The following is a 144,179-nucleotide window of genomic DNA, read 5'->3' as shown; positions in this document are numbered from 1 at the left end:
AAAGAAACCTTAGCCTTCAAATTGTCTTGTGAATTAGCCTTGTGATTTAGACTTGTTATCGGAGCAGCTAACTCAATCTTTTCACAGCCTGAAGATAATTATCTCTCTTGTACTCAGTAACCGACCGAATATCTCTTTTAAATCGCCTTTATTTGTTACATCTTCATAGAAACCGCTTTCTACTTTCTTCCCAATTAACTGCATTGCATATAAAGGAACACGTGTAATAAAGGTCCCTAATGAAAAGGCTTCTGCGCAATGAATTTTAACAAGCTTTATTGATTTATCACTGAATGTTTTTTTTACTGTTTTGTGAGCGGTGGGGAAAAGTTTTTCAGCTGATATCTTTCTGTTAGTATCTCTATTATACGGCACGCTATTCTAATGTTTCGCAGCTCTTCCAGCTATGTCATAAAAATTTACCAAATTTTTGTCAAAATCAAAATTTTCTCGTAGACGGAACATCTACTGGAGGCTGGGGCCGACAGAACCAATCTGATATAAATTTCAGCAACCTTACACTAATTCAAATTAACCTTAAGTTTTAAAGTGCAATAGTCATTTTAATGAATGAGGTATGTCACATATGATCAAAATCCAATCACAGAAATGAGCTCAAAACGTTGGCTAAAGGGAGTGAGAAATGACGTCAAGGGTGCTGATGCCGTCAGTGAGCAGAAGTCATTCAGATAATATGGACTCTTCAGCTATGCTGAGTGAACAAATGTAAAACGAAAAAGATCGTCAGATGACGAAGCAGAAAACAGAAAAGGACAATTCCTGGCGTACAATTCAAAAAATTTTCATTGACTAAAAAAAATAGACCTAGAACGGACTATGAGTGAATTGGGAAAAAACAACCTCCAAAAAAAAAATTCAAAAAGCTGAAAATCAATGTCAAAATGTCGGATGTGAAGAAAAACCACCAGCGAGAAAGAGAAAATCGGTTCAAACAAAAAACCAGGCCTAGAATGAACTATGAATGGATTGGAAGAACAATTTAGAAAAAAACCGATCCGAAAACATAACCGACTAACGTCGGGCAAATTGCTCTCAGACGACCGGCGAGCGGTAGGCTTCGTCAGCAGCTAGCAACGGATTAGTAAGTCTAGCTTTAGCTTAATTGCAGGACCTGAGGTGAGGGTATTAGATGACGACATCCTGTCATCATGAGGAATCCTGTCATCGTGTATCCACGTAAATCACTATCAATGGGCATTTGTGGAGTTCCGTATCTATTTATAGTGATCTACGTGGACATATGATGACAGGGCTCAACCATTTGCAATCGTTGGTGGTTTCTTAATTATAGAAGCCATCTTCATAAAGAATGTTATTCCTCGCCTATCTGTCGCTATGCAGATATCCCAGGTCTGGGATGTCTAAGTAGCAGCAATTCGAATTGGTCTTGATAACTTTAGAATTTGGTTCACAGAAAAATTAGCTCCAAATGCAAAAAAATAACTGTCAGCTTCTTAGTTTTCGCACGTATCAACAGAATTTACGTATAGATGTAATAACGGCAACGGAGAGATCTAGGACGTTAACAAAATCTAGGACTATACTAATCATGTAACTTTCAGAGTGCACACAATCACAGCTCAGAAGAGTATCCAAATTAGTTACCTATATTTTTAGACAGCCCAATTGCTCAACAACCACGGACCTCAATAAAATCGATGCAATCTAGATCAAAACAAAGACACAATACCGCTGACTTGTATATGAATGTTAATCAAAATCCAACCTCAAACGAGTCACAATCTTGCAAATTAAGTTTTACAAGCCGGTCATTAAATTACTCGAATGAAGACTGCTACCTATCCATTAAAGCTATAGAAGTTTAGAAGCCTCGTATCTACGCTGTTTGAAATTTAGTATTGCGGTCAAGAGCTGAACCTTAATTCTAAAGCTTATGACGTTGAAAACAGATACTTACAGTACTAGATCGATTTCTAAAAAGAATAGCTGAGAAAAAATCAGTACGAACAAAAACCTTAGCCTTCAAATTGTCTTGTGAATTAGCCTTGTGACCTAGACTTGTTATCGGAGCAGCTAATTCAATCTTTTCACAGCCTGAAGATAATTATCTATCTTGTACTCAGTAACCGACCGAATATCCCTTTTAAATCGCCTTTATTTGTTACATCTTCATAGAAACCGCTTTCTACTTTCTTCCCAATTAACTGCATTGCATATTCTGAAATTTATATCAGATTCAGTCTGTCGGCTCCAGCCTCCATTAGTTGTTCCATCTAAGAGAAAAAATTTTGATTGTATTAAAACTTGGTAATTTTTTAAAACATAGCTGGAATAGCTAAAAAAAAATAGAATAGCGTGCCGTATAATCGAGATACTAACGAAAAGATATCAGTTGAAAAAGTTTACCACGCCGCTCACAAAACTAAGCAAAAAACAATCAGTGATAAATTAATAAAGCTTGTTAAAATTGATTGCGCAGAAGTCTTTTCATTAGGGACCTTTATTACACGTGTCCCTTGGACCTTACACTAATTCAAATTAAACGTAAGCTTTAAAGTGCAATAGTCATTTTATTGATAAGGTATAACACATATGATCATAATCCAATGACGGAAATGAGCTGAAAACGTTGGCTAAAAACGTGAGAAATGACGTCACGGGTGCAAATGCCGTGAGTGAGCAGAAGTCATTCAGACAATTTGGATTCTTCAGCTATGCTGCGTGAAGAAATGTACAACGAAAAAGAGCGTCAGACGACAAAACATAAAACGAAACAGGACGATTGCTGGCTTACAATTCAAAAAATTTTCATTGACTAAAAAAAACTAGACCTAGAACGGACTATGAGTGAATTGGGAAAAAACAACCTCCAAAAAAATTCAAAAATCTGAAATACAATGTCAAAATGCCGGTTGTGAAGAAAAACCACCAGCGAGAAAGAGAAAGTCGGTTCAAACACAAAACTAGGCCGAGAATTAACTATGAACGGATTGGAAAAACTATTTAGAAAAAAATCCAATCCAAAAACTTGAAAACATAACCGACTAACGACCGGCAAGCGGTTGACTTCGTCAGCAGCTAGCCACGGATTAGTAAGGCTAGCTTTAGCTTAATTGCAGGACCTGAGGTGAGGGTATTAGATGACGACATCCTGTCATCATGAGGAATCCTGTCATCGTGTATCCACGTAAATCACTATCAATGGGCATTTGTGGAGTTCCGTATCTATTTATAGTGATCTACGTGGACACATGATGACAGGGCTCAACCATTTGCAATCGTTGGTGGTTTCTTAATTATAGAAGTCATCTTCATAAAGAATGTTATTCCTCGTCTATCTGTCGCTATGCAGATATCCCAGGTCTGGAATGTCTAAGTAGCAGCAATTCGAATTGGTCTTGATAACTTTAGAATTTGGTTCACAGAAAAATTAGCTCTAAATGCAAAAAAATAAATGTCAGCTTCTTAGTTTTCGCACGTATCAACAGAATTTACGTATAGATGGAATAACGGCAACGGAAAGATCTAGGACGTTAAAAAAATCTAGGACTATACTAATCATGTAACTTTCAGAGTGAACACAATCACAGCTCAAAAATGGGATCCAATTTAGTTGCTATTATTTTTAGACAGCCAAATGGCTCAACAACCACGGACCTCAGTAAAATCGATGCAATCTAGATCAAAACAAGGATATAATACCGCTGACTTGTATATGAATGTTAATCAAATCCAACCTCAAAGGAGTCACAATCTTGCAAATTAAGTTTTACAAGCCGTTCATTAAATTACTCGAATGAAGACTGCTACCTATCCATTAAAACTATAGATGTTCAGAAGCCTCGTATCTACGCTGTTTAAAATTCAGTATTGCGGTCACGAAATAAACCTTAATTCTAAAGCTTATGACGTTGAAAACAAATACTTATAGTACTAGATCGATTTCTAAAAAGAATAGCTACAAACAATATTCACATAAAAATCTTGAAAACTTAATAGCAAACCTAATAGCAAACCCTAGAGAAGTTAACCTTATATCAAACCCTAGAGAAGGTTCCTTGGCTTTTTAGACCAGAAACCTAAAAAAATGACAAAAATTTTCAAAAAACATGAGAAAATAGCAAGATTTAACGGTAATATCAAGTAATATTAGCAAGTCAAAAAATAATCCATGGTCAAAAAAAATTTAAGATACTTATTATCAAACCCTTAAGGAAGTGTTCTTGCCCATGGGTCCAGAAAGATTTGAATAACGACAAAAAAAATGCAAGTTTTGTCAAAAAAAATGCTAAAACTCATGTTGTTTAAATGCCGAAAACCATTGCATTACCACTACAAACTATGCAGTAACCCATTATCAAACCCTAGAGATGGTTTCTTGTCTATTGAGGCTAGAGAAACCAAAAAATTCAAAAATTTCCGAAGACTTTTAAAAAAATCGCAATATTAATAAAAAAATTGCTAGAATTTGTGATAGAAAATTAAAAGCTATTCAATGGCCAATAAAAGTGTGGAATTCAAACACATGAGAAAAGCTTCTGACCCCTGAGGCTGAAAAAACCTGACTAATGACAAAAAATATCGAAAAATTGCAAGTTTTTTTAAAAAAAAATGCAAAATTCGGGATGCTAAAATGTTGAAAAGCAATCCATTACCACTACAAACTAGGCAGTAACCTACTATTAAACCCTAAAGGAGGTTCCCTGGCTCTTGAGATGGCAGAAACCTAAAAAAATTCAAAAACTTTCAGAAACTTGAAAAAAAGGCAGGTTTTATCAAAAATTGCCACAATTTGTGATACTAAAAAGATGAAAACTATTCCATGGCAGATAAAACTTTTAAGTTACTTATTAACAAACCCTTAAGGGGATTTTTGTCACCCATGGGTCTGCAAATTTGAATAATGACAAAATTGAAAAAATTGCAAACTTTTTTTTAAAAAAAGCTAAAATTCGTGATAAAATGTTGAAAACCAATGCATTATCACTACAAACAAGGCAGTAACCAATAATTAAACCATAGAGGAGGTTCCTTGGCTCTTGAGGGTGGAGAAACCTCAAAAAAATCAAAGATTATCGAAAACCTGGAAAAATGCAAGTTTTACCAAAAAATTGCTATAATTTGTGATACAAAACAGTTTAAAACTAATTTATGGCCGATGTAAAACTTTTAGTTACTGATTATCAAACCCTTCAGGAGATTTTCTTCCCCATGGGTCCGGAAAATTTTGAATAATGACTTTTTGAAAATTTGGAAAAAGATTGAAAAAATTGTAAAATTGTAAGTTTTGTCCAAAAAATGCTAAAACTAGTGATGTTAAAATGTTGAAAACCAAAAGATTACCACTGGAAACTATTCCATGGCCAATAAAAAACTTAGTTACGCATTACCAAAATCTTCAGGAGGTTTTCTTGCCCATGAATCCGGAAAAACTTGAATAATGACAAAAAAGATATACAAAATTGTAAGTTTTGTCCAAAAACTGCTAAAACTAGTGATGTTAAAATGCTGAAAACCAATAGATTACCACTACGAACTATGCAGTAACCTATCATCAAACTCTATGAACACCAACAACTATGTAGTAATCAATTATCAAAACTCGAGGAAATTTCTTGCCACATAGGGCTGAAAAAGCTCAAATGATCAAATTTTTCAAAAAACGAAAAAAATTGTGAAAGTATAAATTCGCGTTTTTTTGAAGATTTTGCGTTTTTATTTCCTTTTTCCGGTTCCAGGGACCTACACCAAAGTTTCATAATAAGCTGTTTCATAGTTTCTAGAGTTATTGGAATGGTTATCATTATCGCACGGAGTTTGTAACAATTATATTAGTCCTGTTCGTTTTTTTAAGCAAATTTTCGCGAGTGATGCTTCGTCTGACCCATTTGATCTTTCGTCCATGAAAAAGGGATAAACAGGTAGCACCCAGTGGGCATTAAGTTTCATTAGAGGCCCTTGGCCGCGTTTGGGAGTTTTGAGCCCAAAATGCAGCATTTTTTTCATTGTTGAGAAAGGTCTTTTAAAGTAATTTTCATGACCATTTTCAAGAAGTTTTTTTGAAAGGCGTACGGCTCTAAGAACTCCTCAGCCTCTTAAAGCTCTACCTGTTCATTTTGAGGACAAAAAGTTAGCGTCCGAGAGAAATTGTCCCAACAATTTGCAAAAAAAGAACACTGGACTAATAGTATTGCTGAACACATTGTTTAAGAGCAATTAACGAAAACACAACAATCAATTAACGATAGTTACAGTACCAACATGGCTAAAATTTTGCTACCACTCATTCACACCGTCATGACTCTGTTCAGAGAGCATCTGGCGATCCCTTTCAGTCAACTGTAAATCGAGAAATATTGGCGCGAATTCCTTTTCGTATTGGCGAGAAAAAGGGTATAAATATTCAACTTCAATTTAAAAAAGTAAACAGCAAAACTGGGTAATTAAGCAATCATCGAATCACTATTGCAAAGTTCACATTATAAATTAATCAAGTCACAGTAAGTAAAGGCATCTAGGCTCTGGTCCCGATGAAGAAAAAAAGTAAAACAGCTAAAGCGAACACAACGATCAACGTAACGCAACTAGCATCATAGTTAGTCACTCACTATTGCACAAATCAAACAAGAATTCTAAGTTCTTTCAAACCAAGAGCAGAGCGAAAAGTCATCTGTGCTCATGCTGTAGTAACTGAGCTCTTATTTTCGGCATCGACTTCGTTCTCTTCAATTTTGGGCTTTTTGGCGGGCACGGATTCAGTGTCGGAGGATGTGGTCTCTGCTTTCCTTTTGGCAACACTTTCATCGTCCTGAAGTAACAAGTACATCCAATCAACTTCCATTTACGGGGGCTTCAATTAAGCAGGTCAATTAACCAGGGTAATTAGGCAGGAACAAAATTTGTTTAAAAAACTGGGATTTCGACAGAATGTGACCTAATTTGCAAGTAAACGCTGTTTCTCCGGGTTCAATCAAACGCGACTCATTGCTGCGAATAATTTGGATAGACACCGCTTAATATCAGGAACAATTTTCGATCATCTTGAACCCGGAATCTAAATCTCTAACGGGGTCAAATTCTGCAAAAGAGAAAAATCCATTTACCTCCTGGTTAACAGTTGGTTTCTCTTTCAGAGGACTTTTCCTCTTGACCAGATGGTTGATGCTTTTTACAGGTGCACTGGCCATAGCCTCACTTGCTTCGAATCCTCCGTTTTCCGCAGCCTCTTTCATCTCCACCTGTCTCATGGCTTCTTGAAGCGCGGACTTCTCACTTGTGACGTCACTCGAACCCTCTTCAATCGCTGACATTTTTTCATTTGCTTTTGCGTCCAGCAGTTTCTCTTCCATATTAGGTAAAATCTCCTGAAGTTGTTTAACCTCTTCATTCATGTCATCTTTTTGCTTCTTGATGTCATCAGAATCCCCTTTCAAAGCTTCCATTTTACGCTCAGTAGAGGCCATTAAGCCTTTGATTGTAGCGATTGCGGATTCAAAATGGTTCACAGCATTTGTGTAGTTCTTTCCATTGACCAGGTTAATCCCGGCCATGAAAAAAGCTTCGGCCAGTGAGCGCTCGTACAAACTTCGATTCTTGTCATCCGCAGGAGAACTGGAAATGGCAGCCTGATACACTTCAATGCTTTTCTTGAACTCAACTTCAGCGTCCGTGTGGTGACTGGCTTCCATCAAGTTCTCTCCCAATTTGAGGAAACACTGCGCCAGCATGTCAATTCGTCCTTCAATCTAAATAATTTAGTAAATTTAAGGGATAGAAGTCAAAGTTCCTATTATCAAAAACAACTCTCACCGATGCAAATGAAATATTTGAGATAGATCTTGTCAAAGTATCCTGGAACTATCATAATCGCGCTCATTAAATTATTAGAAATGATTCAGGACCACAGCTGTTAAATTGTACAACTACGAAAAATAATGTATACAACCTCAGCTTCTGTGGCAGCCTCGATGAGTTTCCTGGCCCAGTCAAGCATCTGCCATGACAGCTTCAAACTGTCTTCTTCATCATCCTCTTCTTCGTCCTCTTCATCATTGGTCTCTTCAATGTTCTCCCCCTCTTCATTCTCTTTATTATCAGCACTTTCCTCTGTTATCTCGTCTGTTTCTATTTTCTTATCCTCTCCATCTGAAACAACCGTTCAGACTCAGGTACAGATATAAATACGTCGATATAAATAACAGCAATAACGATGCTACCAAATTACAACTAAAAGTATCCAAGTAACTTGTGATCAAAAATATGCAGCATAAAAGGATTGACGCTTTTGACTTTCAGAAGGTGAAAGACCGCTTTCTGACTTTTGATTGAGCAAAATTTTTATTTACGAAAAATTTGAAGAATGGACCTTAGGAACTTTAAACCAGCCCTACTTCATTTTGAGCCTATTTTGACCGACCGATATCTATTGCGAAACGACATCAAAAATTGTGGCTGTGAAAAGCTCTTGAAAAACTGCGTCGATTGTTCAACAGATTTCTTCAACTTTTCTCGGAGAAAGACGAGGTTCAACGTTTGAAAATTTTCACAGTTTCCGACCTTTTGACGCCATGCTTCGTATCTTTCTTTCATGTACATGTGTATGTATAATACATGCACAAAATCTATAGTGCCAGATCTCATACTCGCAGGTTTCTGTTTCAAGTATACGTCAAGTGAAGTGAAACCGATGAATTCACTGAAAATCTGCCACTATTATAGAACCGCGATCAGTGACAGTAGCAGAGTCAAGTATTCTTGCTTGAAACACGAACTGGCAAGCTTGAAATCTGTCACCATATAGAATGGCATTAAATAATCAGATCTGGCATTTTAAAACTTGCACGTGCGTGTTTCTAGCAAGATTACGTGACTCCACGATTAAGTCACTTCAGAATTGGCGTATCTCGAGCCGTTATGCGGTTCCTGATTCATATCAGACCTCCAAAGTGACTACTTCATCAGAGTCACGTACCTGTACTTGGCATTACCTCTTCGTTAATTCGCGTCAACTGATAAAATATCTAGTAACTGAACACATTGTTTCAAAGGCCTTTCCTTTATCTGCATTATTCGGTGTACAATTTTACTGTCGAAAACAGGTTTCAGATTTTGAGAACTTCCTATTCGAATGAAGGAGGTGCATAAGGCAGGTTTACTACACGATAGGCATTAAACTAGACTACCTTGCTCTGTGGTCTCCTCCTCTTGTTTGTCTTCGATTGCGGCTGCCTCGTTCTCTTTCTCGTCTTCAGCCGACGCTTCTTTCTCTTCACTCTTTTCCTCAGTATTTTCACCTTCCTTTTCAGCATCTGAAAAATTAGAGGAATGGGAATCGCAAACGTAGCTGGTAGATTGGTAAATTAGCCGCGATAGCTTTGTAAATCTCCTCTGTCAAAAAGATTTAAAAACTTCAAAAACAATTTTCTTTTCATTAACTGCTGATATGTTATTTTGATTAGGAATTTATTGCTGCTTCTATTGGCTGCTATTAAATAACCTTCAATTAGAGTGAAAGGCAACCACTTTATTGCCTTGAAATGAAGTAAAAAAAGTCAATTTCAGAGTGAGGAACCCCTTCGAGTGAGTACGTTACATGTGACCAAAAATTTATTCACGCGAATGAACAAAACTCGCTCCACTAACAATGAACAATGACCTCACGCACGCAATTCAGAATAAATTGCATCAACAAATGAACAAACATAAACCGATTAAAGTTGGAAAACTGCTCCAGGACAGGCGGGGCAAATTAATTCAGGGGCAGTAGTCTAGATATTTTTCTATATGAGTAAATCTGCATTAAAACACGTTTACAATAACTGCTTCTCATTCGAGAGCATCAAAAAGCAAATTTGAAGTGATTGAGCCTAATATGGTCGTTAAAAATCTCAAAAACATAGCAGCTTTAAGCGCTCCAATTCTCTTGCATGCGCAAAAAAGTTCGGAGTTAAAACTAGAACTTCTTTTAAAAATCCAGACGTGATCCAAACGTTCCACTCGCTTTGTGAAAACTTTTTCGCACCTACTTTTCTAGCTATTTCTCTCTCACGCTCTCAAAAAAGACATGAACAGGAAACTCTTTTCTCTCACCTCTTCAGCAATTTGATCCAAACATTTTCTTGCATGTCACTTCCTGTTTCGAATACACTCCAACGAAACGCTCTACCAATACTCTTCGAGTCGTAAAAAGACAGCGCACCAATACAATTCAAACTCATTGAATTGTAAAACAAACGAGAAAGCCGATAATAGCCCTAAATATTGCTTTACGTCACTTAAAACGTCAGATTTAGTAACAGATCTTCTCGAAGTTGCGAGGTTTCGAAGTCTTGAGTTTAGACTCCAGATTCCAACAAATCAATGATCCTGCCGTTCTAAGAGGTGTTAGTCGCATCACTCCATCCTTTGTCGCTGAATAATTAGGTTCTTCAGCTTAAAATTACTATTTTGAAATTTAAAACAATCCGACTAACGACACACGAATTGTTCGAACGACTGGCGAGGAAAAAATTTAGAGGTCATAGGCTAGAAACGGAAAGAAACATCTTCTAAGTGTCAGAATGTTCTTATATGGTGTCCAAATTCTGCATATTCGGGTAGAATTTAAAATAACACTTAATTCAGCTTCTAAACTGAAGGCTATTAAGCATGATACTAATGCCAGCTAGCAATCACTTTATTGAACTTTGATAACCTAATGCACTGACTTAATGACCGGGCTTTGTTTATCCCGTTTCTTTTGATTTTTGCTTTTTTGACTTTGACCATAATCACTACGTAACGTAATTCAATACGTGAGAGAACTCAAAATCCAATCGGATGAAACAGTGAGTGTGTTAAGTCAGAAGTCAAAGCGTGAAAATCGCTTCTTATGTAAAACGGAAAACGTTATCAAAAAGGTAAAGCGAATTAAAAAAGAGCCCAAATAATAACGGTTGAGATGTTGATGGCGTCTATTGAATAGTGACATGATTAAAGCTTTAATACAGTACTAATTAAGACTTGACGTTTGGTCCGCGTTCGCACAACAATTTTCCGACCATATCTCATCACAGCTTCACTCAAAATCATCTTTCGAAGTTAAGAATTATAGTTTAAATTGATCTGATATTGAGCATTAAAAAATTATAATTAGTTTAAGGAGTTCTTGGTTTTTGAGAAAAGAAAATAGGAGCCATTTTCGGCAGCGACCCAGGCGCGAACACTTCCCCTTCTTGTACTATCCATAGGACTTATCCGTAACGCTGCAGAAGCGCATTGCTTTTGTCTATTGCACTTTCTACGTCAAATTTTTGGTCAATGGCTTTTTTTGACTCTTGTTTTTATGCTACATGCTTAATGAGCTCAATACATGTGCAGACTAGGAGCTTCAATATGACTACCCAAAACGCATTTATTACGCTATGCTGCATGTTTAAGGAACGTTGAAACAAAGATAGGAGCATTGTTCACAATTGCGCTAGAGTGCGACTTATGTTAAATATATTAGATAGGCAGATAGATATAGATAATTAGATAAACTACTTATGAGTCGCATATATGAACTTATGTTCAAGAAACCAACTTAACAATAATAAAAATATTATTTTCCAATTTCTCATATGACAACGTCCTTCAAGTTATCGAACGCAGTTTGATCTTACTTTATTTCAACTAGAATTGAGAAACATACCCAGCAGATTGCCGGAAAATAGCCGCCGTTGATTCCAATAAGCATGATTGGGATTGAAAAGATATTGAAGAAAAAAAGATTTTTGTACAAAAACATTTTTTTAAGTCCGATTTATTTTGATGGCATTTCGTAGTTGAACATAACGTACTTCTGTTTCTTAGAGAGAGGCTACAGGGGCTACTATCAATACCAATAAGCATTAGAGATGGTAACTAAGACTTATAGGAACGACGTTCAAATAGCGGGCATCTAAATTTGGGCTTTATGGGTTTATCCCGTTTCTACTTCTGACTTCAATTTTTTAATACTGATTCTGTTCACTTTGAATTGCTTTGCTTAGCAACTGATGTTCAAAATCACTTTTAGCAGAATGAGAGGAGAGAAACTAGCCTAGAGAAGTCAAAAAGATATCACGCAAAATGTTGAAAAAGCGGCAAAATGAGGTAAAGCGAAACATTTTGTTATTCGAAGTAAAAAAACATAGCTGGCAGATTGCCAGAAAATAGCCGCAATAGATTCGTAGATCGGCAGTCTAAAAAAAAGAGACCAAAAAAATTCGTCTTTTCATTGAAGGCTGATCTGTTATATTTTGATTAAAAATCTGTATAAGTTATTGCTGCCTATATTAGCTGCTCTCTAATAACCTTCATTTAGAGTGACACACACCCATTTGACTTTATCTCTTTGAATTAAAGTAAATAAAAGTCAATTTCAAAGTGAGGAAGTCATTTTTGAGAGTGAGCTAAGTCAAGTGTGACCAAAAATTTAATCACGCAAATGAACAAAAAAACTCGCTCCACTAAGAGCGAAAAATGACGTCACACATGCGATTTAGTTGAAATTTCATGAACGAATGAACAAAAAGTGTGTGACGTCATATGGTCGTAACAAAAATCATGACGACCAAATAAAAAAACATAGCAGGATAAGTCCTGACGTACAATTCAAAGAATTTTCATTGACTTAACAAACAACTAGACCTAGAACGGACAATGAGTGAATTGGGAAAACCATTTCTAAAAATCATAAAAAAAACAGAAAATCAATGTCAAAATGCTTCCAGGGAGAACAAAAAACCACTAGTGAGATATGTAATTTTGATTCTAACAAAAAACTAGGTCCAGAATGAGCTGTGAATGGATTGGGAAAACTATTTAGAAAATCCGATCCAAAAAATCGAAAAAACAGTAAAAATCAGAGTGAAATTGCCGCATGTGAACAAAATACTACCGAGAAACCGAATTTTTGTTCGAACACCGTTTTCTCACTCTACTTCAAAATTAAAGCGAAAAAATTCACGCCGCAAAACCACTCGCTTTTTCGCTCCATTTCCTGTTTCGGCGTGACCAAAATCACCACTCCAATTTGACTTCAAAAATCATGAAAATGTGTGAACAGATCTTAAAAAACATAGCAGGACAAGTCCTGATGTACAATTCAAAGAATTTTCATTGACTTAACAAACAACTAGACCTAGAACGGACAATGAGTGAATTGGGAAAACCATTACTAAAAAAAAATCAGATAAAAACAAAAAAACAGAAAATCAATGTCAAAATGCTGCTAGGGAGAACAGAAAACCACTAGTGAGATATGTATTTTTGTTCTAACAAAAAACCAGGCCCAGAATGAGCTGTGAATGGATTGGGAAAACTATTTAGAAAAAAAATTCGATCCAAAAAATCGAAAAAACAGTAAAAATCAGAGTGAAATTGCCGCATGTGAACAAAAAACCACTAACGAGAAACCGAATTTTTGTTCAAACATCGTTTTCTCACTCTACTTTAAAATTAGAGCGAAAAAAATTCACGCCGCAAAAGCACTCGCTTTTTCGCTCCATTTCCTGTTTCGGCGTGACCAAAATCACTGCTCCAATTTGACTTCAAAAATCATGAAAATGTGTGAACAGATCTTTAAAAAAACATAGCCGGAAGAATTCCGGAAACGACTCGAAGTGAAAATCCATTTAAACGCCATCCATTTACTCATCAAGCAAAACAGCCTTCACTAATTTATGATTATCTTGAAACAAAGTCATGAAACAAAAAAGTAAAAACAATACAATCAAATCTGTTAAAATATGATAAAAAATCTGATCAAATTTTGTTATAAATTGAGATCCCGAAAAAACCATCTCTGCCAAAATACCTTCATACAAACAACTAGTACTTACAAAAACCACCTATGTGGATTTTGAAAAAAAAACACTAGGCTAAAATTATGAAAAAAAGCTCTTTAAAAACAACTTTCACTGAAAAACGGGAAAAATTTACTAAATTTTTTAATATTTCAAAATTATATAAATCCAAAGAAAACTTCACTTCAGCCAATAGGGTATACAGATGCTCGCAAAAACAATAGGCAAGTCATAATAGGCATAGAAATTTAGCTAAAAACAGAAAAAAATACGAACTGCAAAAAATTAAGAAAAATAGTTCCAATTTTCGCCATTTTTTGGTCATATTTCTCAACAAAAAAATGATTCTTACCCACAAAACTGTAACCAATTGTTATCATAAAACTGCTCAAGTAGAAGGGGTTTCTCCAATACCCATTTGAGCCAGTAAAACAAAATAATCGTCAAAAAAACGCAAAAAATAGCCCGAAAATCAGCTAAATACATTAAAAACCTCCGAATTATCATAAAATTCAAGTGAATTTCCAGAAACCTTCAAACCACTACCAAAACCAGCCTAATATCAAAACAAAATCATAACCAAAACCCTTAACCATAATAAATGAGAAAAAACTGCTTTAAAATGCCGCACGTGAACAAAAAAATTTCGCTCGCTTAGAGAAAATTTTTTCACACATCAATTTCTCGCTCTCTCAAAAACAGCGGTATGAACAAAAACCACTCTCTTTTCGCTCCACTCTTCACTTTTGTTCAGCGCCAAAATCACTCCAATTTTTTTCACGCGTTTCATTTCCCGCTTCAAAAATCACTCCAATAAAATTGATTAAAAAAAAAGGACTCCTCTTCGAGTCGTAAAAAGACAGCGCCCCAATACAATTCAAATTCTTTGAATTGTAAAAAGACAGCGCCCCAATACAATTCAAATTCTTTGAATTGTAAAAAAACCAAGAGAAGGCCAATAATAGCCCCAGCTATCGCTGTGCGGCTATTAAAAAATAGGAGCTCTATAATAGCCGGCTGAGAAGATGAGGGCGGCTATTAAAAACCAACCGGTCGAAACGAAGCCGGGTCAACAATTTCAGGCTCATTTACCTTCAACGGTTTCCTTATTTTCGTTTTCCTCAGTGGCAGCAGCTGCTTCCTCCATGGCTTCAATAACCTGTTCCCGTACATCATCTTTCTCTTCCTCCGTCAAAGAGTCAGGATCCTCCACAACCACGTCCGTCGTCTTACTCTCCTCTAGCTTCTCATTTTGGGCTGAATCAGTGCCCGATCCTGGTGCGCTCTTAGGTTTCTGGGGAGTTTCACCAGTCGGCATTCCCTGAAGAAAGAACCGTTTCCATTAATTTAGCTGCTGTTGAAACAAGTAATCAAACGATCTCAATTTTTTTCCGGATTCATATATTTGATATTGTACTTCAACTAATATTTCAGCACTCAAAACGAAAGAATCTGATATTCTGTGAGTTATATAAACCATAACCGACTAACGTCGGGCGAATTGCTCTCAAACGACCGGTTGGCTTCGTCAGTAGCTAGCCACGGTTTAGTGAGGCTACCTTTAGTTTAATTGAAGGGGGCGTGAGGTGAGCTCAGCGGGGGGGGGGGGGTCCTTGGCTGCATGGGGCTCTTACGGCCTGAACGATGTGCAGGGGTAGGGATTGAGGGGGGGAGGAGGGGGTCTGATGTGTGTGTGTGTGGGGGGGGGGGGGGGGGTGGGGGGCTAACTTTTAAGAAACGCCCTTCACACCATAAGTACAAGTCTCCAATACAGTGTGTGAATCGCATACTTGGAGAATAGTGGGCCGAAAGGCTCTAACAGAACTTAATGTCCACTGGGCGCTACCTGTTTATCCCGTTTTTGAGGACGAAAAGTCAAATGGGTCAGACGAAAAATCGGTCAAGCGAAAAATCGCATAAAAAAGACCAACATGACTAATATAAATTGCTACGATCTTCGTTTGAGAGCAATCAATCAGTTCTCAATTTATCTGACGTTCCTCAACATATAATTTATATCAACCCCAAATTCGTGCAAATAACATGCTCACCTGAAGGGCATTTCCGAGCACTCCATTTTCAATTCTGGCTAACTCGAGAAGAGCATTGCCATACCAAAAATAACTCTTGGCACACTTCACGTGACCCTCTCCGAAAACCTTGTCAAACTGTGCGCATGCCTCTGACAAAGTAGTCACAGCCTGTGTTGGATTGTCACAAAACAGATCGCGTTTGCCCTTGGTCATCAAATCGGTAGCTGTTTCAACCGTTACTTCTGTCTCTTCTGCCTTCATTGCTTCATCTTCTGTCTCATCGTCCACTTTACCATTTATACTTTCCACATCTTTGTGATCACCATTCACAGCTACCTCCTGCAATGCTTGGTCTTCCTTTTTCTCCTCTTCGACCTTCGATTCCCCACTGGTGGCTATTTCGGGAGCGTTAACCATTTTTGCTGCTTTGGATGTCAATTAAAAGTTAAACTAGGAATAAAATAGACGATGAAGTTGGAAATATTGAGGTTAAATTGCAAAAAAGCCTGATACTTGGTTCGAATAGTGATACGATTCGACAGACCAAATGTGATCTGAAAAACAAAAAAAAGAACAGATTAAAGTGACCTTGAACTTCAGACAATGCGCTGAAAGCAAGTTCAAGTGCAGCATTTGAACGACGCATTAACGCTATACAGCAGCCGCTCATCAAAACATGCGACCTATACTTCTCGCAGGCAGCAATATATCTATCGTACGAAAGCCTCCCACAGATCTTAGTCATGATTAAGATTTTGGGCTATTCGTGTTCAAACAAAGATGATTTACCGAGAGACAAACGTGTGCAGACCTATCTGTGGGAACCAATGATGGGTGAAAAAATCACAAATCAGACAAGATAGGAGTAATACAAGGGGTAGGACAAGTTCATCTAGAAAAGATCATTAAAATTCGCAAACGGAGCTGGATTCCATACTTGACACGAGACGCACAATAAAATCCTTCAGTGATCAGTTGCATAAAAGCACTGTATTCAAAGCATAATGATACCTGGGAAAACACTGCGGCAACCAACAACAGAGCCCGGAACGCACAATTGACCTCAATTGCATCCTCGATCATCAGTTTTAAGCAGGAAGTTAGTAACCATTTCGAGAGCGTGCTCACATGTAAAAGCACGTACAATAAAATGCTATCGATTAATGTATTGTTTCTAAGAGTTTCCCCAATACATGTCGATTAATTAGCAAAACGGTATGAGGCCAAAAACGTTCACGCGAAAGAAAAAAGGACAAATCATGAACAGAAATTAAAAGAAATGACTTGAATCCACTCAAAAGAGGACCCCGAATTAACTAGAAATGGATTTCAACAGCAATAAAAAACCCGAAAAAAAAACTCGGAAAAAAAATTTACCCTCCAAAAACACTCGCCCATTGCTCCACTTCCTTCTTCGGCGTTTCCAAAATCACTACTAAATTATGATGACTTCAAAAATCAAAACACGAATAGATCTTGGATGGACCAAAATTCAAAATAAGATCAGAAAAATGAGAAAAAAAATAGCCCGAAGAATCAAGAACTCAGCAAGAGTTAAAATTTGACTTCGTTGCTAGTCAATTACAAAACAGCGTAAAACACAATTTATTTACTACTAAACCATTTGAATCAAAAACCGGAGAAAAAGCAACAAAAAGGAGTCCAGCAAAACCTGATGATCTTTGAACATTTCTTAATCTTATATCCAACAAAACATGTGCTACTTTTTGCTCATTGAGTAACTGACTTTCAGCATTGCAGGAAAAACTATACATACAAAGAAGACAGGGAAAGGTAATCAAAACGTAAAAAATATTCGAAACCTTTCAACATTTTTTAAATGTTCTCTACAAACTGCAACGTGTCAGCAGTTTTTGCTGATATCGTTCCTTGCTAACATCTTATGATACCAGTTCCGTCGACCCACAAATTGTTCAGAAGAAACACAAAAAATTAAGTGACAATGAAACACAGATAAACAGCAAAACACGTTTCAAAAATGAAAAGTTTAAATTCTGTAAAGACCGGTGTACTCAAGCTTTCAACTGACCTCTAATAGCAAAAAGAATAAATATGGGAGACATTCAAAAAATCGACTAAAACACGTCTATAACAGACTTAATCGATCAATTTCCTCTGCAGAAAAACAAAATTTTAAAGAACAATCGAATAAAAAGGCATCTGAGCTAGCACGTATTCTGCCTGATTAGCCCGAAAGACAAAAAAAATGAGGATAAAATAAAGTCGAGTATTAAAGTAAATACAGACCACATTTAAAAATTCAATGAAACGAATGGCGTGAGAACAACTCAAACCACCCACTAAAAGCTTGAATGCATTAGGCAAACCAGAGTTGGTTTAGAACGTCAAGGACTGTTATTGACTAAGAAAGGAAAACTTATAGGTGCCTAACTTAAAAAAACAATTAAAGTAAACTGAGATCCCGAGTAGATCTACTTAAGCCTGACGGTAAAGGAAGACCGATGATATGTGTTAGCAAACAACAAAAAATGGAAAAACCTAAAAAAAATAAACTTATTGAAGTAGTATAAAGTAAAAAACCATTAGCCACATTTTATGAGCCAGTATTTAGATTTATTTGTTCTTGTCTTCTTTGACAGCCGGAGCTAAAATCATTACTGAGACTATGTGAGTAAAAATCGAAATGAAAAAAAAACAAAAATATTCAATTATAACTATGAATAGACATAAAGAGAGCTGTTAGCTATAAAACGGAACAATGAGATAAATTCAAGTTAGCTGAATTGAAAAGTCGGTAATCGATTCGAGCGGCCATCACTGAGACTAAGTAACGAAACGAACGAGAAAGATAGGCAAAACTAAAAAGTTTAAGTCACAGAAACTATTAGCTGACCCTTTAAAACTGCAACTACAACGTTAGCATTCGTATATCTTGTTCTACAAGCATTCAAGAAAAAAAGAGACAAAAGACAGTGAAGTGAAATCAAGTGAAATGGCAGAACTAGAACAAAAACTCTCAAAAACCAAAAATATGTTTTTCCTCGCTTCAAATTCAAATTTGAAAAAATCACGCCCTTAAAAAACTTGACCTTCGCTCCTTTTATCGCTTAGAGGTGACCTAAATCACCACTCGAATTTGAGTGCTCATGGGAAAACGTGAAAAGCCACAGCGCCTGAAAGCAATTCACATTTTTGAAGATGTAAAAAAGCAGGAACATAGCAAAAACACGAAGTGATAAAATAGTTTTCTTCCTCGATAAATTGACCAAATTCAGAACTTTAAAACTTATGGCAACGAGAAAAAACTTTTCATCACTGATATCCCCGAAGCAAGAGAAAAAAGAGAACTTTGACCTCATTCAGATACAATACAGAGAGATAAAGATAACATAATTTTCAGAAGATTCTCTATTCCCCTTGAAATAATTAATATAATTGAAATCTTGAAAACTCAAAATTGTATAATTAGAAAGTTATCTGTGTTGAAAATAGCCAAAATTCAGATGATAAATTTAGGATTACGAACAACTATGCCGACGTAATACTATGCCAACGTTTAAGAGTGCCGAAAGTGAAACTTATTTCAAGAAAGCCGAAAACATGAAAAGAGTCTTTCTGTGAATCCATGAGCATCTAAAGTAAATTTACAAAATCTCAGGGTACGCTGATCACATGTTCGGTTGTGATATATTCATATCAAGTCCCACGGGCCGCTGAGGCATGTCCATTGCCCGCAATTACTTTTGTTTACTTAATGATTGTCTTTCTGCAGTTTTCTTTTAATAAAAATTAAAAATTTTATAAGAATGCCGAAATTGGTTCTCGATTATGATGGGCCGACAATTTTTTGCGTCATATCCGTAACATAACATGATTGGTTAAGAAATTTATCAACATAAAAATGAATAAATTTTTGGCCTCTTATAATCGGCATAGTATTACGTCGGCATAGTTGTACCTCACCGAAATTTAGATGATACACTCCAGAAATTACAGTTGTATCGAAATTTGTAGAGCAATCGCCAATTTAGAAAATCAAGAATAAAAGACATAGATACAAAGTCACTAAAATGATCTGCTTTTTAAAAAATTGAAACCTGAAAACAAACATCGTTTTTGCAATTCAAAAAACTTAAAAGTTCAAAAAACCCTTGTTTTAGATATCATTGATTAAGGTAAATGCATTATAATGCAAATTTGAAATTTATCAGATAACAGCAAAGTAAACATATTTAAACTTGAACACATTAAACCATTTTAAAAACAAAACACCAGGAAGATTTCTAAAAAATGGAGATTTTTTATTAATTATAAAAAGTCGAAAAATGGAGTCGAAAAAATTAATTGTAAAAAAGGTAATAACTATTCCAAAAATAAAATTCTCAAACTGCTTTGCATTAAAAAAAATTGAAAATGCTTAACAAATTTAAGCAAAAGAGGCTAAAATCTTGAATTTTTTGGAAGCTTTCACGAAGTCAGAGCAAATGAAACTATAGATTATGTACACCATCTGATCATGGATACTTGCGAGAAACACAAAGAATCAAAATACTAGAATGTAGAGATAGTCACAGATATGTAAAAAATGATAAGAGAAATGCATCTTCACAACAGAAAACGAAAAAAAAAATAGTGTGAAAATCCAAACTTTGGAACTAATTGTCATTGAAATAAGAATACGTAAGGCCACGAAAATCAATGGAAAATAATAACGCAATATAAATACCTAACGATGGATGAAAACATTTAATTCTAGCGAATCAAACGAAAATCAAAAGAGTCGGACAAAAAGCACTGAAAATGGCTGCGTGATATGTACGAAGTCATAACTAAAAAAAACGCACGTCATAAACTGGGAAAATGATTGCCTGATTTAATAAAAATTTATTCCCATATACACTAATTGTAAAAAATCAGAATTTAAAAGAAAGCCAAAAAAGGGAAACAAGGAATTTGAGCCAATTTTGGATATGAAAATACTAGACTCTCAAAAATACGGTATTATCAATTCAAGGGGGTTTTATATTGATGCGGTCTCAATCAAAAAATGACTTTGACTAAAAACTATAAACGCAAGCAAAAAATAAGCTAAACCGACGAAAAACCGCAAAAAGAGGTCAGTTAGATGCACTATTGTGACGAAAAAACTATTCGAAGTCAAAAATTCGTTCACTCAACGCAGTAGATGAACAAGAAATTCTCTCCTTCAGCAAAAATTAGCTCACACAGAAATTTTACTCGCTTTCGCTTTTATGTCAAAACACTGCCTGAGCAAATAATACTTATAATAGAAAACATAGTGGGAAGAACTCCGGAAGTGAATCGAAACGTCGGCACTTCTCCAAACAAAACTAATATATCAAAAATTATAGGCGACTGTAGTGAACTAGGCTTCAGAAAAAATCAAAAACGCATGCCTCCGGCTCTTGACTAAAGCGAACAAAATCAACCGACTAACTTTGTACCAACTACTCTCGAATGGAACGACAGGTGAGGAGTTGACGTTGATTGTAGCTAGCTTATCCATAAAGAGGCTACGTCATATCGGGAGAACAAGAACGCAGAGCGACAAGGAGAAAATTGAGCACGTGCAGAAAAGTTCAAACCAAGAACTTCCGCTTGCTCTATCTGCCTCAGTCTGTGCTAGACAGCACATATAAAATCTTTAAGAGCGCAGCTGAGACATTTAACACCCTCAGTCTTTGACGATTTATACAATTTTAGAAAAAACCATATCATTCTAAAAGTGGGCAAAAACCATTCCAAAGAAAACGGTCAAGCAAAAACATTGCATAAGACGCACACGTTTATATTAGATCTTGTAAGCTTCTTTCGAACGCAGTCAAAACATAAACTTTGTAGTTTTTGAAAACATTTCCGAAAAATTGCTAGTTTCCTATGAAAGAAAATGAAAACCCCAAAAGGGCAACAAAAACAACAAACAAAAATTGAATATACAACAAAAACAATTCAAACAAAACTAGAGGAGTTGAGAAAATGTTCGAAATTGCATAAAAATTTCAACTATTAAGGTAAAAAATTAATCAAAATTATATCAAATCTACTGCTGAAAAAAATAGCTTAAAAAATAAAAATATTCATTAGAAAGTAAAATTGGACAAAAAATTTTAAGATTTATGAGCTATTTTTTGGCAAACCACAAATTTGTTTTTGTTTAAACACTAACGTGAATCGAAAACGCTCTTATCAATTTTTTACTGTGATAATTCTAAAAAGGGCAAATTCACAAAAACAGGCTAAAATGGGCTTACCATAGAGTCAAAAAACATTTCATATTTAAGAGTCATTTACTCAACGAGACGAATGAACAAAAATTTTCTATCAGAAACATATTGTTCATTGCGGCACTTTGACAACTATCGCTTTTTCGTCGAGGCGGAAGAAATCCGAAAAAGGCTCAGTACATAGCGTTTTTTTCGAACAAAACTACCTATCAGAAAACATATCAGAGGATTGCTGTAATTTAGTGACGCAATCTAACAAAGAGTCTAGTCGATCGAAAAATCAAAACTAACAAGGATTGGTCGAAGGGGTCATTAAGTGTCTTAGCAGCCCCTTGAAGATTTAAAAAGCTTATTATCAAGGGGCTGCTAAGACACTTAGTGAGCCCAGTCTTTACCAAATTATCCAGTTTGTTTAGACGAATAAGTCAAATCAATGAACACTACGTCGTAATTATGCCAAAACCACCAAAAACACAAAAAAACTGCATTTCGAAAAAACTGCTATCCTTGTCCTGACCTTTTGTAGGAACCTGACTGCTAATTGTGAACTTATGGGAGATAAATAAAACTCTTTTCTGAAGAGCTTTGGGAGATCTTGAATCTGCACCCAAAACAATTGAACCGAAAAGTTGAACAAAAAAATTTGAGATAACTTCAAAAAACTGGTCAGGTCAAAAACTCACACAATAGACAGATAAAATTTAATGCAGCACAGAACACCTAATCCAAAAAACTAAAATAATTGGAGAAAAATTTGAAAAAAATTTTAGATTTCGGAGGCCAAAATGCAGGATGGACAAAAGTACTTCCTGTAAAAACAAAAAAACAAACCGATCAACCTCAGACAAATCGAACTACAAGAGTACAGGAGGAGCAATTTAATTCAGGGGCTGTAGCCTAGATAAATGTTTACTTGTGTGTGCAAAAAAAGCCCGAGCAGAGTAAGATTCGAACTCAGGCCCACTTCGAGTCTTCGACAGAAGCATTAACCACTCGGCTATCAGTCCATTCTGCCAACATATGCTACAATCTCTTTTATTTTAGCAACAAATTGCACTTCAATTGAGATCACAATTGAGACCACTCAAAAATTAAGAAGACAATCGTTAAAAAGTCACATGACAAGACAAATAATAAAATAAAAGCAAAGAATGAGGCTTCTAGAACACAAACTCAAAAACGGTTAAGCAAAAATTTTGCATAAAAAGGACACACTTTTACGAGAATTGCTTCAAGCTTCGTTGAACAGCAATTATAAACGTAGTTCATCGATTGCCGGAAGCGGCTTGAATTATTCGACGAAAAATTTCAAAACGCAGAACGCATATCAACATTCTTAAGTCAAAAAACAAAAGAAAAATTAGCCCAACTTAAATTACCATAAAAATTAGGAAAATTCAAGAATTTTAATATCGTGCAAGTACATATATAAACGAAGAACATTACATCATGCAATGGAAAACATTAACCCAACCACAGAATAACAGGAAAGCCACAACGAGCACACAAACATCGACATTGTAAGGAAATGAGAAAAATTGTCAACTTTCAATTAAAAATTGTTCCGAAAATACCCGTAAACAATTGTACTACACAGCGCCTATAAAAATTAAGATTCAAATCAGTTGGCAATATTCAGTATAACAATACAATGCGGCAAAAATACAAATAAAAAACAATATCTGCAAAATAGGTATTAAAACAGCCTGAATACCATAACTTTAGTAAACAATAACTTGTTAGACATAAAAACCCAAAACTAATTTAGCCAAAAACCCAAAACTAATTTAACCCAAAACCAGAAGCTTCAAAAAAGGCACGTGAAAAAAATTCACTCAGTTAGCAAAACATTTTACACGCCTACATTTCTCGCTATGTTTCAAAACAAGGTAACAGCAAAAACCACTTTCCTTTTTCTCCTCTCTTCAAATTTTTCACCGAAATAACAACCTTTTCAAACATTATTCACTCTGAATTTCCCATTTGTTGCTCGCGCTCATTAAAAACATAAATCGGAAAAATTTCTCTCGAATGACAGGCGGGAATTAAATTTTCATGGATTCAAGAGCATCAGACGAAGGTAGGATTCGAACCCCGACCTCCTGAGTCTGATTTCTCCACCTCGACAGAAGCACTCACCATTGTAGCATATCTCGGCTATAAGGACCTTGTGATCGTATCTTTAACAATCGCTTTTGTTTGAACAAAAAACGTTCTTTCGGAGTGAGAGCAATTGAAATCACTCAGAAATCAAGGCGAAGTGCGTGAAAAAGTCGATTGAGAAGTCAAAGATTATTCTAGAAGAAAAGCGCAAAAAACGATCAAGCAAAAAATTTTAATAAAAAAATATACACGTTCACAATAATTGCTTCGCATTCGAGAGCAATTGAAATTGAAAACCTCAACACCTCTTCGAGTCGTAAAAAAATCAAGAGAAGGCCAACAATAGCTGGCATCGCAGCTACTAAATACCACATTTAAGCTTGACTCAGCTTACAGCTATAAAAACTCTCTCCCAGATGTTAATGACTTTTGTTCAGTGAATTGACCAAAACACGTGTGGCATTGACTTTTACGTGTTTCACTACCACTTGACCAATTTAGAACACCCCAATACAATATCTGAGTTGTAAAAACCTCAATGAGATCAATAATAGCATCACTTTCCTGGAAGCCCCTTTTCCCAAAACACCGGCTATTTCGCAACTTAAACCACATAAATTTTGTGCGGCGAAAGCCTTCATTCTTAATTAAGTAAAATTTTCTGTATAAAACATTAAATTCATTCATTTTAATTCCACTTGAAAATACGGTTGATTTCTGGTTTAAGAGGGTAGTGGCGGTGATAAGAATTGCGATATTATTAGAGCAGCAAGAGGGAAACCCAAATGTTGGGGAATTTTTTCTGATTAATCTAGCATTCAAATAAAGCAAACGACTGGTACACAGGCACACTCTAAAAACGAGCACTATATAGGATTGACTATTTGAAGCATATCGGAACAAAGCAAGCAATATTTTCAAAGCTAACATAATATACATAACAAATTAACACAAACTGGTAAAACAGTCTTAACGTTAGACGAATTGCTCTCTTACGTCCACTTTTTGAGCTTCATGATATAGAGTTAGGATTTATATAAATATCACACTTTTTACGAGAGCAAATAAAAAGAACCGAGCTACAAACTATTGCAATAAAGTATTCTCATTCAAGATTTAATAAATTAACGTTTACAATTTCCCAGGAAATGGCAAAACAGCAGCCCCAATTCCTCCTTCATGACACAGCATACTACTCGTTAAAGACCACGAGTTCGATTCCGGGTCGTAGACTTCGACCGAGCTCAGATTCGAGGTTCCATCAAATCCCCCGAGGGCGTACAGTCTTCCTCCGTTTGCCACAACACTAACACGGCTTCTCGCATATATCATGGGAGCAATGGGGGACCAAGCATTCGGATATTGATCATAGACTTCACAAGAATTGAGAAACTTGCTTCCATCGTAGCCTCCGCACACGTATATTCGGCCATTAAGAACAGCAGCACCTAGGCAGCAAAAAAAACCATTTCATTTATAATGGCAAAACATGACTTGCAGCTGATTTTTCTTGGGACGTAAATTACACCCGATGGATAAAAAATTGTTCTGGTCAGCTCCAATAGAACATAACCGGCAGATTGCCGGAAAATAGCCGCGATAGACGCTTGTGGCTTTCCAAGAACTGAAACAAGTAAAGAAATAAGATAGACAGATTGACCACAAGTCCTATAATAGACCACTAGACTTTTTGGGTTAGATTCGGACTGTCAGTTTTATGACACATAAAGAAAAAGCCCTAAAAGAGCTTTTTAAAATTGATATTCGAAATCAAAAACTCAAGAATTAGGGCATAAAGTTAACTAGTAAATGTTCATAAAAAGTTCCATAAGTGAGTTCAGAAATCAGTTTGAGGTATTTCACGCAATTGACCTAAAAGCAGTAATGACGTCACTGTAAGACGAAATAAAAACCTGTTAGACGAAGTAAAAAAAATTAGGAGCGCAATGATAGCTGCCGGCTATGAATTGCTGACGCGGCTATCAAAAAAACATAGCAGGACAAGTCCTGACGTACAATTTAAAGAATTTTCATTTACTAAACAAAAAAACTAGACCAAGAACGGACTATGAGTGAATTGGAAAAACCAGTTCCAAAAAATCAGATAAAAATGTTCAAAAAAACTGAAATCCAATGTCAAAAAGTTGCATGTGAACAAAAAAAACCTCTGGGAGATAGAGAATTATTGGTTAAACAAAAACTAGGCGTAGAATGAACTATGAATGGACTGGAAAAACTATTTAAAAAATTCGTTCCGAAAAATCGAAGAAACAGTAATCAAAGTGAAATTGCCGAACGTGAACATGGCTGGCAGATTGACAGAAAATAGCCACAATAGCTTTGTAGATCTGCAGTGTAAAAGATTTAAAAAGACAGGCAAAAATAGTCTTTTTATTAAGAAAGGAGATTTTGAAATTTTGATTAGGAACCTGTATAACTTATTGCTGTTTCCATTAGCTGCTCTTAAATAATCTTCAACTAGAGTGATATACACTCACCTGACCTTATCTCTTTGAATTGAAGTCAAGAAAAAGTCAATTTCAGAGCGAGGAAGGCATTTTTGAGAGTGAGGTAAGTCACGTGTGACAAAAGATGTAATCAAGCAAATGAACAAAAAAAACTCGCTCCACTTGGAGTGAAAAATGAACGTCACGCACGCAATTGAGTTGAAATTGCATAAACGAATGAGCAAAAAGCAGATTTGGAGTGATTGTGACGTCATATGGTCGTAACAAAAATCGTGACGACGAAATAAAAAACCATGAGAAGGCCAAAAATAGCCTCAGCTATCGCTTCGCAGCTATTAAAAAAACAATACCGAGAAAGCGAATTTTGGTTCGAACACGTTTTCTCACTCTACTTTAAAATTAGAATGAAAAACTTTTACTCCGCAAACCCACTCGCTTTTTTGTTCCTTTTCCTGTTTCGTCATGACCAAAATCACTACTCCCAATTGACTTTAAAAAACATAGCTGGCAGATTGCCAGAAAATAGCCGCAATAGATTCGTAGATCGGCAGTCTAAGAAAAACAGTGAAAAAAAACAGACAAAAAAAATTCGTCTATACATTGATGGCTGATCTGTCATAATTTGATTTAAAATCTTTATACCTTATTGCTGCCTCTATTAGCTGATCTCAAATAACCTTCATTTAGAGTGACACACACCCATTTGACCTTATCTCTTTGAATTAAAGTAAATAAAAGTCAATTTCAAAGTGAGGAAGTCATTTTTGAGAGTGAGGTAAGTCAAGTGTGACCAAAAATTTAATCACGCGCATGAACAAAAAAACTCGCTCCAATAAGAGCGAAAAATGACGTCACACATGCAATTCAGTTGAAATTGCATGAACGAATGAACAAAAAGTGGCTGTGACGTCATATGGTCGTAACAAAAATCATGACGACGAAATAAAAAAACATAGCAGGACAAGTCCTGACGTACAATTCAAAGAATTTTCATTGACTTAACAAACAACTAGACCTAGAACGGACAATGAGTGAATTGGGAAAACCATTTCTAAAAAAATCAGATAAAAAAACAAAAATCAATGTCAAAATGCTTCCAGGGAGAACAAAAAACCACTAGTGAGATATGTAATTTTGATTCTAACAAAAAACTAGGTCCAGAATGAGCTGTGAATGGATTGGGAAAACCATTTAGAAAAAAATCCGATCCAAAAAATCGAAAAAACAGTAAAAATCAGAGTGAAATTGCCGCATGTGAACAAAAAACCACTACCGAGAAACCGAATTTTTGTTCAAACACCGTTTTCTCACTCTACTTCAAAATTAGAGCGAAAACAATTCACGCCGAAAAACCACTCGCTTTTTCGCTCCATTTCCTGTTTCGGCGTGACCAAAATCACCACTCCAATTTGACTTCAAAAATCATGAAAATGTGTGAACAGATCTTAAAAGACAGCGCCCCAATACAATTCAAATTCTTTGAATTGTAAAAAACCAAGAGAAGGCCAATAATAGCCCCAGCTATCGCTGTGCGGCTATTAATCATGAAAATGTGTGAACAGATCTTAAACATAGCTGGCAGATTGCCAGAAAATAGCCGCAATAGATTCGTAGATCGGCAGTCTAAAAAAAAACAGTAAAAAAGACAGACCAAAAAAATTCGTCTTTTCATTGAAGGCTGATCTGTTATATTTTGATTAAAAATCTGTTAAAGTTATTGCTGCCTCTATTAGCTGATCTCAAGTAACCTTCATTTAGAGTGATACACACCCATTTGACCTTATCTCTTTGAATTAAAGTAAATAAAAGTCAATTTCAAAGTGAGGAAGTCATTTTTGAGAGTGAGGTAAGTCAAGTGTGACCAAAAATTTAATCACGCGCATGAACAAAAAAACTCGCTCCACTAAGAGCGAAAAATGACGTCACACGTGCAATTCAGTTGAAATTGCATGAACGAATGAACAAAAAATGGCTGTGACGTCATATGGTCGTAACAAAAATCATGACGACGAAATAAAAAAAAAACCAAGAGAAGGCCAATAATAGCCTCAGCTATCGCTGTGCGGCTATTAAAAAAAAGGCAGCGCCCCAATACAATTCAAATTCTTTGAATTTTAATAAAAAAAAACACGATGTCGCCAACAATAACCGCTATCACTTCGAGCTATTAAAAATGATCTGCAACAAAAGGCCAATTTCCTAACCATGTCTACATCGTTTCGTCATCATAGGAGCAACCATGACCCACTCGTGGCTCTCAATGTCCAACATCTCCACGCTCTTGAATATGCTCAATCCATCGTGTCCTCCAATTGCAAATAGGTATCGATTGTCCAACACACAGCAGCCTGTGGCACTTCTCGCCTTCAGCATAGGAGTGCCCATTCTCCAGCCATCGTCCTCTGCCGGATTGTACAGCTCAATTGTGTTGAGAGACGCGATTCCTTTAAAGCGGACATTGTAAAACATTCACATGCACATTCTACAAGCCAATTGCTTAGTTGAGTTACTGTAGATTTCGCATCGGTATATAACTTTCTTCCACAATTCTTTAACGTACGTTTAGGAAAAATTTTTAGTTGAGTTGAAAAAGCATTTTGAATTCTCATTATCTCAAACTTCATGCCCCTTTCACTTTTTACCAGAGCAGCATTGCAGCGGGATTTCAAACCTGTCGCTCGCTTATGCCAAAAAACTTTAACGCAATGTAATATGTAAAATAGCTTCAGAAGACCCTATCAGTAGCCTCCAAGTCTTACACTTCCATTTTCAGTTCAACGGATGTAAAGCTTATATATCGAGAACCCTACCGTTGTATCCACCGCACACAATAATAGTATCCTTGACAACCACAGCACTCAACACACTTCGCTTTGTGTTCAGACTCGCACTCATCTCCCACTGACCTCCACCACTACTTGTTACCCCGATGCAACTTCCACTTTCAGGCAGAGAGAACTTTTCCACACTGTCCAGTCTGCGACTGCCATCGTAACCCCCAATTGCATACAAACTGTTGTTGTGCACAGTCACTCCAAGACGACTGCGAGGTAGTTTGGTGGGTACACCCGGCATCCATTTCTAAAGCAGCAATAAACAAAGAAATTTGCCAGAGAATGATCTGCAAGATATTGAACGCCCTTGCAGTCTTGTGATTTGGTTTTCAGTGCTTGCAATGTGAGGCATAATCATGAAAGAGTCTTACATGATTCTTAGCAGCTATTTAGCCCGTTTGCAATAAATACCAAATTCTCAGACAAACAATACCTACACAAACTAGAACATATCTTCTATTGTAGAAAGCGTTCTCCCAGGTAAAATAGCTGATCAGTTGAAAAGACGCAATATCCTGTCTATTCGCAATTTTTTCACGATTTCCTTTACTTTTTGCATTCTTCCCTCTGAAATAAATTTCATATTTGTATGGTTTTGTCCTCAACGCGTTCATGATGATACCACTTTCAGTTCGTTTTGTTTTTTACAATTCAAAGAATTTAAATTGTATTGGGGCGCTGCCTTTTTACGACTCGAAGAGGAGTATCGGAGAAGTCCTTTTTTAAATCAATTTTATTGGAGTGATTTTTGAAGCGAGAAATGAAACGCGTGAAAAAAATTGGACTGATTTTGGCGCGTAACAAAAGTGAAGAGCGGAGCGAAAAGAGAGTGGTTTTTGTTCATACCGCTGTTTTTGAGAGAGCGAGAAATTGATGTGTGAAAAAATTTTCTCTAAGCGCGCGAAATTTTTTTGTTCACGTGCGGCATTTTAAAGCAGTTTTTGTCATTTATTTTGGTTAAGAGGTTTGGTTATGATTTTGTTTTAATTTTAGGCTGGTTTCGGTAGTGGTTTGAAGGTTTCTGGAAATTAATATGAGTTTTAAGATAAGTCGAAAGTTTTTAATGTATTTTGCTGATTTTCGGGCTATTTTTGCGTTTTTTTTTACGATTATTTTGTTTTACTGGCTCAAATGGGTATTGAAGAAACCCCTTCTACTTGAGCAATTTTATGATAACAATTGGTTACAGTTTGGTGGGTAAGAATCATTTTTTTTTTGTTGAGAAATATGACAAAAAAATGGCGAAAATTGGAACTAATTTTCTTAATTTTTTGCAGTTTTTCGTTTTCTGTTTTTAGCTAAGTTTCTTTGCCTATTATGACTTGCCTGTTGTTTTGCGAGCATCTGGATATCGTATTGGCTGAAGGGAATTTTTCTTTGGATTTATATGTTTTTGAAATATTAAAAAATTTAGTAACTTTTTCCAGTTTTTCAGTGAAAACTGTTTTTAAGAGCTATTTTTTTCATAATTTTAGCCTAAAGTATTTTTTCAAAAGTCACATAAGTGGTTTTTGTAAGTAATAGTTGTTTTGATGAAGTTATTTTGGCAGAGGTAGTTTTTTTCGGGATCTCAATTTATAACAAAATTTGATCTGATTTTTGATCATATTTTAACAGATTTGTTTTTATTGTTTTTACTTTTTTGTTTCATGACTTTGTTTCAAGATAATCATAAATTATTGAAGGCACGTTTTGTTAGATGAGTAGTTGGATGGCGTTTAAACGGATTTTCTTTTCGAGTCGTTTCCGGAATTCTTCCGGCTATGTTTTTTTTTTAAAAATCTGTTCACACATTTTCATGATTTTTGAAGTCAAATTGGAGTAGTGATTTTGGTCACGCCGAAACAGGATATGAGCGAAAAAGCGAGTGGTTTTGCGGCGTGAATTTTTTTCGCTCTAATTTTAAAGTAGAGTGAGAAAACGGTGTTTGAACAAAAATTCGGTTTCTCGGTAGTGGTTTTTTATTCACATGCGGCAATTTCGCTCTGATTTTTACTGTTTTTTTTGATTTTTTGGATCGGATTTTTTTCTAAATGGTTTTTCCAATCCATTCACAGCTCATTCTAGACCTAGTTTTTTGTTTGAATTAATTTTTCATTTCTCGCTAGTGGTTTTTTAGGTTCACATACGGCGTTTTGACATTGATTTTGTTTTTTTCTTATTTTTTTATCTGATTTTTTTCTAAAAATGGTTTTTCTCAATTCACTCATAGTCCATTCTAGGTCTAGTTTTTCTGTTTAGTCAATGAAAATTTTTTGAATTGTACGTCAGGACTTGTCCTGCTATGTTTTTTATTTCTTTTCTACAGGGCATCCTACACATTATAGATCTTTTGACTGCCTTAAGATTGTGAGTAATCAATTTCCGAGAATTTTTCGCTGTGTTTCAATCGTTTGGTAAGAGGCGCTCTGCATCTGTATGAGCCGCTTGAAAGGGAAGACTTGATACTCTCCGCTAGTCTGGTTTAAATAAATATGAAAAATTCTTCACCATAGATCAAATTGCTGTCTTGAGGCATCCATAAAAACGTATAGTTCATAATAAAGACAATATATACCTCATTCAAGCAGTCCAAATGTTCCACAAAATTTACAGAATCCCCCGCAGAAGTGAGTCCACCGATGACATAGATATGGCCCACGAGTTCCTTGCAACACCTTCCTCGTAGCTTGACAGGGTCAATAGACGCCCTCCTCTCAGGAATCAAATAGAAGTCTTTAGCCTCGTCCACGTAGTCACGGCAGTCATGCGATGATTTTATTAGCTCATTAGATGACACTACGTCACTAAACATAAATTATGACAATTCAATTTTTACTCATTTTTAATATTTAGGTAACTAAAAAATATTTAGACAAGTAAATTGGCAATATGCGTTCGCGCAGTGTCCCAACACGTCAAATGATAAACAATGTTAAAATGATCCTCAGATAATTATTACAACATCCTGCTTCTGCTTCACAAGTAGCCTTAATTTATGTCACGCTCGATGTTATGTGACATGTTATCATTAATCAAACCTGATAATGGCCAGGTTTGACAAAAACCAAAATCATAGATTAAGCTTTACGATTAGGTCGAACAATTTCATGCTGTTAGTAGATAACGAAAACTTACTGAAGAACTTTTACTTAAAACTTGCATTCTTTCGTCAAATTCTCTGTTGCATTTCAAAAACGCCCGTGAAAATGATAATTTTAAACTGTACATTTCAATTTACGGTAAAAACTACATGTAAAAGAAAAGCAAGAGCCGCAATCAAATGAGTGGCTTCTTAGTGTATTCGTAAAGAGGAACGAGCTTCTATTTTTCTACATCATTTTTCCACCACTTCATTTATACCACTCGAGGCAATTGAGGATACACGAACACAGCACTTTTAGTATAGCAGTTTTAGACTTCATTTTCACAAGAAATAATTCACTTTAAATTTCCCTATGAATTTTAAAGTGAATTATTTAGATCAGCTTGCTAAATGAAACTGATCAGCTTGCTATATGAAATTGTCACTGAAAGTATTTCATAGGCGGTGAATATGTCCTCAAATTTACAATACGAAGCACATTCAAAATAGATACATTTTTTTAGTTCGATTGATGTGAATTTTTCTTAGAGCTTTGTTAGACTAACCTGAGGAATGGCGGACGCATTAAAGGAAAGCGAATACAGGCCATAAGTTGGGCCACATGCTGGCTCCTCTTTTCCCTGTCATGCTCTACCCAAGACACCACAGCGTCATAAACGATCTCCTCACTCGACACATTCAAACCATCATCCTTAATCAACATCAGCATATCCTGAAACACCACCAATATTATCTGCACAATTTCCACAGCAGACTGCATAAGATATGAAAACTTGTGTTCCAGCCCTCTCAATTTAGTTGATGATTACACTTCCTACGATCGTGGCTTCATTGTTAATTTTGGCCGACCCATGTCTTTTGTGGAGAAATAAAGTTTTTCATTGCTCTCGTCCCTTACTCCGGAAAACGCATTTTACTCAGTAAATGTCGTCAAAATTATCATTGTTTTCCAGTATACTTGTGTACAACTTGTCAGTTAGACAGAAAATAAAAAGCCTAATTGATAAACATACCCGGCAGATTGCCGGAAAATAGCCGCCGTTGATTCCAATAAGCATGATTGGGATTCAAAGAATAGAAGATATTGAAAAAAAAAGATTTTTGTACAAAAACATTTTTTAAGTCCGATTAATTTTGATGGCATTTCGTAGTTGAACATAACGTACTTCTGTTTCTTAGAGAGAGGCTACAGGGGGCTACTATCAATACCAATAAGCATTAGAGATCGTAACTAAGACTTATAGGAACGACGTTCAAATAGCGGGCATCTAAAATTGGGCTTTATGAGTTTATCCCGTTTCTACTTCTGACTTCAATTTTTTATACTGACTCTGTTCATTTTGAATTGCTTTGCTGAACAACTGATGTTCAAAATCACTTTTAGCAGAATGAGAGAAGAGAGAAACTAGCCTAGAGAAGTCAAAAAGATATCACGCAAAATGTTGAAAAAGCGGCAAAATGAGGTAAAGCGAAACATTTTTTTTAGTCGACGAGGTAAAAAAAACATAGCAGGACAAGTCCTGAAATACAATTCAAAGAACTGAATAAAAAACTTAGACGGGCGCTACCTGAACAGCACATCAATTGAACAATGCCAACCAACCAAATCATCAAAACGTTGAGAAGTTAAAACAATCAAACAAACTAAGCAAAAATATACTCATTGCTAAAACTCTTGAAACTTTTACCCAGAAAGACAAAATTTAATCTCTTTAAATATGACTATTTCATAAATATGTTCAAAACAAACTATGGATCTTAAATCGGATTTATCTGCAAGACCTAAAAAAAATTCCTATTCCTTCTACTAAAATATTAAAAACCATTCCCTTAACCCCTAGCAACTATGTTATAACAAACTTTCAAACCCTGGAGGAGGTTACCTGGCAACTGGGGCAAAAAAACTCAATAAAAGACAAATGTTTTCAGAAAATTTTAAATTTTATCAAAAAATTTCTAATATTTGAATTGCTAAATTGTTGAAAAAAATTACTTTGACAGTAACAACCATGCAGCAACCCTTTTATCAGACCCATAAAAACGTGGAATAGGTTTTCTGGCACCTAAGAATGGTCTAATATCAAAGATTGACAAAAAAAAATTCAGGAAGACTTGGCAGATTTTACCCAAAAAAATGCATAAATTTGAGACATTAAATTTTTGAAACCCATTCTTTTATTACTAGAAACTATGCAATGTCCTATTATCAAACCATAAAGGAGATTCCCTGGCCCCTGAGGCTGCAAAAACTGAAAAAGACAAAAAATTTCAAAAAACTTGAAAAAAAGTGCCAATTTTATCAAAAAATTCCAAAATTCGAAAAGTTAAATTGTTGAAAAAATTCCACTGACGATAACAACCATACTCTAAACTTTTATCAGACCGTGGAATAGGTTTTCTAGCACTTGAGAATGGACAAATATCAAAAACTGACAAATATTTTAGGAAAACTTATACAGATTTTATCAAAAAAAATGCTGAAGACATTAAAATGTTGAAAACCATTCCATTACATCTAGAAGTTCTAAACGCAGTGCCCTATTATCAAACCTTAAAGGAGATTCGCTGGCCCAAGAGGCTGGAAAAACTCCAAAAATGACAAAAATTGTCAAAAAACTTGAAAAAAATTGCAAAAATTAGTATCATTTTGCGTGTTCATGTTTGTGGTACCAAAAAATGTAGCTCATAAAATGTTCATAACAAGTAATTTTTATCTCACATAAGACCTTCATCAACTATTAAAAACTTCAACTTCAGACTAATCAAACAAAAAACTAAAAAAATGACAAAAAGCATGAAAAATTGCACCATTTTGAGCTCAAAAACTTAACCTTAAATTAAGGCCATCCCAGCAGCTGCACTACTCTAAGCACTTGAAAGACTACTAAAGCCTACTTTGGGCCTCTAATGAAACTAATGCCCGCTGGGCTTTACCTGTTTATCCCGATTTGAAAGATCAAAGTCATTGTAAAATGTGTGAACAGATCTTGAATACAGCGCCCCAATACAATTCAAATTCTTTGAATTGTAAAAATAGGAGCGCTATAATAGCCGGTTGAGAAGATGAGGGCGGCTATTAAAAAACATAGCTGGCAGATTGCCAGAAAATAGCCGCAATAGATTCGTAGATCGGCAGTCTAAAAAAGACAGTAAAAAAGACAGACCAAAAAAATTCGTCTTTTCATTGAAGGCTGATCTGTTATATTTTGATTAAAAATCTGTATAAGTTATTGCTGCCTCTATTAGCTGATCTCAAATAACCTTCATTTAGAGTGACGTCACACATGCAATTCAGTTGAAATTGCATGAACGAATGAACAAAAAATGGCTGTGACGTCATATGGTCGTAACAAAAATCATGACGACGAAATAAAAAAAAACCAAGAGAAGGCCAATAATAGCCTCAGCTATCGCTGTGCGGCTATTGAACATAACGACTAGCGTCGGGCGAAGAAGTCTCAAACGACTGGCGAGCGGTTGGCTTCGCCAGTTGCTAGCTACGGTTAAGTAGCTATCTTCGTCAGTAGCTAGCACGGAGGGGGTTAAGAAGGGGGTCACACTTTTAAGAACCGCCCTTCATCCCATGAATTGATGTTTTCAAAATAGTATCAGTGAAACATAAACCGACTAAAGTCGGAAAAATTGCTCTCGAAAGACAGGCGGCGCAATTTACAGGGGCTGTAGCCTCGATAAAATTTTCTTTATGGTTGCGAAAATATCAGCCGACAGCCAGATTCAAACGCGATGTAATGCTAAAAGAACAAACTATTTGAATTTTTCACCATTCTAAGCTTTTCACGCATCATATAGTTTTATGTATATTGAAACAGCTCATTAACAAAAGATTTTCATATATTATGGAATTATTGTTACGGAAATCTAACAAAACATTTGCAAACAATCAGAATAAGTACTGTCTCTTTTTCACTAACTGTCAATGTTTATCCAATTCCTCCCCAAAAATACATTTTTTAAACCAAAATCACATGCTCCATAATCAAGGTATCTCACATTAAAAATGACTCCGATCATTGAACTGGGTAAAGATTGAACTTAAACAAAATTTTGGACTTTCAATTTTTAGTCATCGCTTTCCTATGACCTTTTTTCAAGTCCTTCAATAAGGTATCAATAAGGTATAAGGTATAAAGGCAGGCCTTTTCACAAGCAGCAGCATATGTGCAAAGTGTGATAAAAAGTATCATCTTTTAAATTTTTATATATTACTTGATGGGTTGGAAGATTTGTAATTGAGATAGAGAACGATAACATTTTAGCTGAACAAACGGACAACATATGGTTTCAAAGTCGTAAAAAGCATTAGCTGCCAGTTCACGGATTCAAGCAAGTAAGCGCAATCAGAAAACACGTGAACCATTTTAATAATAGCACTCAAAAGAAAAACGCTAAAAACAGAAGTCAAATAGCCGCATGTGAAAAATTCACCACCAATTGTTGTTCAGACACCAATTTTTCACTCCACCTCAAAGGTACTGTAAAAAACATCACGCTTCAAACAAAATAGCCACTTCGCTCCTTTTACTACTCCAGTGTGACTAAAAGCAGCACTCTCAATTGACTTCCCATTAATATGAAAAGTCGAAAAAAAGCGAACAGATCCTAAAAAAGACAGCACACCAAATCAAAACCTTTGAATTTAAAAAAACAAACCAAGAGAAGGCCAATAACATACCCAGCTATCGTTTTGGGTCTATTAAAAACGCTGAAAACTTACTCAACGGCAACAATTAAGGAAAAATTATCAACTCATCTATGGAATTCGCAAGGTTGGCTCGTTGGTGCTTAGTTGAACGTTTAAAGGTCTAATAACATCATTAATCATTAAAAGATCATTTCAAGTTTTTTTGGGTTTTTTAAAACGTTTCCAAATGATTCCTTAACAAATACAAAGTGATTTGATTAAACCTTAAAATTTTTAAAACATAGCCGGCAGATTGCCGGAATAGCTGCGAAAGAGACTTGCGTGCCGTAAAATACAGATGGAAAAAGATACAGAAGTGAGTTGATAATAGATATCGCCGCCGCCTATAAAACTTACAAGTTTATTTCAAAGGAGGTTGTTTTTGGGTGCAAAAAAAGTTTCCCTGTCGCGTCTCGAACCGGCGATCTCCGGATTAACAGCCAGTCGCCTTATCCACTCGGCCGTCGGACCATACAATCTGTTTTCTTACAATCAACTTTGTTTTAGGAACAGATTCTGTTTCTGAATAACCGCAATTTAGGTCACGCAGAAAGCGTGAAATCAAGCGCGAAAAAGCCATTTAAGCAGCGACGAGACAGAATGTTCTAGAACAAATGTAAAACGAAAATAAAGCGTCAGACGACGAAACAAAAAAACATAGCCGGAAGAATTCCGGAAGCGACTCGAAGCGTCAGAACTTCACTAACAAAACCGCAATTGCAACGGAAGCCACTACCTTTTGTATTAAACCATTAACTCACTAGGTCCCCAGGTCTGCTCTAAAAATTGGTGAAACTTAAACCACTGTCAACAAGAGAAACAAAATGCAGCAAAATTTTATATTATTGAAACGTTTGGTAAAGTTAAAACAATCCAAATCAATTAAGGTGGTAAAAAACAGATAGTCTGAAAAAGCTGACAAGGTTATCAACAGCCCTCAAATAATTCATGATTCTAATCTGAAAAAGATCGCGAAAGCAGACGGCAGATAATAATCTTAGAAACTAAGTTAAATCTTTTCAAAAAAGAAAGCTCAATTTTAAGAATCAGAAACAGATAGTCTGAAAAAGCTGACAAGGTTATCAACAGCCCTCAAATAATTCATGATTCTAATCTGAAAAAGATCGCGAAAGCAGACGGCAGATAATAATCTTAGAAACTAAGTTAAATCTTTTCAAAAAAGAAAGCTCAATTTTAAGAATCAGAAAACACCTTTAACTACACTTCTAATCACTGCGATTAAGACAAAAAACAACACACACCTGTTCCTTCTTTTACATAAGCTAGACAAAATGATTTCATACTAAATCAAAAATAAAATTGATCATAGAAAATACATAAGCCGCAGAATTTTCAAAGGCAGAAAATCGTTTTAATTAATACCAAGGCCGGAAGAAAGCTGTAGTAATTAGTCATAAGTGGACATTTTGGGAAAAGCTTGCTATCAAACTCTCAGTACTGCCTTATGTTGAACGAAATCAATTGCAAACCAAAGAAATGACGAAAATCTAAGAAAAAGCTGAAATCATTTATTTTCTACAACTGAAAAAATCATTATACCGAAAATAAATGTAGGTGCCAGGAAAAAACTAGAATCATACTAACTAGAGTGTAAATATGGGCACAATGTAAGGAGCACCGTAACAAAAAGACATTCTTAATTTTTGAAAGTTGAAAATCAATTTAAAAAAATCAAGAAAAACGAATACATTTCATTGTTCAGCATTCAAGACATAGAAAAGATAACTAGCCATCCAGTACAAAGATCTATTCTCCTGAAGAGAACAGAAAATAGGAAAAAGCAGAATTCATAAATACGAAAAACTGAAACATTCTGCAAAAAAATGGTCAAAAAACTTTTAAGACTGCATATATGAAAAAGTTTTACATGTTTTTTCCAAAACTTAACGCCAACAAATGATTGAATTTTTATTGAAACGAAATTAAAGTCCCTCATGTTGCACAAAAAACTATTTCTAGCGATTACAACCAAAATACAAACGAAAAATTGACGAAAATCGGAAAAAAAACTATCAAAATCGTATTAGCATATGTACAATTTTAGGAAACAAAATTACATCGAGGTAGAAAGAGGCGTTGAGCATAGGAATTATCAAAGAGAAGTTCCCATATTAACTGATTTTTGACAAAAAGACGGTTAAAAGATCCAAAAATGAAGAAATTAATACTATAAAAGCCAAAAATTAACTAAAAAATCAAGAATTATGTGCCAATTTTCAACTTGAAACGCATTTTCAGGCTCTGCAAAACACTGTGGTATCAATTTCCGAGGTTGACATTTCAATATAGTATCGAATAAAATTTATTTCTACAAGAAACCAAATTAAAAGCAAAAAAATTGGGCCACTTAGACGAAAAAACGGCTAAAAACGGTCATCTATATGTGCAATTCAGTCAAAAACTTCTTTTCAAAGTCAAAAAGTCATTCACTAAACGCAGCGCATGATCAAAAAACTTCTCTCGCTTAGCAAAAATCTGTTCACCAAGACAGCTTTTCTCACTTTCGCTTTTAGGTCAGAATGCCGCGTGAACAAATCTACTTCCTGTAAAAAAAAAAAACCGAGAGAAAACCAATACTCCTCTTCGAGTCGTAAAAACCAAGAGCACCGCAATATAGCTACGCTCAGCTTACAGCTTCGCAGCTATAATTAATCAACGATGCGAGAGGGTATATTCTTTCGAGTGGACAGCGGACTAAGTACTAATATTACCATATCTTTCGTTAATGAATTCAATTCAAAGTGACACAGAACTTGAGATAAAACGTGCTAACTTCGAATTCATTGCTTGTAGATGACTGCTTTGTCAGTCCAGAGAGAATCATTTACTCAACAAGTCTTTGGATTGGACTTCAAATTGAGATTTGATCTACGCAAAAATCAAAGTGGAGATTTGGTAAAAAATGAGAAACCAATTCTGACTCACTTCAAACGGTAGACTTAGATGCATTGATGATTGCACAAAATCAGTGAAGCTCTTGCGCAAGAACCTCTTGGTCTCCATGTGAAGCGAATCGCAGAGAAAAGTGTCAGCAAATTTGAGAATGTCGAAACAGTTGGACACGTGGATGTTATTCTGCATGAACTTGCAGCACTCTTCCTTTATTGCAGTCAGTTGGAGGAAACAGGCTCCTGTCACTAATGATTGCACGTTGGATAGCGTAATGAGGAGCTTGCCGTTGTAAGCAAAGCTGAAAATAAAATTTTTCCAAATAAGTGCTATTGTGCAAGAACACGCGCTATACAAAATTAAATGTCAAAGTATCCTGTTTAATTACAGAACAGCCAACATTTAAACTCGATGATTTAATTGAACAGGATGCTCTTTGATTAACGTGAGACGGATACCACAACGGAGATGAACAGTTATCACAAGAATCATACTTTAGTGTAAGGATACCAAGCAACATTTTCCAACATACTGAGCAAAATGAATGTCGCCTCCACTTTCATTTCCTTATACCACATGAAATATCCACACAAGACGTCAAAATCTACCAAAAACGTAAATTTGTCCTCTAGATAAATGGGAGCTGTTTCTTCACCCAATGAACACAATCTTTGCTTTTATTACAATGTGTGAAAAAACTAAGGTTCTTCTGAAAAGATAATGCTTTTTATAACCTAATAAGAGGCGGGACTAGTCATTACAATTGTTATATACCGTTATAAGTTTGTAATAACGTTCATTGTGATTGGCCAAATTCAACCGGGGATAGAGGAAACAGTTGTTCTAAATATTTTAATTGTATAACCTGATGTAAGCCTCCATGGCGACAGCGTCTATGCTGTTCTCGTCCACTGCAATCTCCTCCTGATTCTCCTCCGCCATTCCTAGAGTGAACATGGAACGGAAGTAGGGGATGGAGGCTGCCAGCACCAACCTATAACAAAACAATCAGTGGAAAATTCTAAAGAGCAGAAAGCAAACGTCTATTGGGCAATTAAAGCTCTTGGGTACAAATAATATTTCTAGACCAAATGCCTAAAAGCTGTAAAATAAACCAAAGGGATGCAGATTTTTATCAACCTAGGTGCAATTTGAAATATACCCAGCATATTGTCTCAACATAGCCGCAAAAGATTCCTCAAGCCCTCGATTGTGGTTGAACAGAAAATGAAAAAACATAACCGACAAATTGCCGGGAAATAGCCACGGTTGACGCGCTTGAGGCAAATCGTGATTGAAGCAGAAAAAGAAAAAAAAGAAGACATAAAAATTAACAGACTTTTTCCCAAAGTTTCAGAAAGTGTTCGTTTTCGGTGTGCAGTTTCAATTAGCTTCTAACTTCAGTAGATTAATTCAGCTTCCAAATTGAAAGCTATTAAGTTTTTAAAAAATATCACCTAGCAGTCGCTTCAATGAACTTTGATAACCTAATTCATTATGACTTAATGACCAGGCTTAATCTGTTTATCCTGTTTCTTTTGATTTTGCTCTTTTGACATTGACCATATTCACTATATTGCGTAATTCAATGCGTGAAAGACAATCAGGGTAAAAAACAATCCATTCAATTGAAACAGTGAGTGAGGTAAGTCACGAGTCAAACGTGAATACCTTGACCTTTGTAAACCGAAAAAGATCAAAAGGTAAAACGAATATAAAAACATAGCAGGGCAAGTCCTGACGTACAGTTCAAAGAATTTCCATTGACGAAACAAAACGCTAGAACCAGAACGGACTATGAATTGGGAAAACCATTTCTAATAAATCACAAAAAAATTTAAAAGAAAATTAATGTAAAAATGTCACATGTGAACAAAAAACCACTAGCGAGAAATGGATCAAGCAAAAACTAGGTCTAGAAGGAACTATGAATGGATAAGGAAAACCACTTAGAAAAAAATCCGATTCAAAAAATCGAAAAAACGGTAATAATCAAAGTGAAATTGCCGCAAGTGAACAAAAAACCAATAGCGAGAAAGCGAATTTTTGTTCAAACACCGTTTTCTGACTACTTAAAATTAGAGCGAAAAAATTCCACGTCGCAAAACCACTCGCTTTTTCGCTCCTCTTACTGTTTCAGCGTGACCAAAACCACTACTCCAATTTGACTTCAAAAATCATGTGTGAACAGATATTAAAAGACAGCGCCCCAATACAATTCAAATTCTTTGAATTGTAAAAAAAGAGACTTAAATAATAGACGTTGAGAAGTTGACGGCGGCTATTAACAATGCAATTATTTTTAACAGATTGAACAATGGCCGAATTCCAGAAACATAACAGGAACATTGCCGGAATAGCTGCCAAATAGACTTCTGTGCCGCCAGAAACAGATACAAACAGATGAGTTGAAAACAAGTTATCCCAGCCACCTAAAAACTAACTCAACGGGTTGCATCATTAAGATTTTAGGATACAAGAAATTTTGAAAAGAGTTTCGAACCCTAATCCACGGCGTAAGAATCAGAGGCATTAGCAACTCGGCTATTTGGTCCTTGTCACCTTTGATCTTACAGTTTTATAATTTTGCAATATAGTTAAAGCAAAAAGCAAGAAATGAAGAGAGCAAAAGTCACTGCTTAACTCAGGCGAAAGAATGTTCTAGTGAACGAAAACAAATGTAAAACGAAAAAGAGCCCGACGACTAAACAACAATACATAGCAGGATAAGTACCCAATTACAATCCAAAGAATTGACTGGAAACGTTTAAGGCTCCTCAATTGACTTACAGAAGAATTGCGTAACACAATCTCAACAAAAAATTTTTGCAAAAACTATCAAACCAATTTGTATTGTAGATATTCAAGTTCTTAAGGTAGCGACAACCAATAATAATTATAAGAAAATTCGAAAAAAACATCGGCAATTCACAGATATCTTTCTGGACACAAACGACAAGAAGCACAAGGCACAAAATAAGAACTGTTTGTAAAGATTTTTGTGTTGTTAAAAAGGATCCGAGAAACCCGCAGCAAGATAGACCACAGATTAACTAGCAGCTTTCACTTAAAACACGTTTAAAAAATGCACTTAAAAATGAATTAAAAATCTAAAAAAAAAAACTTAATTTAATTAAAACTTAGGTTACGTCCAAAGACACAAAATATTTGAAAATCGCAAATTTTAATACATATAACAGCATCTTATAAAAAACACAGCACCAATACAATCCACATTCTTTGTTACGCCAGTATTTCATGGTTATCGTATAAACTCTCTGCAAAAATATCAATTATTAGCGACAAAATTTCAAGTTCCATGTTCTTGCTTCTATTTTTTTATTGTTTATTTGGTATTATTAACCAAAATTTTTCCTCCTTGAGTTGTTTGGGATTACTTCCAACAATAAACTGTTCGTGAAATTCTTGAAATTAGTGACGAAAGAGCTTAACTCCCAGCTCACTTTGGAGTGCGGAAAAAGAATCCTCAAACTACGGCACAATACCACCAAAGATGTAAAACGCAGAAAAACTACTTTAAAAATCTCCAAAATTCACTTTGAATGACAAACAAACTCAACTTTCCGAGATAAAACTCTAATCCGCGAATTCGGCAACGGTAATAACGTTTTCACGGTCCAGAAGACGATCAGAATCAAATACTCAGCGAAGGAAAAAGTAAATGAATAATGCCGACAAAAAGTTTCAATCTCATATACTTCATGAATAAAATTTTTTGAAAAATCAGTTTCTATATTAATGTAGAGAGAATAAGAATATTTGTTGAGACTTAACATATGTTGTGAGAAAAACTTACATTGTTGATTCAAACCTTAACGAGTTTTTCATTTTTTTAACACCTCGGATACAGTTGGAGTCAATTTTTGAACAGTGAGCACATCAGATAAACTTACACAGACAGCCGGAAAATCGCCTTTTAAATTCATTATTTGTTAAAATAAAAGCACGTTACAAAAACAAGTTTTTGATAAGGGACAAAATTCAGAATTTAAATAACAACTTTTAGTTTTAGAATACTTCGGTAAGCCATGATAACATGTGGTGTCATATTTAGGGGAGATATCAAGCTTTGGGCGATTAATTTTCACAAAATTTCTGTTTTTCTGTTTTGTTCTTAAAGTTTTCTTAAAGATTGTATTGTATTCGTATACGCCAATTCGGTCACCCCAATGTTTTTGCTCTAAGACAGTATTTGTGAAAGATCTTTGTTCAAGCACAAGCTTGATTTCCTATTTTGTTTTGATTGATTGATGACTTCTGATTTATTTTGATTTGTTAAATTTGCGAGTTTTATGTTTTTCCCACTTGTGCAACCTAGCGATTCATTGTAATCTGGAAATCTCTTGCGAATAAGTAGTTAACATTAGTGACCGTCAAGAAAACAACTGTCAAGAAAACACCGTCAAGCAAATAACTGGAGAAAATGCAGACACAGAAACAGAGCAACGTATTTAAGGACAATTGTGGAATGCAAAGGAAGATATTTTCATCTTCGAAAGACCAGACTTAAAATTAAAACTTGATGTCAATAGCATGCAGCAACGTCAATTGCTGTAACTCGCCGCATCATTTTTCGATCCCCTTGGAATCATCACGCCGTTTTTTATTAGAGTACGATGCATTCTTCATTCGATAGTGAAACAAGGTAACAACTGGAATAAGCAGATCCCAAAGAGTTCCACAACACGACTTGCAGCAATGGGTCGACGAAAATGAACGGATACCAGAAACTTCTATTAGTAGATCCCTAACCCAGATGCTAAGGATGAACTTAACATATTTTGCGATGCATCAAGTACTGCAATAGCAGCGACAATATACATCAGATCAAGCAGCGCCGAAGAAATAACAAATCAATATGTTGTGAGCAAGGCAAGAGTTGCACCCGTTAAAACAACAACCATCCCGAAGTTAGAAATTGAAGCAGCAGCTATGGGAGCAGAACTTGTTTCCTTTGTTCGAAGCAAAATAGCAGTACACTTTGACGAAATTCAATTCTGGACTAACAGTATGACCACATTAGGTTGAATAAGTAGTTAACAACCTTTACAGAGTAGACAATAATTTTGGCCCGCGCCCGTTGGGTTGAGATATAGGTCTGCTTCTATCATTTTCCCTTAGTCAAATACTTATCAAAAATGCGATCCTTGCTTTAGGACTGTTGTTTCTGTAGAATGTAAAATTTTGAATTTTTAAATTTCAGTTCGTTGAAAAGTGGGAGCGTACTACTAAAATGAATACTCAATTAACTTTTGAGCATCTTTTCGCTTATTAAGAAGGGGCGAATATCTCGAAGAGGTCTCATTAACAGCTATACAAGACAATGGTAGCAACAATAGTTATGGCGGCAATGGTTGGAAAAAGACAGGAATATAAACAACAATGTTCACAAAATTGATAAATTTCCTATGACCTAAAGCAGTCAAATAATGGGCGGTTCTTCGACTTCAATTTTGTTCGTGGCAAGAAATAATGAGTACACACCTGTGCGCCGAGAACCTTCTCTCGGCCACTTTGATAGTCACGTCACATAGCTTGCCCTCTCTGCGCATCTCCTGCATGGAAGTGGCAAATCGGAATGCAAACGAGGGCTCCTCATATCTCACCGTCTCTTCTAAGTTGACTCCGTGTCGAAAAGAGGAGGCCGCAGAGCCCGATCTCCGAAACGACATCAAACCATCTGAAAATTCCTCCACTGCGAACAGTTCTCAATTAGCATCAAGATTTCATCCCCTTCGTAGCAGATTATTAATTTCAAAAATAACTTGGACCAAATAAAGCTTTTCAAAATAGCATTTCCGCAGAAAAAACGATTTAAGATGCTCGCAATTTTTGGCTGTCGGATTATACTCTTAAAAACAGCCACTTTGAGGAATAATTCTACCGACAAAATTTTGGAAATAAAATATGATTTTCTGTAAGTTGACTGTACAAGAGGGCCAATTTTGAAGTTGCGAGTTCAACTGACAATTACCTCACACTCCTGCTTAGAAATTAAATATTTGACCAATACACCCACAGAAAACTCCTTTCTCTCCTTTTATTGAGATAGGCAATAGTTTACATAATAAGGCAAATTAGCCTATCGCTACGCAGTTTCTACTCTACAGAGATATACATTCAAGCACACTTCATTGTGTCTGAGCCATCAAACTTCACTTTTCCACAACAGAGTAAGAAAGTTCAAAAATACTGTCAAAATCAACTCAATAAATATGCAAACATGCTTAGGCAGTCTCCAGGGCTGGGAATAAATTAATTTAATAAAAAAAATCGGACTATCTTTCTGAAAGTCTGTAAGTTCCGCGTCGCAGCATGTCAAGTGACAGTTTAATCTTGGTTGAGTCATTCAGTTTCTTCAGCTGAAGTTCCGTTTGATTGATGGCCAATATTGTACAAACACCTCTCCAGTTTCCCTCTATTAGCACGTGTTGGCCTTTAGAAAAGGTAGTCGAATTGTAAACAAGATGTTTGTCTTCCAAATAGACATGGTTCAATTTCTGATTGGAACAGTTGTACGGTAGTGCGTCCGAATGATGAACGCCTGAGAAGCCCTTAGATTCAGAGATCACATTCGTCGTTTTTGTTTGATTGTTCACCCCACCGCTGTTTCCAGCATTCGGAATATTAGAAGCTTTGTATTTGCCTTAAACACAAAAAATTCTTAAGAATCTGATTAACAGAAACATAAGATTACTGCTTGCATAGATAAGATTACAAAAGCACCAAAAAGTATATCCCGTTGGCGATTATCACTTCAGTCCTGCCTTCAAATCAACACCTTGAACAAGTCGCAAACCCTAGGTTTTTTCGATTACACCATGCGAAACGGCACCATAATTAGCTGGGGAACGACTTATCGATAGAAATGACGTCAATTCAAATTGCGCTTAAATCGTCTATTTTAGGAATTGGATTCTGAGGTGGATTCTGCAGTTTGGTTTAAACCTTATTCTTGAATTTAATGTTTCCAGGGGTGGATACAGTCCGTGGAAGCAATTTCCTAACAGAACAGGCCAAATTGATGTTCCTCTGGCATCGACATCACATCATTATCTCACCTTTGGTCACTATCATGAGATCCTTTAAAACTTCATCGTCCGTTAAGCGAACATCCAGTTTAGCAAGCAAAGAGTCAGCTCGGAATCCGTTGCCTGTTAATGTAATGCTGTTTCCAGGCCCCTTCATCCGCGCAACCTCTTCGTACTTCACTGTGGCGTCTTCTTCCTGCTCATGATCCAACAGCCCAGAGTGAGTAGCAGTCAGAACCGACGTCTCAACCATGCTGTCGTCTAATTGCACGTGATTCTCATTAGTAGTTGATAAAAATGTATTGACGACAGAGATATTTCCCAAGGTTGGATCTATTTCTGGTGAAACGTGACATGCTGCTGCTTCAGCGTTTGCCTTGCGTCGAAGCTTTCGCGTCAGCACCTGTCAAAAGTTGGATTCAAGATAAATTGCTTTCATAAATTCAGTGGGTAACAAAAAAACCATAGCCGATTAACGTCGGGTGAATCGCTCAAACGATATGCGAGGGGTTGACTATGACAATTGCTAGTTTATCCTTTGTGAGCCTATATTCACTGATTGGTTGCCCTTCACATGAATTCAAGTCTACTCAGCAGATTCAATGAATCACCCACCGTTAGACTAGTAAGGCTCTAAGACAACTGCTCAGTAATTTAATGCACTCGGGCTTTAACAGTTTCTCTGTTTGTTACTAGAGAAGTCAGCAACTTTTATGATCAGACAAAAAAATCTGAAGTACAGAAATTACAAAAGGCCAGCAGATCTAACATAATTACAAAATTTGTTTGCGAGCAATTAAAAAGCTTCTGAACATGTTTATGGCATAAAAATTTGAAGAGCAATGTGAAATAATATAACGACGGATGTAATGGTAGGTAATGAATGACTGGGACTTATTGGTTCTCCCATTATTTTCTTGATTTTGATTTTCGAAAATGTTTCAATTGCCTTGATTGCCAGTCACTATCGTGGCGCAATATGGGTTGAACAGCGATGTCAAAAATGTTTTGCGTATTCTCAAGTTTCAACAAATAACGGAAAACTACAAACGGTGACTAAAACAGTCTGAAAAGACTAAAACCATAAATAGGACTCAACGATAAAGTTTTCCACGCTGAAAACCACTATGGCTAATCAATATGACCAATCTTGATTTTCCACTTTTAAAAAATTAGCAATATCAATAATAAAACCTCTCAAGAAAACTGCGTCAGCAATGAATCCTCATTAATCCGCTAAAATGAGCATCTATGTGAGAAAATTGCTACATTTTAACCCCTCTAATTCAAAAATGTACATTGGAGCTCATAGTACATTGGAATAAAAAGGAATTCAAGAACAATTTATGCTGCCAGTGACTGAATGAGGATTTAAAGCCTACCAAATTTCAAATTTGACCTTCACGCCTTGAAGTTCTGCTTACTACGGAGTTTCCGTGAACCGAAGAGTTAAAGCATACTAAAGCTCTTAAGAGAGCTGCTCAAACACTCAATGACCTCAGAGACTTTACAAGTTTATCCCGTTTGTGACGACAGAAAGTCACCTTAAACCACTCAAGAGAGCGAAAGTAAGTTCTAGAAAAGTCTAAACACTGAAGCAAAAATTTTGTATAGAAAAGTTCTTAGTACCCAAAATGGATGAGGGTGGGAAAACAGACAACCTAAACAATTTTTTTTTAAAAAAATCGAGGTAAAATTGCGAAACGCTTTTTTACACTGTCGTTTTGAAAGACCAAAATCAATAGCTATTTACAAGACACAAAAATAGGCTAAAACTATATGCATTCAGCTAAAAACAATTTACCAGTTCAAGAAGACTTTTCTCGTCATCGAACTTTAAAAAAGGAGCAACTTACTTGCCCACCGTTATCAGCATTTCCAGTGCATGCCATCAAATTGTCTCCGTTGGTCTTGCCACTCTTCAACTTGCCCACAATAGCTTCCCTTTGTCTCTCCAAACTTGACAACATCTCACTTAAAAGCGCTTCTTTTCTCTGCTCCAAGTCCCTTGCCAGCTTTTCTACTTCAATTCTGTGCCTTTCTTCCAGATTCTCCGCCTTTTTCACCTAGAAGTTTTCAGTTGTCTGTTTCAATTGTGAATTGAAAATTTACACCTCGAGCAACTAATTGGAATTTATACGTAGGCTCACAGAAAAAACGTAGGCTCACAGAGAAAACAGGCAAAGTCAGACTTTTGCGTTCCGCCAATTTGATCAATGACTGGTCAAACATGGTATCTTATTTTCTGGGTTTCAAAAGGTTCAAAATAAAGCACTGCCGTCAACTAAAAAGCCAAATAACAGGGAAAATAGTTTCGATTAGCTAAAGTTTAAAACAAATTAGCAGCTAAGCAAGGCACCAAATAGTCACGAGCAATACCACGCAACTAAATGTCACCAACTATTCTTATGTCATCGAAAAAAATTAGAACGCCATCGAGCGTTCCAACAACGTCGACATGAAATGATTATCAATGAGCACTGTCAAAATAATTGCGTTCAATTTAACTCGACCTGTTTTATATGCATATTCTGTGTAATAGTTTTAAATGATCTGTGCATTTAAATAGTTCTTACTCTATGGAATATACTACCGTACTGATGAGAAGTCACGTACATGCAGCTGATGCTCGTTTTTCAACTTCTGTCTCAGTCTTTTGTTCACATCGACACGCTCTCTGTTCACTTCGGCATTCACACCGTCCTCAATCATTTCCAAGTCATTGTCAACTTCGTCTAAGAGCTGTGTACATAAATACTTTGCTTGTTTTGCGCACTCGGATGTTGATCCAATTCTCTTTCGGTGGATACTAACAGATCCATCATTGTAATTTATAGGCGTTTCAAGAAACTGCAACAAACTGTCTGGAACTGAAAACGGATAACAAGGAAAATCTGTCAAATTCTGTTCATAGAGATAACGGTCAGTTTCATCAAAAAACGACATAATCAGATGTCAACATTTGCTCCTGAAACGATACAGCGATTCTGACATCGAAAACAGTTCTGATTCAGCACTTATTTCGGCAATAATTATCAACAAGGAGGCTCGTTAAATATGCGTTTGCACATGTTCCGACCCGAGCTCATGTACACTTTTGACATACTTGTCAACCAAATGAAGATAACAAAAATAGATGTTTGAGTTTAAGAAAATCGTTCCACAACCTGACTATTAATTGAATTACATAATGTAATGCCTCATTACACCACCAATGAGATCTGCCATTAAAGAGACTACGAGAAAAAAACCGACAACAAAATAAGCAAAAACAAAAATTTCACGGCAGAAACCCAATATCTAAATTTAAAAGCGCCTAGTATCAACGTCAAAATGCAATCCGATAAAACCCTAACTACACAAATTTAGTTTTCCTAACTATACAGCAGATGGATACTTTCCTTAATGAGACTAGGTAACAATTCGACGAAGAGAAGAAAAAATGAGGTTAAAATCAAAAATCAATCAACATTTTTAAACCAAATAATTCCAGAAGTCTAAAAATCATTAGCTTATAATGAAATAATTCTTGATAAATTTACTAAAAAGATATCATGACACCAATGGGACCAGACTTTGGTTAGACTAAGCCATAGAAACGGACAAAAGAAGCAGACTACAAACGATTTGCGAAAACAAAGTATTGACACAATTAAAATCATTAGCTTTTATCTGAGATAATTTATTTTTAATTCAATTGCTGTTTATACTAATTCAGCTAAAGGATTTTAACTGAATTCACTTGGGCCACATTTGAAAACCATTGGGATCTGCTATAACGCGATTGTGCTGAAAGAAGAAAAAAAAAGAAACACAAAAATTGACCACTCAAAAAACGTTTATGAAAACGCATTTTGTCCAACAAACAAAACATCAGTGACAACATGATATCAGTGAATTTGGTGTTTTTTAAAATACAAAAAATTGGATGGGACCTCTTAATGATGAAAATACATTATAATTTGACGAAAAGAACAACCAAAACTGAAAAGTTTGAAAAATCTTTGAAAATGTATAATGTCATTAACTTTAAGACTATTCGCTATAAACTTGTTGCTTCGGGTAAAATCTCCAATCAATTCTCAATTACAGACTGATGAGACCGGTCAGCAATTTACGGCTACCCAAAGAACAAAAAAAACAGAAACAGCACATTCAGGAAAAAAAATTGAGCGAGAAGTGCCGAACACGTGCCGAAAGTGTTTTTTAAACAGCAAAGTTTCAATTTTTAACAGCAATGGGATTCTTCGTTTTTAACAATATGACTTCAAAAAATCTGAACAAATATATTAGAACCCCGAAATTTGAGAAAACTCGCACTATCAACGCCATTAAATTCCATTGCTTTCAATGGAAGCCAGTGTATACGCAAAACTTTGCCTCGATGCGACGAAAAGTATGTTTCTCAATCATAAGTCATCATTAAGACATTACAACAAGTCATTGACGATGAAAACAACAACAAATACAGGCAAAACCAAAAATTCAGTAGAAAAGTGCAAAAAAGTATCGAAGCAATTTAAACCAAAAGGTCTTCTTTGAACACTTTATATATGATCCATTGAACGTTTTCGCTGAAACAATGCGGGATTGAAGGCGTAAAACTATTAGGTAGAAGATAAAACCGCCAACCAGATTAACTTTAAGTTGAAGTAGAAAGGAAGGGAGTACTGTCAAAAATGAGACTGACTAACAGTTCACGAAAAAAAGTCGATATTGGTTAATGTTGCATTCTGTTCATAGAGATAACGGTCAGTTTCATCAAAAAACGACATAATCAGATGTCAACATTTGCTCCTGAAACGATACAGCGACTCTGACATCGAAAACAGTTCTGATTCAGCACTTATTTCGGCAATAATTATCAACAAGGAGGCTCCTTAAATATGCGTTTGCACATGTTCCGACCCGAGCTCATGTACACTTTTGACATACTTGTCAACCAAATGAAGATAACAAAAATAGATGTTTGAGTTTAAGAAAATCGTTCCACAACCTGACTATTAATTGAATTACATAATGTAATGCCTCATTACACCACCAATGAGATCTGCCATTAAAGAGACTACGAGAAAAAAACCGACAACAAAATAAGCAAAAACAAAAATTTCACGGCAGAAACCCAATATCTAAATTTAAAAGCGCCTAGTATCAACGTCAAAATGCAATCCGATAAAACCCTAACTACACAAATTTAGTTTTCCTAACTATACAGCAGATGAATACTTTCCTTAATGAGACTAGGTAACAATTCGACGAAGAGAAGAAAAAATGAGGTTAAAATCAAAAATCAATCAACATTTTTAAACCAAATAATTCCAGAAGTCTAAAAATCATTAGCTTATAATGAAATAATTCTTGATAAATTTACTAAAAAGATATCATGACACCAATGGGACCAGACTTTGGTTAGACTAAGCCATAGAAACGGACAAAAGAAGCAGACTACAAACGATTTGCGAAAACAAAGTATTGACACAATTAAAATCATTAGCTTTTATCTGAGATAATTTATTTTTAATTCAATTGCTGTTTATACTAATTCAGCTAAAGGATTTTAACTGAATTCACTTGCGCCACATTTGAAAACCATTGGGATCTGCTATAACGCGATTGTGCTGAAAGAAGAAAAAAAAGAAACACAAAAATTGACCACTCAAAAAACGTTTATGAAAACGCATTTTGTCCAACAAACAAAACATCAGTGACAACATGATATCAGTGAATTTGGTGTTTTTTAAAATACAAAAAATTGGATGGGACCTCTTAATGATGAAAATACATTATAATTTGACGAAAAGAACAACCAAAACTGAAAAGTTTGAAAAATCTTTGAAAATGTATAATGTCATTAACTTTAAGACTATTCGCTATAAACTTGTTGCTTCGGGTAAAATCTCCAATCAATTCTCAATTACAGACTGATGAGACCGGTCAGCAATTTACGGCTACCCAAAGAACAAAAAAAACAGAAACAGCACATTCAGGAAAAAAAATTGAGCGAGAAGTGCCGAACACGTGCCGAAAGTGTTTTTTAAACAGCAAAGTTTCAATTTTTAACAGCAATGGGATTCTTCGTTTTTAACAATATGACTTCAAAAAATCTGAACAAATATATTAGAACCCCGAAATTTGAGAAAACTCGCACTATCAACGCCATTAAATTCCATTGCTTTCAATGGAAGCCAGTGTATACGCAAAACTTTGCCTCGATGCGACGAAAAGTATGTTTCTCAATCATAAGTCATCATTAAGACATTACAACAAGTCATTGACGATGAAAACAACAACAAATACAGGCAAAACCAAAAATTCAGTAGAAAAGTGCAAAAAAGTATCGAAGCAATTTAAACCAAAAGGTCTTCTTTGAACACTTTATATATGATCCATTGAACGTTTTCGCTGAAACAATGCGGGATTGAAGGCGTAAAACTATTAGGTAGAAGATAAAACCGCCAACCAGATTAACTTTAAGTTGAAGTAGAAAGGAAGGGAGTACTGTCAAAAATGAGACTGACTAACAGTTCACGAAAAAAAGTCGATATTGGTTAATGTTGCATTCTGTTCATAGAGATAACGGTCAGTTTCATCAAAAAACGACATAATCAGATGTCAACATTTGCTCCTGAAACGATACAGCGATTCTGACATCGAAAACAGTTCTGATTCAGCACTTATTTCGGCAATAATTATCAACAAGGAGGCTCGTTAAATATGCGTTTGCACATGTTCCGACCCGAGCTCATGTACACTTTTGACATACTTGTCAACCAAATGAAGATAACAAAAATAGATGTTTGAGTTTAAGAAAATCGTTCCACAACCTGACTATTAATTGAATTACATAATGTAATGCCTCATTACACCACCAATGAGATCTGCCATTAAAGAGACTACGAGAAAAAAACCGACAACAAAATAAGCAAAAACAAAAATTTCACGGCAGAAACCCAATATCTAAATTTAAAAGCGCCTAGTATCAACGTCAAAATGCAATCCGATAAAACCCTAACTACACAAATTTAGTTTTCCTAACTATACAGCAGATGGATACTTTCCTTAATGAGACTAGGTAACAATTCGACGAAGAGAAGAAAAAATGAGGTTAAAATCAAAAATCAATCAACATTTTTAAACCAAATAATTCCAGAAGTCTAAAAATCATTAGCTTATAATGAAATAATTCTTGATAAATTTACTAAAAAGATATCATGACACCAATGGGACCAGACTTTGGTTAGACTAAGCCATAGAAACGGACAAAAGAAGCAGACTACAAACGATTTGCGAAAACAAAGTATTGACACAATTAAAATCATTAGCTTTTATCTGAGATAATTTATTTTTAATTCAATTGCTGTTTATACTAATTCAGCTAAAGGATTTTAACTGAATTCACTTGCGCCACATTTGAAAACCATTGGGATCTGCTATAACGCGATTGTGCTGAAAGAAGAAAAAAAAGAAACACAAAAATTGACCACTCAAAAAACGTTTATGAAAACGCATTTTGTCCAACAAACAAAACATCAGTGACAACATGATATCAGTGAATTTGGTGTTTTTTAAAATACAAAAAATTGGATGGGACCTCTTAATGATGAAAATACATTATAATTTGACGAAAAGAACAACCAAAACTGAAAAGTTTGAAAAATCTTTGAAAATGTATAATGTCATTAACTTTAAGACTATTCGCTATAAACTTGTTGCTTCGGGTAAAATCTCCAATCAATTCTCAATTACAGACTGATGAGACCGGTCAGCAATTTACGGCTACCCAAAGAACAAAAAAAACAGAAACAGCACATTCAGGAAAAAAAATTGAGCGAGAAGTGCCGAACACGTGCCGAAAGTGTTTTTTAAACAGCAAAGTTTCAATTTTTAACAGCAATGGGATTCTTCGTTTTTAACAATATGACTTCAAAAAATCTGAACAAATATATTAGAACCCCGAAATTTGAGAAAACTCGCACTATCAACGCCATTAAATTCCATTGCTTTCAATGGAAGCCAGTGTATACGCAAAACTTTGCCTCGATGCGACGAAAAGTATGTTTCTCAATCATAAGTCATCATTAAGACATTACAACAAGTCATTGACGATGAAAACAACAACAAATACAGGCAAAACCAAAAATTCAGTAGAAAAGTGCAAAAAAGTATCGAAGCAATTTAAACCAAAAGGTCTTCTTTGAACACTTTATATATGATCCATTGAACGTTTTCGCTGAAACAATGCGGGATTGAAGGCGTAAAACTATTAGGTAGAAGATAAAACCGCCAACCAGATTAACTTTAAGTTGAAGTAGAAAGGAAGGGAGTACTGTCAAAAATGAGACTGACTAACAGTTCACGAAAAAAAGTCGATATTGGTTAATGTTGCATTCTGTTCATAGAGATAACGGTCAGTTTCATCAAAAAACGACATAATCAGATGTCAACATTTGCTCCTGAAACGATACAGCGATTCTGACATCGAAAACAGTTCTGATTCAGCACTTATTTCGGCAATAATTATCAACAAGGAGGCTCGTTAAATATGCGTTTGCACATGTTCCGACCCGAGCTCATGTACACTTTTGACATACTTGTCAACCAAATGAAGATAACAAAAATAGATGTTTGAGTTTAAGAAAATCGTTCCACAACCTGACTATTAATTGAATTACATAATGTAATGCCTCATTACACCACCAATGAGATCTGCCATTAAAGAGACTACGAGAAAAAAACCGACAACAAAATAAGCAAAAACAAAAATTTCACGGCAGAAACCCAATATCTAAATTTAAAAGCGCCTAGTATCAACGTCAAAATGCAATCAGATAAAACCCTAACTACACAAATTTAGTTTTCCTAACTATACAGCAGATGGATACTTTCCTTAATGAGACTAGGTAACAATTCGACGAAGAGAAGAAAAAATGAGGTTAAAATCAAAAATCAATCAACATTTTTAAACCAAATAATTCCAGAAGTCTAAAATCATTAGCTTATAATGAAATAATTCTTGATAAATTTACAAAAAAGATATCCTGACACCAATGGGACCAGACTTTGGTTAGACTAAGCCATAGAAACGGACAAAAGAAGCAGACTACAAACGATTTGCGAAAACAAAGTATTGACACAATTAAAATCATTAGCTTTCATCTGAGATAATGTATTTTTAATTCAATTGCTGTTTATACTAATTCAGCTAAAGGATTTTAACTGAATTCACTTGGGCGACATTTGAAAACCATTGGGATATGCTATAACGCGATTGTGCTGAAAGAAGAAAAAAAGAAACACAAAAATTGACCACTCAAAAAACGTTTATGAAAACGCATTTTGTCCAACAAACAAAACATCAGTGACAACATGATATCAGTGAATATGGTGTTTTTTAAAATACAAAAAATTGGATGGGACCTCTTAATGATGAAAATACATTATAATTTGACGAAAAGAACAACCAAACTGAAAAGTTTGAAAAATCTTTGAAAATGTATAATGTCATTAACTTTAAGACTATTCGCTATAAACTTGTTGCTTCGGGTAAAATCTCCAATCAATTCTCAATTACAGACTGATGAGACCGGTCAGCAATTTACGGCTACCCAAAGAACAAAAAAAAACAAAAACAGCACATTCAGGAAAAAAAATTGAGCGAGAAGTGCCGAACACGTGCCGAAAGTGTTTTTTAAACAGCAAAGTTTCAATTTTTAACAGCAATGGGATTCTTCGTTTTTAACAATATGACTTCAAAAAATCTGAACAAATATATTAGAACCCCGAAATTTGAGAAAACTCGCACTATCAACGCCATTAAATTCCATTGCTTTCAATGGAAGCCAGTGTATACGCAAAACTTTGCCTCGATGCGACGAAAAGTATGTTTCTCAATCATAAGTCATCATTAAGACATTACAACAAGTCATTGACGATGAAAACAACAACAAATACAGGCAAAACCAAAAATTCAGTAGAAAAGTGCAAAAAAGTATCGAAGCAATTTAAACCAAAAGGTCTTCTTTGAACACTTTATATATGATCCATTGAACGTTTTCGCTGAAACAATGCGGGATTGAAGGCGTAAAACTATTAGGTAGAAGATAAAACCGCCAACCAGATTAACTTTAAGTTGAAGTAGAAAGGAAGGGGGTACTGTCAAAAATGAGACTGACTAACAGTTCACGAAAAAAAAGTCGATATTGGTTAATGTTGCAAAAAATTTTCGATATATAATTTTTAAAGCCTTAACAGCATTTTCACTCAATGGATTTCAACGAAAGACAATAAATACGCTCCGACGTTATAACAGTGATGTTTGTCATGTATAGGTAAACAAAAAGATATAAAAATAAGTCTTATGACTATGAAAACTACAACAAAAACAGGCAAAGACCAAAAATTCAGTAGAAGTGCAAGAAAGTGTCGAAGCCAATTAAACCAGAAGCTAATCTCTGAAAATTTTATCTATAAGCCATTGAACCTCTTCTCAAAGCCAATGAGAGCTATTATTATTGTTAGGATATATGATATTTCAAAAGGAACCAATAATACGATAACAAAAAAATTTAAATTTTTTTGGAAATCTTGTATCATTGAAGTCATATAACTATTAGCTAGAAGAGAAAACAGCTAACCTGATTAACTTTAGTTGCAGTACGAAGGAACGGGTCCTGTCATTATTGAGAGTGACAAACAGGTCACCAAAATAAGTTTATGATTTGTTAGTGTAAGATTTTTTTTCGAAAATTTATCTTTAAATACTTAACAGTCATTAGCTGTCTACTCAAAGCACTAGATAGGTTGACTTAAAGCTCACTACGAAACATGAAAACTCAGAGTCGAAGCCAAGAGAACATGAGCAATCCCTTGAAAACAAAATTTTTTGTTCATTGTGCTTAATTTAACAGTACATGAGGTTTGTCATTAACTGAACCGTGATAGGAAAAGTGACTAGTCTCTAGGTGACTTAAAAAAACAAAAAATTGAAAAGTTTTCTAAAAAAAGCTCTCAAATCGAATTCAATTTTTTTGATAGTGAACTTCTCTATGAGACCAGAACTAGTCTCTTTATCGCCTTAAGTCTATTAGGAACACAAAATTAATTCATGTTGTCGCGTGAAAAGCAAATTTGAAGAACTATTTTTTATAGACAATATGTTAATTTAAAGAAAAATTGAATTAAAAGTGAACAAAAAAAGCATGCCTTGTTCACACAAAACTTCAATCCTCGATAACTCCTCGAAAAAAAAACGATATTAAAAAAATCTGTACTTTCAAATTCTACGTTGGACCAGCTGTTTAATGATACCATTCACATTTCTCTACGATGAATATTTCAATTGGCCAAAACTGTCTGAACAAAACAAACCTATTTGAGTATACAGTTCCTCCCCCCACAAGTGGGGTCGCAACAATAAGATAACTCATCTAATTCATTTCCCGATAAGAAGAAAGGAAATTGTTAACATAGAGCACTGAATTAGACCGTGCCGATAAATTAGTATTTCAGATAATAAAACAAGAAAAATGAGAAATCAAGGATAAAAGAACTTAAATCAACTCATAGCATAACGAAAAAAAACTACTCAATGCTAATAATTTCAATCTTAAATATGCATCAAAACAACGAAAGAAATAAAAGACAGATTCACCGCCAGTCCTGTAATAGACCACTAGAATTTTTGGGTTAGAATTGGACTGTCGACACCACACTATTGACCTGTAACTAGTAAATGTTCGTAACATTTAAAGTACATTAAGCGAGTTCAAAAGTCATTTTTTGAGTGAGATAAGTCACGCAATTGACCCAAAAGCAGAACAAATGACGTCATGAACACAAACTCTAACTGCAAAGCAGTAGAAGTCATTGAAATTGATAAAGTCAATGGTCGCAGGAATCATCGATGGAGACGATGATTATAAAACATGGCAGGACAAGTGCTGAAATCTAATCCAAAGAAATGAATGAATAACGTAGTACCACTTTACCTGACAAACAGATCAGGTAAACAGCGCCAGCCAAAAAAAAGCAATCTCAAAAGTTGAGAAACAAGAATGAAGCATGCATTTAACAAGCATATAATCATTGCTAAAACTCTAGAGGCTTATACCTGAAGGCCAAATTAGATCGAAATAAATATACCTACTATCCCATGCACAAGTCTTGAAACAGCTTTCCTTTAATCGCCAATAAAAATAGCACAAATTGAAAAATATGGCAAATATCTTAAAAAACTGAAAATTGGAAAAATTAAAAAAATTTCTTAATTTCGCCATATTAAAAAGTTCCAAGCCAATTGCTTTCTCTGGAATCTGTGCAATGACCTAACTGCAAGACCTAAAAAAGTTTCACTTGCCTGCTACAAATCGTAAACTCTGAAAATGACTAAAAACAGTGAATTTCAAAAGAATTGCAAATTTTAATAAAAGGTTAAAAATTTTTTATATAAGTTTCTTTAGAACAAATTAATTGCCTCCGGAAGCTATCAAATAGCTCAATTTCAAGCCCTAAAAACTTGCCTTGACTCATAAAGATCGATGAACTAGAAACAACAAAAAACTTCAGAAACACTGAAAAAACCTAATTATTATCAAATGAAACTTTTTACATTAAAAAGTTGGATACCATTCTATTGCTCACAGCAACATGCCGGAGCTAAAAAGTTTTATATGCCCACAACGATTCAAAAACTTCGAAAAACACTAATTACAGAAAATTTTAAAACAATTGCGAATTTTAAGTGTTGCTAAAATTAGTTTCTTCAGAACCTTTTGAATGTCTCTAGAGACTACCCTTCGCCCAATTTCCAGCCCCAAAAAATTTCAATTGGCTCATAAAAATCGATGAACTAGAAACATGACAAAAACTTCCGAAACAATGAAAAAAAAACAGTTTTCATCAAAAAACTGAAAAAAAAAATTCGGGACATTAAAAAGTTGAATACCATTCCATTGCCCATAGGAACTATGCAGTAATATGCAAGCAAACCTTGGAGGAGCTTACCACACATTTTAGACAAGAAAAGTGAACAAGCAAAAAATACCTTAAAAAATTTGAAATTGCAAATTTAATAAATTGCCGAAATTCTTGCTAAAATGTTGAAAACAACTTTACCGCCATTAAAAACTATGTAGAAACCTATTATTAAACCCTAGAGGAGGTTTTCTGGCCTCACAGACTGCAGGAACTCAAAAAACGACAACAATTTTGGTGAGTTACGTCAAGCAATTGACCTAAAAGCAGAACAAATAACGTAACCAAAAGAATTTTTTACTGCAAATCAGTAGAAGTCACTTAAACTGAAAGTCAATGGTCGCAGGAATCATCGATGAAGACGACTACTAAAAAAATGGCAGGACAAATGCTGAAATATAATCCAAAGAATTGAATGAATAACTTCGTACCACTTTACCTGGCAAACAGATCAGTTGAACATCGCCAGCCAAAAAGAAAACCAATCTCAAAAGTTGAGAAACAACAATGAAACAATCTAAACAAGAATATAATCATTGCTACATTTGAGGCTTCTACCCTGAAGGCAAAATTTGATCTAAAAAAATACTCACTATCCCAAGCACAAGCCTTGAAAGAGCTTTACTTTAATCGCCAATAAAAATAGCAAAAATTTAGAAATAAGACAAATATCTAAGAAATTAAAAATAGGAAGATTTAAAAAGTTTCTTAATTTCGCAATTTTAAAAAGCTCCCAGCCATTTGTTTTCTCTTCAATCTGTCCAGTATTCCATCTGTAAGCCCTAAAAAAGCTTCATTTGCCCGTTACGATTCATAAACTTTGAAATTGACTAATAAAACAGACAATTCAAAAACAATTGCAAATTTTAATTAGACTGCAAAAATTTTTCAATTAGTTTATTTACACCATTTCATCGTCTCCAGACGCTATCCACTAGCCCAATTTTAGGCCTTAAGAAGTTGCATTGGCTCGTAAAGATCGATCAACTAGAAACATAAAAAACATCAAATTCAACGAAAAAACTTGCATCAAAAATTGCAAGAAGTTGTGATATTAAAACATTGAATACCATTCCATTGCCCACAGCAACTATGCTGAAACATACTAGCAAACGCCAAAGAAGCTTAACAGACTAATCAGACAAGAAGAGTGCAAAAAAGAAATACCTTCAAAAAAACTGTGCAAATCTTCAAAAAGTGCAAATTTAATCAGAAAATTGCTGAAATTCGTTATAATTAAATGTTGAAAACAACTTCATTGCCACTAAAAACTATGCAGAAATGTACTATCAAGCTCTAGTAGTCTTTTTCTGGACCCTGAGGCTGGAAAAACTTGAATGGAAACAATTTTAGAAAAACCTTCAGAAACAGAAAGTTTTCTTAAAAAGTTGCTAGAATTCATGACATTAAAATATTGAAAACCGTTGAAATCCCATTAGTAATTATGCAGCAACTTATTTTCAAACCCTCCAGAAGGTTTCATAGCAACTGAGTCTGGAAAAACTCAAATAACGACGGAAATTTTGGCGAGGTAAGTCACGCAATTGACCTCAAAGCAGAACAAATGACGTCACGAACAGAAATTTTTACTGTTAAGCAGTAGAAGTAACTGAAATTGAAAAAGTCAATGGTCGCAAGAACCATCGATAGAGACGACGAATAACAAAACATGACAGAAAAAGTGCTGAAACACGATCCAAGAAACGAATGAAGAACGTAAAACTACTTTACCTTACCAGCTTTTCAGTGAAACGGCGCCAGCCAAAAAGAAGAACAATCACAAAAGTTGAAACAAAAATGAAACAAACTAAACAATATAATCATTGCTAAACTCTTGAGACTTTTAACCTGAAGGCTAATCTTGATCCAAATAAAAATACCCACCATCCCAAGCACAAGCCTTGAAAGAGCTTTATTTTAATCGCCAAAATAGCATAAATTGAGATTATGGCAAATACTTAAAATAGAAAATTGGAAAAAATGAATGAAGTTTCTGAAATTCGCAAAAACAAAATCTTCAAGCCACTTGTTTTTTCTGGAATCTGTCCCGTATTCTATCTGCAAGACCTAAAAAATCTTCGTTTGCCCTTTACGATTCGTAAATTTTGAAAACGATTAAAAATATTGAAAATTTGAAAACAATTGCAAAATTAAATCAAATGTTGCTAAACTTTTGATTAAGTTTCTTCACACCACTTCATTGTCTTCAGCGGCTATCCATTAGCCCAATTTCAAGCCTTAAAAAGTTGCATTAGCTCATAAAGATCGATGAACTAGAAACATAACATAAGCTTCACAACCATCGAAAAAAAACTTCAATTTTCATGATAAATTGTCAAGATTATCGACAAAAATGTTCAAAAAACCGCAAAATTTTGCAAAAATTAGTATCATTTTTCGTAAATATGTTGGGATACCAGAAGATAAAGCTCATAAAATTGCAATAGCAAGTAATTATATCTTGCAAAAGACCTTTATCAACTTTGACAAACGTCAATTTAAGACTAATCAAACAAAAATCTCAAAAAAACTTGAAAAATTTCCCCATCAAACTCCTAAAAATGATCTTTTAACCTTGAATTTAGGCCTTCCTAGCAACTTCAGCACTCTAAGCCCTTAAAAGACTACTAAAGCTACCTTAGAGCTTCTAATGCAACTGAATGCCCACTGGGCCTTACCTGTTTAATCCTTTTTGGAAAGATCAAAGTCCTGAAAATTGCGTGAAAACATCTTACAAAAAAGACAGAGCACCAATACAATCCAATTCTCGGATTGTAAAAAAACACGAATTCCCCAAATAATAGCCGCTATCGCTTCGCGGCTATTAAAAAATTGGAAGAAATATCGCGGATCAGATCACATGAATGCAAAATAATCAACAAAGAAAATATTTGCAGCTCTTTCAACAGAAGCAAAAATGGGGCTAAAATAAGATATTTCTTTCCAAAATAACAGACACGCGAACTAACTCCAACGGTTCCTAGATAAATGCAGCAGAAACGAAATTGACAAGGGATATCTCTTCAATTAATACATTAAAAAATGAGATTTTAAACATTAAGCTTTGGAGTTTTCACTTTCTACCAAGTTATCGATAACCACAATAAACAAATCTCCAGGTAGGCCACTTGCTAGTTCATGAGCTAGAGACTGTTTCTGTCTGTACCACAGATTGTTGTTTCAACATACCTCTCGACTTCGTCAAAAAAAATTCTATTTGCTATTAGTTAAGATTGAAACTGTTTATTGAAACTGGCAAAAATTATTGAAGCTCAACAAATATATCTTGCCGTTCAAGAAGTTGCAAATCAAAAAAAATGTCGAAGGAACCAAAAACAAAAAGCTTCTTAATCAAAAAAAATTAAAATGTGTTTGAAGAAAAATCGTAAAACCAAAATTTTAAGTGGACGAAACTAATAAAAAACTCAATAAATTCAGGATTTTTATATTTCGTTGCGAAACTCAAATACAGATTAGTTGTTTCAAGAAGTTGTCTTTTCTTTTTTAATTTGCATCATCTGCATCTTACGTATGATTTTTGGATGGGAGGAAACGCTAGGTAGCCTTAAAGTTCTCTTTAGGTCAAACCATAAAAAGACGATTACACAACTTCATCATATAAACTAAAGGAATTTATACAACTAAATTAAAGGAATTTAAAATTTGTAAATACATTTAAAGCCAACCGAAACTTCATTTCTTGTTGTTTCCAACAGAATTTGGGATACTTAATTTGAAATAATAAAACTATTCTAAATATTGATTGAGATGAATTATTTCTACGGCGAAGAATAAGGCAGCAATGCGCAACAGAGAAAGATTGCAGATAGCTTTTAAGGAAACTCAGTTTAAAGGAATCCTCGTTGCGTATTCAAAATTGTCGAGCCTCTAATTAATCAGAAGACAAATTTAAAACTAATTCATGTATACCAAAAAATGTTAATCAAATACTGCTATTTTGAGTCGCGGACGAGAAAATGTTAAAATTCTTGTGATAATTTTTTTGTTTAAAACTAAACACTAAGTGTGATAGAAGAAAAGGATTCTCAATTTGATTTTAATCGGAGACAAACCACATGAGTTCAAAAATGATTAAAGGCTGAAGAATAATGAAGGATTTTTACATAGCCTTGCGTTACCAAAATTTGCCTTACATATGTTTCGCAGTCTCTTCTCATACATCTGTTTGCACTTTTAGCCCAGAGAAAACTTGAAGATAACAGAAATGCAATTCTATTATCAACAAAAATTCAGCAGATTCTATTAATTTTTCCATTTTTCGATTTTTTAACCAATTATCGAGGTTTGTGCTCTATCAACCCCATTTGTTATCTGACTTAAACTTTTCATTAGTTCTAGATCCCTTCATTGTCTTTCTTAACCATTCTTATGTATTTTCATCTAAGAACCAGGTTTTTGTTCATATCTTTTGTTTTTTTTTTACATTGGTGTTACTTCTATCAATTAGGGAAAAATCATTAATGACATTAGCTCTTATTAGAAAAACGATTAAATATACTTTCACAATCCTTTTCTTTTCCGAAAAAAATTTTTGATGGAGTTTATTAATCAAAAGAGTCCTAAATTCATTAAAATCTTCACTAGTTCCAAAACCGTAATAACTTTGATAGGAACGTAAATTTTATATACAAATATAGAAAGCAAAAGATGGCGTTCGAATTTTTTCATTTTTTTGTTTTTTCTTCCTAAACATTTAATCAATTCAAACTCTTGTGGACAATAGAATTTTGATTATAGATACAAGCTTCACGAACAAGAAAAACAGGTGGATTGACTTCCTTTTTCCTTAAAGAAAAAACACTACAGTCGGACCAACTATTCAACCAACGGCTTGCGGGGCGATTTGATTCAGAGAGGGCTGTAGACTAGATAAATTTGTATGTGAGCCATTCAGACAAGGCAGGGTTTTGAATCATAATTTGAAACAAAAAAGAGACGTTTAAAATAATTGCTTCAAATTTCGTTGGAGTGCAGCTAGAAAGAAGAAATTATTTCTCCAAAGAAATAATATACATAGATAATTTAATAGATTATCTCGAAGAGGACAGGAGGACGGGGCAATGCTGCCCTCTAGGTTCTTACCCTAGCTAAGTTGAAAGCAATTTGTGACAAGATCGATCGATTTTTTTTATTTATGCTAAAATTTTCCCTAACTCCTTCAGTTTCGAGAGAAAAAAATGCAATCTGATTACTTTAGTAGCGCCAAAGCAGGGGCCGCTACAAAATTTTGATCTGTTCATTGTAGTAAAAATTCACATGATATCTTATTTGATAACCTGCATTTGATAACCTGAACATTCATGCCTAAAAAAATTGTAAAGTTCATTTAAAAATCGAATTCACTGAGCACAAGGTATCCAGGAGAACCGATTCTCTCAAAATATGATAAAAGCCCGTGATTTCCTTCGGTTTCATAATTTGCATTTTTCAAAAATGCATTTTGATTACTTTAGTAGCGGCAAAGCAGGGGCCCATACAAATTTTTTTATCTGTTCATTGCAGTAAAAATTCACATGATATCTTATTGCAATTGATAACCTGTACATTCATGCCTAAAAAAATTGTAAAATTCATTTAAAAATCGCATTCACTGAGCACAAGGCATCCAGGAGAACCGATTCTCTCAGTTTATGATAAAAGCCCGTGATTTCCTTCGTTTTAAAATTTTCAAAGTTTTTTGTCAATGGTTCCACTTTTACGAAGACTATTAAAAAGTTTGATGCAACGCAAGGAGACTGAACGCCTCTGGAAGGCATTTTTTTGCAGGACTGTTCTTTGAGTAATTTAATCTGGGTATTTCTAGTGCGTCTTACTTCATTGTGATATTCGAAAAAACTATTTAAGTTACCATCACTATGAATTCCCTACAGTGATTTTACAACAAATAGGCAATTCCTATAAGTGTAGCTCACAAACAGTTAGTAATTTATTCCTCACGAATTAATCATCCATGACTGTTTTTCTATCCCGGAAATAAATGAGCCTCAATATTTTCTTCTGTTGAATGTGGAGAGGTCTCAATGTCGTGAAGCTACAGCATCCGTAAATAAGTAAATAGTTAATGAGCTGAGCTCTCGGAACATTATACCGCAGTTTAGATATTATACCGGCTTGTCTAGCAAGTCGAGACCTAATACTATCTACCTGTTTACAGAACAATAACTTCGAGTCCAAATATACTCCGAGATATTTACAGCACATATTGTTGTTCACAATAGAATCATTTATAAGGAAGGAGGAAACAACTAGCTTATTAGCGGCTAACCGGGGGCTCAGTGAATTGAGCTCATCCTGAATCAGGTTTTCATGAAGTCCTGTTGCAGTAACAGTTGTGCCGTCAGCGAATAGAATAACATCTAGGTGTTGCGACAGGCACGCTGTAAGTCGTTAACATATATGATGAATAGCAATGGAACTAGGATGGTTCCCTGAGGAACACCAAAAGTGAAAGTCTCCCATGACAATGAGCTGCCGTTCAATGATAAAAATTGTTTCCGATCGAAATACATATGATTTGAACAACTCAATTGCAATTCCTTGAATTCCAAAGCTCTCAAGTTTACTTAGTAGAATACTATGGTCTATGGTATAGAATGCCTTACGAAGGTCCAGGAAAAAGGATGTGACATTTTTTCTCTCTTTCAATCGCAGATTTTTAGTATATTGAACCAATGCATCAACAGTGCAATTTTTTCACGGAATCCATATTGTTAACAAGAAAGCATATCAAATCTATCGAAGTAGTTATATATCAGCTTGAAGATTGCCCTCTCAAAAACTTTGCTAAACACGCATAATAGAGATATTGGACGATAATTGCCTTCTGTTTAGTTCAACCTTTGTGGAGCGGAATGACTTAGGCATTATTCAGATCAGTAGGAAATACTAGCTTAAATTTTTCTGGAAACTTTTTGGATATTTTTTTTAAATTTTAGGTTATCATAGTGAACTTCCTTTTGCTATAGGCTGGATTAACTGAAATTCAAATATATAGCATTAGGCATTCACTCAACCTATCTTTTCTCCATATCCCCCTTTTTTCGACTTATCATTTGAGCCTATATGCTAGGACAATGGAGTTTCTCTTTTCTCACCACGTAGCGCAGACAAAAAAATAAAAATTGACTGAAAAAAGTCGGCCTCGTATACACATTCCCCCAATTTTTGACAAAACAATTATTGCGAAAATAAAGAGACACTTAAAAGCAGAAAAGTTGATGACTTAAACGCACAAAGACGATGGATTAAAAACAACCATTTAAATAGGAATAAGGGTCATATAAAAAGCTTCCGCTATTTTATCTGATCGTTCAAAAAAAATTATGAATTTTTTTACTGAATATCACTGGATATCTTTCCTATCAAATCTTCACTGAAAGAAGCAGGACTTTTCGATGTCACAATTGCGCCAGAAATGATTGCATTATTTTAGTTTGAAAAAGCTCGCACAAATTCGATGCACCGAGTAACATCGGGCACGTTGATAAAATACTTTACAAGCGCTTGCAGATTTGTTTGAAAGAAAGGAGAAAGCGATTTATATTACAAAAACAAATGAACAGAACAGTAAATCATAAACGACGAACGTCAAACGAATTGCTCTCAAAAGACTAGTGAGCGGTTGACTTCTCCAGAAGTAGATAGCAGCATGACTTAGGGAGGCCAGCTTTAGCTTTAGTGGGAGTAATAGGAGGATGGATTAAGTGAAATTCGAAAATAGAGCTTTAGATATTCCCTCAATTTGCCTTTTCCCTATCCCCCATTTTTTCTTATTTTACTTTGAAACTTATACCTCGCATATACATTCCCCCAAATTTTCTGAGTAAAATTTAACTCAGATGATGGATTAATAACAAGTGTTTCAACATTTTAAAACGAAAATAAGGTTTAAGTAGAAACTTTATCAATTTTCCCTGAGCGTGCAAAAAGTTTCGGCGCTTTTCCTATGAAATCTTTTATGAAAGAAGCAGTACTCTGCGTTTTTGATTTATCAAATTGCCTCGCCAATTTTGCATACCTGTCGCTGCGCGTTTGAATGGTTTACTCAAAACTTTTCATTGCGGTCTTTCTAAGGAAATACTAAGGCCTTCCTTTATTCTCATACATCAATGTGAAAAAAGTAGGTCATTTTGACATAACCCGATCCATGCCACTGGATCCAATTTGAGAAGACAAACTTAAAAATAGAAAAAATCAACCATCATTTAAAGATTAGAGCATGTCGAGCTCAAGGGATATATTTGTAGTCAGGTACTGTTTGAAGGTCATCTATATGTCATACGCAGAGCGGCTATCAGTTTCAGAAACTCTAAGAACCACCCGTCGCATCATGAAGTTATCTCATATACTGCTTCTGGGAATCGCATATTTAGATAATTAAGTGACTAGTTATCTGAAAGGCTCTAGTTGGCTGAACTTAATCCCCTCCGGGCGTAACCTGATCATCCAGTTTTTGAGGACGAAAAGTCAAAAGGATCAAACAAAAAATCTGTCCAGCGAAAAATCGCTTTAAAATATAGCCGGTAGAATACTTGCGGCCACGTGTATTTCCCATTATAGCCCCCAGCTTAGTGGTCAGATAACCCATAGCCCCTCCAATCATGGTAATTATATCACATAATGGGGGCTATAATTTCATGGGGGGGCTATAATGGGAAAGACCCGAAGCGATTAGAGGAATCGTGCAACAAAATCTGTAACTAACGCTACCAATTTCAGAAAAATCGAAAACAAACAAAGCATTATATTGTCAGAAGCAATAATTTTAAGTTAGGAATGTGATTAGCTGTGTGGGGGGGGGGCGTAGGTTGGTGCGGAGGGTATGTGTAGTAGCTGGATGTAGGGGTATGGGGGTTAATTTGACGGAGGGGGGGGGGGGTTGTACGGGTAAGGTAGTTGGGGGTGCAAGCAAGGTGGTTGGAGGGGTATGACCCGGGGTAATAAATGCCCAGAGGGTAATTAGGAGGTAGGTGAGGGCGTGGGTGGTAGCTTTGTCAGGGGGTTTGCTGAGTAGGTGGTTGGCCTTTATGTTTAATATGTATTACTAACAGTAATACACACCTTGAACATAACAAGCAGTTCCCAATTAATAAACATTACAAACTAAGATACTGCTAAAGTCCATTGTTCGAAAACAGAAGTCAATTTTCGGATCTTTTCTGCTAGCGCACCCCAGCCTTATATAGCCGTTAAATTTGCACCCCCCAAAATTTAAGTTTTCGCGAATTGTGAGAGCGATATTTGCATTTCATTGAAACAAGAGGTAGATTGAAGTGTCTAGGTAGATTGAAGGCACTTTTAGAATAGTTTCCTTAAAAAGTTTTAAAAAATCAAGCCCTTATTGCAGCCAATAACACCAAAAATGATCTAATACAGAAATTTTTCTTGATAATTACGTTATATGCAACAAATTTTGGTTGAATACGTAATACTTTCAAACCATAGCTGTGCTAGCTTTTAGTAAATGCATATTGCTCATGTATGTTCACGTATAAGATTACTTAGCTTTAACAATATGTTTACACATTTATAAATGGGGGGTGCCTAACTAAGCGCGGGGGGGGGGGGGGCTAGCAGAAAAGATCCCAATTTTCAAAAACGAGTTAAATGTTTGAAAATAAAGAATAAAGTCGAATGTTTGAAAATAAAGTCGAAATATGATTCAGCTTCAAAAAAACCTCTGTAATACTAATACTCCTCTTCGAGTCGTAAAAAGACCACAGGACTAATATAATTGCTATAAAAACTACTTGAGAGCAATTATATAAAGCAACATCACTAAAATTGAAAAGCATCCAAAAAGGAGTAAAAAGCACTAAATTAGATGAATACCAAGCAAACCGGAAATAGGTCAGGCGCTTGCAAATTTCGGAGAATATAAGTACAACACAATTAATATTACAAAACATGTACAAATCATAACCGATTACCGTCGCGCGACTTAATCTCAGCCGACTTGTGGTCAGTGGTTTTTGTCTGCAGCAAACTGTGTCCAAGAAAGGCGAGCTTTATATGATTTAAAGGGGGAGGGATGAGCATGTGAGAGGAGGGGTGGGTGCTGATTGCAGGTTTGGGCTAGCTTGAGGGGTGAAGGTTGGAATGATTCGGAGAAGGTAGTGCGTTTAGGGTTAAGTGGGAGGGTTCAAACTCTTAGAACCGACCTTCAAGCCATAAATTTGTGTCAAACAGTTTCGAATTGATGTCTCTCCACTAAGAAATAAACATACATGACTGATGACCAACGAATCTTTATCACACAACCAGGGACATAAATTATATACTCGTGATCAATTTAACCAGAAAAAAACTAGCAAGGGGGTTGGTAAGGGTGAGGTAGTTGGGAGGGGGTCCCAAAGCAGGGGGGGGGGGGGCTTGTACGTGTAAGGTAGTTGAGGGGTGTAGGCAGGGGTTAGATAAATGCCCTGAGGTGTAGTTGTGGGTAGTGGTGGTTGGTGGAGAGATAGGCAGGTGGTTTACTGGGTGGGTGTTTGGTCTGTAGTTTGAATACGTAGGAATACAGAATCAAATTCTGAAGAACAGCAAAAAGTGTCAGACGAATATTGCTCTAGCAAAAAAATGCATTAAAAAATCACAGGACTAATATAATTGCTACGAACTTCGTTTGAGGGCAATTAAACATAGCAACATCGCTAATATTGAAAAGCATCCAAAAAGGAATCAAAAGCATTAAAATAGATCAATACAACGCAAATCGGACACGGGAAAAGCGCTAGCAAATTTCGGAGAATAAATAAACCGTTCGAGACTTGAGTTGGGGGGAGTAGAAAAGGGAGGAGCAACCAAACCACCCAAAATTATCCTTAACACCATGAATTTAATGCTTCAACAATTTTGGTGAATCGTTTACGTTGAATGGGCTCGAACTAGAAGAGCCGTAAATTAAGAGACCTGCACAACGACTTAATGCTCTCGGGCCTTGCCAGATTGCTCTGCTTCTCTCGAAATTCAAATCGGTCGACAAAAGAAGCATAAAAGAGTATCAGGGCTAAAATGAACGCAACCAACTCTGACAAAATCTCTGATTACAGAAATGCTTTAAAAAATCGATCAAACAAATGCAAACTTTTCGCATCATAAAAACGAAATTCGTTGTTTCCTGGTATAAAACCAACAACAAAACCCAAAAAACAATGTCATTGAGCTAGTGCTTTGCAGCTAGAAAAAAACAGGTTCACCCAAATTGATCTTCTAAATTTCAGATTAGCGCTAATTGCTGCATACTGTAGCCGAAAACTAATTTTCCTCCATTTCAACCAAGTCCTCAATGTCAACATCTTCCAAAATTTGCACGACGGGTTTTTTCTGTTTCTTCTCCTTGAGTTCGAGGAGATGAATACCCTTCTTGATATCAACCTTGTCATTCGCCAATGTCAATCCTCTGCATTTTTCAACTCTGTTGATGGCAAACTGCTTCTGCCGTTTACTTTTGATTTCCTCAACAGCCATCATCGTCTTTACTGTCTCCTGCCAAAGCTCTCGTGAGTATTTTACAGGGACGTCTCGTCTTCTTTCGAACTCAAAGCATGGATCGATTGCAAGCTCTTTGCCGCGACCTTTCCTGTGAGTTTTAGTCCAACGCACTTTTCTCGGATTTCGCTTCTTCTTGAAGGCAGCGTTGCATTTCTTCGCGCAGAACTTGAACTGCTTGCAATCATTACGAATGAAAAGAATGCCACGTCCCGGGTGAATGGGACCTGAGCAAAAGAAACATCTATCAATGCGCATTAAGCAGATCTGAAAAATTTTGTTGCACATATATTTTTACTCATTCTACTTACTCGGTTGTTCACCAAATCTATCACTCGTGCGCTTAGTGAGACCAGAATCTCCAAAATACCCCAATTTTCTCATATACGACAGTAATTTTTTTCTTGGGGTGTTGTAATCAACTTTATTCGATTAAACCGAATGCTCCAGAGGTTGGTCAGATTTTAGGTGTGCAATAGTAGTACTAGTAGTAGAAGATAAGAATTAAAGGTTATATCTCTAAAATCTTTACACCGTGCTTTAAACATAAACAAACGCTGATTTCGCTATCGGATCTCTCGGAAAAACCACCTGCATCAGATTAAATCAACATGCTGCAATAACAGTTGCATAATTGAACGGTGAAAAAAAACTGACCCATGAAAACTAGAAGCTGATATCATAAGATACTTGCGTTTCACATATTGGGGTTCAGTCGGAGACAATAAACAGAATTCTAACACTGGGAAGAAGCTGGAAACTTCCATCATTAACGGCCACTTTGATATAATCATAGCTGAAGTCAATTCAAATATAGTTAAATTGTGAACAGGGTTTGGGACGCTTTCTGCAGCGAGCCTCCAAAACAACCCTTTCTATACTCAATTTGTGATGACTTAGTACTTGTGGTCGACCACTAGCGTTTAACTTCAAAAATCTAGCACTTAACTGATGGAGTTGGCGCGGTCCGTGAGATGATATCCAAAGACTCTCGTTGGTCAGCCGTTGGAATGCGATGTTTTAATTGTGAATGTATAAATCTTACTGTCAACCTGCAATTTCAATAAATAGGATTTTAGTCTGTGGACCCTTTTTCATTTTGGATCTGTTGTCCTAGCACCTTGTTATGAGAACTTTTTAGAGATCGTTGTGTTAAAATTTATTTTTAATTGAAGAAACTTTCAACAAAATAAGAAACACAACCGACTAAACGTCGGAATTGCTCTCGAACGACTAGTGGGAGCTCTAATAAATTGCAGCCTGCTTCAGTCGTGGGGGGGGGAGGGAGGGAGGGGGAGCCGAAGTTCGGAATGATCAGTTTATTAATCGCGCTTGAACGAAGTTCATAGCAATTATTGTAAACGTGTGTCTTTTTTATGCAAAATTTTCGCTTGACAATTTTGACTTTTCGAGTGAATTTTACGCCCTTGACTTTTTGCGTTTCCCGTGATCTAAAACTCTCTCAATCACAATTTCAAGCAGCTGAACTCAATTGACGGCAACTTAATACTAAAAAAGTCAAATGACAAGTGCGCCGAAACTGGTGCCATTTTTTACTTTAATTCTTTATAGTGGTATATGTTAACCTCTAATGTGGTTATTTGAAGCCTACTATTGAACTTCTTAGTCCCATTTAGGCTCACTCTCCCTCCCTCCCCCCCCCCCCCACGACTGAAGCAGGCTGCAATTGATTAGAGCTCCCACTAGTCGTTCGAGAGCAATTCCGACGTTTAGTCGGTTGTGTTTCTTATTTTGTTGAAAGTTTCTTCAATTAAAAATAAATTTTAACACAACGATCTCTAAAAAGTTCTCATAACAAGGTGCTAGGACAACAGATCCAAAATGAAAAAGGGTCCACAGACTAAAATCCTATTTATTGAAATTGCAGGTTGACAGTAAGATTTATACATTCACAACTAAAACATCGCATTCCAACGGCTGACCAACAATGGTCTCGGAAGCATATGAAATGGTAGAAAAGTTAGAGAGCACGCCAGACGCTGTGATTGAACTAGTTCACAAACTACAGGGACCCTAACTCAGAAAACCAATCATCACACTGCCAAAAATTAACATACACTAGCAGAAATCTGAGAAAAGAACTTTTTTCTCAGGAACATAAATCTGAGAAAAGTAATTTGCTGTTGAAGAACTTTCCTTCGGCACATTGCTAGCTTGCAATATTATTAAATTTGGTCAGTTTTTCAACCTGTTTGCGCTATTAAAACGAAAATTCTTATGTCTAAAATTAGCTTTTTCGCAGATGTTTAGTAATCCACTTTCGTCATTAGTTGTTTGTTTTCTAATGCTGTCTGTCTTTTGCTTTTCTTCCTCAGCTGATGTTTATATATAACCATTTTATTGATAGATTTTTAATCAATACGAAATGCTTTATGAAGACCTAGTGCTGGGAAGGCCCCGGACCAGCCAATATTCACCCAGTTTTGGAGAATTACCTTTCTTTTGTTTCTGAATTTACCTTTTTTATGTCTAAAATACATTAACAGCAATTTTGTCAGTTCAATTTTTGTGACCAGAAATGGGACCAGGGGATTTCAAAATTACATCATTCGCAGCATCATAAATGTAGCTCCGAGGAACAGATTATTGTTAAATCTGTAACACAACTGATTCAACAAAATAAACTTATTAGTTTGCAAGCTACTAAACTAGTCCAAATCACGAAGAACACATTTTAAAATCAGGATGATGATAGCCACAATTTATCAGCATACTAAAACAATAGCTTCGCATCATATCGTTAAGACACGTTATCTTGATCAAAGCAACAACATCAAAGTTCAGCCGGTAAAACTGGTAGTTGAGTCTGATAAGACATCGAGCGCATTCAAAGAAAAGCAACGTCGTGGATAATCAGTAACTGGGAAATTAGTTACAAGCAAAGACTGACCACACTGAAGTTGCTGCCTTTGTCATATTACTTTGAATTGCATGATCTATTAATGCTCATCTCACTGCTTAAGGGATCTCACAATATAAAAATACCCATTAAAACAAACAATAATGAAGGGTTGTTAAGCACACGTCAAAACGAGCTAATAACAATTAATAAAACAAGAACAAGGAAGGCTGATGAAAACTCTCTCTCTCTAGCTATTTTAGTAATGATCTTGCTCGGTCACAACCTTAGTTCAACTGGTTATTAAAACCGAGAAGCATTAGAATAAACGAACCATTAATATCTAAAATTGTTGATAGATTAAGTTCAGTTTCGTTATTACCCAGCGATCATGCATATAGCTCGTTTATGATACAAGATATACGCTCAATTTGATTCAGTTTAAAAACGAATAAAACTATTTCTGTTAACGTAATGTTTCAATTTCATTTACTGTCTGTGACACAAGGGAAAAGAAGAAAATGTGATCTCCTGATAGTTTCATTTCTGCAACACTATTATGGTTGAGGGAGCAGTTGGCAGAGTGTCAAGAAACGGTTAAACGTCTGGGGTCTTCTTTCAATTCAAAAACTCAACAGAGAAACTAGAGAATAAAATAAAAATTAAAAAAAATAGATTCCTCATTCTTTTTACCTGATGTCTTCAGATGATTTCAAAAAAGAAAAAAATTTGATCAAAAAGTTCCCTGATACAGACATTCAGGTATGCTGGAGGAAACTTAGTTCACCTTGGCTTTTCCAATTATGATTAGCAACACTGACTCTTACGTAAGAACAAACTTCTTTTAGTAACAATTTCAAGGGGCAAGATATAAAGTCAATTCAATCGATGAGAAAACTGAGATCACGCTCAAATCTGCCTAATATTGCAGCTGAATTTTTTCAATTTGAGTGAGACGTCATGTGTCAGCAAAAAATTTTGGTCAGCCATTGTAATCTCGATATCGTGTACCAACATAACCGACTAAACGTTGTTGTTGTTGTTGTTTGCCTCAATCGTTTTGGGCTCGCAGGTCTGGAGGCCCAGAAACTTGACGGCTTCCACTGGGTTCCTCCAAAGCGTTTCGGGTGTCAATCGGGTCCTTCTTTTTGGGCTACTGAACAGATGCCTTGTTGTGTGTTCGGATTTCCGGCAGTCAGGGCATTTGTCATCGTCTGAGCGTTTGATGCGGTGATGATTGATGATTGTACAATAGCTTCGCATCATATCGTTAAGACACGTTCTCTTGATCAAAGCAACAACATCAAAGTTCAGCCGGTAAAACTGGTAGTTGAGTCTGATAAGACATCGAGCGCATTCAAAGAAAAGCAACGTCGTGGATAATCAGTAACTGGGAAATTAGTTACAAGCAAAGACTGACCACACTGAAGTTGCTGCCTTTGTCATATTACTTTGAATTGCATGATCTATTAATGCTCATCTCACTGCTTAAAGGATCTTACAATATAAAAATACCCATTAAAACAAACAATAATGAAGGGTTGTTAAGCACACGTCAAAACGAGCTAATAACAATTAATAAAACAAGAACAAGGAAGGCTGATGAAAACTTCTGGAAAAGAACCAGTTATTTACTAAATATAATACGAAAAGCAGGGAACGTCGATCTCGATCAAATTGATAAAAAATATTAAACGAAAATATACTGGAACTACTGCTTCAAAAGTTATTCGGAAGTCGACTTATGTTCCTGGGCTTTCAACTGCAGCTGTGGACATTGTAACCCGGTGCAGAAGCTCAGCTCAGTCGTTATATGAAGGGTGCAAACCCATGTGGAAAGACCCACAGAAGCCTAAACTCTCTCTCTCTCTCTCTCTCTCTCTCTATCTCTAGCTATTTTAGTAATGATCTTGCTCGGTCACAACCTTAGTTCAACTGGTTATTAAAACCGAGAAGCATTAGAATAAACGAACCATTATTATATAAAATTGTTGATAGATTAAGTTCCTTTTCGTTATTACCCAGCGATCATGCATACAGCTCGTTTATGATACAAGATATACGCTCAATTTGATTTAGTTTAAAAAACGAATAAAAACTATTTCTGTTAACGTAATGTTTCAATTTCATTTACTGTTTGTGACACAAGGGAAAAGAAAAAAATGTGATCTCCTGATAGTTTCATTTCTGCAACACTATTATGGTTGAGGGAGCAGCTGGCAGAGTGTCAAGAAACGGTTAAACGTCTGGGGTCTTCTTTCAATTCAAAAACTCAACAGAAAAACTAGAGAATAAAATAAAAATTAAAAAAAATAGATTCCTCATTCTTTTTACCTGATGTCTTCAGATGATTTCAAAAAAGAACAAAATTTGATCAAAAAGTTCCCTGATACAGACATTCAGGTATGCTGGAGGAAACTTAATTCACCTTGGCTTTTCCAATTATGATTAGCAACACTGACTCTTACGTAAGAACAAACTTCTTTTAGTAACAATTTCAAGGGGCAAGATATAAAGTCAATTCAATCGATGAGAAAACTGAGATCACGCTCAAATCTGCCTAATATTGCAGCTGAATTTTTTCAATTTGAGTGAGACGTCATGTGTCAGCAAAAAATTTTGGTCAGCCATTGTAATCTCGATATCGTGTACCAACATAACCGACTAAACGTTGTTGTTGTTGTTGTTTGCCTCAATCGTTTTGGGTTTCGCAGGTCTGGAGGCCCAGAAACTTGACGGCTTCCACTGGGTTCCTCCAAAGCGTTTCGGGTGTCAATCGGGTCCTTCTTTTTAAGCTACTGAACAGATGCCTTGTTGTGTGTTCGGATTTCCGGCAGTCAGGGCATTTGTCATCGTCTGAGCGTTTGATGCGGTGATGATTGTATGATTGCAGGAGGCAGCTGAAGCCTGAACGGGGTTGCGCTAGTTGTCTTCTGCTGCCTCTTGGAAAGGTCTTCTCGTCTTCTTGTCTTCAATGGATGCGCGTTTCAGACGTGGAGGCTCCAATGGATGCGCGTTCTAGACGTGTAGTCGACACCCACCAAAAATGGGTGCAAATGCAAACTCTTCCCTCCAAAGAAGGAAGACGATATCCGAAGACAATTCCAGGGATATTCCAACCAAGTCTTCTCAATCGTCCCGACTAAACGTCGGAATTGCCCTCGAACGACTAGCGGGAGCTCTAATGAATGGCAGCCTGCTTCAGTCGGGGGGAGCTTAAATGGGACTAAGAAGTTCAATGTTGGGCTTCAAATAACCACATTAGAGGTTAACATGTACCAATATAAAGAATTAAAGTAAAAAATGGCACCAGTTTCGGCGCACTTGTCATTTGACTTTTAGTATTAAGTTGCCGCCAATTGAGTTCAGCTGCTTGAAATTGTGATTGAGAGAGTTTTAGATCACGGGAAATGCACAAAGTCAAGGGCGTAAAAGTCACTCGAAAAGTCAAAATTGTCAAGCAAAAATTTTGTATAGAAAAAGACACAAGTTTAAAATAACTGCTATAGTAAGTTCCACAATTGAACAACGAAATTCTGATCTCCTCGTGTTTTAAATGTGAACTTTGACCTTTGAAATGTTCGATAGCGTTGCAACTTTATGGGACTGACTATATGACTTTCATTCAAGAGCAACTAATGAAATCTGACAGTTAAAAAACAGATGAAAAAGATCCAAACACTCTTTGGATGTAGAATCTGTATCAAATAATCAGGAATTACTAGCTCTGCTTGAAAAAATATCAAATTTGTCTTTAGCTGAGTTGACCTTAATGGTTGACAAAGGAAAAGTAGAATGGGTTTTGCACAATCTAGGCAAGCACTTAACAAAACAGGAAAACAGTATCCAAGCAACCTCAGACCCAAGCGAGATCCTGATTTCCATGCTCGTTTTTTTCAGTTTTGGTAGAGTCTCGGTTTTGGTAGAGAAAGCTAGAAAAGTGTTTACTAGAAATATAGAAAAATATCTACCCAATAATTGAAGATCCAGTTTAAAACAGTTTAAAACAGTTTAAAAAAGTTTAAAACAGTTCAATTTTGTGTTCCCTGTGATAAACTGAAAATTCGAAACCTCGAGTTGTTCAATGAAGGCAAGAAAGTAGATTTAGGAGATAACCATGAAGGGTGGTTACTGAGTTTCGTCAAAATTCTTCTAAGTAATACAAGAAGCCTAGCAAGCCTGGAAAGAAGATCAGAAATTGCTAATGCAGTAATGCTCAATGTCTAACATTATTTGTGCTTGCGAAACATGGTTAAACAACATTTCATCATCTGAACACTTCTTAGACAACTACACCATATATAGATAAGACAGAACACAAAATGCAGAAAACAACACTTACGGAGGGGCAACGATTGTCATAAAAAACAGCCTAGCATCTGAACAACTTAATACTGACCAACCCGACTATTCACTCACCTGCAGACTAGAAATTAACAAACTCATCTTTTTCTTCTGTGTTCTACAATTCCCCAAAAGGAAGTGGGTACAGATACAGACAAGAGGACTTTGGAACACTTCTGCCAGCCCTACCAAAAAACAGCACAGCAATAATCTGTGGAGATCTTAACTTTCAGAAAACAAACTGGCACAACTTCTCAAGTGAGGACACTGACGAACAGGACGTACTAGAACTCTTTGAAAACAATTTTTCCAAAGTGTTGGTTTTAACACCCGCGAAAACAACATACTGGACGTTGCCTTCTATCGAAATTGTTACATGCACTCCGCTCTTGACGAATTCACAAAAACATTTAACTGCTCAGGTCACAATGCAATCAGTCTTCTAGTTGAGCGCCCCCCTACAGAAATGACATCAACTTTGAGAACTTTTCGAAGTTTTGGAAGAGCTGATTACTCGGAAGTAAACGAAATGATCAAAAATGCTGACTTCAAACCAGTGTGTAAAACAAACATAAACAACATGTGCGAAGATATGTACGGCTTTTTCGACGAGGTAGCACAAGCAATGATTCCCAAAAGGACCAGGCATAGGCAATCTCAACCACCTTGGATTACAAAAAGTACGTCCAATTTGATGAAAAAGTTGAGCACTCAATGGAAACTCGTAGCGAACAAACCAGTGTCATATCGGAAAAGAATTGTAAGGAAATTTCAAAACATAGCGACAGAGGCCGCAGGAATAGATCGGTGTAATTATCAAGAGAAAATAATGAGCACCAGAGAAACAAGTGTAATTTTCAAACATCTCAAAAGTCTTAATAAGTCACCAAAACTCCCAAAAGTTCTAATCAATGATGGAAGATCCGCATCCAACATTGAAGACAAAATAAATTTTCTTAAACGATTTCATTCATTCTGTCTGCACTCATAAACATTTCTTTAGCATAGAAGACATCAATTCTATGAACCCAACTTTAGCAAACTTCTGTATATCAAAGCAAAAAAATAATTGAATACAAACGGAGCTCGACATCACTAAGACTAGAGGCCCTTACGGGTACCCCCTATCTTCTACCAAAAAACAGCAAAACCAAAGACTGATGTCTTATACCTAGTCTTTAAGAACATAAAGCGGTTGAGAAAAATTCCCGACTAATGGAAAATCGCATCAGTGGAGTCGACCCCCACCAAAAATGGGTGTAATTGCATGCTCTTCCCTCCAAAGAAGGAAGACGATATCCCAAGACAAGTCCAAGGATATTCCAACCAAGTCTCCTCAATCGTCCCGACTAAACGTCGGAATTGCTCTCAAACGACTAGTGGGAGCTCTAATCAATTGCAGCCTGCTTCAGTCGTGGGGGGGAGGAGAGAGGGGGAGCCTAAATGGGACTAAGAAAATCAATAGTGGGCTTCAAATAACGACATTAGAGAATAAGATATACCACTATAAAGAATTAAAGTAAAAAATGGCACCAGTTTCGGCGCACTTGTCATTTGATTTTTAGTATTAAATTGCCGTCAATTGAGTTCAGCTGCTTGAAGTTGTGATTGAGAGAGTTTTAGATCACGGGAAACGCACAAAGTCAAGCGCGTAAAAGTCACTCGAAAAGTCAAAATTGTCAAGCGAAAATTTTGTATAAAAAAAGACACACGTTTAAAATAACTGCTATATTAAGTTCCATAAGTGAACAACGAAATTCTGATCTCCTCGTGTTTTAAATGTGAACTTTGTCCTTTTAAACGTTCGATAGCGTTGCAACTTTATGGGACTGACTATATGACTTCCGTTCAAGAGCAATTAATAAAATCTGACAGTTAAAAAACAGATGAAAAAAATTCAAACACTCTTTGGATGTAGAGTCTGCATCAAATAATCAGGAATTACTAGCTCTGCTTGAAAAATTATCAAATTTGTTTTTAGCTGAGTTGACTTTAATGGTACACAAAGGAAAAGTAGAATGGGTTTTGCACAATCTAGGCAAGCAGTTAACAAAAAAGGAATTCAGTAACCAAGCAACCTCAGACCCAAGAAAAATCCTGATATCCAAGCTCGTTTTTTTCAGTTTTGGTAGAGTCTCGGTTTTGGTAGAGAAAGCTAGAAAAGTGTTAACTAGAAATATAGAAAAATATCTACCCAATAATTGAAGATCCAGTTTAAAACAGTTTAAATCAGTTTAAAAGTTTAATTTTGTGTGCCCCGTGATAAACTGAAAATTCGAAACCTCGAGTTGTTCAATGATAGCAAGAATGTGGATTTAGGAGATAACCATGAAGGGTGGTGACTAGGTTTTGTCAAAATTCTTCTAATTAATACAAGAAGCCTAGCAAGCCTGGAAAGAAGATCAAAAATTGCTAATGCAGTAATGCTCAATGTCTAACATTATTTGTGCTTGCGAAACATGGTTAAACGACATTTCATCATCTGAACTACTCTTAGACAACTACACCATATATAGATAAGACAGAACACAAAATGCAGAAAACAACACTTACGGAGGGGCAACGATTGTCATAAAAAACAGCCTAGCATCTGAACAACTTAATACTGACCAACCCGACTATTCACTCACCTGCAGACTAGAAATTAACAAACTCATCTTTTTCTTCTGTGTTCTACAATTCCCCAAAAGGAAGTGGGTACAGATACAGACAAGAGGACTTTGGAACACTTCTGCCAGCCCTACCAAAAAACAGCACAGCAATAATCTGTGGAGATCTTAACTTTCAGAACACAAACTGGCACAACTTCTCAAGTGAGGACACTGACGAACAGGACGTACTAGAACTCTTTGAAAACAATTTTTCCAAAGTGTTGGTTTTAACACCCGCGAAAACAACATACTGGACGTTGCCTTCTATCGAAATTGTTACATGCACTCCGCTCTTGACGAATTCACAAAAACATTTAACTGCTCAGATCACATTGCAATCAGTCTTCTGGTTGAGTGCCCTCATACAGAAATGAAACCAACTTTGAGAACTTTTCGAAGTTTTGGAAGAGCTGATTACTCGGAAGTAAGCAAAATGATCAAAACTGCTGACTTCAAACCAGTGTGTTACACAAACATAAACAACATGTGCGAAGAGAGGTACGACTTTTTCGACGAGGTAGCACAATTAATGATTCCCAAAAGGACCAGGCATAGGCAATCTCTACCACCTTGGATTACACCAAGTACGTCCAATTTGATGAAAAAATTGGACACTCAGCGTAAACTCGTAGCGAACAAACCAAAACCGGCGTCATATCGGAAAAATATTGTAAGGAAATTTCAAAACATTGTGACAGAGGCAGCAGAAATAGATCGGTTTAATTATCAAGAGAAAATAATGAGCACCAGAGACAGAAGTGTGTTCTTCAAACATCACAAAAGTCTTAATAAGTCAGCAAACCTCCCAAAAGTTCTAATCAATGGTGGAAGATCAGCATTCAACATTAAAGACAAAATAAATTTGTTGAACGACTTCTTTCATTCTGTCTACACTCATAAACATTTCTTTAGCATAGAAGACACCAATTTTATGAACCCAACTTTAGCAAACTTCTGTATATCAAAGCAAAAAAATTTATTGAATACAATTGGAGCTCGACATCTTTAAGACTAGAGGCCCTAACGGGTACCCCCTATCTTCTACCAAAAAATGCTGGTCAGGAATTATCGTCCGGTTTCTCTACTGAATATCGACAGTAAAATTTTTGAAAATTGCATGTACGAGCCACTATATGAACACTTTGAAAAACACTTGAAAAAGCATCAGCATGGATATATTCGAGGTAGATCTGTAACTACAAATATGCTTTCCTTCCTGCAAAAAATTTACAAGGCAATGTATAAGAACACAAGTGACAACATATTTATTTTCTACTCTGACTTGTCCAAAGCTTTCGACAAAGTAACGCATGAAGAATTACTCATAAAAGTAGGTCAAATTGGTGTGGGCGGATGCTTCCTCGATGTTTTGGTTGACTATCTCCACAATAGAAGACAATTCGTCAGAGCTGATAACACAAGCTCCAGGATCCTTGGAGTCACAAGTATTTCCCCAAGGATCTCTTCTTGGACCGCTTCCGTTCTGTATACTCATCAAAGTCCTCCCAGATTTCCTAAGATTTAGCGATCCACACCTGATTGTTGATGACCTGAAGAATGGAACTTGCAGTCAACAAGAGTGCAAAACTAAACATAAGAGGGCCAAAAAAGGATTTTGAACTCTTGAATCAAAATTTGAACTCTCAGTCAAGGACCTTGGTATAAACGTCAGTAAGAAACTGACATGGTCGGCTCATATAATTGCTCGACTCAAGAAAGCAAACAGAGTCCTTTACTTGATAAGGAGAAAAGTCGCATGTGCCATAAAACCCTTCGTAAAATTGGAATTTTACAAATCGCTGGTTCTGCAATTCTTGTTATACGGAATCAGCTGTACCACGCACTCAAAATCTGATTTAAGCAATCTCGAAAAACTCCAATGGAAAGCAGTTAGGTGGACAACAGGACAAAACGAGTCTCATGAGAATCAACTGAGGCTTTTGAACATCTTGCCCGTACCAATGTACACGCTGATGAATGATCTCTTCGCCCTCTCAAAGCTTACTCAAGAAGGAAGAGACGATATTGAAATACCTGAAATAAACGAGGAATATCCACAGAATTGTACACGCTCAGAAAAGTAAGGCTCGAAAAGGCGCAAAAGGAATTCGTTTTCAAAACTAGCAAACCGAGTCGACAATGAAATAAATTTTAAGGAACCGCGAGGACTAAAAAACCGAAAACTAAACTTGATGCGGAAGTTTGTTAATAAATCGTTCAACACTCAAAATATCTGCACGTGGCAACTGTGCTCCGATTGTCACAGATGCAGAAATTCACGGACAATTCTCTAAAAGCAAAACTCAAGGGTCAGAACGACCCCTCGACAAGCAGTCGTAAATTCCCAACAACAACAAATCTAAAAATTATCATGAGATTAGTGTTTTTTCCACTTTTTCGTACTGTTAATTTTCTCACCAAATGAACTTTGATGATTTGATATACTTTGCTTGCAATGAAGGTTGCAATGTTGGCAAAGACAATACTCTCAGTTTTCCTCAACTGAGTTTTTTTCTGTCCCTCTAATTACAAATTCCCCACGTACGTATGATCAATTCGAATAATCAAAGTTGCATAGAACTCTTAGAAAACTCGTGAACTTGATTGAGTCCATTATGTTGCACACCATCAATTTGCGCATTAACAAATCGAAAAAAAATCTTCTCATCACATTGCTTTTGTTGTTCACTTTGTCAGTTCTGTGACATTTCAATCAGTCCAATTTTAAATGCAATATGGATGATGGTTTTGAAATATTTGCGTAGAAGCTCGCAGAATTTGTTAACAAAATGTTCATTTCTTTAAAAACTCTTTCCTAACTAAAAAGGTCAAAAAATACTGTTCCCACTTCCTTGCCGTTGAATGCATCTCTCTGATAGAGGGACCCTAATTTCTGCACAAAACAGTTTGTTCGAGAAGCTAGAGAAACAAACGAGAAAAAAACTTAACTTCGTTTTTCTTTTTTCTCGAGAACTTTTTTGTAACATGAACATAACAAGTATCAAAGTCGTGTCTTGGGACAATGCTTCTGGCAAATGAAACCAGAGAAACTAATTGTAAGGCTAAAAATCAAAAGCTTATATTTGTATTAATAGGAAATTATCTACTTTGATTATTCTTTTAATGAAAAAACATTGAGAACTTTTCGAAGATTTGGAAGAATTGATTACTCGGAAGTAAGCGAAATGATCAAAAATTGCTGACTTCAAACCAGTGTGTTACACAAACCAAACATAAACAACATGTGCAAAGAGATGTACGACTTTTTCGACAAGGTAGCACAAGCAACGACTCCCAAAAGGACCAAGCATAGGCAATCTTTACCACCTTGGATTACACCAAGTACGTCCAATTTGATGAAAACTTTGAACACTCAGCGGAAACTCGTAGCGAACGAAACAACGTCATATCGGAAAAACAACGTAAGGAATCTTCAAAACATTGTGACAGAGGCCGCAGAAATAGATCGGTGTAATTATCAAGAGAAAATAATGAGCACCAGAGATACCAATGTGATTTTGAAACATCTCAAAAGTCTTAATAAGTCACCAATCCTCTCAAAAATTCTAATCAGTGGTGGAAGATCAGCATCCAACATTGAAGACAAAATAAACTCACTAAACAGCTTCTTTCATTCTGTCTACACTCATAAACATTTCTTTAGCATAGAAGACATCAATTCTGTGAACCCAACTTTAACAAACTTCTGTATATCAAGGCAAAAACTTAATCGAAAACAATCGGAGCTCGACATCACTGAAACTACAGGCCCTAACGGTTACCCCCTATCTTCTACCAAAAACAGCAAAACCAATGACTGATGTCTTATACCTAGTCTTTAAGAACATAAAGCGCTTGAGAAAACTTCCCGACCACTGGAAAATTGCATCAGTCACCCCTATTTATAAAAAGGGCGAAAAGAGGCTGGTCACGAAATATCGTCCGGTTTCTCTACTGAATGTCGACAGTAAAAATTTCGAAAAATGCATGTACGAGCCACTATATGAGCAATTTGAAAAACACTTGAGCCAGCATCAGCAAGGTTTTATTCGAGGTAGATCTGTAACTACAAATATGCTTTCCTTCCTGCAAAAAATTTACAAGGCAATGTATAAGAACACAAGTGACAACATATTTATTTTCTACTCTGACTTGTCCAAAGCTTTCGACAAAGTAACGCATGAAGAATTACTCATAAAAGTAGGTCAAATTGGTGTGGGCGGATGCTTCCTCGATGTTTTGGTTGACTATCTCCGCAATAGAAGACAATTCGTCAGAGCTAATAACACAAGCTCCAGGATTTCTGAAATCACAAGTGGCGTCCCCCAAGGATCGCTTCTTGGACCGCTTCTGTTCTGTATAATCATCAACGACCTCCCAGATGTCCTAAGATTTAGCGATCCACACCTGTTTGTCGACGGCCTAAAGATTGGAACTTGCAGTTGACAAGAGTGCAAAACTAAACATAAGAGGGCCAAAAAAGGATTTTGAACTCTTGAATCAAAATTTGAACTCTATGCAAGCAGTCGAGGACCATGGTATAAACGTCAGTAAGAAACTGATATGGTCATATAATTGCTAGACTCAAGACAGCAAAGAGAGTCTTTTACTTGATAAGGAGGAATATCGCCTGTGCCCTAAAACCGTTCACAAAACTGTGATTATACAAATCGCTGCTTCTGCAACTCTTGTTATACGGAATCAGCTGTACCACGCCTTCAAAATCTGATTTAGGCAATCTCGAGAAACTCCAGTCGAAAGCATTTAGGTGGAGATCAGGACAAAACGACTCCTATGAGAATCAACTGAGGCTTTTGAACATCTTGCCATTACCAATGTACATGCAGATGAACGATCTCTTCCCCTCTCAAATCTTACTCAAGAAGGAAGAGACGATATTGAAATACCTGAAATAAACATAGTCCGAGGAAGATCCACAGAATTGTACACGCTCAGAAAAGTAAGGCTCGAAAAGGCGAGAAACGAATTCGTTTTCAAAACTAGTAAACCGAATTGACAATGAAATAAAATTTAAGGAACCGCGAGAACTGAAAAACCGAATACTAAATTTGATGTGGAAGTTTGTTAATAAATCGTTCAACACTCAAAATATCTGCACGTGGCAACTGTGCTCTGATTGTCACAGATGCAGAAACTCACGGACAATTCTCTAAAAGCAAAACTCAAGGGTCAGAACGACCCCTCGACAAGCAGTCGTAAATTCCCAACAACAACAAATCTAAGAATTATCATGAGATTAGAGTTTTTTCCACTTTTTCGTACTGTTAATTTTCTCACCAAATGTATTTTGATGATTTGATATACTTTGCTTGCAATGAAGGTTGCAATGTTGGCAAAGACAATACTCTCAGTTTTCCTCATCTGATTTTTTTTCTGTCCGTCTAACTACAAGTTCCCCACGTACGTATGATCAATTCGAATAATCAAGTTGCATAGAACTCTTAGAATACTCGTGAACTTGATTGTGTCCAGTATGTTGCACAGCACCAATATCGCATTAATGAACCTAAAAAAATCTTTCTCATCACATTGCTTTTGCTCCTCACTTTGTCAGTTCTGTGACATTTCAATCAGTTCAGTTTTAAATGCAATATGGATGATGGTTTTGAAGATTTTCGTAGAAGCTCGCAGAGTTTCTTTAAAAACTGTTTCCTAAAGAAGTAAAAAAAATACTTTTCCCACTTCCTTGCCGTTGAATTACACAAAGTACGTCCAATTTGATGAAAAAGTTGGACACTCAGCGTAAACTCGTAGCGAACAAACCAAAACCGGCGTCATATCGGAAAAATATTGTAAGGAAATTTCAAAACATTGTGACAGAGGCCGCAAAAATAGATCGGTGTAATTATCAAGAGAAAATAATGAGTACCAGAGACACCAGTGTGATTTTCAAACATCTCAAAAGTCTTAATGAGTCATCAAACCTCCCAAAAATTCTAATCAATGGTGGAAGATCAGCATCTAACATTGAAGACAAAATAAACTTACTAAACGATTTCTTTATTCTGTCTACACTCATAAACATTTCTTTAGCATAGAAGGCATCAATTCTATGAACCCTACTCTAACAAACTTCTGTATATCAAAGCAAAAAAATTAATCGAATACAATCGGAGCTCGACATCACTAAGACTAGAGGCCCTAACGGGTACCCCCTATCTTCTACCAAAAAACAGCGAAACTATTGATGGATGTCTTATACCTAGTCTTTAAGAACATATAGCGCTTGAGAAAAATTCCCGACCAATGGAATATCGCATCAGTCACCCCTATTTGTAAGAAGGACGACAGGAGCCTGGTCACTACTTTTTTGTCCGGTTTCTCTACTGAATATCGACAGTAAAGTTTTTGAAAAATGCATGTACGAGCCACTATATGAGCATTTTGAAAACACTTGAGCAAGCATCAGCATGGTTTTATTCGAGGTAGACCTGTAACTACAAATATGCTTTCCTTCCTGCTAAAAATTTACAAGGCAATGGACAAGAACACAAGTGACAACATACTTACCTTCTACTCTGACCACTCCAAAGGTTTTGACAAAGTACCGCATACAGAATTACTCATTAAGAAGGTCAAATTGGTGTGGGCGGATGCTTCCTCGAAGTTTTGGTTGACTATCTCCACAATAGAAGACAACTCGTCAGAGCTGATAACACAAGCTCCAGGATTTTTGAAATCACAAGTGGCGTCCCCCAAAGATCTCTTCTTGGACCAGATCTGTTCTGTATACTCATCAACGACCTCCCAGATGTCCTAAGATTTAGCGATCCACAGTTGTTTGCTGATGAGTTGAAGATTGTAACTTGCGGTCGACAAGTGTGCAATACTAAACATAAGAGGGCCAGAAAAAGGCCCTCCTAAATCACCTAAATCACAATTGAACTCTTAAATCACAATTTGAACTCTATGCAAGCAGTCAAGGACCTTGGTATAAACGTCAGTAAGAAACTGACATGGTCGGCTCATTTAAATGCTAGACTCAATAAAACAAACAGAGTCCTTTACTTCATAAGGAGGAAAGTCGCCTGTGCCGTAAAACCCTTCATAAAACTGGGATTATGCAAATCGCCGGTTCTGCAACTCTTGTTATACGAAATCAACTGCACCAAGCCCTCAAAATCTGATTTAGGCAATCTTGAAAAACTCCAGCGGAAAGCAGTTAGGTTGATAACAGGACAAAACGAGCCCTATGAGAATCAAATGAGGCTTTTGAACATCTGGCCATTACCATTGTACATACAGATGAACGATTTCCTCATCCTCTCAAAGCTTACTAAAGATGGAAAAGACGATATTGAAATACCTGAAATAAAAAAAGTTCGAGGAAGATCCACAGAATTGTACACGCTCAGAAAAGTAAGGCTCGAAAAGGCGCGAAACGAATTCGTTTTCAAAACTAGCAAAACGAATCGACAATGAAATACATGAAAAACAATGATTTAAAGGAACAACGAGGACTGAAAAACCGAATACTAAACTTGATGTGGAAGTTTGTTAATAAATCGTTCAACGCTCGTTCAAAAATATCTGCAAGTGGCAACTGTGTTGCGATTGTCACAGATGCAGAAATTTACAGACAATTCTCTAAAAGCAAGACTCAAGGGTCAGAACGACCCCTCGACAAGCAGTCGTAAATTCCCAAAAACAACAAATCTAAGAATTATCATGAGATTAGAGTTTTTTCCACTTTTTTCGTACTGCTAATTTTCTCAACAAATGTATTTTGATGATTCGATATACTTTGCTTGCAATGACGGTTGCAATGCCGGCAAAGATAATACTCTCAGTTTTCCTCAACTGAATTTTTTTCTGTCCGTCTAACTACAAATTCCCCACGTACGTATGATCAATTCGAATAATCAAAGTTGCATAGAACTCTTAGAAAACTCGTGAACTTGATTGAGTCCAGTATGTTGCACACCATCAATTTGCGCATTAACAAATCGAAAAAAAATCTTCTCATCACATTGCTTTTGTTGTTCACTTTGTCAGTTCTGTGACATTTCAATCAGTTCAATTTTTAATGCAATATCGATGATGGCTCTCAAGATTTGCGTAGAAGCTTGCAGAATTTCTTTAAAAACTCTTTCCTAACTAAAAATGTCAAAAAATACTGTTCCCACTTCCTTGCCGTTGAATGCATCTTTCTGATAGAGGGACCCTAATTTCTGCACAAAAAAGTTTGTTAGAGAAGCTAGAGAAACGAACGAAAGAAAAACATATCAACTTCGTTTTTTCCTTTCTCACGAGAACTGTTTTGTAAAATGAACATAACAAGTATCAAAGTCTTTTCTTGGGACACTGCTTCTGGCAATTGAAACCAGAGAAACTAATTGTAAGGCAAAAAATCAAAAGCTTATATTTGTATTAATAGGAAATTATCTAATTTGATTATCTTTTTTTAAAAGATTTTGAGAACTTTTCGAAGATTTGGAAGAATTGATTACTCGGAAGAAAGCGAAATGATCAAAATTGCTGACTTCAAACCAGTGTGTAAAACAAACATAAACAACATGTGCGAAAAGATGTACGACTTTTTTGACAAGGTAGCACAAGCAACGATTCCCAAAAGGACCAGGCATAGGCAATCTCAACCACCTTGAATTACACCAAGTACGTCCAATTTGATGAAAAAGTTGGACACGCAGCGTAAACTCGTAGCGAACAAACCAAAACCGACGTCATATCGGAAAAATATTGTAAGGAATTTTCAAAACATTGTGACAGAGGCCAAAGAAATAGATCGGTGTAATTATCAAGAGAAAATAATGAGTACAAGAGACACCAGTATGATTTTCAAACATCTCAAAAGTCTTAATAAGTCACAAACCTCGCAAAAATTCTAATCAATCGTGGAAGATCAGCATACAACATTGAAGACAAAATAAACTTACTAAACGAGTTCTTTCATTCTGTCTACACTCATAAACTTTTCTTTAGCATAGAAGGCATCAATTCTATGATCCCTACTTTAACAAACTTCTGTATATCAAAGCAAAAAATTAATCGAATACAATCGGAGCTCGACATCACTAAGACTAGAGGCCCTAACGGGTACCCCTATCTTCTACCAAAAAACAGCGAAACAAATGATTGATGTCTTATACCTAGTCTTTAAGAACATAAAGCGCTTGAGAAAAATTCCCGACCAGTGGAAAATTGCATCAGTCACCCCTATTTATAAGAGGGGCGACAGGAGGCTGGTCACTGATTATCGCCCGGTTTCTCTACTGAATGTCGACAGTAAAAATTTCGAAAAATGCATGTACGAGCCACAATATGAGCACTTTGAAAAAAACTTGAGCAAGCATCTGCATGGTTTTATTCGAGGTAGATCTGTAACTACAAATATGTTTTCCTTCCTACAAAAAATTTACAAGGCAATGGACAAGAACACAAGTGACAACATAGTTACCTTCTACTCTGACTTCTCCAAAGCTTTCGACAAAGTACCGCATATAGAATTACTCATAAAAGTAGGTCAAATTGGTGTGGGTGGATGCTTCCTCGAAGTATTGGTTGACTATCTCCACAATAGAAGACAATTCGTCAGAGCTAATAACACAAGCTCCAGGATTTCTGAAATCACAAGTGGCGTCCCCCAAGGATCGCTTCTTGGACCGCTTCTGTTCTGTATAATCATCAACGACCTCCCAGATGTCCTAAGATTTAGCGACCCACAACTGTTTGCCGATGACCTGAAGATTGGAACTTGCAGTCGACAAGAGTGCAAACCTAAACATAAGAGGGCCAAAAAAGGATTTTGAACTCTTGAATCAAAATTTGAACTCTATGCAAGCAGTCAAGGACCTTGGTATAAACGTCAGTAAGAAACTGACATGGTCGGCTCATATAATTGCTAGACTCAAGAAAGCAAACAGAGTCCTTTAATTGATAAGGAGGAAAGTCGCCTGTGCCATAAAGCCCTTCATAAAATTGGTATTTTACAAATCGCTGGTTCTGCAATTCTTGTTATACGGAATCATATGTACCAAGCCCTCAAAATCTAATTAGGCAATCCTGAAAAACTCCAGCGGAAATCAGTTAGGTGGATAACAGGACGAAACGAGCCCTATGAGAATTAACTGTACATACAGATGAACGATTTCCTCACACTCTCAAAGCTTGCTAAAGAAGGAAGAGACGATATTGAAATACCTGAATTAAACAAAGTTCGAGGAAGATCCACAGAATTTTACACGCTCAGAAAAGTAAGGCTCGAAGAGGCGCGAAACGAATTCGTTTTCAGAATTAGCAAAGTGAATCGACAATGAAATCAATTTTATGGAACCGCGAGGACTGAAAACCGAATATTGACTTGATATGGAAGTTTGTTAATAAATCGTTTAACACTCAAAATATCTGCACGTGGCAACTGTGTTGCGATTGTCACCGATGCAGAAATTTACGGACAATTCTCTAAACGCAGGACTCAAAGGTCAGAACGACCCCTCGACAAGCAGTCGTAAATTCCCAACAACAACAACAACAAAAACAAATCTAAGAATTATCATAAAATTAGTGTTTTTTCCACTTTTTTCGTACTGTTAATTTTCTCACCAAATGTATTTTGATGATTCGATATACTTTGCTTGCAATGACGGTTGCAATGCCGGCAAAGATAATACTCTCAGTTTTCCTCAACTGAATTTTTTTTCTGTCCGTCTAATTACAAATTTCCCACGTGCGTATGATCAATTCGAATAATCAAATTGGCATAGAACCCTTAAAGAACTCGTGAACTTGATTGTGTCCAGTATGTTGCACAGCATCAATTTGCTTTTTAACGAATCGAAAAAATCTTTCTCATCACATTGCTTTTGTTGCCCACTTTGTCAGTTCTGTGACATTTAATTCAGTTCATTATTAAACGCAATGTGGATGATGGTTTTGCGTAGAAGCTCGCAGAATTTATTAACAAAAAATTCATTTCCTTAAAAACTCTTTCCAAACTAAAAAAGTCAAAAAATAATGATCCCATGTACTTGCCGTTGAATGAATCTCTCTGATAGAGGGGCCCTAATTTCTTCACAACACAGTTTGTTCGAGAAGCTAGAAACAAACGAAAAAAACATTTCAACTTCATTTTTTCCTTTTTCTCGAGAATTTTTTTGCAACATGAACATAACAAGTATCAAATTCGCTTCTTGTGGCACTCCTTCTGGCAAAAAAATCAAAAGCTTATATATGTAATAATATGAAATTATCTAGTTTGATTAATTTTTTGATTGAAAAAAAATTATCGCTTAGCTTTTCGATTCTCATGTCTTAAGAAGACTGGTTTTTGTCCAATAGAAAATCTTTTGGGATGCCTCAAACTAAAATCACAAAAATCGTAACAAAGAAAGTTCAAGAAAAGTAATGGAAAAATAATTTTTCCAGATTTTGTTCATTTGAATACCCCCTTTCTATAAGGTAATTTTCTCTTTTTTTTGTTTTTGAACAATTTTAAGAAAAAGAAAAAATATAAACAGAGATATTCCGAAGATGCAGATTGAGATCGAAATTGACTTATTTTTGGTCTGGTTTCATTTTAATTGTCAAAATGTGCTCCAATTCTGCGTGCAGTTTCAGTTAGATTCTATTACTATACTAAATTCAGAATCTAAATTAAAAAATTAAGTTTGATACTAATTTGAGGTAGCCATCACTCCAATGAACTAAACTATGATAACTAATATTCTATGACTTAATGGCAGATTTATATTGTCTATTTTGATTTTGTTCCTTTGACATTGACCATATCAACTACATTGCGTAGTTGAACGCAAAAAAATAAAAATCCATTCAGATCAAACAGTGAGTGACATAGGCCACGAGTCAGGCCTGAAAATCATGACTTATGTTAAGCCAAAAACGTGATAAAAGTATAGCGAAATAAAAAATAGAGCGCCTAAATTATAGCTGTTGAGAAAATGACATTGGCTGTTTATTAGGTATTAATATTTAGTTAATTGATAAATTGAGCAGTAACTTTAAAACATAAATTGAGAGTTTTTTATCCTCGTCTCTTCCCCCAAAAAGTTTCCTTTTCTCGTTTTCCCTTCCACAAGCTACAAAATGTCGTTTCTCTTTTCCTGTACCATGTAGAGTGAAAAATCGACCGAAAAAAACTGAAAAATAAATTCCCTCATTTTGAAAAAATGGGTCAACTACATAAATGAAAGAGTGCACAAACCAGGTAGTAATACCTCTTCGCACCATAAGTATAAGTCTCCAAAACTGATTCTTTGAATCGCAAACGTGAAGACTAGTGAGCTCATTGGACAACGTTGCGAGCAAAAGTAAAGATTTGTGATGGCGATTTAGCAGAAGTTTAATGAGAAACTTAAACCATGGTGCTTCTTAAAAAATTGGGGAAATCCACAATTTCCATCGCTTTCTAAAATTTTTTTCAGTTAGAGTTTTCAACGCAAGTTGCCAAAACTAATTGGAATACAGTTTGTTGAAGCTCATTCAAGACCATAAACCAACAAACCAAGACCAGCTCCACTAAGTTGAAATTAGCGTACAAATAGAGAAAGCGAATGCTAAGTAAAACAAAAGGAATCAGTACGTAAAGATCAATTTTCTTACAACACTGTTAATGAGAACTCATATTTGCCAATTGCAATGATATATTTGTTTCATTAAATTTTTTAAATCAAATTGACCCATATTATCAGTAAAAAGAATGAGGCCTTCTTCTTTTTGTTTCAACTCGGCCTCTGCTGTGTCACGTATTGTACGCAGGAGAGCCAGTCCCAAGCCTGGATAAAGGAGGAGAGTGAGGGTTGGCAGTACATTAGCCATGAAACCACATGCGAACCTGAAACAAAAACTACCCACAAGCTACGTGCCCTGCGAGAACTCGGACTCTTGACAACACCGCACCAAGATGCCAAAAAATTCTTTCTCACCACATTGTTTTTGTTGTTCACCTTGTCAATTCTGTGACATTTCAATTGGCTCAATTTTAATTGGAATATGGCTGATGGTTTTTAGATTTGCGTAGAAGCTCGCAGAATTGATTCACAAAATATTCATTTCTTTAAAAAACACTTTCCTAACTAAAAACTTAAAAATAACGTTCCCACTTCCTTGCCGTTGAATTAAATAATGTCTGATAGAGGGATCCTAATTTCTGCACAAAACATTTTGTTCGAAAAGCTACAGAAATAAACGAAAAAAAATTCAACTTCGTTTTTTTCCTTTTTCTCGAGAATTGTTTTGTAGCGTGAATATAACAAGTATCTAAGTCGTTTCTTGGGGCACTCTTTCTGCCTTCATTGTGTCGACATTGCAGTGGAGAAGAAATTGGTCAACGACATAATTGACTGGTGACCCATCGACCACAGCATCTAACTGATTCAGCTTAACGGCAAACCAGTCCCCATCTCCATTCTTTGTTAATACGCACCGACAAACGGGCCCGACGACACGACCAAAGACGCATTCTACAATAATCTCCCTATAGCCTTTGAACTTATCCCCAAGAAGGAAGTCCCAAATGTAAAGCAAATATGGAAAGCACACTACTTGAGATAGAAACAACAATGAACACAGGCTTGCAGCATTCGCCATATCAAAAAACCGTTTCATTTCCAACAACATTTCATAGAGCAAATCACACCCTTGCCACCTGGATTTCCAATAACCAAAAACGCGAAATCAAATCGACTTTATCTTGGTTGGACATCGCTGGCAATCATGCAGGCTCGAGCCGGTTTTTGAGAACTGCATCCAATATTTTGAAGCCGATGTTCAACAGAGAGATTCCTTGTTAGTTCGAGCACTTATTTTTTTTCCGGAGGCAATTAGAGCTGTCTTTGCATTCTTCAGGGATTGTCCTCTGGCGCCAATTAACTTTAAGAGATGCTCCAGAGCAGATGTTAGGGATTCTAAAACATGCTTGAACATTTCGGATGCTATGCCATCAGAGCCGGCAATTTTATTGTTTTTCAGTTTCTTGATGGTGGTTGTAATTTCCGTCTCAGAACCAGGCGATGTGTCAACTTCCGAAAGTGCCGTGTTGATGGGCTCAATAATTATCTGTTGTTGTGTCGGTCTATTGAGGATTTGTCTAATGTGCGCCGCCCAGTCCTCAATCTTCAGCTTAGTGTCAGTGATGAGTTTTCCTTCATGATCTTTGACTGTGTCGCCACTGTTTGGCCGGACGCCCGTTAATCTCTTCACTGCATTGAACATCTCGCTCATTAACACATTAATCTGAAGCTATGAAGTCGTCGGCTATTTTATCGTAGTAGGAATTTTTGTCCTTACGGATGGAACTCTTAGTTTCTTTCGAAATTTTCTTCTTAGATTTTTGGGTTGGCGCGAGCTTCATCTTTTTGATGAGTTCTAGGGACATAGCGGAGATGTAACGATTGCGAAGGGGCTTCTTGCGCGATACACACAACTCTGCTGATTTGATAATTTGACCACTGCATCTTTGGTTCGTCTCCAGTATCCATCAACGCTTGCTTCCTCGACAGCGGGTAGTTTCGTGGATAACTGCTATCTGTACTTTTCCGAGATGATAGGATTGCAGAGGGAGGCAAAGTCAAAGCGATTTGTTTTGACTTTCTTGGAATGAACAGGGAGTTTAATCCTCAGTCTTGCACAAAGAAGCCTGTGGTGACATCGGAGCAAGCAATTGTGGCTGGAGACCCTTCGGCCATCTGATATTGATGATTGCCAGTGATGTCCAACCAAGATAAAGTCGATTTGATTTCGCGTTTTTTTGTCATTGGACATCCAGCTGGCAAGGGTGAGATTTGCTTTATGGAATGTTGTCTTGGAAATGAAACGGTTTTTTCGATATGGCGAATGTTGCAAGCCTGTGTCCATCGTACTGCATCGAACTACCTGACCTCACTAGCGCCAATGGATGCACAAAGTAAATCTTTTGGCTACAAGAACGGAAAAAGCTAGAAGCGAATTCACCATCTGAAGCTGCAGACTCGCAAACCGATTAGAGGAATATGTTGAATTCAGTAGACCTTATGGACGCAAGAAGAGACTGATAAACCTAATGTGGGAGTTTGTCAATAAACGATTGTGCGATAAGAACGTCTGCACTTGGAAAACTTTTTGCGACTGCCATGTATGCAGAAATAAATGAACTCTATTTTAACAACTAACGACTGGGTATAAATCAGCCCTGCAGCAACCCCGCTGCGAATTCCCAACAACAACAACAATATTAAAGAGTGGACAGGAAGAAGCAAGTGGGCTTCAAACGTAATAAAGGATGTCGCAACTAGATCTTTACAAAAAGGCTGCTAGCTGAACATTGATAGCAACGTTTTTTTATCGACTAAGCTGCCTTTGACAGTGTAATTAGAAATGTTATTTGGAACATTCTAGAGAACCATAGCCTGCCCGGGAACATTGTTGACATACTAAAATGTATGTATACAGAAACTCTTAGTCAATTACGCATTTACGACTCCTTGTCAGAACCCTTCCCTATTGATTCCGAGGTTCGTAAGGGGTCTATTCTTGCCCCCTTTCTTTTTAACCTTGAAGCCGATTGGGTATCTGAGAATGCTCTGTCAAAAGCTCGGTGTTACCTTCGCAGGTAACATCTGCTTGACAGAAGACAACCCAAAAGTCGCCCAAAAGCTCTTAAACTGTTTCATCAATTCTGCAGCCAAATGTGGCCTAGAAATAAATACGTCAAAAACCAAATTTTGGGATCTATTCTGTTTCGGCCCCCCAGCATAGTGAGCATAACTTTTTTTATGACCCACATGCCTACGTGGTATTTTCTTACATAGTAACGTGCTATAGAACATATGATTTGTAACTGGGGGTCATAAAGAAAAACTGGGGGGCCGAAACAGAATAGATCCAAGTTTTGTTTCAATTTTCCTTCTGAACATGTCGAGTGCCTCGGTGAGCCACTGGAACGATTAAACAGCTTTTGCTAACTTGGCAGTAATGTCCAGCTTGATGGTAATTTTAACATGAAGTACCATTACGTATAGAAAAAGCAACGAGCATGATAAAACAACTTGGCAGCTTCTAGAAACAACGATCGATCCCGAACAGAGTCGAACTAAAATTATTCCATGCCGCAGTTGCCAGTCTTTTTCTTTATGCATGCAAAACCTGACCGCTCGAAACATCAGACATAAAAGCGACTGGATTCATTTCACACGAAAAATTCAAGCCACCAGACAACTGTGAACCAATCCAAATCGTCATTCAAAGGCGAAGACTAAAATGGCTTGGCCATGTACTGCGTATGCCCCCCAGGAGCAATCCAGAATTCAACGCTGGAGTTCGTCAAATGATAATCATGGAAACGGACTGCTGGAGAAATGAAGCATACTAGGAGAAACCTTGTCCAGAAAGAAGTAAGACTTCATCTATAAAAACATCGATCTGAATATAAAAACCAAGGAGGAAAACTGTTTCGACATTGCAAAAAACCCAGCTGGAAACGGAGCTCAATGGAGAGGAATTGTTCGAGACATCAGTATGGCGGGCAATGAATAGCGATTTCCGCAAAAAGCATTACAAAGACAAAAACTTCTTAGCTAAGTCAGGACTTCAGCAGCAATTAAGTCATGTCAGGCCGGACAAGGGAAGTCAATACTTCAAAATCAAAATCAATTCTCAAACAACAATTTATTGGTGAGAACTAATTTTTGCTTAATGAAATGACAGATATTTTCCGTTTGTGCCCCCTCCAGCATAGGGGTTGCTTTTTGTTTGCGCCAAGGATTTGTTGTTATTGTACTAGAAATTAAAAAAGGAACACTAAATTCAATCCATTATTGCTGGGCTAAAACAATTGAGTAGATTGCGCAAAACGAAATGACAGTGCAAAAGTATTAATAGTAATAGCAATGTCATTATTGAACAAAAATTGTTTATTCATATTGGAACCCAAGAGTGTAAGTTTTTAAACCTATCTTTGTAAGATTAACAACCTGACAACTGCTCCAAAGGGTCTCTTTGAAATTCCTCAAAAAAAATTGAAGATTTGTTTTCTGAATTTTCTGAGTTTCTGAGTTTTTCAGCTTAGAACTTTTGAAATCATAGCCCCAGTACTCGAGTCCAGTTCTTTCATTTTAAAAAAAAAATTTCCAGGTTAAAAGTTCACGGCTCCTGTTTTGTCAAATGAAGGCAATTAGCTGTTTTTAATCCTCCAGAAGCAATATTTTTGCTTTAATTTCGGAAAATTTTGAATAGGTAGAATTTTAAATTTTAATTTGAGATATCTAGATGAATCGTACTTTTTTCTAAAGAATCTGTTAATTGTCCAATTTAGTTTTAAATCAAGGGTTTGGTAAACTGAATGATAGTTGCTGAATAATGGATGTGATTCAAAACTAATGCTTTTTAAAATGAGTTTTCTCATATTGTCTGCAATGGTTCTCTTTATTGTAAAAGTAGTCTTAAGACCGGCAGCCATTTCTTTAGTACGTGACTTGTTTTTTCTGGGAAAGTAATTAATCTATCAACGTGGACGCCTAAGTGTTTCCTTGCCTCTTTTTCTTCAGTGACAGCATTGTCAGCAACCAACTAAGCTGGTAGTTCATTTTGTTTTGCTAAAGGCTATAAATTCTGTTTTAGAGGCATTGAGAATGAACTCATTTCATTATTTTTGTGTTTCACACTCTAAAATTTTTTGCCATCTTCGATTGAGGTATTAGATGTAAGAACGATTGTATCATCTACATATTGAATAAGTTTTGTTTCATTGTCAAGGTTTTTATGCATGTATTTTATGCATAAATTGAACAGCATTGAACCAAGGACCGTTCGTTGAGTAACTCCTCTTGTGTGGGTTCAATTGGATCTAATACAATGTTTTGTAATAATTACTTGCTGCTCGACAATGGGACAGAAAATTTTTGCTTTTTAGCCTAGACGATATATTAAAACCAATCATCTCTAGTTTTTTATCAAGGATTTTGTCTTTTATGGAGTCAAAGGCCTTGGATAAACACAGTAAAGCAGCAGATACAAAAACGTTTATCACTTTCTGAGCGTACAAAATCAGTACAGTATTTGGTTGCGTCTCTGGTTGAAAATCTTTCTCTAAATCCATATTGCATTTTGGTGATGAGCTTTTCACTCCACAACTAATCTACAGTTTGGTCTATGAGAAGAACAAAATTTTTTGATAAACATGGTGGTACTGAAATTGGCCTGTAGTTGTCTGGATCCTCTGTCTTTTCTTTTATGAAATGTGGTATTACAATGGCCTTTCTCAAATCTTTTTGAAAACTTAGTTTATTGACAGATTGAATAATTATGAATGGTAGATGTCGAACAAGTTTAGACGCTGCATCTTTAAGTGCCCATGCTGATATTGATGAAGGATCTCGTGGTTTATTTTCCTTTAGATGACGTAAGGCGTCATGACTTTCCTTTTCTGTGACAAAACAGAAACTAAATGTTAGTTTTGAAGTGTGGTGTTTCTCTATTGCCCCAGAAAACTGTGGTTCCTGCTCATTTCTGTTGGCCAAGTTGGGAAAATCGAAAATTATGAAGGTTGGCCATTGCTCTTTTCTTGATTATGTAGTCTCCGAAAACGTTTCTCAAACACTTAATGTACGTTTGCATTTTTCTCTGATTCAGTATATTATTTATCTCTTGCCATTTTTACTTTTTTACCTGTTCGCTCCCTCAGCTTCGGTGAAATCTGCATAAAATTTGTTGAAGTCAGATGTTTTCGATTTTAAAACATCTTGCTTTATTTTGAAAAAAGTTTTATAGTATTTTGTCATTTCATAATTTATCTCTGGAAACTTTAAGAGATCTAGTTTTTGGAGTGAGCCATTAATTAGCTAGTTGAAAACTAGTTTTCTTGTTTCGTAAAAAAATAATTTTTCAGAGACGCCTGGTGGTTTAGTGCTTGTGCTAGCAGATAATCAAAAACGTCAATCATTTGAGATTTCATGATTTGACGCCAATCAGTTGGTTTTTTGTATTTCTGAACCAGTAGACCTTAAAGTGTAGTTACTGTAGACAAATTTTCCCTCATCCCTTTTTTTGAGAAATCAATGTTGAAATCGCATGTCGCAATTATCTGTTTATTTTCAGTGGCACCATAGTCAAGGTTTAAAGCTAATTATTTTAAAAACAAGCTAGATTGTTTTTTATTCGGTCAGAATTAAATATACAGCAAAAATTGTTTTCTGTTTGCGATGGTGAGATTTATCCAGATTGATTCAATTTGTGTTTTTTCACCGTTTTTTATTGTCAGACATCTGTGCTCACCTGTCGTTGCGAAAGCATACACAATCGTTCATCAATGGATTGGAGAAATTTTCCTCTGCGGTTTTCGTTCACCAGGTCTCCGTGAAGCAAAATTTGCCGTTTGTATTTGTTGTTATCATCTGTTTCAAGTAAAAAAATTCTTTTAAGATGCTCTGGCGGTTCATGCCTAAAAGTAAGTTTTAATTCTTTTTGCGCTTTATGAAATATTTTTTAGGCCTGTCTTTGGAACAGAATTGGTCCTGGATTTGTTTCAACATCAACAGATCTCAGGAAATTGATTAAAATGACAAGAAAAGAAGTAAAATTCAGGGTTACCAAAAAGGTGACGTTAGTTTTAATGTTAAGGTGAACTTCAAAGAGAGACAATTGCATAGAGTTTTTTAATAACAGAGTTTGTACAAATTTTCTTTCTCTATTGATTTCTCTATTTATTATTACTATAATTTTATAAAGATTTTTTCAATTCTGTAGTATCATCTATAGTTTTCGTTAGGGGAAATGTTGTTACAATATTGAGCATTTGACGCATTTTCAGCAAAATTTGGATTAAATTGATGTTGCGAACAATTCGTGCCTTAAAATTGTGTTTGTGTTGCCTGTTGCATTGAATTTTGTTTGCTTTTGCATATTTAGCGTCATTTAAAAGGCCCTGTAAATGTGTGTGCATTTTGTTAGATAGAATTTTTTTGTTTACTTGACCGTTCGAGCCCAATAACAAGTGTGATAGCATCCAATTATTTAGCAACGGCACTTCAAATTGACTAGGGTATACTTTATGAAAGAATAAATGGTTGTATCCATCGTTGTTGCGCTATGTATTAGCCCCTTAAACTTGTCGATAAAATTGTTTCTGCCCATTCTTTGGGGTTAATTTTTTAGAGGAAGAGCTTCGCATACAATAAAGTCTTCGGTTGGAACTTTACTTTTCACCACAATGTTTAACGAGTTTGGCATAATCCGCAAAGTGGTCTTGTGCATTTTTTTATGATGTCTAAGAACACTCTTACTGCCGTCTTGAAGGATTAGCGTTTTAAGTTTTCTTTCTTCATATTCACTCACAACCTTTAATTTTTCTTTTACGGTGGATCCCCTGTATGAATGTACAGCACAAATTATTGGAATTGTTTTTCATCAAATTCCAATTTAGCAATTATGCTATTGCCCAAAACTAAATTTCGAAGCTCTTCTCAAAACGGTTTTTGGAAAGATCTAACCTTCCGAAGTTGTCTATTTGCGTGCTATTTTCTACTCTGATTCTGGGTTGTGGCTTGATTGCAGGCGCCAGAGTCCTCGCTGAGTCATCGTGCAGTATTGACCTACCATCAAGCATCTTTTGAGCAAGTTTGGTAATAACATCTTTCATAAAATATCTGGTTCCTCCATTAATATTCATAATTCATCAAAAATTTTGAAGGCTTCCTCTCTTGAAGCTCATGTAGGCTTGTTTGTCTATCTTTTTTTTCAAGTGCTTCTAAAAAAGAATCGAAATTGTATTACGGAAGCAAAAAAAACAATTCAGTAATTGGCTATTAATGTTTAAGAGGAGAGCAAAAAAATTTGTCATTCAATGCTATTTAGCTGTTTTAGAACAAAGCAACAAAAAAAGTTAAGAAAACGTCTGCAGAGAAAGCATGAGTCATTTAAAAAGTTTTGTTTAAAAATAGCCCCCAGAAGACACTTGTTGTTGGTGTGGGGTTTGCAGCACGGGTTCGCAAGTTTCGCAGCACAGGTTTGCATCACATTCGGTATTAAAGCATCTCCACATCAAGTTTAGCAGCCTACTCTTTAATCCATACAAACTTCTATTGTCAAGCTCTAACTTCAAATTTATCGAGTTCATTTGCTTAACTACAAGATCTGTAGAAGAATTTACTTAAAGTTTTCTCGGTTGGTGTATTGGGTAGTTTGAATATCTCACTGTTGCTAGAGCGTTGAGTCGACTAGGAAACAATGAGAAATTTAGCCGAAAGCTTTATCATTCAAAAAAGTCAAAAAAGTCTAATCATAAAAAAATAGTTCGGTGGCCATTATTTTTGATGTGCGGTCGGGTCGCGCTCCAATCGGCCACTCCGTGACTGCAAACCCACTGATGGTGGGAGGGGAGGTGGTTTTATTGCGACCACAGGATAGACCTTTATTACGCTAGTTGACAGTATTTTTGTCTGCTTGGCAAGAAGTGTTTTAGATTTGCCAAGCACAGCTTCAGAATTAACTTTATTGCTCATTTTACCTAAATTGGCGGCCAAATTTCTCATTTTGTGGTGATCGGCTAAATGCGGGGTTGATCAATACGGTGGCCACCTATCTCACTACACTTACAACTGTTCATTCGGACATTCAGTATATTCGCATTTTTAAGAAAATATTGCAAAACAAAAGCAAAAGGACGTTGCAGATTTGAATGAATATCGGCAGAGGCAAAATATTCAGTATGCAAATTGATCGATGTAATTGATGACTTGTTTTCACTTATCCGATTCATACACTTCTTTGGGAATCGTTCCAATGGTCAGGGCTCAGCGCAGTTTGTTTTGCCTAATGAAAGAACTGGCAAGAGTAGAATCTTTTATAGGCATGGCAAGATGAAGGTCTTCACCTTTACCGCCGCGGTAGAAGAAACTATAAGAAACACTCACAGTTATATATGAAGCGCTTGCTTATAATATAAACTAAAAGCAAACAAAAAGCCGTCTTTTGGCTAATATCTGGAAAAAAGACAGCGCACAAGACAACAAAATGCGCAAAACTGAGTAAAGAGATCATAGCTGCAATAAAAAAAGGAAATGGTAACTTCTTTCTCCTGTGCAATGAATGTGTCTCACTGAATTAAAGAGATATTGTTATAAACGCAATCATTATTGAAAGATCATCAAAGAAATAAAAAACAGCACTGACAATCCAGAAGTTATTGCAGGTGCGATGACCATAACGATTGAGAAAAAAACCTAATGGAAAATATGTAACGTCACCCTTGCAAACGTGAGGATCGAAAACGCATCCAGGTTATAAAAAAAAGTCTACAACAAACTATTACCTTTTGATATTGGAGTAAGAATCACTGGAAACGAATGAAGCGAAATAAGGACCCGCGGACTATGTCATATGAGTCGAAAACGCAAAAGGAAGCTGCTTGGATATAAAAAGTCAGATCAATGGGCAATAGCTGGGACAAACGTATCTTGTCAATTTGTTTAACAAAACTGTGTAACTATAACAAAATTGTATATAAGAAAAGAACTCACACCACAAGAAGTAAAAAGTGAGAATAAAATACTAAAACGGGACTTGAATAGCTTCAAACGGGTATCATCAACGGGAATAAAACCAAAATCCTAAATCTGAAGCGCTTCAAGAAAATTAACTATGAAGGAAAGGAAGACTGTGAGGATTGACTAAAAGGCATGGGCAAAGCTGAAATCATAGTTGTTATATTTAATATCAAGAATTTTTCGGAATTCTATCGAAGACGCCCCATCGCGGTTTCTGTCCTAGGTAAAAACTATGAGGTTATTTGGCTAATTGAAACGTGGCTTACAGATGCAGTCCCAAATGAAACTCTATTTTGTATTGAAATATCCTGTTTAACAGACAATGATAGCTTGTTATAACAAAGTTTGCATATTATCAAAAGAAGAGGTCTCGATGGAAGTAATTTGATTTTGAAACATCTATCCAACAATATCAACGTTTCACTACGTTTTTTTCAATTTTGTCTCAATAAAAGAAATTTCTCAGTGGAAGAAAACTGTTATCAAACCAGTATACAAGGATGGGAAAAAGACCGCGCCAAAAACTACAGGCCGATAAACTGCGACTCGCGTCCATTAAAAAATTATGAAAAAATCATATGTGACTGTCTCTTTCACTTTTAAAAAGAATCAGTTTCAGTATTTATACTTTGGTTTCCAGCCAAGGCAATCAATTTTCTATTTCCTTAAAAATCCTATAGCTTGAATTACCAAAAGATGATCAAAGAAAAAGAAGTTTTCTAACTAGCCCTTGAGAAATTTTTCAACAAAGTACTACCTGGCTGATTTTATTGCTGAGTTAATAAGTCTTAAGTTAGGTGGCAATGCACTAGGCATCATCGCAGACTGACTTTTGTACTAATGGAAAACAGAAAGTCCGAATTAACCCAAGGTTTTCTAGCTTTTTAAAAGTAAAATGGCAACTACTACAAAAGTCATTGCTTGGGCTACTACTGTTTCTTGTTTATATAAAATGCTTAACAGAATCATTAGATTATAGTCTTACCTCTGGATATAACGACGACTATAAACTGATCAGTAACAACTGCAGCTCGCTTAAAAATGACTTAAACAATTTGAATAGCTGGTGCCTCAAAATTGGCACTCCAGGAAGACAATTGTAGCTTTCTATAAATCAAAAAAACAGGGTAGGTAAAAAGTGCGGCCAAGTTGTCAAACCCATAAATAGCTAAACAAATTGTGTTGTGCTATTCACTGGAAATCTCGCCTCAACTGCAAACACACATCCACAATTCAATGAGGCAAAGCGATCATTCCGATATCTGAAAAAAAGCCAGTAACACCTCTGTTCCTACCAAATTGCACGCTTGTAAGGGCTTTGTTTTACAAATGCTATCAAATAAAAGTGAAGTATGGTATCTCAAAAGAGCGATTTATTCTTATTAGAAAAATTACAAAAAATATTAATCTTTTCTTCAAAGATTTTTATTGATGAATTTCCACATTTTCCCAAAGTTGCGCCTAAAACATTGCTAATCCGGGATGCATAGTCTTACAAAAACGCATGAGATGCACAAGTAAGCACAAAAGAATTTCCTTGTCGTTCAAAAGTTGTACAGTACATATTTTTCTGAAATTCTCATCAACTGAAAATCGTGCACTCAAACAAAAATATATACATTGAGACATGACTCAATAGCAGCCATTCAGTAGGTCGCGGATGTTATAAACATTTGTAATTATAATTTTTTAGTCGACTCTTTGACAACTAGTGACACAATTTTGAGCAGAGGATAAAATTAAAAATGATAACGTTTGCTTCAGGAAGCAGACCTTTTTGAATTAACGATTAGCTTGCTTCTTTTGTTCGTGAATTGGCTGAAAACAGGGCTTATGAAGTACGTAACTACATATGTTTCAAAAAGAATGTCGGTGTTCAAACGTTTTAGCGGAATTGAGTTTTACTGATCAATCGATATAGTGCACATTTTTTGCACTATTGACCACCCATAATCAGGCGAGGTGCAGTTTCTGTAAGAATTGCAACGGTTCCTGGGCCCTCGTTCAATACAAATGTGAAATATGGGTTCAAAAAGGCGTTTAAAGTTTCGTCCAAGCAAGTAGAAGGATTTTTGTGAACGATTGGATAAAGAACACAATTTGAAGTAACAAATTAAGTGAATTACGATCAGTTGCCAGAATTGATAAAGCTCCTGAAAACGAACAAAGAAACCGCTTCAGTTATGTGGAACCAGCCCAAAGAGTTGTGTTTTGATGCTCCAGGATACTTGATTGCCGAGAAGGACCCTTGAAGCAGTGCCACGCTATCAATTCAAAGCAAGTGTTGCCCAGGAAGGCAAAAGAGGACAACCGGGGCAAAAGCAGAAGGCTTGAGCAAAAAAAAAGGCAAGTGGAACACACATGCAATTAGTTTTTGAATTACTTCTGAACAACGGGGTCTCCATTTTGCCTTTCATCGAGAGGACACTTTTCTTTGCAAGATTTTCTTACTGCTGCAAAAGAAGAGTCTCAGGTAAAACTTAAGATGATCAAACAGCTATAAAAACTATTTTGGTTATTGAAAAACCTTAAAAGGATCAATAGTTCTAATTAAAGAATAAATATTTCCCCAGCGTTGAATTAATAATGACATCATTCCGGATTTCTTGAGGTTTTGCGCTCATCAAAACGGAGTGTTATCTTATAGCCGATAGATAATTTTCAAGTAAGAATCCTAAAACAAAAAAACAGTATTGAAAAAAGCCGCAAAGTGTAAAATTAAAGCACATAGGAGTAAATTTAGGGAGATTGTGAGACAAGAAATGATGCCATCTTGTCGTCAGAAGCATTAGACGAAGAAATGACGGATGGTTCGACTGTGGTTGAAACTAGACTAAATGGAAACTTGATCAACAGTCACAGAGACAGGACAGACCCCTGCAGAACGGTTTCCACATCAATTTTTTGATATTAAATGGTGTAGAACTTTCAAAAATTGTAGTTGAGGTAGTATTGCTGGCAACTAAATATCCTGTGATAGACATATTAAATGAGCTGCACTTCATCGCAGACTTTGACAACCTTGTAATTGAATTGCGCCAGAACGACAACGAAGCAGAGAACTCTTGTGAAACTGAAGCGGCTTCAATTTGATATGCAAAACAAGTACTAAAAAATCGGACGGAGAAAAGACTGAAAACAGTACATGTCTACACAAAGGGTAATGATTTTCTGGCAGTACCATTATACAAAAGCTGCGGATTCCGAGTGTTGAAATCAACATACAGAAAAATGAAGGATGTCATAGCTTTGATCAGTTCTATAAATCAATGGAGGAAGAAATGAAGTTGTGATAAAAAACTGAAAAACAATAAAATAACAGCAAGCAACAATTGGTGCGTCAGGCAACAATTATTAACAAATTTTAACCAAATCTCAGATGACTTTCTTCAAAACCGGCCAGTCTTTATGGTTTTTCAAAAGCACTTAAAACAGACAGACCTCTCCAAACTATTTCTTCGACACTTGGAAGCAGTTCCAAAAACTTGAACATTTTTTTGACGCACATCAAAAGCAACGTTACGCAAACATTGAAGCGAATACGCAAAATACCACAAAACCTTTTGGGTCACATTTTTGATATTATTGAGCAAATAGTATCTTTACCTATGTGACGTTTTTAAAAGCCATACAAATTGCTCAGAAACATCTAATCGAGCACCCCAGCTCCATAGATTTCAAAGTCAACAGGAAATTCTATTAAAGAGGAGTTCTACAAGTGATTATTTTAAATTTAACGGCACCCAATACGTACAATTAGATGGTCTAGCTATGAATGTATCCCTGGATTTAAAACCAGCACAAATGTGGACAAATTTATTTGATGTAACTGAAAATAACTATAAATGTGATCAAAATGGGAATGGCAAAGATTTCAACAGAAGAAGAAATTGCCGCCGGGAAAAATCAGTAGAGCCAACATAAGAGGAATATGTCATCATGCAGGACGCTGTTTGGATTTGTACATGCTGCAGCTAACCAAAACCAGCGGATAAGTTGAGGGGAAAAAATTTTCTAAAAGGTTTTTGGATGAAATTATTTGCATGATTAAGGGTAAACCGGACAAGTAATTATTATTTGTTAAATAAATACACAAAAACCGGTTATTTAATCTACAGAACAGTGATCGACAGAAAAACAGATTCCTTAATATCAAGATAAATGAGAGCAGCCAAATAAATTTACCTGTCACTGGTGTTAGATACCATCTGACAAAAGAATAAAACTAATTTCTTGCGGCAATGCACCACTTCAGCGTAAAAAAAATGTAGCGCAAGGGGAAATCACAGCGTTTTTAAAGCAACAACTAGTAGAAATCAATTGACATCAAAACAAAGAGAACATCAAAAGCCACACTTGATCTCAATAAAACCAATTAATTTCTCTACAACGTAAAGACAACGCAATGCAAAATTTTGCAAGGAAAATGAAAAAGACTGGGAACTGAAAATGGTAATCACAACGCTAAAATTAACACCATGCCTCCTCACCTAAAATCATGTTGCAAAAAGAAATCTGAATTCTCACGGAGCATGTGAAATAAAAAATAACGGATGTGGACCAATCTATGTTGGTTGGACAAGCCAACATGTTAGCATTAGGTTATCAGAACTTCACAAGAGAGATCCTGAGGTGGGTCATTATCTTGCTCAATTTTTGTTCTGCAGCAGTAGCACTGATTTGACTTTTATGCATGTCTGCTGCAGGATGAAAAAACCCATGATCACTGAAATTATAAATTGTTGCCGGGGGTAAAAACACACGGGAAGCATCTTAGTTCCATCAAAATTTTTGACCGATTTATAGGGCGAAAATATTTTCTGTATGACAAAATGAATTTTACAAAACCGCACAAGAGGGATGGTTAGGGTAAGGTAAAGATTCTGACTTACCATATGAATACCAAACCATAACCAAAACCGAAAACTCCGGAATTGGAATGTTTTTAAAGAAAGTACTGAAGGATGTAAACATAATGTTTTATATAGGCTAAAAACTGTGTATATAAAATTTTTTGATTATAAATATTTTAGGTATTTCCAAGAACAGTTAAAAAAACGAAAGAAAAGGAAATTTATTTTAAGTTTAAAAATCAGTCTGTTCTGCATCAAGAGCTAATGAATTAGGCAAATTAGTAAACAAACGATTAAAAAGTTTTTTCTAATTTTTAGGTTAATTTTTCTATCAATTTCAACGAAATTGCATATTTGACAAAGCCAACTAAATAAAGTTGAAAAACAGCTAAAACCTTAAATATTGTTTACTGTCGGCAGACTGGCACAGATTTTTTTTATGAGCTCCTGAAGTCTCAGATGCTAGTGCTTAGCGTGAGAAAGCTTTTAATTCCGAATTATTTGATGTAACTGAAAATAACTATAAATGTGATCAAAATGGGAATGGCAAAGATTTCAACAGAAGAAGAAATTGCCGCCGGGAAAAATCAGTAGAGCCAACATAAGAGGAATATGTCATCATGCAGGACGCTGTTTGGATTTGTACATGCTGCAGCTAACCAAAACCAGCGGATAAGTTGAGGGGAGAAAATTTTCTAAAAGGTTTTTGGATGAAATTATTTGCATGATTAAGGGTAAACCGGACAAGTAATTATTATTTGTTAAATAAATACACAAAAACCGGTTATTTAATCTACAGAACAGTGATCGACAGAAAAACAAATTCCTTAATATCAAGATAAATGAGAGCAGCCAAATAAATTTACCTGTCACTGGTGTTAGATACCATCTGACAAAAGAATAAAACTAATTTCCTGCGGCAATGCACCACTTCAGCGTAAAAAAAATGTAGCGCAAGGGGAAATCACAGCGTTTTTAAAGCAACAACTAGTAGAAATCAATTGACATCAAAACAAAGAGAACATCAAAAGCCACACTTGATCTCAATAAAACCAAATAATTTCCCTACAACGTAAAGACAACGCAATGCAAAATTTTGCAAGGAAAATGAAAAAGACTGGGAACTGAAAATGGTAATCACAACGCTAAAATTAACACCATGCCTCCTCACCTAAAATCATGTTGCAAAAAGAAATCTGAATTCTCACGGAGCATGTGAAATAAAAAATAACGGATGTGGACCAATCTATGTTGGTTGGACAAGCCAACATGTTAGCATTAGGTTATCAGAACTTCACAAGAGAGATCCTGAGGTGGGTCATTATCTTGCTCAATTTTTGTTCTGCAGCAGTAGCACTGATTTGACTTTTATGCATGTCTGCTGCAGGATGAAAAAACCCATGATCACTGAAATTGTAAATTGTTGCCGGGGGTAAAAACACACGGGAAGCATCTTAGTTCCATCAAAATTTTTGACCGATTTATAGGGCGAAAATATTTTCTGTATGACAAAATGAATTTTACAAAACCGCACAAGAGGGATGGTTAGGGTAAGGTAAAGATTCTGACTTACCATATGAATACCAAACCATAACCAAAACCGAAAACTCCGGAATTGGAATGTTTTTAAAGAAAGTACTGAAGGATGTAAACATAATGTTTTATATAGGCTAAAAACTGTGTATATAAAATTTTTTGATTATAAATATTTTAGGTATTTCCAAGAACATTTAAAAAAACGAAAGAAAAGGAAATTTATTTTAAGTTTAAAAATCAGTCTGTTCTGCATCAAGAGCTAATGAATTAGGCAAATTAGTAAACAAACGATTAAAAAGTTTTTTCTAATTTTTAGGTTAATTTTTCTATCAATTTCAACGAAATTGCATATTTGACAAAGCCAACTAAATAAAGTTGAAAAACAGCTAAAACCTTAAATATTGTTTACTGTCGGCAGACTGGCACAGATTTTTTTTATGAGCTCCTGAAGTCTCAGATGCTAGTGCTTAGCGTGAGAAAGCTTTTAATTCCGAATTAAGAGCAAGACGCAGCCCAAAAAGGTGTTTTGCTGCTTCATTGGACAGCAAGACCTTGGTGACGGTGTTACTCTTCCAAATGTATAAAAGAAGGCTGCCCAGGAAAGCGAAAGGCAATAAACTGGGCGAAAGCAGAGGAAAATTCTAACCAAGACAAGACGAGTGGAGCATACCAACAATTAGGAGTAGCTTCTGAACAACCGGGTCTGATTTTCATTTGTCTTCAGGCTGCATTGAGATTTTCTTTCTGCTGCAATAGATGTGGCCCAGGTGTAGCTTAAGAAAATCAGACAGCTACAAAATCATCTTGATTTTATGAAAACCCCAAAAATGTCATTTGCTCTAATCATAGAATAAAATTTTCCCAGCAATGAATTAACTTGATAACCTTTTTCCGGATATTTTGAAGTCTTGCGTTTCTCAAAACGGAGTGTTTTCTTAATAACTGATGAACAGTTTTACTGTTGGACTCCTAAAACAAGAAAAGAACAAAACTGAAAAAGGCCACAAAGTGTATGAAAAAGGTAGTTCAAGGCAGGGTCGGCCTTCAATTAGGCGCTCGAAAAAAAAGAAAAGACAGGGAAAATCATTTGAAAACAAAACAAAGAAAGCATCAAAAGCCAGACTTGATCTCAATAATACCAAAAATTTATTCTACAACATAGGGACAACCAAATACAAGGATTGGCATGGAAAATGAAAAATTTTGGGAATTGCAAAAGGTATTCACCCCGCAAAAAATAACATCTCTTTGCCTGAAATAATATTGCGAAAAAAACCTGAAGTCTCAATTAGTATGTGAAATTTAAAATTAACGGACGCGGACCCATCTGTGTTGGGTAGAAAAGCCAGCAAGTCAGAATTAGGTTATCAGAACATCACAAAAATGATCCAGAGTTAGGTCAACACCTTGGTAAATATTCTTTCTGCAGAGAAGATTTGAAGTCAATACTTTGGATACCTGTTGCACGATTGAAAAAGCATGACTATCGAAGCTATAAATTTCAGGAAATTAAAACTGGGGCTAAACACACACGACGAATCTTAGCTCATGTAATATTTTGGACTGAATTATAGGGCAAAATGTGTTTTGCGCATGGCAAATTGAATTCTGCAGAGCCCCACAACAGGGAAGATTAGGGTCAAGTAAAGGTTTCGACTTTCCCTAGGAATACAAAAACAAAGCCAAAATGAAATAATCATGAATTAAAATTTTTTTAAGAAAGCAATAACGGATGTAATGATTTTCGAATGAAAATTATTTGAATATTTCCAAGGAAAGTTAGAAAACGTTTGAAAATTTATTTTGATATGAAAAATCAGTTTGTTCTACATCAATATTTAATAATTTGAGAAAATTTGTTATTAAAAACTAAAGCGCCTTTTCCGGATTTTTGAGTTGAATGTCTTTGAACCTTCAAAATAATTTTAAAAATGAAAGAGCCAACGATATACAATTGAAAAAAAAACGACAACTACCTTTTTTTTGGTCCTATTACTGGTCTTCAATTATTGAACGCTATTTCTTTTTACATTTTAAATCTGACTGACTGCATCGTTAGCTGGTTCCCAATAAAGTAGCACTCGATATCGCTTCCCAATAATTTAAAACCAACGTTCTGCCTAGCTCTCAACATTTATAGAGTTACAATCAGTCTTTTCCATAAATAACTGTTTCAAAATTTATACGTAGGCAGCAAAATAGCAATTCAATCTTTAGGCCATTCAACTTACATAAAGTTTTTTTGCAAAACACTGTCTGCGTTATTAATGGACACAATAGCAATCTCAAATTGTACCAGACTATAAGAGTAAGCTCACACTCAAAGTCCTAATGAAATCCAGCAGAAAAGAGTAGGACAACAATATACAAAAATAGCAATATGAAAGAGCCCATAAAGAGTTTATAAAGGTACATGAAAATGCTGGGTTGAAGGGAGAATCCATATGAAACAGCACTACACTTCCAACACATCTTAAAATTAGGCTAGATAAAATTCGTTGGAATCGAGGAAGCCTGATGCATTGATTACCGATATCGAATTCTTCTCTGGGGAAGGTTTGTTCAATCCACACTCCACAAACAGAATTTCTGTTTTTTTCTCGGGTCGAGGTTTGGTCAAAAAATAATGTAAGATAAGCGGTGAATAGCGGTGAAGAAAACTGTTTTCAACGCAAAACGTCCGCATCTTTTAGCGTTGAATGCGGTGATTTTTTTTCGATTTTTAGCCGTAAACATTTTTTTTTTCACCGCTTTCACCGGATTTCTCACAAAACAGAAACTGCCCTACACGTGTTCGCACCTCTCACATCCTGCAACACAACAACTTCTTATTCCATTTTGCCATCTGTCACTGCAGTGATACTTCCTTTGAATTTAAGATAAGCGTTGAAATTATCGCGGTGAATATTTGTAATATTTGCAATTTTAACGAAGAACATATTTTTCCCCGCATTCTGCTGGCTGCGATAAAAATATTTTTTCACCGCATTCTGCTGGTAGCAGTGAAAATTTTTCTTTCACCGCTCAAGCGGTGAAAAATGATTTCCACGCTTAAAAGTTTTTTTTTTCACCGCATTCATCGCGTTGAACGCAAATCTCACACTTTTACTCAAATTCACCACAAATCTTACATCTTTCAGCAATTTTTAGCGGTGACATCTATACCCGGGTTGTGGTGCCTTGATGACATTTCTGGTTTTTGCGCTCTTTGGAGGTGAACCTTGATAACCCAACTGAGCAAATGAGGGGTTTCTGCTGGAAGGAATCTTCTTTGTTGGGAGTCTTTTGCAGTTGGAGTCCACTGCTTACGACGTTCTATTAGTTTTGGTGTAGATTTATTAATCACAAAATGTGCTAACGAGTCGTTCGGTAAGAGAGGTGCTTTTGAAGGAATAGTCAAGGAATCTTACGTATCATTTGACATGGGAGAGGGGAGCCTAGCAAAGAGTCCAACGCCAAGTTTACGGCTTCCAATTTTGTATAATCCTGGATGATAGCATGTGGATACATGTCTGCTTTCTTAAAAAAAATGTCTTCATCGCTTAAAATTGCGTTCGTATTAGGATAGAGTGGCAATTGTGGATTTAACAATCCGGGCCGAGGAGTCAACGCTAAAAAACGCAATGTCTTGTAAGATTGGCGTTGAATGCGATGAATTTAGGTAGTATCAACGCTTGAGCGTATTTCTTACGTAAATTCAACGCATTCAACGTCAATTTACATTTTTTGCGTATAATTTAGTGTATATCTTACATATTTTGTGTTGAACTTGGCATTAATCTGAAATATTTTGCGTTGAATTTAGCGTAGATGTTACGTATTTTGCATTGAATTTAATGTAGATCTTTCATAGTTTAGCGTAGATCTTAATTAAATTCAACGCATTCAATACCAATCTTACATACTTTGCGTTGAATTTAGCGTAGATGTTACGTATTTTGCATTGAAATTAATGTAGATCTTTCTTAATTTAGCGTAGATCTTACTTAAACACAACGCATTCACCGTAAATGTTACATATTTTGCGTTGAGTTTAGCGTATAGCTTGCATACTTTTGTGTTGCCTTTAGCGTTGATTTTACTCGTTTTGCGTTGACTTTAACCTAGATCTTAAATAATTTTGCTTTGAATTTAGCTTTGACCCTACATAAATTTGCTTTTTAAATTTTCGTGGTTGGTTTATACTTGGCGTGAGGGGAGGTGGCGAGTGTGGGGGTGCGTACCTGTGGGGGTGTAGGTTGGGGGAGCACGGGTAGCGTTGTGTACGTGAGGTGTGGGTTTGGATGGGGAGGGTACTTGGGGATATGCGTTAGGTCGAGTAATTGAGGGTAAGTGAGGGGGTACGTGTGAATTTAAGAATACGTGTGAGGGGGTACGTGTGAGGGGGTACGTGTATTTAAGAATACGTGTGGCGGTTACGTGTGGAATGAAGCAGGCAGTCAGATTTTATTGCGCTTTTTTTCAAAATTTAGAAACCAGATGCGTGCAAAAAAACTGGAAAGAATTGAAAGGAGAAAAAACTAGAGCAATAAATGAAACAAAATTTAATAAGATCTAATCTGAATTGAATGCAAAATTGTGTAGGACTTACGATTAGAAACGCTAAAATTATGTGAACTGTGATGTTACAGTCCGATTTGTAAAGAGTGCGGTTCCTAAGAAAAGTAAGTTTCTATGGCACAGTGGTAGAAGACGCGAAAAGTAAGAGGTCATTGTTTCAAGTCCCATACACAGAGTTCTACGTATCGATTTAATATCAACGATTTCTAACGCAAAATATATAAGATCAGCGCCAAAATCGACGGAAAATATGTGAAATCTCTGCTAAATTCAGCGCAAAACATGTAAGATCTACGCTAAATTCAACGCAAATTATGTAAGATCTACTCTAGATTCAACGCAAAATATATAACATCTCTGCGAAAATCGACGCAAATTATGTAAGATCTGCGCTAAACTCAACGCATTCAACGCAAAAATAGGTAAGAAAATTACGGTGATTTTTCCGACTTGTCATCTCTTGTTACCGCTGATCTTAAAAAAATTTGGCAAAATTTCTCGTGCCGGGGTGGAAAGAATCACTTGTCGTCTCCTTTTTTTGATTGCCAGTTGATTAGGCCTTTGTGTAGCGTTCTGAGTTTTTCTTGAAAATGATTGCACTTCTGCGCTCTAATGTTTTTTGTTTGGTTCAACTGGGGGTTTTGTTTTGCCTTTGGCTTATGTTTATTTGTCTGTTTTTTATTTGTCTTTACTGTATTCAACGATAGTTTTAAAGGCGACGATTTGGATTAATATGGGAACATATGTGATCAAGGTGGCATTTGTTAATGGCTTGGTTGTTGATATTTTATCGTTTTTGCAACCAACTGTGTTTCTACAAGCGTTTTTGCCAAATGTGATGGTATGTGGAAACTAATTTATGATTTCTCTTTCTTTAGAATGCTCCCTAGTGACTTCAACGATCCGCGTGGTACGGAAACTTTTTGATCTAGAGTTTTGCTGGCCAACCTCCTTTCGGACACCACTAATAGGGATGTTTTATCACCCAATGCTGGTTCTTAATTTGCTGGTATATTCTTACGGAGCCTAAGCGTGTGACTAATCAGCGGCGCGTTTCCCTCATTGCTTGGGAGATGTTGTTAAGAGACTGGTTGAATTTCGTTGTATTGTTTAGCCAGTTCAGATTCCGAGTTTTGTGTAAAGTTTCACGTTTTTGCCGGGCTGACATCTCGTTGTTTCAACAGGGTGCAATTTGAAGTGAAATGTTTTATCGCGTACGGCAAACTTGGTTGATTTGATTTTCTCACTATAATTGATAAAGCACAGTTCGTTAATCTTCTGAAGAGGTCTTCATTAGCTTGTTCTGTAGTACAGCTTGAAATGAGTCTTTTAAAACAATATTTTCAATAGCTTTTGCTACAATTGTGCTTATGTCATCGGATGAGCAGAATTTATGTACCTTTAATAGTGTTATGTCTGTTTTAATTGTTTTCATTATGCATTCTACCATTCCAGTTGCTGGATGGTGCCCGGCTGGACTTAAGTCATGGAATTGGCCTTATTCTTCTAATTATTTAGTTGCAGATTCTGTATCACAATGTCTAGACTTTTTTGCGGAGAGAAATTAGGATAGGAGGTCTACTGAGACTAGGAAGTAAAAGTTAGAAGAACTCTTCCGAAGCAAACGCGAATTTGCTTTTCTGTTGAATAACTGGGGTTAGTTTTCCTAGATTTGCCATATGGAGCGTTTGTTTTAAATATTTACTTTGACTTGTACAATCGGGACAAGATTGTGCTTTGGCCGTGATGTCAATGTGTATGCAAGGAAATCCGACTAGACCTGCGAGACTAAGCATGCCGGATTGGCCAATTTGTGCATGATGTATTGCATCAAATACCAATTGCTTTCGGATCCAATATTTTTTTTTCGCAAAGGATGCAAGCCCGACTCTTTGAATGGGAAGTCTTCCATAAGCGATTAAATGTAAGAGTTGGTTCTTTTCAGCGCTTTCCAGTCTTTATTTCTCATGTATTGAAGAAAAGGTTTATTGATCTATCATTCTTGATTGCTTCCGCCAGGAATTCTGTTCCAAATCCAATGGCCAAAGGTAGTCTACCTTGTTTAGTTCGTTTCTCGAGCGAAACAAATCTAAGTGGAGTTCAGCTCTGATCGGGGCTCGTCATTGTCGCCTGTTGTCGGTGCGTGTTGTTTGTGAGCTGGATGTGGTAGTTTTTTGGATTGTTGGTTGTCATTTCTCTGTTAAAATAGGTTCATTTAGTGTTTTCTATGGTTGGGGGCTCTATGTTCTTTGATAGGGGGTGTGAATTGGTGTCAGTTTGTTGCCCGCCTCGCGCGGTGTTGTTAATTTTCTTCATTGGTTAGTTGCGCTAGATGATAAAAGTTAATAGATTTTTTTGTGGTAGAGTCGTATGATTGAATATGGCTTATTTTATTGAATGCCCGAAAAAAAATGATTAAATTGAGTTTGCTTGAAAATGCTGCTGAAATGTAAAAAGTAAAGGGCAAAGAATTTTTTCTACGCGCTTAGAATTCGAATGAGGAATGACCTCACTTTTCAAGTCTATTTTGTCCACGATAACGTTATAACCTAATCTGCGTAAATTTACTGTGTTTCGGTTAAGAAAAATCTTTTTGCCTGCTTTTCTTTTACGACAAAAAGAGCATGGGGAATTGCTTTTGATGTCGTTTTTCTACTGAAATAATCCATGAATACCGTGTTTTTCCTTGAATATATTGTACTGTGAAATTAAAATTAAGAAATGTTTCTTCCCGTCGGGTTAGCCGGCTCAGCTAAATTTTATTTTCCCTGTGTTCTCCAAAAACTGAAAGAAGTACTTGATAAACCGTTCGGACTCTAAGTTCAGCAGCATAAAGATATTGTCAAAAATGCTCCAGAACCCAAACTACAGCGATAAGCTAGCATTTGTTTGTGCTGACTGATTCTTCGATTGACTGATGAAAGCTGGTTGCGAATTTTTGTTTAATAGTGGCGAATTTTTCTTGATACTATCCACTTTTTGCGCGTTTTTTGACACGTTTGACACAATTAAATATTCTATTTTTTCGAAGGTTTTTGCTTGAATGTCTTCGCATTTTAGTTTATTTGAACTTGTTGTATTTAATTCTTTAAGTCTTTGCTTCCCTGAGATTGTGGCTAGGATAGGAATGATTTTTACTACTAGTTTTATAATATACTGCTGGTCCGTACATTAGATACTTAAACAACGGGGTTAATCGCGGGACCACATGTATAGCTTGAAGGTTCAACCCCTAGTTCTACTCTTGGTATATAGTTAAATATTAAAGAAAGTTAAATGCAAATTTGAATTAATAAGTTATGTTAAACAGCATCAAACATGAACCGAGCATTAAGGGAAGTTAAAGTTATTAAGATTGAGATAGCACTAGTTAGAACAGCAAGTTGAAATATACTAAATTAACTCTTAACTTAGATAGAATTTAAGAGATGTTAATTTATAACTTAGAGAAGTTAAGCTGAACTTACCTGATTTCCAAATTTGTGCTAAGTTAATACTTTATGACTTAGAGAGTTCTTAGTTAAGAACTTGTCACAAAATATTTTAAGTTAAAATCTATCTCAAATGTGCTGAGATTTAAGCAAGGGAGCAATACGGGAGGATGATTTAAATCAGAAGTTATCGGGGACTTATTTGTGCTGGTGGTTGAGCGTGCAAGCTCCTTTTATACATGCCGACACGTGGTTCTCTATTATCCTATTGGATAGAGATAGCAGTGTCGACAGAGTTACCAAGGTTAAGTTGGTATTCTCAACGTGGCGTGACTATATTACGTCATGGTATTCTCAGTTTAAGTTAGTGATCTTAAAATAGTAGTTTATACAAAACTACTTAGTAATTTGTTTACACGTTAAAGTGGACTCTGTCCAATTCCAGTTTGTGCTTCACGCACTATAACGTAAATTCTCAAGATAGCACTAAGATTATTAAATAGTGTTACTGAGTGTAGCACACTTCAGTACATTCCATCCCGGTCTATAGGTATTAAATCAAAACATCAAATTTTACATAAATGAACAATTTATTTAGCTTAACTTTATAATAATTAGGCATTAAATGTTTATGAGGTTGATTACTTGGTTAAAGTTTCAAAGTTCAACGTACCTTCTTGTTTCTGAGTTTCTCTCTTGAAGAAGGGTTGACGATGTCCTGAGATACTAAGCTGTACAAAATAATATGTCCAATCTTTTTTGGGTGGCCGTTGTAGTAGACCTTTTGCAGTTTTTCTATAAAAGTTGTGCTGTTAATACATCTGAAGTTGAATAATAAAATAATATAAGTTGAAGAAAATACTGGTTAGGTTAATGGTCTGTAATGACAGGCAAGGTATATGAATAAGGAGATTAAAATGACTTCGCACAACACCATAAGGGCTAGTGTTGCTGAAATAACTCCCCAAATAAAGAATTCAGTTTGGTAATTCATCTTTACTTGAGTTTTGTTGAATTATAAATTAAACGAATTAAGCTATAAAGTTATAATTTAAGGAAATAATGTTTAAACTTGGTTGATCATTTTGAATTATCTTCATGAAGTAATTAATTTTGCTTTTTGTCATTAATTCAAAATAAATAACAACATCCATTTGTTCTAAGTCTTCAAGAAATAGAAGAACTTCGGCTTGAAATTCGGAGTAAAATAAATCAGAGATTTTGTTAACTTTATCTTTAAAAATAGTCTGTTTAGAAAAGAATCCATGCAGATTCAACATGTTCAGAAAATTGGCAATAATCTCTAAACCATTCGATATCAACGCCTCCTTCAAAATATGTGTTCATTTTGAATGTTGTAGAAAGTTATCTTTTGTGTCAATAGCAATGGTGAGATTGAAGACAAATTAATCCTTGAAGGGAATTGACGGGAAGGTTCAAATTGTACTTAAACTATAAATGGAGTACGGCGATCAAGAAAATCGGTTAACGAAATGTTGTAACATTATATGTGAAAAGTTACAGATCCGTAATTCGGTCATCACCAAAACTAAGATATTAATTGAAATAAGTGAGCGGTCGAAAGTTTAGATTATTGTTGTAAAGAATTTCTTCTGTATGAATAAGCTTTAGAATTTCAAATATATCGTACTCAGGAGTTTGATGAAAATAAACTACAATTTCTTTGGAATTGTTATCCTGCAAGAATAAGTTAATCTTTTGTAACTCAAATGTCAAATGAACTGACATTGGGGTATAGAATTTTTTTCCAACTAAGAACGTTTTCGAAGTTTTAATAACTTGCGATTGAATAAATTCAGCGAGATCACAATATGTTTTGAAGTACTTAACGTCTACTGAAAGATTGTAAGACATTAAATAAATTATGGAGTTCGATAGAACAATTGAATGGTGATAATAAACTTCTCTGTTAATTAGGTTATAAGCAAGGTAAATCGGTAAAGACAAAAGAATAGCTTTTATTAGAGAAGGGAGAGCAAATCAAATCCGTAATCTAAAGATAAGAACGGACTCCTTGTTCAACCTAAATTGCGAGTAAGAGCTTGATCGAAGAATTGATTAAATTGACTCTAATAATTAAGCGTTAAAACGGATGTATTAAACGAATATTTTTCCTCACCGCCGGACAAAGAAGGGATGAAGTATTGAAGGAAGTACTAAACATCAACAACCACAAATTTATCCATTCCATTCCGTGAGTGCTCAAAGTAATTAGCGTAGGATGTGGAGTTGATGCTTCAGATTTGCAACCTCTAGTTGGAGCTCAGTAATCCGTAGTTCGAGCTGTTGAGAGCGTTGCCTTTCTGTCAGAAAGTTTTGCTGTACCTGATAAGTGGAGGTATCAAGCTGATCAGTGAGGTCTGCTGTAATATTATCAAACGGGACTTGTATTGTTTATCCTTGTAGAGTGTGATTAGTTAGTAGATGTGACAATTAACCAATGAGATTGAATCTGTTGATGTTGGGTTGCAACTGATAGATTAAATTCGTATCGTAGTTTTAGCCTGTATTTCAGCTTGATGCTGTTTTTGTAGGCGGTCTTGCATGGAGTTAGTTGTGTGCTGATGACAATTAAGAAAATTTGGTCGTAATGATTGAGTAGTTGTAGTGTTTGCTAAGACGTTGGGTACCGTACTGTTTGTCTTGGGTATATTTACTTCTAGCGGTGTCGCTGGGCTGAATGTCTCTCTAATGAATTGTTTACGTGGTTGTTTCTTTGCAATTGTATCTGCGGTTTTAGTTCTCCTTTTGGATGATGTAACTGTCGTAGATGAATTTGTTGCACTAGTTGCTTGAGTTGGTACTGCTGAAATCTTGATAGCTGAGAGAAAAGTTATAGATGGGGTAACGTGAGTTGTGGGTTGTACTAGTCTGTCAAGTTGTTTAACTCCAAATTGAGGTTTAGAAGTTGATTGTGTTTTGTATTCGGGCCAACCACTCGAAGGTTCCTTCTGAAAGACTGGTATCAATTCGTTAGGGATTGAAGAAAGTTCCTGAAATATCAAGTATTCTCTACTCTTATTCAATTCTAACAGTATTTTTTTCGAAGTTATTTTGCAAGTATCCTCTTTTTATTGTTTTTTTGTATTCTATTTTAAAGTAAATCAGAAGTAAATATGAAGTCAGTCTGTATTGTATGATCATTATATAGTTTGAAGATACTAGAGTGATAGAGGAATTAATCCTACACTGGAGACGTAGGAACGCTGTGATCGTTTCTATTTTCGTCTCTATTATTCTCATCATTTAGGTTTGGACAAGCACTTTTATTCTCAAATCTTATAGCTTGTAAACCTGTATTCTCTCTATAAGTTGGGATTTGAATAAATCGTTTCTTAGCAGTAGCATTATCAGATTCAGGAACTTGCATTGTTCGTTCTCTATTTTCACCAGTATTATTATTCTCTGAATTAGTTGCTTGATAGATGGAAGTCAGAATCGGAACTGACATTAAATCAAATGTGGCAGCAAAGAGTGCTTTACCAAAGTGAATAGATGCATCTGTAAATTTATTAATTTGCATTGCTCGAATTAAGCATAAGACTATGTCGATGATTAGCTTAATGAACAAGAAAACGGCAAAGAAGATTCCGCATCGCTCAATTATATATTGTATTTTGCCAAAGGTTTCAACAAATTGATTATTAAAGAAGTCGGGTGAATTGAATGAATCTAGATAAATAGTTCTAGACTTATAATAAATTGTGCCTGAAAAATTTGAAAATGATTCTCTGCTACCTAATAGTGACTTAGTAAAGTGTTTGAGAACTCCTTTCATATTGGAGTTGAAATTTATTGAATTCCAGAAAGCCATCATTTCCTTATATGTGTAGATAGAAGCCTGAATGCCTGCAATAATTATATTTGCAATTTGTTGAATATTTATGTGTGTGTTAAAGAGTGCAAGTCCTCTTACTTTTTTTATTTTTGGGGTTATTTCAACCCATGAATAGTCATCATCTACATCTAGTTGAAATAAGTTTGAATGTTTATCATAGCATAATTGTTCTTCGGCTTCAGTGACGGTTTGTCTAGAAATCGGATCAACGAAATGCATTTCATCTTCATAGAGAATTGGTATTCGGTTATAGAACTTACTGAGAATTTGTAAGGATGAATGAAATTCAGAACAATTATATAGCCAGGCAACATTGCCGTTTGTTTTGATAAACATAGATCTGTTTCTTGTTAAGGTATATCCAGCTAAACGCGGATTTTCATGAGAAATCTTTAAAATTTTGAGAATAGTTGAGCGTTCTAACTCACATTCATTTCCTAATAGCTCTACAGTAGAAGTTTGAAGTTGCTGAAGATTATTAATATGCAAATAGTCAATTTTCGTTCCAAGATGGGCTTCGAAATCAATATTTTCATAAATTTGAAAATGTTTTGTATCAACTGTTTTATTGTCACTGGAATCATATTTATTTTTATGCGTGATAGCACCGGCATCAGATTTAAATTTATGAATGGGTTCTCCAGTATTCATATCGAAACCGTCACGAAGACTAATATATAGAGAATCATAAGGCGTAGGGTATACTATTTGTGGATGGCTACATAAAGACTTTGGTTTATTGTAAACTTGGAACATAAAACTTTGTAAATCAAAAATTGACTGCGCTGAGCTAAGTTTAGGATCCTTTACTATATAGTATTTGTCGTTAGCTTTAATTATTTGAGCGTCAAAAGTGCGAATCATAGCGAAAAGACAATTATTGGGTCCATCCCAAGTGTATGCAAATGGATCATTAGATGTAGAATCGCAGCCTCCGGCTGATAAAGGACAAGGTGGAGGTATATTTTGCCAGTTATTAACTGTGCCATCTCTGAGGTTTACACTCAGGCTAACATTTTGCATATATGTTTCATAAGTGTAGAGTGTAATCCAACCTCGGGAGTTACATTCAATGTTTCCAGTTCCAATATCGCCTGAGGTAAAGTTTGAGAACAAAGATTTGTCAAAATCGAATTCTACTGAACTGGAAGAAGGGGAGAGCTTTATCTTTTTTCTTTCTTTTGCAAATTTGCATTTCTGAGCATCAAGCTTAACTGAATTAGTAATAGTATTATGTCTGGCATCTATGCCGCTAGAGTCAAAGGAATCGCAAAACCAACGTAATTGCTGTTTGGTTGCTTTACACATAGTTGCTTCTACCTTAACTTTATAATTTCTTTAGTAGAGAGTGACTCGTGCTTGATTAGTTCTAATTTTATCAGGGCGAATTTTGCAGGGTGCTACTTTGTTGAGAGAATGCATCTGATTTGAGATCATTTTTGAGCAATCAAAGTGGATAACATCAAGGTCTGGAGCTGTATTTTCATAGATACTCATCTTTTCAATTGGTCTGGCGTCAGCGAGAGACGTTAAGAGTAGTAATGCAAAAAAATAATAGAGACCACATAATTTGCGGAGCAAGCAGTTTTAACGCAGAGAAAAGCAAGAGGTATTATAGCAATAAGTTTGAGAAACAGAACAGAACAAATTTGAGTTCCTATGTAAGTCATAAAGGATTAGGTTTTTCTTTAAAGAACTTGTCTATATTCAGTGATGGCAGTGAATGTTCGTTGATTTTTGACCATATCTCTGAAACTGACAGCTTTTCAGGAGGCTTTAAAAATTTAAGGTGCGGGATTTCTTCAGCAAAACAATTATTTCTATCTATGACACATTGTATGAAGTGTAGTTGAGAATCGTTAAATTCAATGAGTAAATCTAGTTTTGCAATACATTGAGCAATTTCAGATTCAATATCAGTTGCAACAGGTGGGAACAGAGTTAAGCAAAGTAATATGCAGAGAAACATTTTGTAACTTACGTTTATTACTTCGTCTATTGCTGGTGACTTTTTGATTTCTCAGTCTTCCATATAAAAAACGAAGACAGTATAAGGTGCGTCTAACAAATTCAATATAATATTATCCGTGAAAATAATCTGATATTTTAGCTCGTGAATGTGAGTGGGCTTATATAGTACCCAAAATATAACAAGTTTTGCGTTCTTTTCTGATGTTACCAAAGAATGCAACTATTCTCTGTTGATTAGAAACAAAACACTTATCAAGTGTTACAGTTTTATTTCCGAATTTCAATATTTTCTGTTGGAGAAATATTCTAATATAAGATAGCGGGTCGTATGCAAGAGCAGTAAGAACTTGTGTTTCAAGGGAGAGTGGTAACATAGATTAAGGGTCTACAGTAAAGGGAGCTTCGATGATATCAAGGTGTATTTCGTCTCTGTTGTTTAATTGGAAATGAAAGCGTTCAATATATTCTGTTTTGTTAGGGGTTTAACAAACAATTATTTCTAAGTTTACAAACCGGTCTTTAACGAAAAAAATAACAATGTTTTCTTTAATGAAATGTACGATCGATCAATTGTGGCTGACGTATTGTTATATTTTAAGGTTTTATGCGGGATGTTATTAGGACTGTAAGAATTTGAGAAGTTTGTTCTTGAAGCTATAATCCAATAATCGTTTAGCGGAATATTCATTGATCAGTTGATGGTTCTAAAACCAAACAAGGGACATTTGAAATATCTAAGTCAACTAAACTTGAAGAATGAATTTGAATTAATAAACTGTTGTTGAGGTTCATAGTTTCCCCAGAAGACAGCAATAGGGTCTTCGTTAGAATTAGTAGCAAGGAATACTACAGTTCTTGCTTCGTTTGAAACTTGACAACTGGTTAAACTGTTTAGTTCACTGTTAATTTTCAACTTCTGATTTGCCTTAATAGAAACCTTCACAAGTGTATCAGAGCTGATAAGAAGCGAAATAAGAAAACCGTTTTGGTCGAACGAGACTTTGGTCGTAAAATAAGATTGATCAGCTTTAAGGGGGTTCTAATTGTGTTATGCAATGTGTAAACTGTTGATGAATGTGTTAAATATGAGTAGTGTTTGTTAAAATTTAGAAATTTTCTGAATTGTCAGTCTTGTACTATGTTCAATCTGAAGGGTTATAGTTACTGAACTCCTTCTATAGTTACTGACTGAGAATAAAAATAAGAATTAATATTGAACTTTGGCAAAAATTATGTGTTTTTCGACCATTTCTGGAATGCAAAATGAACAGTGTATCATTCGTTGTCTGTCAATAGTAGCTAGGTCAAAAGGTGGCATAATATTAACTTGAGTAAATCCTATTTTGTCAGTTACTTCACGAAGTTGCGTATTTAGCCTATAATCAATCTTAATACATGGGCGAATCGTGAAAGTTGAATTTCTCGACAACTAAGATAGCAAGGTTGATGACTTTTGGGGTGAAGGTAGTTTGTGCATCATATCCTTGTCTGATATAGAAATAATAAGCAAAAAGTTTACAAACTTTCTAGAGCTAATTTTTTTTGTCTATTTTAGCTGTTGTGTAGGCAAGTTGTTCGAAACAAAAAAAATCAACAAACTCTTCAGTATATTTATGGGCCCGGAGTTCTCATTCTATACCGTATCTTAATAAATGGGGAAAAATCAAAAATTGTTGTTGTTCTAAAGCTAAAGCTTCAGATCTACTAATCGCTTAACTGAACATTGTATGGGCCACTAGTAAGTGTATGAGACAGCGAAAAACAAGTTGTTTTCATTTAAACTTATTTTATCTTGGTTTTTCTACGCAAAAATTATAATTTCACCATTTTCATGTCCTTGTTATGAAATTGTGGAACTTTTTGGACGCAAAAAATTCTACTCTGAACACATTAATAACTATTTTTGTGTATGTCATACGACGAACTTTCACTTATCTATCGCGTATAGCGTCTAAAGTGGAACAATTTAAAGATTGGAAGGTAACAATATAGAAAAGTTTCATTTTTTATTTAAAACTTTTGCTAACTCTCTTTCTTTTCAAAAGTCAGTTGTTTGTTTTTCAGGGTATTTCTACTAATCACAAATTTTACTTTCGAAATCTGAAAATTTGAACAAAATCGGAATTGTTAATAAAAAGCGGGAGCAGAAATAAATTCAATAACTTGAATTTTTTTTGGGATTTATAGTGCGGTATTTCTAATTTGTGTGTTGTAAATTTTTGTGAACTATTAGAGCAAGCATGTGTTTGTGCAAATATGTAGTCTGAGTTGTGGAGTGGATAAATCTATTGAGTTCCTACTCTTTCTGAGATTTGTGTAAGGTTTGCACTTAGGTGACATAATTCTTACTTGGGACTTTAAAAGTGCGGTTAGTTATTTGTTCATAAGTTCTTTAATGTTTATTTTAGACATTCCGCGGGACCTTAAACTAGTAAGGTTAGCTCTTATCTGTTGACTACATATATTTCTTAAATGTGCGTTTCCTGAATAATTCAGTGTGGTTAAATAGTTTGCAGAGTTGAAATTTCTGTACTTAAGGTATTTAACTTAGATAAGTTATCTGCTCATGGAAGACTTGTTTCTACTTAGCTATGTTTTGAGTAACATGTGTTTTCAGCGTTAGTTTGCAATAAAAGATATGCGTAAATCTTGAAAATGCATGAGTGTTGAACATGTATAGAAGTTATGTGTGTCAAACAGCTTGCAATGGTGATTAATCGCATACTTCTTGTAAGATTTGTGTTGAGTGGGCTTTTTGCTTTTGCCTTAAACTCTTGTTGACTATAGTTGATTTTTTCTTGCATAGTAATTTCTAAAATTTAAATTCAAATTTTCTTCTTGTTAACTTAAATTTCTTTGACTTTTAGTTTCAATCTATTTCGTCTTTAACTTTTACATTCTTATCTTTCTTTTAATTTCAATTTTTCTATTCCCAATTTAGTCTTTTAACTTTTTTGTTGTATATATTAATGTTCAGCCATGAGTTGTTATCCTCTTGATTATTATTGTCCTGATGATGAAATGAAGGAAGAGTTAGAAACGGTGAACTACCGATTGACTGTCGATGGGTTGGAGTTTACCCCCATCTCTGGTCGTAAGAGAACGTGCACCGTTACATTTATAAGGCGTTTCTTAAAACAGGAGTGTTCGGCTTGGATGCCCTCAGCTTCTTATTTTTCATGTCTACGGCATATTCTTAACCACATCTTGCATTATGGGACAAAGAAGTCGCCGGAATATGTCGAGTGAGGAATAGATTCAGTCCCTGGACAATGCGGGAGACTTGATGTGTTTCGAAATGGACAACTGAACTGATCGAATTCTTCTTAGGGAAGGATTTAAAATTTCATTTAACAAAACTATTTTGTTTTATTTATGATTGTCACGGGATGATAAGGGGGAAAAAGGGTAGTGATAGGTTTTGTAGAAGGGATATGTGAAATAGAATGTTAAGGAAGCAATAATTTTAGTTCTTCAAACGGTTCCTGAAAATGGGTGTGTCCATAACAGAAGAACAAGAGGAACAACTTGATATACTAGAGCAAAGGGTTTGGGCTCTCTCTCTCTCAGGCGTGGTGGTGTCCGAAGACCGGGCCAACAATGCAACGGTGTTACAAGATGTTGAGGGACCTCAACTATCAGGAGTGCCTGATTTTTGGGAAAAAAGACGTTGCCGGCTGCCACCGTGAAGAGTCTCTTAGAACTTCATTTGTAGGTGAGAAAAGGAGACGAAAAAAACTGATGTCGTAGTATTTGGTGTGTATTATTGAGTTATAATCAAGCTTTTTTGTTTTGTTTTTGTATATATTAATTTTTTATGGTTTTTGTGCGTGGTGACGCTTTTTAATATAAAAGATATTATTTAAAAGATATTATTTTGTGTCTCTATTTCTTTTTGAATTTATGTAGCAAGTCAGAAGGAATAGGTTCACCAAAGGTTTTCTATTACACTGAGGTCTGCTCAATACTTCATTTGCGTCTGGTAAATTAGAAATATTAGGTGATGCTGTAGGTGTAGAATTATAAGGTGATGATGTGGGGCTATTATGCGTTGCTTGGGGGAATAATTTGCGTGTAGCTTTAAATCTACTAGTATTATCAGGTGGGGTAGAAAAACTTTCTTGCTATGGGCTATTTGGTGAATACATATTTTGTATAGAGTAGGGGGTTGAAAGGCGCGGGGGTAGAAAATTAGAAGAGCTTGTGCCTTGAATATGTGTATTATTATTATCTTATCGTATTTGTAGCGATTCTAAGCCTGAATTTTTTGTTGGGGTAGCTTCAACGTTAAATGTTGGCTATAGTGTAGTACTATGATTAACAGTATGTTGTGTTTCTACTAAGGGCCACTTCGAAATAGCATTATGTTGTGCGCCACTATGAGCATTAGATCTGGCTATATTTTGCTTATTATAATGAGTATAGTAATCATCAGTGTCGTCTGGAACTACATAGTTCTCAACTAACTGATGTACTTTTTCTTCTTTCGGGTAATAAGGTACTATTTGATTTCTATGCACGGTTTTCTTTTCATATGTTTTGTCGTGATGTATTTCATATGTAGTATTAGTTAACATCCGTTGCACTGTGTAAGGTCCTGAGCGTGTTTCTACTAAGGGCCACTTCGAAATAGCATTATGTTGTGCGCCACTATGAGCATTAGATCTGGCTATATTTTGCTTATTATAATGAGTATAGTAATCATCAGTGTCGTCTGGAACTACATAGTTCTCAACTAACTGATGTACTTTCTCTTCTTTCGGGTAATAAGGTACTATTTGATTTCTATGCACGGTTTTCTTTTCATATGTTTTGTCGTGATGTATTTCATATGTAGTATTAGTTAACATCCGTTGCACTGTGTAAGGTCCTGAGCGTAGCTATTGTAGCTTTTTAGACTTTAGTAGTCCTTTAGAAAGATTTTCTAATAGTACTTTTCCACCTTCAGGTATAGGCTTTCCGAGTTTAAATCTATTCCTATACTTGTGTGCTTTATTTGTAGTCTGTCCAGATTTAGTGTAGGTATTCGAATATATAGTTTTAAATGTCTTCTTTCGCTTTAACATTTCGTTAGATAATCTGTTTTGTAATAACTTCTCTATGTTTTTGTTATTACAAGTTTTTTCACTATGCGAGTGTGGTGGTAGATTACTACAAAATTCTGATGTGCATTTCTTTTGATTATCTTGCAATAGTCCTAACTTTAGTGTTAAGGGTATTTGCGGTTTTGCTCCGAATAGTATTTCATAAGAGATATATCATTTACTGTAGTTTACTGCAGTTTTGTGTGAAAATGCAAATTTACTAGTGTACTCGGACCAATTAGATCCACTTTTACTAATAAAATGTCTTAGGTAATTATTTAAAACGTTATTTTGTACTTCTACTTTGCCGTTAGTACACGGTGAATATGCAGTTCGGGGGCATAGTGTAATTCCCATTTCGTTTGTGTAGTGAAAAAATCATTACTAATAAAAGCATTGCCTTTATCATGTACTATTTTTTGCGGTATACCAAACGTAGTTATAAATTTCTCTAGTTGATTTACTGTTTCGAGAGCTTCGCCATTCTTGCTAGGATATACTTGTTTAAATCTAAAGAAGACATGTACTATTACAAGACAAAATCTATTTCCTTTACTAAGTGGTCGTAGTGGACCTTTATGATCAATATGAAGTGTATGTAGGGGTATAGCTTCTAATTGTCCCCATGGTTCCAAGGGTGCTTTGTTCAAGTCTTTGCGTGCTGACTTATTAGTTTGGCAACTTAAGCAATCTAACATTATTATTTCAATCCATTTAAACATACCGGGCCATTAGAAATATCGCTCAACTCTATTGTAAGTTGTGCTTTCGGCTCTGTGGCAACTAAGTTGATGCGTATGTGCGACCTCGAATATTTTGATAAATAGTGACGGCGGTGCACATATCCTAACGTCAAAAGATCCGTCTTCAAAAGGTTCAGAAAAACAGAGTAAATCATATTCTCTCTCTAGAAATAACATGTTGAAATTATTTCTATAAGTTTGTAATGCTTCAGATTGTTTAATTCTGTAGTCCTTTTCTGGAGCTTTGCCTACTTTTAACGAGTCTCTAAATTTGTCTCTAACGGAATCGTTTGCTTGCTCTTCAAGAATATTATCAGTGTCCAGATTTGCGTTTTTGCAAAATCTGTAAACTTAGCTATTAAATCTAACGTATCTGTGTGTGCTTCCTTTTCTGAGATGTTTTGAAAAGCTTCTGGTTCAATAAGTTTCTTAAATTTTGTACGTCTAATATAGTCGGCTTTAGCAGATTATAATTCTTCAATAAGTGAATTTTCATTATTACCTTTTACTAGGTCTAGCCAATCTTGATCATCGTAACTTTCTCGATCATCACTTATTTCAGCTATTTCTTCTATCTCGGAATAGTAGTGATCGTCATACTCACTAGTTGGTTCTGAAGTTAATTTCTTTATTTGATTTTTTGTGTGCCATAGCGAAAACAAAAAGAAAAACTGTGTTTAACATAACAATGCTCATCTGTGTAGTCTGTTGCATCATCTGCACTAAAGTCACCTTCATCGTTTATATTGATTAGTTTCTTTTTTTTTCGCCTTTGAATTGAGCAATGATTGGATAACAGTCGTTAGCTGTTGCGTCCTCATTGCCTTGATGCAATACATGATAGTTTATTGCTTTTCCGTTAATATGGAATTTTATATCTTTATGTATTACTTTGTGTTCTAGTTGATAAAGTTTAGCATCTGCTAAAAAAACGTTTCGGCTAGGAATGTCAGGGGACGCTAAGTTTTTGCCTTCAGTGTATATAGTTTGCAAGTTTTGGAACTTAGTTATTACAACTTGATACTTAAAGAAACGATTTGACATTTGTCCTCGTCGTAACCAAAGAAATAGAATTGGTCTCTGATCACAATATAGATAAATTGGAAAAGGGGATCCAATAACATAAAATTCATATGTTTAATGGAGATATTATTCCGCGTGGTTTTCTATGTTGAGGGGACATCTTCTGTTCAGCTTTATCAAATTCTCTTGAGTTTGCTGAAATCATACGTTTTCTATCAGCAAAATCTTGTGTAAGAACACAACTTGTTCCTAAGTTAGAAGAATTAGCATGTATATGAAAGGGATAGTCACTAGAAGGAAATGCGTTAGAAATTTCGTGACAGAATCTTTGTTTAAGGTTTGTGAAAACTTTTTAGTGTTCTGGTAACCACTTGAATAATGTTGTATCTTTAGTTATATCATATAGAGGTTTTGCATCTATGTGAAACTTTAAAATATAGGTGTGATAGAAACCCATCATTCCTAAAACTCTTAAATCTTCTGTTTTTGATTCTGCCGTTTTTACGTTTCTGATATCATCTATGCGCGAAGCAATAGGCGATAGTCCGTCTTTAGATATAACATGTCCTAGAAATCTCATTTTTTGTAAGAAAACATTGTTTTTTCGGGGGCTGTTTTAAGGCATGCCTTTCGAAGCAAAGATTGATACTCTTTTACTATTGTGAAGATTTCTTGTTTATCTTTAGCTTGTAAGAGAGTGTCGTCATTGTATTTTATGGCTTATTTACGCTTTATAAGAGGTCCAATTGCATAATGCATTAGTTTGCTAAACAAACTGGGTAAAGGCTTTAGACAATAAAATCCTATTTGATAAGTGTACTGTCTGCCTCCTACAATAAAACTTGTAACCTTCTGTGTATCTTCGGTTAGTGGTACTTGATTATAAAATGATGATAAGTCACTACTTGTAAAAATAGTTCCGGTTTTTCTTGTCATTAGAACGTTTAGTGGTTCAATTGGGCAACTAGAATTGCTTGTATCAGTTATAGAGTTTAGTTATCTACCATCGATGACTAGTTTTACATAATCTTTCTTAGGTAATATGATAGTAGGACTGACAAACCAACTATGCATATCGTCGTTCTCATTAAGCTCTCTGATTTTTCCAGCTTGATTTAATTCATCCATTAGCTTTTCTAATTTATCTCTGAGATGAATGGTTATTTTGCTAGGTCGTTGTTTTTTAAAGGTAGCGTCTTTCTTTAGGGGCAAATGAAATTTATGTTTAGTTCTACCAATATCATACTTAAGATGTGAATAAACATCATTATCCTCAATTATTTTTTCTATTAACTCAATCAATTCATCGTCAGTCAAATCATTTTGTGAAAAATCGAAATTATCCAGAAACTTTTCTAGATGCTCTATGTCTTGGGCTGTATTTCCATTTTGCTTATTTTTGAAAACACTAAACGTTTTATTTATGATTCGGTTGCTTTGTAGTTTATCTCTAAACTTAGGAAACTGGTCATTGACTCTAGGTCTAAATAATTTTTTGGCCTCGGTAGAAAAGTCTGTGGCTAATTCTCTATCATCTTCTTTGCATTTTTCTATTAACTCGCTTTCAATAATTTTGAGCACTATTCTAGTGTATTGGTTTCTACTTTTTGTAGTTTCACTAAATCAATATCGTCTTTGCTTGTATACACATAGATAATTTTCCTGAATTCTTAAATGTTTGTTCAATTAGAGAAGATATCTCTCTCTAATCCATTTCGTCCAAACCACAAGCTATTTTTGGCACCGCTATACAGCGTAAATTTAGTCCTAGCGTGATCACTCATAGCAGGTAGCGTTGTTGTGATTGTATCAGTTGTTGGCTTCTCATAATGATTAGCCTTAGTGATGAGATTATATACTAGGTTATTATCTGCTCTGAAAGTTATTATGTCACCTATATCTCAGTTCCTACTTTTACAGTACTCCTTTAATAAGGGCTTCCTTTTTGAGATTGTGTTAGCAAAACCTTTTCTTATTTTCGCATCTGAGGATATTGTGTGCGCTATAGGCATATTAGAATCAAATATAGACTGGGTACGAAAATCTACATATCTAATGCAAGAATTAGTTTGAATTTGTTGTCCTTCTTTTAAATTGTTTACTACTGTGTTTAGTATAAAACAACTGTCATAGTCCTCTAGTTCGTTTAGTATTGTACTTGTAAATTCAGCACAATTTTTGATATTGTACCTTTGTATAGGTTTGTGGGTTATATCACACATAGCATATCCTATTATTCCTCTATTTATCTGTGTTGGGTGATTCTTCTGATTTTCCATGAATATGGGTAGAAATTCTTCAGGTTGTGGGCATAGTGTGTTTAAAAAGACTAGGTCAGTTTTTGCAACATTAACATGAGGCATGAATTATGTTCCTGGCTGAAACAAAACTTGACTGGGGTGCTTTTGTTTGTGCAATTGTGTACGTTTCTGTTGTAGAAAGATCGGTTGCGCTATGTTTAAAGCAGTCATTTTAGTTATGTATGGATAATCTTTCCATTGTTGAGTGAGACGCAGCAAATTAAGTGTTTTTCAGTTTTTATCTCTACTGCGGGAATATCAAAGTGAAGTGCCTTTAGAAACAAATGACAAAAATCCAAACCTATTATGTTCTGTCTCTGTTCTTTAGTAACGAATACTTTATGGGGGATTGTATATTTACCGTCGGTTTCAAAACTAAATTGGATAGTTGTGTAGCTAAGCTTTCTGATTGAGGAACCAGTATATGTTTTTGAATCACAATTTGTACTTTGTAGATGCAAATTTTGTCCGACGTTTACTAGAGCAAGGTATGTAGAATGATTGATGATAGTGCAAGTTGATCCTGGGTCAATCATAAATTCTTAACCACTATTATTTTTAATGTCTCCGGTGGCAAAGTGATATAAGTTTAAGTATGTTCTTGACTTAGTACTACTTACTTTAGTAGCATTCGGAGACTTTAATAGTTTAAAGGAAAGAAGTTATAGCATTTACGTAGTCATCGTCACCGTCAACAAAACTTAATTGATTTGGTTGTTGTTGAGTATTTTTAGGTTTTAATTGACTTAGTTGTAGATTGTAGATTGTTGGTGTATAGACGCTTGCACCTTGTTGTGACTGTTGCTGTTGTTGGGGTGATGGTGATTGTTGTTCAAGATTTGGTTCAATATTTCTATAAGTAATTCGCTGAGGGAAGGTTTGTTCGTATGGTTGAGTGAATCTATTGCCATAGCTGCTAAAAGATGTATTTTGTTGTTGATAGTTAGGCTTGTCGATCCTAGGATTATAGTTTGTGTAGCCACCTCTTGGATGATAGCCTTGGTTTCTAGTACCATTGAATCTTGTATTGCCTCGGTTATTCTTTTTATAATCATTAGAGAATGTTATATTTTGCTTTCCTGGTTCAACTAGTTCTTTTCTCAGTTTATTAACACTATCGTCTATCTGTTTTTTTGTGCATCTAGAGATGGAATGACCTTTGCTTCTGCAATAATCACAGAATCTAGTACTGTTAGGCCTGCCTTTTATCTTCGGGTCTCTAGGTATAGAAGTATCTATAACATTTACTTCGTTGCTTTTGAAAAGGCTGGTTAAATCATTGATTTTGCTCTCAAGTGTTTTAAGTTTATCTAGTCCTGTAGCTCCATCAGACTCTGTTGTTACAGAAAACGTCTTTGACGACTAAGTGATCAACAAACTGAGTCCAAAATATTGAAGGGTTCTCAATAAGTTTCTCGTGCGCTTTGCGTTTCAAACCTTGTAGTCTTAGTCTTCTCATAGAAAAATCTATGTTTTTCTGAGTTTGTTGTCTTTGTTGGGTTTCCTTCTCCTTTCTCATATTGTCATCACCTGCAATGCTTGTTGGTATCTTTTCTGGCCAACATTTATCAACTCCACTCTTTATTCTATGTAGATAGTTCTTTATCAATTCCCCTTCCTGTCTGTATGTGTTCTCAACCTCAACTCTAAATCTAAATTGGTCTCTACCGTCTGTGAATCTTATTATAAATTCATATTTAAAAGTATTTCAATTTGTAGCATCTGTGACTTCACTTTCAAACCAATCTAGTGCTGTATCAGTTAAAAGTGAACCGAATAAGGACTGTTGCCTTTTATGATAGCTAGTTTGTGCAGCGGGTTCTGTAGGCCTAGTTCCTAATGAAAAGACTATTTTGTTTTCTACAGAGTTCCAAAAAGAAGTAGCATCCTGATTAGGATCATTGCCTGAGAAAGGTACAAGTGAAAGGTTTGGATGTGTTATGGGGTTTCAGCTGGGGGTAACAGTAGGGGTAGGAGTACTACCACCAGGACTGGTCATTGCTTAAAGGACTGAAGTTATTTAATGAAAACTGTCTAAAACAGAAGATTAGTTTAAATCAAATTCAGTTGAGAATTTAAATGAGAAACCTCTTGATTAGTTAGATTAAACAAGTTACTTTAAGTTAAATTCAATGTCTTAAATAATTTAGATGAGCAAGTAAAATTGGAATTGCCTATCTATATTAAGTGAATAAGTTAAATTGAATTAGCCTCTCTGGGACCACCATTTTTACTGCTGGTCCGTACATTAGATACTTAAACGACGAGGTTAATTGCGGGACCAGATGTGTAACTTGAGAGTTCAACCCCTAGTTCTACTTTTGGTATATAGTTAAATATTAAAGACAGTTAAATGCAAATATGAATTAATAAGTTGTGTTAAACAGCATCAAATATGAACCGAGCATTAAGGGATAGAATAGTTAAAGTTATTAAGATTGAGATAGCACTAGTTAAAACAGGTTGAAAAATTCTAAGCTAAGAGATGTTATTTTATAACTTAGAGAAGTTAAGCTGAACTTACCTGATTTCCAAAAATTGTGCTAAGTTAATATTTTCTTACTTAGAAAGTTCTTAGTTAAGAACTTGTTACAAAGTCCATCTCAAATATGCTGAGATTTAAGCAAGGGAGCAATACGGGAGGATGATTTAAATCAGAAGTTATCGGGGACTTATTTGTGCTGGTGGTTGAGCGTGCAAGCTCCTTTTTTACTTGCCGACATGTGGTTCTCTATTATCCTATTGGATAGAGATAGCAGTGTCGACAAAGTTACCAAGGTTAAGTTGGTATTCTCTATGTGGCGTGACTATATTACGTCATGGTATTCTCAGTTTAAGTTAGTGATCTTAAAATAGTAGTTTATACAAAACTACTTAGTAATTTGTTCACACGTTAAAGTGGACTTTGTCCAATTCCAGTTTGTGCTTCACGCACTATAACGTAAATTCTCAAGATAGCACTAAGATTATCAAATTTTGTTACTGAGTGTAGCACACTTCAGTACAATAAGTTATCAGAAGTTAATTATTATAAGTTTTCTGATGTAAAAGCCTACGTCTGTGTCTATTGAATCATACTCGTTGTCCGTTTCTGCTTCCCTTTGAGTAGTCTTGTGGGAAGTTCACTGCTTGGGTTGTTTCAATATTGGTTCTTGGTGCAGGTCTCGTGGTGGTGTAACGCAACTGCATCCGCTTGGTACTTGTTTTTGTGCATTTTTAATGCCTATAAAGTTTTTGTGAATTGGGGTTTTGGAAGATAAAGGTATTGTCTTTGGGTTTGGTTGGAAACCAGTTCAATTTTTGGCTTTCAGCCTCGCAGCCTCTGGGTATTTGTTTTTGGTCTTCCATGCCCGCACTCGCTTGAGAAAGTGAATTGTAGCGCTCGGACAATAGTTCATTTTTCGCATCGGAGCTCCGTTTGTATGGCCGAATTGGCCAATCTTCCAATTATGAAATCTTTTTCAAGTTCCTCTTCTAAGTTCCCTAGGGCTGCTCATGAATCAGTGTCTCAAAGACGACTATAAAAAGTTTCCGGGCATTTTTTTTAATGTTTTGCAGAGTTGGTGTATTGTCATCTGATGTAGGTGAGATTTCTTGGTTTCGTGAACACAACGCCATCTTCATATGTGCTAACTCATGAGATGTATGTTTTTCTTTTTTGGTGTATGTGTTGACTACTTTAATAAAAAAAATGCTTAATACTGCAGCTCCAAGGCAAGTAAACCAAGCTTATATTCTGACATCTGTTTCTTTTCAAGATTAAAGATCGACAATTGGAACACGGAATTGAATGCCTTTGAATTTATTTTCCTAATCGATTAATTTCCACTAGTTTTGTATTTTGCATTTCTTGTTCTGTCTCATTTTGCTTTACCTCTTTGTGTGATGCTATGGTAGGATAAAAAAATATCCGCAGCTGAGTGACGTATGAAGAGTAGTTTTCTGTCCGGGGATTTTTTTGCCTTTACAGCAATATTGAAAGTTGTGAGTATTTTGTCCTTAATTTAATTGCATTGGTTCCGCTATCGCAATCAAATGGAGCTCCTTTTGAAAATTTTACCGATGTTGATTGCGCCATGTTGTGGCCTAGAAAACGTAGAAGGAGCAATCGTTGAAAGCAATTGCTAAAACTTTCAGCTTAAAGTAAATTGATTAGACAACAGAGTGTGAGTTTTGTAGTACACAATCAACACAATCCAGACGGTCCGTTGAGCATAAACATATAAGCCCACAGAGTGTTTTTAAATTTTTATATATATTTTTGGATTTATATACTCAAATGGGTTGTTTTTGTTCAGACAATTTTGGCCGATCGATACATTCATGGTACAAAAATGTGAGTGGTATCATTATAAAGCCCATCCAACGTAGAATATGGAATTAAAAAGATTTTTTCAGTTTTCGTTTTATAGGTTCATTGAGGTTAAAAGTTTTGTGAATATTAGACGTGATTCAGCTGTTTTTATTCACAATTTCGGTATTGTTGACTTAATTTTTGACAATTTTGCTAAAATTTGTAAAAATTGTTATTTGTAGTGTTTTTGATTTTATCTATGAAGATAGAGGAGGGTTGCCGAATTGTTCGATCGGACTTTTTTGGCTAGAATTTATGTGAATTTTTCAAATTTCGACTTTTTTCGGGACTAAATTTGCCTTTTTAGCCAACTTGCTTTAAATTTGCTGCAAGTAAACACCATAAAACTGCAGCCATATTTTGCTCAGCTCAAAAACCAGTTACTTGTACACCCACTTTGTACACCCACTTGTTATCTTTTTGTAGCCCAATGACTTAAGGACCCAGTTACTTTTTAGGAGGTATGAATGAACCTAGACAGTTTCTCATTTGTTATCTAATGTCTACTATGACTTTGAAAATAGTTGTTTTAAAATGATATCAGTCTTTTTTGAACTTTGCTATTATTTTATATTTTTTCTCAAGTTCGGGCTCAGTCTCAGTAAAAACAAGCTAAAAGTAATTTCCTTTGGGTCATAAATTAATGTCCGTAACAGTCTTATGCTCACTTAATGGTCTTTTTGTTTTGATACTACAAGTTTTCAATTTTTTTAACATAATTGCATATTTTACGAGTTCATTTGCTTCCTCGTCGATTTATCACATTATTGACAAATCAAACTGAAAGAAAGCATTGTAGGGAAAATTCACAGCGTTGGAAAAAGCCGTATCTGGATACGTTATATGTTTTGAATATATAGTTTATGCTGTTTGGGCTGAGAGACAGTTATCTCGCAAAATTTTATGGATTTTTTCTGTTTCTGCCTAAGTTTGTCTGTCTTTTTGTTGTTGTACGTCATATGCCTGATAACGTTACGTCTCAATTGCTACCCCATTACGTATTTCTCAACCTAGTTAAAGATTTCAGCTAAAAGCTGGTTGTTTTAATGTCTTAAAAATTAAAGTTAGAAATAAAATTTTTTTCAACTGTTTTATTTTTTGCTTTGTTTCGTAACATTGTATCTCAATCTCACTAATTTGGAGTCTCAGTTTTTTTTGTTGATTCAAAAATATTTTTTTGCGCTTGGTTATACGTTGTAACTGATTGCTTCAACCATTAATTTAATAAAAGTTTTCAAGATTTCTGTACTGCTCAATTTTTGGGTTTCCTTTTGTTGTCATGTCTACGTAGTCTTTTTATACGGAAGAGTCTTCTATGTTAAAATTACAAGAAAATGACAATTTACAGCAGGTAACATTTTATAATTATAGTGTCCTGAACAAAATGATCCTGTAAAATTTTTCAAAGTTTTGGCTTCTTTATTTACTTGTTGTTTTTTGTGGGGTTGCGAATCGGCTTCCTGAGGTTTTGCAACTGAATCTATCTGTCTGTTGAAATCTGAAGTCTGTTATGACTTCTGAGATTAATTGTTTTCAAAAACATTTATTTTTCGGTCGATTTGCAGCTCAGTCTCTGTAAACACAGGTTGCAACCCGTTTCCAGTGAACTGTAACTTATTCTCCTTAACAGTTTTTAGCCTCAAATATTTGTTTCTCGTCTTTGTTACTACTGTTACTACGAGATTTCATAAAATATTTGTAATTTTTTTCATTTTTACAATTTATAGCACTTTTGTTTTCCTTTTATTTTATAACAATATTTGTAAGTCCCATTGGTTTTAAAATTTTGTGCAATTGAACATTGGATAATGACATGTCTCAATTGCATCATTTGGATATATAAATGAACTTTTCAGGGATTTCAGTAGATATCTAATGACCTTAATAACGGTGAAATCAATTGTTTTCGAAAAAAGAAACGTATATTTGAACTTCGCATCTCTCTGCTCTTTTTTGTCTACCTGTTAGCCAGTTGCATATTTTTTCTAAAAAAGTATAGGTTAAGTTGTTTCCTTTAAGTTTTATATGATGCGAGTTTGATGATTTTGTTATGATTTTTTTAATAGACATCGAGTTTTGGTCGTAAAAAATGCTTGTTGTTTGTTATTTATTATCGTCCCTTCTAGTAGTCCTATTATAAACAACGTTCATCGGCACTTTACGGTGGCATTTTTGTATTTCAATGGTTGTTTGTGGAACGACATGTATATTTCTCAAAGTTTTCTATCTCTTCATCATTTGGTAGCCAATTAAGTCAGGAATGTAGATTAGCGGTGTCGTAACCTTATGTGCGTACGCACATTACCGAGCCTCCTTGTTATATCTATGTTTTTATATATATATATATATATATATATATATATATATATGTATTTATATATATATATATATATATATATATATATATATATATAATGTTTTATTTATATATATAAAATTTATATATATATATATATATATATATATATATAAATATTTTTTTATATGAAAATTGTTGTTTGAGCTTTGTTTTAATTAAATAGTTTTATGGAATTATTTTGTTTTGATATCTACCTTTCTCTTGTTATCGCTATTTTACTTACCAATGATTAACGCTTTCAACCAGAAAATTCGGGTGTTGCAGATATTTACATATTAGGTCACGAGTAGTTACACACAAATGACTTCTCTTCGGTAATTCAGACAACTAGTTATTGAGCCATGCAAACGACCATTCCGGCACAAAAGTGTTTTCCATCAATAGCCAATATATTTTTGCAATAATTGGGGAATTATTTCAAGGTTCACCAACACACTCGAGTTGATAAAAACCTCCAGACTGACTAAAGTGCAATTTTTTATCAGATTGCTTTTTTTCTTTCAGAGTTTGCTCTTCCTGATATAATAGATTAAAAAAACATAATTATCACTGTTTAAATATGATATGTAGAGCGACCAGCATGGCTAGTTTTAGAGTCAACGCAACTACCAGGTCGAACCCGGGCAAAATTTTAACGGTAACTTAAATTGTTTAGTTGATTTGAAGCAATGGGAACTGATTTACGATATCATTCCATTTTTACTTGAAAAATTTTGGAAATCAATTTTCAACTGCATGTATATATAATTGCTTTTTATCAGAATGTGGTGCACACATTTTATCAATGTTCCAAAAACTTGCTCAAAAAGTTGACCTGAAATGAGCAAATATTCGTTGAGAAGTGTATTTGATCCGAACCACTTGTGGTCTGAGGAACTACATACTGAAATGGGTTTTTTTTTGTTCCGTCAATTTTGGCCGATCGATATATTCCTCGTAGGGAGTTGAGACTGTTATCAATAGAAATCTCGCCCAGCGTTGAATGTTGAATTGAAAAATGTTCTTGTATTTCTGATATTCATTTTTACAGAGGGTTATCGAGGTTTGAAGTTCTGTGAACATTAGATTAAATTTCGTTGTTTTTATTCAAATTTTCCGTAATTTTGACCAAATTTTTGTTAATATTGTTACAATTTGTTACACTTGTTATAAACAATGCTATTAGTTTTACTTTTAAGGATAGAGGAGGCTTGCCGATTGGTTTTATCCGAGTCCTTTGGTTGATATTTTTTATCGAATTTGGGGCTTTTTTGTTCCAAAATGGCTCCATATACGTTTTTCATTCCACTTTCTTTAAATATGCCACAATTATAGACCTAATATCTGCTGTCACAATGTTTAAAAACTCTAAAATATTTGTTGTACTTTTGTTTCCTATAGGAGTCTTCTGGAATTAAAAACTTGCCAAACGTTCTAAAAACTAACTAAATAATTATAAAATGCATCAATGGTCTTTGGTTTATTTAAATACTGCTTTTTCTAATTTGTCTATTTCTATTTCAAAAACACATGGGAAAAAATGTTTTTTTTTAGATCCGCAGCAAACTCAGGGCTAGTTTTGGACTCATCCTCGATTCTTATAATCAACAACTATTCGGATTACGTTTGGGCGCGCCTTTTTCAAAGTATTTTTGACTTTTTTTTGTTATTTTTTCTGATGATTACAGACTAGAAAGATTTCAAATCAATATTCAATTAATGGCGGGCCTATTAACAGCAAATCTTGGTTGAATAAAAGTAAAGTGTGTCTTCAGAGAAAAGCTAAAAAATTATGGCTTTGTCGATGTCTTTTCGTTGTTTTTGACTGCTTTTTTGACTTCATTTATCATTCTTTTTCCTGCCGCATGACATCGTCCTAAACACTAAAGATCAATTTGGTTTTCTTATGAGCTATAGATGAAGCGTTCAGTTATTATCTAATGGCTGTCAGGACATTAAATATAATTTCTAAAGAATTGGTCAGCGAAAATTTAAAGTTTACCAATTACTTCTATCTTATTTATTTCCACAGTTTCAGTATAGCTTAGTCTTAATATATACAACGCAAAATGTATTACAATTGAAATAAAAAGTTTTCCCTATAATGTTGATCATATTTAACAATTGATTTCTTAGTTTTCAGCAAAATTTAATAAGTTTTAATTTTTCATGAAGTTTTGTATTATTCGCGTTTTAACTTATATTTGAGAGTGACTTTGTTCTTTTTCTGAATTATCACTCTAACGATGATTCAATTGGCGCTGCAAGAACAAGCAAATAAAATTTTCAACATTTTCAGTAAAAATCTAATAGTTTTAACGGCTGCGAACAATAAGATTGGATTTTTTTTCTTTTTGACTCTAATTGTCATTTTTGTCATACGGCATATACCTGATAATCAAAAGTGTTAATTTGCTTCTACCGGTTTTTAAAAGATTTCATCTTACTATTTCAATGTATAGCTAACAATTTCAATGACTTTCAATTGCTTTTTATATCTATGAGTTAGTTTTAAACTTCCAACTTTTGTTCGCATTGTCGTCAAATAGTATCTTTGTCACAGCAGTGACAGAGTTCATCAACTTTCTGTCTTAGCTCCAACAAAAAATGTGGTTGCCGTTGTTGTATTTGACTAAAATCTTCAGGGCTCAGAATTGTGATAACATAAAACCTCCATTTTCAATACTTCGCAAAATTTGTTGTCCTTTTGTTGTCTTCTTCAGAAAAAATCTTCACCAGGAAGACGAATTTGAAATTGAGGGAGAACCAAACATGTCAAACCATTGTTTGCTAAATTATCAGTGGTTTTCAATGTCTTATAATTTTAGCGAGTTCAACAGTGTAGTTTGGATAATTATTTAAAAACAATGTGAATTTGGTCCGCATCTGATGTTTTTCTGGTCGTTCTCATCAATGAAAAACAAAAGTCGCCTTCTTAGCAGTTGTAGATTAATCTGCTTTTGTTGTATCACATAAGTTTTTGTTCTATTAAAATTTTGCTTTTTCTAATTTGTCTATTTCGAAAACATATGGATTAATTATTGTTTTGACTGGATGCGAAGCAAACTCATGGCTAGTTTTGGACTGGATTCTTATAATCAATAACTATTCGGATTACTTTTGGGCGGGTAATTTTCAAAATGTTTTTTTATTTTTTTTTGTTTCTGATGATAAATAACTAGAATGATTTTAAATTAAGATACAATAGATGGCTGGCCGTTTTACAGCAAATTAGAGTCAAATAAATGTATATCATAACTTCAAAGAAAAACTAAGGATTTTATGGCTTTGACTATACGTTTTCCTAATTTTTAATTGCTTTTTGCCTTCTTTTATCATTCCAGCCGTTTGACTTCGTCCTAAAAACTAAAGATCCATTTGGTTTCTTTCTGAGCTATAGATGAAATGTTCAGTTATTATCTAATGCCTGTCATGACTGAATTTAATTTTTAATAAAAAATGGTCAGCAAAAAAATGAAGTTGGCCAATAAACTTAATCTTTTTTTTCCCACAGTTTCTATGAAGCTTATTCTTGATACATGGCAACACATTTTACAAGAGAAGTAAAGTGGACTCCCCATAATGAAGTTAATATTGAACTTCTGTTTTCATGGTTTTCTTATAGCAAAATTTAATAAAATTTAATTTTTCTTGAAATTTTGTAATTCTGGCATTTTAGCTTATATTTGAGGTTGACTTTTGCTCATTTTCCACATTATCACACAAACGACAAATCAACTGGCATTGAAAGAAACAGCAAAAAATTTTTCTAAAGATTTCAGTGAAAAGCTCATAATTTTAACGGCTGCAAACATAAAGATTAGATTTTTTTTGGTTTTTGACTCCAATAGTCATTCTTTTTTTGTCATACAGCATATACTTGATAATCAAAAAAGCTTATTGCTTCGACCGTTTTTTAAGAGATTCCATTTTGTGATTTCAATTCGCAGCTAACGTTTTCAATGACTTTCAATTAATTTTTGTAAAAAAAAATAGATTATATTTAGACTTCCCAATTTTTGTTTGCATTGTCGTCAAATAGTAACTTAGTCACAATAGTGACAGAGCTCATCA

The 144,179-nt window shown here is 35.4% G+C and overlaps 4 protein-coding genes across 4 annotated transcripts; all 4 read right to left on the bottom strand.

Annotated features, from left to right (window-relative positions):
* Window positions 1–6,378: 6,378 nt before the first annotated feature.
* LOC142336388 (protein HGV2-like) lies at window positions 6,379–16,406 on the bottom strand. Its single transcript, XM_075385183.1, has 6 exons — window positions 15,842–16,406; window positions 14,883–15,111; window positions 9,165–9,290; window positions 7,928–8,127; window positions 7,086–7,727; window positions 6,379–6,790 (listed from the first exon to the last, which is right to left on the bottom strand). The coding sequence occupies exons 1-6, from the start codon at window positions 16,238–16,240 to the stop codon at window positions 6,659–6,661; spliced, it is 1,728 nt and encodes a 575-aa protein (XP_075241298.1). The 5' UTR covers window positions 16,241–16,406; the 3' UTR covers window positions 6,379–6,658.
* Window positions 16,407–24,810: 8,404 nt separating this feature from the next.
* On the bottom strand, window positions 24,811–142,265 carry LOC142336380 (kelch-like protein 18). Its single transcript, XM_075385169.1, has 9 exons — window positions 142,253–142,265; window positions 45,658–45,855; window positions 41,018–41,146; window positions 40,189–40,453; window positions 33,086–33,252; window positions 32,013–32,241; window positions 29,432–29,702; window positions 28,826–29,065; window positions 24,811–25,601 (listed from the first exon to the last, which is right to left on the bottom strand). The coding sequence occupies exons 2-9, from the start codon at window positions 45,843–45,845 to the stop codon at window positions 25,285–25,287; spliced, it is 1,806 nt and encodes a 601-aa protein (XP_075241284.1). The 5' UTR covers window positions 45,846–45,855; window positions 142,253–142,265; the 3' UTR covers window positions 24,811–25,284.
* LOC142347088 (uncharacterized) lies at window positions 46,364–50,176 on the bottom strand. The gene is made up of 4 exons (XM_075398910.1): window positions 49,821–50,176; window positions 49,061–49,270; window positions 47,235–47,607; window positions 46,364–46,819 (listed from the first exon to the last, which is right to left on the bottom strand). The coding sequence occupies exons 1-4, from the start codon at window positions 50,148–50,150 to the stop codon at window positions 46,452–46,454; spliced, it is 1,281 nt and encodes a 426-aa protein (XP_075255025.1). The 5' UTR covers window positions 50,151–50,176; the 3' UTR covers window positions 46,364–46,451.
* Window positions 71,388–71,954, bottom strand: LOC142347072 (putative ribosome biogenesis protein RLP24). Its single transcript, XM_075398909.1, has one exon. It carries the CDS (start codon window positions 71,940–71,942, stop codon window positions 71,451–71,453), a length of 492 nt encoding a protein of 163 aa, XP_075255024.1. The 5' UTR covers window positions 71,943–71,954; the 3' UTR covers window positions 71,388–71,450.
* Window positions 142,266–144,179: the final 1,914 nt, after the last annotated feature.

This window comes from Convolutriloba macropyga, chromosome 1, assembly GCF_964194025.1.
Source record: "Convolutriloba macropyga chromosome 1, txConMacr16.3, whole genome shotgun sequence".
NCBI classification, from domain to species: Eukaryota; Metazoa; Xenacoelomorpha; order Acoela; family Convolutidae; genus Convolutriloba; species Convolutriloba macropyga.
Note: the sequence above shows the minus strand (reverse complement) of the source record. Positions and strands in the feature narration are given on the sequence as shown.

Excerpts from the sequence above, each read along its gene's own strand:
- LOC142336388 (XM_075385183.1), bottom strand. The coding sequence starts at position 16,240 with ATGGTTAACGCTCCCGAAATAGCCACCAGTGGGGAATCGAAGGTCGAA. Across the intron at positions 9,291-14,882 it reads AAATAAGGAAACCGTTGAAG|ATGCTGAAAAGGAAGGTGAA; the intron begins GTAAATGAGCCT and ends CTAATTTTTCAG. Across the intron at positions 7,728-7,927 it reads AGGCTGCCACAGAAGCTGAG|ATTGAAGGACGAATTGACAT; the intron begins GTTGTATACATT and ends TAAATTATTTAG.
- LOC142336380 (XM_075385169.1), bottom strand. The coding sequence starts at position 45,845 with ATGTCGTTTCGGAGATCGGGCTCTGCGGCCTCCTCTTTTCGACACGGA. Across the intron at positions 41,147-45,657 it reads AGAAGGTTCTCGGCGCACAG|GTTGGTGCTGGCAGCCTCCA; the intron begins GTGTGTACTCAT and ends GTTTTGTTATAG. Across the intron at positions 29,703-32,012 it reads ATTTGGACTGCTTGAATGAG|AAATGGATGCCGGGTGTACC; the intron begins GTATATATTGTC and ends TTGCTGCTTTAG.
- LOC142347088 (XM_075398910.1), bottom strand. The coding sequence starts at position 50,150 with ATGTCGTTTTTTGATGAAACTGACCGTTATCTCTATGAACAGAATTTG. Across the intron at positions 49,271-49,820 it reads AAAACGAGCATCAGCTGCAT|GTGAAAAAGGCGGAGAATCT; the intron begins GTACGTGACTTC and ends GAAAACTTCTAG. Across the intron at positions 47,608-49,060 it reads ATGCTGATAACGGTGGGCAA|GTGCTGACGCGAAAGCTTCG; the intron begins GTAAGTTGCTCC and ends AACTTTTGACAG.
- LOC142347072 (XM_075398909.1), bottom strand. The coding sequence starts at position 71,942 with ATGCGCATTGATAGATGTTTCTTTTGCTCAGGTCCCATTCACCCGGGA.